Raw genomic sequence first — 144,179 nt, 5'->3', positions numbered from 1 at the left:
CCTGGGATCACTGCCAGACAACAGGGCAGTGATGTCAGTGATGATGAGCCCAATCTGAGTACCCTGCCAAGGCTGTGATACCTTCCAACCTGGCAAGTTTTGGTTTATTGGCAGTGGTACTGAGGCAGGCTTGTCTTTCTGGCAGCCTGTGCAATAAACTTTATTACTAAGGATCTCCTAAAATTATACCCAAATTTAGGAATCAAGTCATAGATATCTAGTTTCAGAAATGAGGAATCCAATATAGTATTTTCTTTATTTAATTAAAAATGCTAATTGATGTAAGCATAGTAGGTACTATGTAATGTTCTAGAGAAAATATGACATTTTTTTAAAAAGCAGGGAAAAATCTTCCCTGGTAACATGATAAATGATGCTATCAGCTTAAGATTAGTTATTAACTTTAAACGGGAGAAAATAAATGAACAAAGATAACTTTGCGTAAGAAACAAAAACACATTTTCTGAGGTAACCATAAAATTTTGTACAGGCCCAGGGTCAAAAAATAAAACACCCCAAACTGGCTCTAAAAAGTACTAGAACTCAACAATCTCTGTGTTCCTTGTCTCTTCTTCATGTTCCCTGTGTTTTAATTAATTAATTTTTATTTATTTTTTTGAGACAAAGTCTTGTTCTGTCGCTCAGGCTGGAGTGCAGTGGCGCGATCTTGGCTCACTGCAACCTTTGCCTCCCAGGTTCAAGCGATTCTCCTGCCTCAGCCTCCCAAGTAGCTGGGACTACAGATGCCCGCCACCATGCCCAGCTAATTTTTGTATTTTTAGTAGAGACAGGGTTTTGCCAAGTTGGCCAGACTTATCTCGAACTCCTGACCTCAGGTGATCCGCCTGCCTCGGCCTCCCAAAGTGCTGGGATTACAGCCTATGTTTTATTTTTCATAAAGATAATGTTCTCTACTTTTTACTATAAAGTCAATAAAATATTTCATTGAATAAATAATAAAGCAAATAAATAACAAGTAAATAACATTAAATAAATATTTATTGTCTTTTTAAAATAAACAACTACAACTCAGAAAATTTATGTTTATGAAATCTCACCTTGAGACTACAGTGAAAAGTTTCCTTATGGATCTCTGCAGTATGCTTCCACCACAGATTCTTCTAAAGATTAGAGCGATCTTAATTTAAACCAGATTTAACGCATATAATAAAAGTTTAATTATTGTAATATATACTCATTGAAGAAAATCTGAAAAGTTCACAATGCAAAATGGAGAAGAAAACAGACACAATTCTACAACTCAGAATGTTCTGGTGTATTTATCTCCTAATCATCCTTTCTGTTTACACACACAAACACATAGCATAATATATTTTAATAAAGCTAGAATTACACTGTAGATACAATCATCATTAAAACATCTCTATGTACTATATGCAGAACTCAACATTCCTAATAACTCTTCAGGGGTGCATAGTTTTCCATTGAGTGGGTGTACCATGCTTTCTCAACTGGTCCCTGGATGTTCCACTGTTGTAGAGGACAAGATCTTTAGGTGTTGAGAAAATTCTTATAAGAACAGCAGAGAACCATATGGGCTTAAGAGAAATAAGGAGTTGATAGCCTTAACAAGACCTCCAGAAGTTTATTTTTGTTAGCACCTTAGTTCCTGGGTGTTTTCTAGGGATCAGCAGCACCCTCATCACTGGAGACCCAGCCCAGGCCCACTGCCTCAAGGATCTGCATGTTAACAAGATCCCCCTGGTAATTCCAGTGCATGTGACAGTGTGAGAAGCTCTGGCTTCATGCAACAGAGGAAAGGGTGTAACTAGAAAACTCTCAGCAATATTTCAAAATAGTACAAAAAGCAGCCTATGGGTATGATTCTTGAAATCATTTCAAGTCATAATATTGTTCACAAATACATCAGGCTAAATTTAAGAAATGGGATTTGAGGTTTGGAACAACTCAGAGTAAAGTTAGGTTGAAATAGAAGCGATAACCATCTCGGAAGTAGATTTTTTATCAGTCAAACCTTCAAATCTGTGTTTTGTGATTTCTTTCTTTCCATTTAGAAAGACTTCTCCTAGCCAGGGGTGAGATATCCTGTATATCTCTTGTATTTAAGTTCCCACCTTTTTGTCTAGATATCTTTTGTGTTTAATATGATGAGGCACTAATTGATTTTTTTCTAGTAGCGTACTGATTTTAAAGAATCATGAATTGCATAGTTATGCTTTTTCCTGTTTGTTTTTTATCTACTTGTTCTTTTGAATCAGCTCTCAAAGTGTGGTTCACAGATCTCTGTGTTCCTTAAGCCCCTTTCAGGGGATATGCAACGTTAAAACCCAGATATTACTTGCTTTCCCCTGTGTTCATATGCACAGTGATGGCGAAAAAGCAGTGGTGGGTAACACTGCTGGTGCCTGAATCACCACCGTGACTCCACACTATGCTGGTAGCCATTGTATTTCTCATTGCAACACATTCCCAGTTTTTTAAAAATTCCGGTTTTACTTAAGAATATCCTTGATGAAGCAGTAGAAGTTGTTAGTTTTTTTTTAATAATCTCAATCCATGAGTAAACATCTGGTATTTTGTGAGACGAAATGGGAAGTAGACATAAAGCAAATCTATAGCATATCACAGTACCTGTTTTCTCGAGGCAAAGCACTTGAACAATTATTTGAATTACAAGCTAATCTAGCCACTTCTTTGATGAAACACCATTTTTACTGAAAAGAATGACAGGTACACTATGTTTATTCACACTTGTGTTTTTGGCAAAGATTTTCTTGTAAGTGAATGGCATGAGCCTGTCACTTCAAGCAGAACAACTGAATATTTCTTCAAAATATAAAATTTAAGTTTCCAAAGAAGAATTGGAATTTTAGGAAGCTTTTCATTGTGAGCAGCTTCCCAATACTTCAGGACATTTCTGATGAGATTAGCGGTGAACAGATTTTGATGTGGCCTCTACAATCCCTGCTTCCTGGGGTTCACACCTTTTGACAGTCCCTCTCTTGAATGGGGTGGATACTTGTGACTTTCGTCTAGACTACAGCATGCAGCAAAAGTCATCGGCTGTCAGTCCCATGATTGTGTTGTCTAAGACTTGATCTTGCTAGAACATTCACTCTCACTCTCCCGCTGGCCTTGAAGAAGCAAGCTGCTGTGTTGTGAATTGCCTGCTGTGAGAGCCACAAGGTGGGACAGCCTCTAGGAGCTGAGGGCCACATCCGGGCAGCAGGGAGCAAAACCCGGAAATTTTCAGTCATATAATCACAAACAAATGAATTCTGCCAGCCACCCGAGTAAGCTTGGAAATGGAGCCTTTCCCAGTTGATCTTCCAGAAGAGAATGCAGCCTGAACGGCACCTTGAATGCACCCTGGTAAGACTCTGAAACAGAATCCAGCCAGGCTATGTCTAGACTCCAAACACATAGACACTGTGTGATTTTAAGCTGCTAAGTCGGTGGTAATTTGTTATGTAACACTAGATAACTAATACAGATTTTGGTATCTAGAAGTGGTTGGGGGCTGTCACAAATCCCTACAAATGGGGCAGTGGCTTTGGAAGCAGGCCATGGTGGGGGGCTGGAAGAATTTTGAGGAGTGTAATAGACAATGCCTAAAGAATCTTGGACAGACTGTTATTAGCTATGGAGACTTTGGCACTGTCATTGGGATCTCTAAAGAAAAGGGGGAGCACGTTATTAGATACTGGAAGAAGCAGAATCTTATTATATAGTGGCAAAAAGCTCAATGAAACTGTCTCCTGAAATTCTATGAAAAGCTGAACTTGTAAATGATTAACTTAGCTATATAGTGAAAGGGATTTTCAAGCAAAGTGTTGAAGGTGCTGCCTGGTTTCTTTTTGCTGCTTATAGTAAAATGTAAGGGCATAGGTATATTGACAGAATAACTGTGCATAAAACAGAACCATGACTTGAGGACTTTGAAAATTCTTTAGCATCACCAAATGGCAATGATGCCAACATGAAGAGATTTTATTGTCAGGAAAATGTACTCTGGGAGAAAAGCAGAGGGTGTAACTATACAACCATTTGCCAAAATCTTAGAAGGAATATAAGCTCAGAATATTCACTCACACAAAATACCTTTCAGTGCTTCACAGACCCTCTCAATAAATTAGCGGGCCTCTGGGAAGCTTAAGGGCACTATCTGTCTTTCATGCCCAGGGGGCCAAGGTGGAGGAGGTATTATTACAAAAAGGTCTGTGGATGTGACTTGTGTCCAATGGGGTGAACCCATTAAAATCCACAGAAAGCCCATAGAATATTTGAGAAAACTGTTTCAGCAGAAACATCACAAGCTTAGACTAATGGGGACAGACAGAGTAAAACAAAAGGCCACTTCAGACTCCCAAATTCTACTGGCAGGACAAAGGCTGATAAAACTTCTCACCTGCAAATGCCTTTTAGGAAAATGGAAGGATGACCCAGAGGGCAGCGTTAAAACTCAGAAGGCAAAGCCGAGAGCCACAGGTCATTTATTCTAAGGGCTTAAAGCTTAATCAAGAAACCCAACATTCTCCTGCCTGGATTTCAGAACTGTAATGGATTGGTGACTCTTTTGTACGTCCCGGGTATGAGAATGTGTATAGCTGTTATCCTCTGCCTGTCCACCTGTGTGTACAGGGTGAGATGGGGGCAGATCATTCTTTTCTTTTGTTCCCCAGGTCCACAGATCAAGGGAGGGTGGGCCCCAGGAACTATACTTATCTGGACCTGGACTTGATGATAAGATTGTGGACTTTGTGCCGACACCTGAATGGGCAGAGACACTGGGGAACCTTGGGAAGCATGAATGTCTTTTACATGTGTCATGGATGTGAATCACTGGGGGCCAGAGGGTGGACTCTGGCAGACTCTAAGGTGGTCCCTGCAAACCTTGCCTTCTGTTCATGTTTCTGTGTAATCTCCTCACCTTGAGGGTGTTTGGAACTTGGGACTTTCTGCTAATGAACAGAATTTAGAAGTGATAGGGTCTCACTTCTGTGACTAATTTACCAAAAGACTGTAGCTTCTGGCTTGTTCATCCTCTCTTGCTCTTTCACTCACTCTGATTCGCACCTGCTGCCATAATGGGAGCTGCCCTGTGGAGAGGCCCATGTGGCAAGGAACAGAGGGAGGCCTCGGGCCCAACAATCATAAAATGAACTTAGAAGTGAACCCTCAGCTAGTTGAGTCTTCAGATAAGACCTCAGCCCAAGCTGAGGCCTTGTGAGACACCTTGAGCCAGAAAACAAAGCTAAATGCACCTAGATTCCTGACCCACAGAAATGGTTAGATAATAAATATCTCATGTTTTAAACTGCTAAGTTTTTGAATAAATTTTATGTAGCAGTAAATAGTAAGGCCAGTAAAATATTTCTAGCACACTTGAGTTTGTGGCCCAAAATTCAAACATACTGCCCTATTTGTGAGTTCACTGCTAACCATATGTATTTACCCCTAAAAATCTCATAGTGAAAGAAAGACATGGTTTACCTCCATAGATTCCTGAGTGTCCTTCCAATAGCTATTGTTTGTGTGAAAACTTAGAGATCCTACTGCTTATTGGAAACTTGCTAGTTCATGCACCTTTTTTTGTCTGATTAAAATATCTCCTGCCTTCTTCATTTTAAAATATTTTTTTATTTTGAAAATTTCAGACACAGAAGTTGCAAATATAAGACGGAGTTCTTTAGTACCCTTCAGCCACTTGCCCCCAGTGATAACATTGTACACAAGCATAATACATTATCAACATCATCTGATTCCTTTTTTGAATAGAAAAACAATTCTATTTGGTAGATCTACTAGTAGGCTTTCACCCTACATGGAAAGTCTTTCTTATATTGGAACTTTTCAAGAAATGTGGCTGCAGATCTATCTAGTACTATCTAGAGGGCAGGGCCCTCAGATCCCGACCCGCAAAATGAGCCTCAGTGGGAATCTATACTTGCCAACCAACATGAACATGGCAATAAAATGATCCATTCGTCAGGGCCTTGACGAGGCCTGCGCCCCAGAGGGCGCTCAGCTCCCAAGCTGCTGAGAGCTTTGGGGGGTAGCAGGTGTGGGGAGCAGGTGGCTCTACCAAAATAACAGCAGCAGCAGCAACAGCAACAATGACAATAGACAAAGTAGAGTCCCAGGAAGAAGGGAGGCACTGTTATTTGAATTACATTACTAAAGTGATAATAAATGTCACTTCAATAATGTGTCCAGTGATAATAAATGCCACTTCAATAATGTGTCCGTGGACATTCTAAGCATCAGACTTCATGTGAGCATGACTGTAGTTCTTTCAGCTAAATTACGGATTCTCTTTGCTTCACATCTCTCACGATAGGCAAACAAGCTTAACCATAATTTCCAAGTTTAAAATCCTATAGAGATGTTTCACTTAAGATTAAGCATGTTTTCAATCTCACCAGCACAAACTCTGGCAAAAACACAATGAACAGTAACTGTGGCAAAGCAAAATAATTAGATACCATTAAGGAAATAATCTACTTAGAAGATGGGTGATAACAATTTTTTCAGATCCAGCTGTGGCTGTGCTGCCTAACGTAGCAGCTGCTATCCACGTATGGCTATTTAACATAAATCTATTAAAATTAAATAAAATTAAAAATCTGTCCCTCAGTTGCACTGGCCACATTCAGGAGCACACGTAGCTAGTGACTTTCATACTGGGCAGTACAGATATAGAACATTTCTTTTACCACAAATAATTTTCCTGGACAGCATCAACTTGCAGGATGCAAGAATCTGAAAGGGGCTAAGAGAAAAGAAAAAATAACAAGGCACATGAAGTGAGATATGAAATGCAGCAGAGCTCTCTCAATATCATTAAATGTCAGAATATTTAGATGTATATTATCAGATAACTCACCAATTATCTCAGCAAAAATTTTTGAATAATCTTCGTTTCCCCACTGATATTTCTAATGCCTCCTTTATTAGTCTTAGGGGACTCTGGGCAATCCCACCCTTTGGCAACTGGAATCGTGGCCACTCGCTATGTGAACATTTTTCTTATTTGAAGGAAAGATGGACTCGGAATGCTGCCACTAGGAAAACATGGCACAATGAGCCCTGGGTGGTTCTCGTCACAAGAAGCCCTTTTGTATAGCGAAAATAATATGATCTGATATGATACCTGATATGACATGCCACAGGGAAGACTGTTTGAATGACAGGTTCAGCACAGGGACTCTGTACTGCCAGCATTTGCCCACAAAAAGGACAGACTCTCCCCTTCGAGCTTCTGGGCAAGGCAAGAGGGTGGCACTGCTTCCAATTCTCCCTCAAGTGTGTGGGCTCAGGACCCTCTCATGAGATGCCAAAGCACAGTCAACACCAAGCTGTGGAGTTTAACAGACTTTGTAGAAATTCTATGGTTCATAGAGATAAGTTATTATGCATTCAATGGAAACCATAAAATGATATAGGACATAATACTGTTCCTCAAGTTAACTGACCACAGACTGGAAGGGAGTCTCCCAGAGGCCTCTGGGGACATCTCAGCCAGATGACACCCAGCCTCAGTGTTACAGAAGGCTGCTCATCTTACAACACAGGACCTTCAGCCTCGTCCTCCTGCCTAGAGCCCAGACCCAACTGCTTCAAGCCCCCAAAGAATCCTTCACCCCACAGTAAAAGTTCTTCCCTCCCCGCTTGGGGTGACTGCAGTCCAAACAGTTTCTCCTTTCAGGAGAATCTTCCACTCCAGGAGCCAGGCAAAACCATGGGGAAGGCTGCAGAATGACTGGCCTTGAAGTTATGCACTATTTACTTTGGGGGTGGGCTGAAGATGATGGATACAGCTACCCTATCTGCACCTGCTGTCCCCACTGCTCCCAAAGCAAAAGAAGAAGTTGACTTTAGAAATTTCAGCATCCACACAAAATACAGAAACCGCTGGCACTCTCCCACATCATCAGTCTCCACTGGTGGAAACCCTACTAGTCATCTATTACATTAATCATAATAGCTAATACTTATCGGGTGCTTACTGTGTTGCAGGCACGTGTTAAGCCCTTGATATGCATTAAAAGATTTTATCAGCACAACACTCCTATGAAGCAGGTACTATTATGGCAAAGTCTAATTTTCAGAGTTGAAACTTGACTCTGACAAACACTGGACTAGTGTCCTAGGGCTGTGGTGACAAATGACCAGCACAATAGAAATCTCTTCCCCCACAGCTCTGGAGGCCAGAAGTCCAACCTTAGGCTGTCGACAGGCCACACTCCTGTTGGTGGTTCCCAGTGCTCCTCTGCCTGCCACAGCGCCATTCCAGTCTTGGCCTCTGTCTTCACATGACCTTCTTCCCCTGAGACTCCGTATCTGTCTGTGTCACTCCCTTTTCCTATAAGGACACCAGTCTTTGGATCGAGGGCCCACCCTAAATCCAGAATGATTTCCTCCTGATATCCTTAATAACCTCTGCGAAGACCCTACTTCCAAATAAGGTCATGTTCTGAGGATCCTGGTGGATGTGAATTTTCAGGGACACTGTGCAATCCACAACACATAAAAATAGTGAGGATTCATCAGAAATTATTTAATGAGTTCATGAGGGGATCAGCAGGATGTCAAGTTGAGGAAAAGAGCACTTGAGAGGCTGAGTGTGTACATGTAGCTGGGAGGGGAATGCCAGAGCAGGTTTGCTAAGTTAGCAACAAAGCCTGTGAATGTCTTCAGGTCAATAAAGTGTCACTTTTGGGGTTATCTTCACTACTGGGCAGAAATCATTTGTATCTTTACAGGACAAATGTACATGCGTATAACCAACTTCACAGAATCTAGGGCCAAGTCAACGGCAATGCAGGTTAAACACAAATAGATTGTCCTAGAGAATTAAAGGGTCCTTGGGTGGGTCTGTTAGCCTGTGTCCCAGTATGACATTAAAAGGACACACCCAATCATTCTCTTTTCTGTTTTGGATCATTTTTCTTAACAATTTTTATCCCCATCTTACAGATGAGAGATTTGGTTGCCTAATAATTATATCAGTGATTCAGCCAATGGATTCAAGCTCAAAACCCAAGCCTGAATTTAGAGCTAAAACCTTTGCCAAATATATTTCCTCAGCTCTTTGGTTTTGAGACTTCTTGCATTAGGTGTTCATTATTTATTTTTGTCTATAATATTCACAGAGTGAAGCAGAAGCAAAGTTCTTTGTATCATGAAATAAGAACTACTATCTCATTTTGACTTGAGAATTAACATGAAATACACACAATATGACTCAGTTCCTGGCTTTAAAGTGAATGTATACAGGAAATCTTGCATTTTTGATTAAACATTTGAGATTTTGGCCATTTGTGAGGACCCAAATTTCAGGACAGGAAGTGCTGTTAGCTGTGCTGAGGCCTAGATCTTATGGGCATGTTGTGTGTGCTGGCCAGTCTTTCAGCCTAAAAGGGGAGCCTAGTATAAAAGATGCCGTCAGCTTCTCTAATCTCTGCTCCTCATTACTCAGGATCTCAGCAGGGTGTATTTGTGGTGGTATTTGTGAAGCTGGGGATCTGTAAATCTCCCCTGGCCCAAATTGCTTGTGAATGCCAAGTGCCTATTCTATTCTGCAACATGCTTGTCCATGAATTACCAAAGATCATCAGCATGCTTTGATGTTCACATGTTTCCAAAAAGAAAACTCATGCTAGAATAGAAGAGAGCTGGAATCTTCTAATCGCAGGATTCTTACCAATTCCAGTGATTATGAGGAGGCTTGAATATCTCCAATGACAGAGGATTCGGTACCTTCCCAGGCATCTTTTAGCCATTTCTCACTGTGGAAAGGTTTTCTCTAGTTTTCATCCATTGTTCCAGTTCTTCCTTCTGTGTTCACATGGAATCAGTCTCATCTCTTGGTCACAATCATTGATTAAGTAAATATTTTTTTCACAACTACCAGCTTCAGTGGAGGTACAAAAATGAGTGAGACTTGGAGCCTGCAAGGAAGCCATAGTCCAGGGAGGGTGGCAGACTGCCTGTGGAAGTGATGTGGCTCCCAGAGCCTGCTCTCCCTTCACCGAGCACCACAGTCTCTGCAGTGCTTGGTCGTGTGGGAGGATGACTGTTCCATAGGCTGGCTTCCTGGTTTATCTCTGGATCTAGGCGGATCACCTGAGAGCCAAATGTCTGGGCCAGGATTGACCTCTGTGTTACTTTTTGACATCAGGTCTTCAGGCTACCTTGAGTTGTCTAACAAGTAAAAGCCTGGAGAACCCCGTTAGGCAGTGCTTGGGGAGGGGGACGGCTGAGGACATCAACCACCTATGTCAGTGGTTCCCAGCCCTGGCTGCACCTGGGCAACTTGGAAGCAACAGACCCTTAAGCTCCCCCAGACACCTGATGTCATTGGTTTGGCCTGGGTCCTGAGCTTTTGTACTGCAAATGCTTACCACTCAATCCTATCATGCAGGCAAGGTTGGGAATTAAAGCATTACAAATATGCAAGTTCTCTTATTTGAAGTCCCATGAAGGAAGACATTTCTCTCAGAGTAAAGTGCAGTGTACATTGTATTCTCCTAAAAGGAAAGCCATGGAAGTAGTAACGTAGCTTAGAACCCTAAATCAGGAGATGAGTTATAGATATAGATACATACCCACATATAACGTGTGTATGTGTGTGTGTTTGCCTCATTTTAACCATTTGTTCTACTTTATATTAGCTCTGGTAATGATTTTTTTAAATTATATTTTCTTACATATGGGGAAAGATAGTTTTTGAGGTGTTCACTTATTTTTCCCATTTTCTTTTCTTCTTTCCCTTCCCATAACAGATAGCTAAGTCTGTAGTTTCTTTTCTGGGAGGATATTTAAGACAGGCTTCTTAAATCTAATAAAGACAATAAGATGTGAGAAAAAGGGGTGCCTGAAGAAAATATGGAGAGGACAAGGGATTCCCTTCAGACAAAAGCAATGCTTCCTTGGATTGGAGGAAGGAGAGAGAGAGAAAGAAAGGGGGTGGGGGAAAGACGGAGAGGAGAGAGATGGAGGGAGAGAGGAGGAAGAGAGAAGGGAAGAGAGAAGGGCAAGGGGCAGGGGAGAGCGGGACTGATCCACTGTCGTAGCTTTTTGGCAGTGCCCTAAGGCAATGAATGACAGGGCTTCAGAGCTGGGGCCACAATACAACAGAAAGAACCGATTTTACCTCACCAAGGGTTCCTCGGCTTAGCATGGCCCCGAGCAAAAGAGCCAGCAAGGCCAGAAGGACCAAGGAGAGGTCATCATCAGTGGACAGATGGCAGCTGGTGCAGGGGACTCTTGGATCCCAGCCCTGTGTGAGGCCCTGAGAGCTTGGCAGCCTTAGTTGGGGGGCCTGGGATTGCTGAGGTTGATTTTCTGCTATGTTAATATGACAAGGCCTGGAGGTAAAATTAACATAATTCATTAAAATAAAAAAAGAAGAAAGCCAAAATGTAACTTCTTACACACCTGCTATTGGGGACTGTTACGTATTCAAAAATAATCTCAAAGAATTTCTAAACTGAAGTGAGCCATAATTCAAACATTAACTAAATACAATTGAGTAAAAGGCTACCCCAGATGTGGTCTGACTGGCACAACATCTGTGAGTCCAGATTGGCTGCCTACCCTGGCTTCATGGCTGTGTACCCCAGCTTCTGAGGGTTCTCCTGAGATGTTCAGGCCTTGCAGAGTCAGCTCTGAAGGCCTCCTGGGGATCTGGCAACATTCTCCGAAAAGCTCTCAAGTCAAGTGCAGTTTCAAAATGATTTCATCCCAGTCAGATACCTAAATTTTTAAAGCAGCTTTGTTGAGGTATAATTGAGACACAATAAACTCTACCTGTTTAAATTTGATAAATTTTAACAAATATATACACAGATAAAACCATCACCACAATGAAAATAAAATCCACCTGCATAACCCCCAAATTCCTTTGTGTCCTTTGGAAATTCTCTTCTCCCACCTATGGCTCTTTCCCCAACCCAGGCAACTACTGAACTTCTTTCTTGACCTAGACAATAGTTTTCATCTATTAGTATTTTATATAAAGAATCTTTTTTGTCTGGCTTCTTTAATGGAACATAATTATTTTGAAGTTCATTCATGTCATTTTATGCATCAGTATTCATTCCTTTTCACTGACGAGTAGTGTCCCATTGCATTGATGTGTCATGGTTTTTATCCATCCATGTTGATCGATATTTGGGTTGTCTCTGGTTTTTGGCTATCACGAATAAAACTGGTATCAACAGTGCTCAATGATTTGCTTGAATTTAGTTGCCTATTCAAAGATACAAGTGATTCATCACAAGAGAAGTAAAGGCTTCTGGTGGAAGATGCCTTGTTTCACGGAGAGAGAACAGGAAAAGAAAAGCGTGTGGAAGAGGGGTGCAGTCTAGAGACCGTGAGGAATGCCTGTCTTCCCCTCAGTTGTGTCCTCGCCACAGTGCTGCTCCTGGACCTCCCTGTCTGAAAGCTGAGCCCAACTCACTTCTGAGTCAATTTTGATAAGTAGATGACAAGATCTAAGTAGCACTGAGGGTGTGGGAGTGAATGGGAGGCTGAGGGGCCCAGGGAAGGGAGCTGCCTTTTTCCAAGACTTCCATGTGCTGGGCCTTATGTCATTCCTATGCCATCTCATTGCATATTCGCAGCCTCCATTTAAGGCCGAGATTATTATCGTCTAACTTCACAGGCAAACATGAGGGCTTGCAGACAGTAAATAACATGCCCAAGCCCACCTGACTCACAATTTGCAGGTCTGGAATTTGAGCCCAGGTCTCTTGGCTTCCAGGGCTGTTTTCTTTCATCCACCCTCTCCAGGACGGCCTCTCAAGCTGTGGCACGTGCAGGTGGCAGACAGCAGCGACAGCCACGGTTAAGAGGCCAGCAGGGGAGAAAAAGTGCATTCTGAGCTGGGTTCTTAGCACATGCAGGGTTCTTACACCCCTTGTTCAGGCCTGGGCGAAGCTCAACTGAGACAGGGAGGGTCCACATGCCAGAGTAGGACAGGAGCATCCATCCAGGCCAGAAGGGTTCTGGGCCACAGGGTGATGGTCTCTGCACAGCCCCTCTGGTATGGGAGATATCCCTGCTCTGCATGTTAGCAGGGTTTATGCAAGAATTGATGTGAGTAGGTGCAATAGCTGATTTTAAGGATAATTTTGAAGTCAAGCCCTAAGCAAAGAATCAACCTGGGTGGCAGCCCCTGTGTCTACCCTTAACTTGGTAAGTGACCTGGGTAAGTTCCCTGCTGGCCCTGGGCTCAGCTTCTCCCTCTCCCCACAAGGAGCTGGGCTAGGCCTGCAGGGGCCAGTGGTGCAGCGCCTCCTCCCTGGAAATGGCATTGGTTAACTACATCCATTCTGGCCAGCCTTGCGTTCCTTCACCACTAGGTGGAGGGCATCTCTTAGGTTTCCCCATGGCTCCCTGAAGGCCTTGGAGGCGGTCTTAGCCATCCCTCCATGAAAACCACTTTAAATTTTGACAGCTTTTTAAGGAATTCCAACTTAGATGTTAGGAAATATTCGGTCAATTCATTTGCCCAAAAGCTCAAATTTTGAGTTTCTTCACTTTCTATTTTCCTATTTCAATATATTGTACTTTTTTTTTAAAGTTTTATACTAAATAAATTGAACTTTAAAAATGTTCTGGCCTGTATTTATTACTTGGGAGATTTCCAGCAGAATTGCTTTACTGATGCTTGCCTCTATGTGAAAAGTGCTTTTGATCTCTTTTAAGTGAACTGTTCTCTCTTGCATCAACCAGACACAATGAAATAGTGGAGATGTGGGAGAGAGGTAAGGACTCATTCTTTCAGCTGACATGTTTTTGAGAATTCTGTTACCCCCAAGGGTATTCATAACGCCTCAACACAGAGCAAACTATTCTCACAATCATGCCTGATAATGAATTGATCACCTTGGGCATTTACCAAGTGCTCTCTTCACATCTCTTATCTCATTGAATCCTTCCTACTCCTCTTACAATGAGCATTTTTTAGTCTATGCTTTTATAGAAGAAGCAGGCGAGGCTATTATTGGCCACATAGATTCCCCACCTGCACCACAACATACACAAACTATCCAAGCATAGTTTGGAATTAGGAAAGGGACTTGACCTTATTTAAGTGTCCGTGAGTATAGGAGTGGTCAGACTTTCTCAAATCCTGCATCTAGCAGTAGGGACCCAGAGAAGCCTGCCTCATTCAGGTGGCTGTGTTGGCTGGCATGGTTATGGGGGCCATGCAGGGACATCCCCAGCCTTCAGATAGAACCTTCCAGAGCTGTGTCTTGCCTGTCCCTAGAGTCCAGTGGAGGCCAGCACCCCTCCACTGAAAAAAGAATCTGAAGACTTCAGCCAGGCTGACTTGCCCTGGGGTTGCTTTTCAAGTGGAGGTACAAGGACAGAATCAGCTACAGAGAGAGGGAACCTGGAAAAGCAAATGACTTCCAGAAGCCCCGGAATCTGCACAGTGTGTGAATGTGTGGAAATAGCAGCTTTCACAAGGAACATTTCTCTAACTGCAAAGGAAATTAGGCAAGCAGTTTATTTAGGAGAAGCAGAAGCAAGAGGAAAGTGATTTGCCTTTTTTTCCTCTTTTTCTCCTGAGAGGAGGATGATCCTGCAACAATCTACCAGCAGGGCGTAGTGAGTCCTTCCCTATTTGCTGGAAATCCCACCCTCCCGCTATTGCACGTCTCGGTTTCTGTTTTGTAGGTTGCTACTGGCAGGAGGGGACTGGAAGTCACAGAAACCCACAGGGCTCAGACTCATGAGAGACAGAGTGTGGAGCTAGGAGATCCCAAGCATGTCTCGGCATACAGGGAAGAGAACCAGCATGTCAGCCCACACCTTGAAAGGGACCAGTGTGCCTGCTTGAGAAAAAGCACATGTCCTCAGGCAAGTGATATTTCCCTCTCAGGCAGAGTGAAGGGCCAGGTCGAAAAAGAAGAAGTGAAAGTTGCTGCATGCTTCGAATACTGAAGGCAGCCTTCAGGATTTAGTACCCCAGGGCAGACTTCTTTGGGGAAGCTGGGAATGAATGGTTTACTTGGAGAGGGAATTGAATCTTTTCTGGGCACCCCCTCACCTTGTGCCAGGCACTGTGCTAGACCTTGGGGAGCTCCAGGGAGCAAGGCAGGTACTGGCATGTCATCAGCACTTCCCAACAGAGCCTTCTACAACAATGGAAACGTCTGCTTCCACATTTGTGCTGTCCAATATGGTGGGTACAGTCACATCTGCTGATAGAACACCTGGAATATGGCTAGTACAACTGAAGGGCTGAAGTTTCAATTCTATTTCATTATAATGTAAATTGAAATAGCCATGTGTGGCTAGTAGCTACTCTGTGTAAAAGCACTATTCCACGTAGACACTTGATGTGGGGAAAGAAAGAAACACACTGCTGCAGGTTCTGGCATCATGATGTTCCAGGTGTGAAATGGTTGCTCGGTTTCTCTGAGAAGACAATCAGGAAGTAGGATCGCTGGGTGCATCTGGGAGGTGTGCCTTTCCAATGACTACATTTACTCTCTCATACACTTAGTAGAGCCTGCAGGGGTTGTGTGTACCTCGTGTGTATCAGTGACCAAGTACTCCTTAGGATGACAGAGTGTTTTCTTTTTTGGTTGCTCAGCATCATCTTGCTCTTTATGAGTTACAGCTCACATTATCGGGAGCCTGAGCTGCTCCCAGGGCGCTAGGGGCTGGTGAGAGGTGTGGTATCCAGCAGCTGGGGGACCTCAGTGAGGGGTTGGCCTGGCCCCATTCTTCTCTCTAAGGTGTGGGGATAACGACTCCTCTATTCCTTTTCTCTACGTGTCGGGCCCATAAAAATCCTCATTCCATGACTGTGCTGGTGTCCACTGTGGGGAATGCTCTGTTCATCTGTGCAGTGGGAAAGCTAGTTAGCTCCTGGGTCCGGAGCTCTTCTGAAGGAAGGCCTGGCAGTGAGAAAGGCTTTCCTTTTTGGTTGACATTGGAAATGCTGGAGATGGCTGGCTGCTTCAGTGCAGCAGCTTTCTGCCCTCTCAGATCCTAGGGAAGAAAAGAAGTTGCACATTCCTCATACCCTGGTCTGCAGCCGTTCTTCATATTAAAGAATATTTAAATGAACAGAAAAGCTGCCATCAGGGATATGAAGTGAGGGATTATGACTATTTCACAAACATTTACTCCACACCTACTGTGTGCTGTTAGGTTAAGCATTAAGCCTTCTGGGGTCTGCTAATGCTGCAAGGCTTTGTTGTTACTGGCAGATTTATAAATGTGCTTTTAAAGCATGGAGATTGTCAAGAACAGGAAAGATTTAATTTTATCCCAAGGTTGGGCTAAGGATTTTGTGCAGTATAGAACAGGGTCTGTGGAGGAGATTCTTTTGAGATCATTGAGACTTGCTTTACCCAGGAAGGTGACATCTTGTGCTGTGTATCTGTTTGATACCTGGCTAAGACTTTGAAAATAATCACTACATATTAACAAGTAGGGTACAACGGAATCTTTTTATGTGCTATTTTTCTACCCAAAATACTACTTCTCCTACTTTTTTTTTTTTTTTTTTTTGAGACTGAATCTCACTCTGTCACCCAGGCTAGAGTGCAGGGGCACGATCTTGTCTCACTGCAACTTCCACCTCCTGGGTTCAAGCGATTCTCGTGCCTCAGCCTCCCGAGTAGCTGGGATTACAGGCACCCGCCACCACACCCGGCTAATTTTTGTATTTTTAGTAGAGACAGGGTTTCATCATGTTGGCCAGGCTGGTCTCTAACTCCTGACCTTACGATCTGCCTGCCTAGGCCTCCCAAAGTGCTGGGATTACAGGTGTGAGCCATCACGCCCGGCCTACTTCTCCTACTGATTTTCCTTCTGAACTATCAGTCCTGTTCAGCACTTTTCCTTGTTCCATTGTTGAAAGTCAGGCACATGCCTTTGAAGTGCATTGTCAAATCTCTATATCATGTTTCTCTTTCCCAAAACTATTCTATCCTCCCCACTGCAACCTCTCACATGCAGTATTGTAAGGGAGTTTACTACCCAAGAGAAACCATTTTGAGGATTCTTCTTCATGATTTCAAATGATTGGCTCTACATAGAAAGGTCTGTACACTGTCAAACATACAAATGAATATGACCTAAAGGCATCCAGTTGTAGGGAAATATTTGGAAAACAAAGATAATTTATTAACTTAACTGATACCTTTTCTTCTTCTCTATTTTAAAAACACAGATATGTTATTAAGATCTCATATTACTTCAATATTGGCGTATTGCACTGATTTTGTTATAGTGAATTGTGTTATCCTGGCTTCAAGGATCTGTGAACATTGTATGGTTTTGTGGACGTTACTTTTCCTGTCTGAGCCTTAGGATCCCATATTTGTAAGTGGGCACAATAACACCTTGTGAGAATGACAAAAGCACTTATATGATACCAACGCAGCAGATGCTAATGTTCCTCCTTCCTTTTTATTCAAGTCTCTAAGCATTTTACAGTGAATCTAATGCTACTTTTCATCCAGGCCTGAATGAGAAAGCACATAGAAATGGTAAGCTGGTACTTTTCATATGGTTCACACAGATGCTTAGGACCCAAATCTGTTCTGAATTATCCAGGCCCAATGTCAGGTCCTGAATTTCAATGCTGAGTAGAGATGCAAGCTGAGGAGGCAGATAGTCCTGCCTCTCTGCTTCCTGCTCTAGGGAGAAAGGCCTTAGGCACCCCCTCCCTCCCTTGCAGCCTCAGCACTGAAATCCCCCAGCAGCAGATAGAGGCTCCCACCAAGCCAGTTCCACTCTCAGGGCAAGGGTAATTTCCAGAAGTCAGGAGACAGCTTGCGTGATGACCTTGGAGCAGGTTCTGGCCCACCCTGGGATGGCGTAACTGTGGCCAAGTCACCGTGTGAACCGAGCCTGTGCCTTCATCCATGATCCAGGGCCTGGTACCGCAGGGAACGAAGGGAGCGGCAGTGCTGGGTACATTAGCAACCCGAGAGCATCAGGTCAGGAACACGGCCAGGCCAGGGAAGAGCCAGGGACAGGCTGGCTGTGGTCCCTCCCTGGCTCTCGGTGTTCCCCCAGGACCCCATTTCCTACAGTGTTTCCCTTCCTACAGTGACATGCGTATTAATGGTAATGTTGAAGAGGGGAGGTGGGACATTTTTAGTTTAACTATATTTGTGGAAAGCTGGATTAAATAAACCATCTTCTATTCTGCCCAGGGCATTTCAAATGCTAAGGCACATTGTGGATCTCCAAAAGAGGGAAGAGTGTGTGGCTTTTCCCAAATCGTTTGCCCCATTCTCCTTTTTTGCATTATGCATAATGGGCTTTAGGAAATGTGGCTTGAGGGTGACTCCCTATGACCTTGAAAACGGCTCTCTGCTTCCTTGGCCTTAGTTTCACTACCTGAAATTGGTGCTCACACCCCTCTCCGCCCTTCCTCAGGGGGCCCATGCATTCATGACAGCCCTGCAGCTTCAAGGTCAGGACAGGGGCTCAGCTCCTGCTGCCTTCCCCAACCCTCAGAGGGCACCTCTTTGGCTGAGTGGTGGACCCCTTCTCTCCAGGCGTCTGGCACTCCCCAGCCCCCAGGACACTCCTCCAGCCCAGCCACACGGCCTGGCCTTCCTTCAGCACTATTCCTTGTCCAGGCCTCTGTACCGCATTCACGCTGCCCCCTCTGCCTGAAACTGTCTGCTGCCTTTCTTTGCCCAAATAACTCCTGTCTTTCAGTTCAACTACATCCTTACTGATTTTCTGCCTGCTGGATCTGTCCATTTCTGATGGGGAATGTTGGAGTCTCCAGCTCTAGGAGTGGGTTCATTGATTTCTGTGCGGTTCTCTCCACTTTTGCCTCATGTATGCTGGTGCTCTGTTGTTAGGCATGCACATGCTAAGGATTGTTACATCTTGTTGGAAAATTGACCCCCGTGTCATTATGGAATGCCCCCATTTACCCTGATGCCTTTGCTTGCTGTGACTCTGCTGTGTCTGATATCAATCAGTATAGCTACTCCAGGTTTCTTTTGATAGTGTAACTATGGTATTTTTTCCTTAATTTCTTTACTTTTAATCCTTATGTGTCTTTATACTTAAAATGGATTTATTTTTTCCTTTTTTTATTTTTTTGAGACGGAGTCCCACTCTGTCATCTAGGCTGGAGTGCAGTGGCGCGATCTCAGCTCACTGCAACCTCCACCTCCCGGGTTCAAGCGATTCTCCTGCCTCAGCCTCCTGAGTAGCTGGGATTACAGGCGCTTGCCACCATGTCTGGCTAAGTTTTGTATTTTTAGTAGAGACGGGGTTTCACCATGTTGGTCAGGCTGGTCTTGAACTCCTGACCTCGTGATCCACCCGCCTCAGCCTCCCAAAGTGCTGGGATTACAGGCATGAAAAATGGATTTCTTATAGACAACATCTAGTTGGGTCACATCTTTGGATCCACTGAAACTCTATCTTTCAACTGCTGTCCTCAGACTATTGATGTTTAAAGAGATTATGGGTACATTTGGATTCATGTTGATTACATTTGTAACTGTTCTCTATTCTATGTGTGGGCCTTTTTGTTTGGTTTTGTGTTTGTCTTCCACTCTTCTTGCCTTCTTTGCTTTGAGTATTTTGTATAATTCAATTTGTCCCCTCTCTGCCTTCTCTTTTTCAAGATTCAGCTGAGGTGCACTTGGTCCCATGGGTCCTGTGTACCTTTGGGTCCCGGGTGTCTGTGTCGGCAGCACAGAGCTTGTCTGTGGACAGTCTTGCCTGACGGTTGCCCATTTCACCCGCAGCTCCTCCAGGGTGGTGGCCTTACATTCTCAAGTCTCTGACCCTGGCTCCTGGTCCTGGGATGACAAGGGCAGGCCTAGTCAACGCTGGTGGGACAGGACAGAACTATGTATATAGGGCGGCACTTGAATGAGCATTAACACAAACACACATTCATAGTACTAAAAGCATGTTTACATTGGAAAATAAAAAGCCCCAGAAGCTTTCTTGAGGGAAATCCCCTCTCCCCCACGCCGACTGCTGCACAGCTGAACTCCTCCATGACCAAAGGGGGCTCTTCCGGCCTTCCCTGCCCCACGGCCCTTCTCTAGATTCAGCCAGTTCACCTCAGGGCCAGAGGCTCTGCCTGTCCCCCGGAGGAGTTCTTTGTCCAAAAGAAGGGCCTCAATGCTAAGATGAGGAGAGTACCCTCCTGGAGCACCCAGGAAGCCCAGGGGTCAGCACCCTATTGCGTCTGGCCCTTTCTCTGGGAGTAGGGGAGGGGGGCAGTTGATGTTGGCTGTGGAGCAAGTAGAAAGATGGCCAGAGCTTCAAAGGGAAAGCCATGGGCCTCAGGCCCACGTCATTGACTGGGGCAAGATAAGACCTCAGGGAGTCCAGGGCTCTGGGAAGGAATCTCCAGCAGAAGCTTCTTTCTGTTGTTATTGGAGGCTCAGGATGTGTGAGACCAGCCTCTGCCCTCCACAGGCTCACAGTCCAATGGAGGAGGTGGACATCCCATACACTGTGGGGTGAGAGCCCTAAGACGGCTGACATGAGGGCTTGAGGAATTCAGAGACCAGATCTTGAGAAAGCTCCAAAAATTAGGTGCAATAAGTTCTGCCTTGTCCCAGAAGAACTCAGCAGGCAGCCAAGCACGGGAAGACTTCCCAGGACCAGCAGGGCCCTGTGATGCGAGGAAACCTGGGAATCGGGTGTGATTTGGAGGTTGGGAGGAGGCTGGGGGATTATCTGGGGTCACATCTCACTGAGGATGGATGCCTTCCTGAAGATGAGATCTGACCTGGGAGACCAGCTGACCAGCTTCCCTCAGCTCTTGGGGTCCCTGCCTCCATGCTTGTCAGCTTTAATTCCCCATCAGTGCACGAAAACACAAAACCGTTCTCCCATGGGGTGGTATGAGAGACCAACTTAAAAAAGGAATCGTGGTGCTCACAGAGGTGGGAAGTGGGTGTGGGCAGAGGGGATTTACAGAGGATTTTGCAAGGGGCAGTGCCCACTGAGGGTGGGGATCAGGGCAGTGCCCAGAGGGAGGAGGTCCCTGAAAGGGGAATCAAATTGAGGGACCCTGAAACTGCACACCCTCCTTACTGTGGGGCCCAGCCCACCCTCTACCCACAGGAAGCTGGAGGGAGAATGACAATGAGGAAGCTCGCGCAGGTGCCTGGGGAGGAACAGCACCGTGAGACGGTGGCGGAGAGGAGGCCGCAGCCACTGAGGCCTTCTGGGAACCTGGGATCACATGTGGTCGCAACCACAGAGAGAGGTCTTAGGGTGGCCTTGTTCAGGAGAGGCCCATATGCATGTGCATGGCACCTCCTCGGGCCCAGGGGGGTAGCAAAGCAGAGAGAGAGGCCAGGGCTGACTCATGGGCAGAGAAACAGAAACATTGGGACAATTCACACACTCAACGTCACAACTAGTTGGTTTGACAAAACATGGGAAAGAAGAAGTGAAATTTGTTAACTGTATCGAGATCCATGCAGTTCACTTCAGGGGACAGTTTTGGTACCAAATTATCCTTATTATGCAAATTCCCTCCCCCAGCAGGTTCCAGTTGTGCCCGGGGACCCATGGCGGGTGCATCTGCTTCCCATAGTTCCGATTCACCGAGTTGCCAGGGCCCATCTGCTCAGCCCAGGCCCAGGGCCTGCGGCCAGGGAGGAGGGGGCGTGGGCAGGGGCCAGGCTGTTGCTCCAGGACCTGCAGGGCCACTCCTGGAGCTGGAAGTTGATGCAGCCTGCCTTGAGCAGCCCAGATCCCAGACGTGGACAGGAGACAGAGTTCTAGGGATGTCTGCCTTGTTCCTGTCTTGGCCATGTCAAAAAGCAGAAAAAGCAAGGGAGTATCCCCATGAGGCTCTTACCTTTCTCCTTAGAAAAGTGCAGCCAAGAACTTGGCCTTTCCAAAGCATCGGCCTCCATGAGGCCTGGGCTGCATTGCAGGGTCCTGTCTTCTTTGCCGGCTGCTCTCCAGAGCCCATCTCTGCCCACCCTTGCAGTCCACTGTCACCCACCACTTGAAGGTCATTGCCAGCATCCTAAACACTTGGCTCAGTGGCCTCATCTCTGCCCCCTTCCTTATTGCATCTGCTTTGTTGAACCTATTTGTGGGCCTCTTTTTTTGAATTAAAAAAACAATTCTGAGATGCTGTCCCCAATGAGTTTTCCTATCTGGAAAAGCCCCTCTTATTTCCTTTGCCTAATTCCTCCTGCTTCTCCTCTCCCCACGCTCCCCAGAACCATCCCCTACCCTCCACCTCTTTCCTGAGGCGACATGTACCTGTCACAGCTCCCATTATAGTAGCCTATGCCTCATGACTCCCAAATGCATCGGCCATCCATGGGGACCCAGCTGTCCCACCCATGCTTACACAAAGCCAAGTTCCCCTCCTCCAATCCTCTGCCCATTTTCCCTTTTCTCAGTAATGGCTCATATAGGCTCTGAGACTGGGTTTCACTGCCTTACCTCTCGTCAAAGCACAATAGATTTAATTATCTTAAATAGATGTTATGCAACAAATATTTATTGAGCATCTAAAATGTTCCAGGTACTCTTTTTGACACTGAGGATATGGCATTAAATAAATACAAAAAATCCCTGCTCATGGAGCCTGCGTCCTAGTGGCAGAGTCCAGTCCTCTCTTCTCTGCTTCTCTCCTCTCCTGACTTCTGCTGGTTAGTGTCAGCATCCTTGCTGTGGGTAAAGCCTCTCTTCTGCCTGGATGGCATGGCCCGCTTCACTGTCTCCAGAGTTCTCATTGCATCACCGCCTCCCCCTCACCTCCTAAGACTCCTGGATGCCTCCCTATCCACCTGTTCAAACTCCTCCTGTCTATCCTCAATCTACATTTCTGAATTTATCTCCTATTTTTTTCTCCTTGAGTACTCTTTCCCAGACAAACAGGGCTATTGCTGTTGGACTTCTGGTTCTGACATACAACAGATTTCATTCACATTTGTTCTGTCTTGAATGCCCTTCTTACACCCCCAATCCTCTGCTTCCAATATCAAAATCCCAATCATTCCGAAAAGCTGGGATCAGACAAGATCTCTTCCAGGAAGCCTTCTGTAATCCTCAAGTGAGAAGTGATGTTTCCTTCCACTGGGCTTTTACAGCACTTTATCACTTTAGAGCGCTTTTCATTGCACCTTGTTTTGTAATCACCTTTGTGCTGGGTCATTTCTCCCTGTGCTTTCTAGAGTGCAGGCACAGGAGTCAGGTGCTCAGGGGCAAGTGCTGGTCCTAGTATTTCCAGCTGTGTGACCCCAGGCAGGTTACTCAGCTTTTCCAAGCTTCAAAGTCTTCATCTGCAGAACTGGAGGTGACAATGGTACTTGTAGAGACAGACAGGGAGTACACATGGCACAAGCAGGTGGTTACAGCCCCCAACCCCTGTGATGCTGTGAGCCTTGATCCCAGCACATAGCCAGGCACTGAAGGCTCAGGAGCGATGTGATGTGAGTGGGTCAAGTCATTATGTGATGTCAGGAGTGTCTCTTTTAACAAGAAGATATTGATTTACTTTATTTCCAACTTCCCAGTCTCTGCTTTGCAGCTCAAGTTATTCAACAAACCAATGAAGGATCTTAAGATTAAGAAGAGCCAGAGACAAGATGCAGTGCAGAGAGAACAGAATGGAGTCAAAAGTCAAATGTGTCAATGTGTGTTGGGGGCAGGGACACAGAGGGGGCACTGTCTAATTGGGGGAAATGTCCCTGCTCTTGTCCTTGGTCTTGAGTTTATTGGTTGTAATTGTACTCATCTTTGACTAGATACCTCTAGGCTCCCTGATATTTTGCAGAGCTCTCCCAGTCCACTGATGCTTAGCTTAGCTTGTGTTTCCAGCACTCTGAAACATCCTTTCATTGCTCAGACTCTGTTTGGCTCTCATTTCTTTTCCTGGTCCTTCCGCCCTTCTGTTTCTAGCTCAGATTCATGCATTCTCCTTTCAGGGACCAGCTCTCTAGCAGCATCAGCCACATTGCATGCTCTGTGGGGCTGGAGGGGACCAGAGCTGTCCAAAAACCCCCAACCCCACCTCCTCACTCTGTGCCTGCCCTGGCATATGCCCTCGAGATGCCTCTGAATTCTCTGAAGTGAAAGAGCCTGCTCCCCTAGGTGGAGGTTGGGAAACTTGACATGCAATTTGTGGGTGAGTTCGGTTGAGGAGGCAGCCAAGGGAAAACCCTCTGAAAGCAGGTTTTCACCCGCATCTTTCTCCTCCCCTCCCTGGAATTCAGAAGCTATGGGATTGCCAAACCCTGTCATTCCCGCGTATCAAATCCCACATCCTCCCTGGAGGAAGCACTGCCGAGATGGAACAGGAGCCAAGAGAAGAATGGGCCTGAGGGGCCTGGGCCCATCCTGCCTCTGCAGCACTGGACTCTGGGTGCTCTGTGGAGCCCTGAGATGCAGTTCTTTCACTTTACGATGGGGCACATATCATCTTCCCCAGGCTCACGCAGAACATGCCCAGCATGGTGATGGCTGAGAAGGAGGTTTGCTGCTTCGCAGACACAATTGTTTGATCTCTAAGGGGGATGTGGATGGGTCCCTGTCTCACTTGGCTGTCATGCAGCTGGAATGAGATAAGGGGGCTAGAAGGTGCTATACAAACTCCAGGTGAGGCAGGAAAGGCTGAGCAGCCACTCCCACAGCACTGAGTCCAGTGGTCCACAGACACTGAGGATTTAATCCTTCCTGTAACCCTCCAGGCTTTCAGTGAGGAGAAAACTGGGGCTCAAAGAGGTTAGACCAAGTGTCCAATGTCACACAGCGTTAATGTACAGAGCAGATATTCACACCCAGGCTTCGCAGCTCCAGAGTCCCATTCCTAATCACCATGCCTTATGCACATCTTAACATGCCCAGAGGGACACCTCTAAGGCAGGGCCACCTTGTGCTCCTGGCTGAGGAAATGGCACTTGGCTTTGGAGTAGCAGGAAACCAGGGGAGATCTGTGTGCAGGGCAGTGTCAATGATTGATCAGGTTCCTGGTTTAACACAATCACTATTGAGAAGTCAAAAGTCTAGGTAGGAGTAAGGAGACTCGGGAGGTAAGGAGGCCTTTAGGAGGCTCCCATTGAAGGAGGGCCAGGGAGAGAGACTGTGTGACACTGAGGGTCACTGTGGAGACCAGTGGCAGCTGGGGCATGGCCTTCCATCTTAGTGGACCATGGAGGGCCAGGTGAACAGGCTTGGCTTCTCCATTAGGGTAAACAGGCTGAGATCCAGGGGTGATGCAGGGATGGCTGTGGACTCTATTTTCTCACTCCTGTCTCCATGTGGATGGACTTTGGTAAAACCCCTTGCTGGACCCCAGGAGGAAAGGAGTGGCCTAGACTTGAGTCTGGACGTAGGAACCAAGTGCGCTTCCTATTGCTGCACGGGGGTCTGCTGCCTACAGGGTGTAGGTTCTGGTCCCCTCTCCCTGTCCTGCAGGGCAGGGGCTCAGCCTTTGCTGGGGCCTCCTAAGTTTAATTGCTACCTGTGGCCAGGTGGGCAAGTCTGTCTAATGCAGAACGAGTGTAATGCCCGCTGGGGTCACACCGTGAAGCTGTGTCCTCTCATCTCGGTTTTATGAGTAAGAAAGCTAGTTTTTTGGTTTCCCACTTGTTGATTCTTTTATCTATATTATCTGGGTTGTTTCAAACTCAGGGGGAAAAAAAAGAGACTATTATTGGTTCCTCCCCTCCCTTCCAAAAATAGGTTTGGGCCCAGGAAGAGAGGCAAGGCTGTAACTGTCTCTAGGAGGAATGGACTGGGAGTCTGCTTAGCACGACTTGGTGGCTGGTCCCACACCTCGAGGGTGGGCTGTGTCCAGACCTCCAGCTCCAGAATGTTCAGGAGGAGGCTTCTGAAAGCTGCATTTTTAACAGCCACTCAGATGATTACAAGCTGCATTTGGGAAACAAAGTCCTGGGAGATCATTGGAGGCACTGGAGCCTGGGCAAGGCTGGAGTCGGTGAGGGAGTCTCATGGCAGCTCAAAACTAGGGAATGGTTTTGCTCAGGCCTGTTTAATGGCAGGAGAAGCCAGTGGGAGCCTAGGATGCTGAGGGCAGGGTTGCTATTCTAAGAGCCACGGGGAATCCCTTTCTGCCTCCTTAGAGGAAGTTAGGGGCGGATGATTTGCAAAAAGGCAGAGAAGACAGATCTGTGCAGGCAACAGCAACATTTTGCCTTCAGCTCCGCACAGCAACACTGTGCCAGCCCGTTCTGGGTTCTGGTGCAGAGAAAAGGCCAGAAGTTTTCAGAAGGATTTCCTGGGCTTTGGAGGAACGTGGAGTTTTGGTCTTGGTTGTCGAACTTCCTCCAGGTCTTTTACCAATTGCTCAATCCCTTGAGTGTGTCTTTTGTGCCTAGCCCTGTGTTGGAGTTGTAAGGCCATAAAAGAAAAGACATGAGTTTTGGGAACAGCCAAAGGGATTTCGTTCCTTGAGAACCCATATGCTTCCAATGAGAATGTGAGAAGGTTTCACTAAGGAGTCATAACCTCCAAGACATTTTATTTTGACAGAAAAGGTGTGACACATCCATCAGAAATGGGATCAGGAATTTTTGGTCTCCCAGTCCCCAGTCCTGATTTTTAATTCCCAATTTCAAAATTCTATACTAACATCCAAACTATAACTTGACGTTTAAATTTACTCCACTCCTCGGGAAGAGAAGTGCAATGCAGGCAGGCAGCTGTTTCCAGGAGATCAGAAAAGGGTAAATGAATACTCAAGATTTACAGCGTCAAAAGGCTATGTTGAGGATAATTCTTATGACTATGTAAAAGACAAGGTAGTGAAATTGTGAGGGCCCTGGGCCCGGCCACTCACAGAATGACTGAAGCATGCTGCAGTGGAGAACTGGAAATGTATCGCTTGTTGCCCTCTATCTCCACCCACCCTCAAGACTGGGACTTAGAATTCCCACGTCCAGCACTGTTGTAGATGGGAGGTATGTTGCGCTGAACTGCTGCGCTGGCCACATTAAGACACCACTTGTGTTCCCAAGTGGTATTGCAGCTGTCCTGAGGCCCATCTCTTCTCCCTCTCATATTGGGATCTCATTGGGAGAAAGTCTAGGCAGATTCCTGCTCTGCTGGGCCTTCTCTTACGCCAGTGTGGACTTCACGGGATAGGGCAGACAGAGTATTCGTTGCATTTATTTGTTCTATCACTACAGAAGAAGCATTTCAAAATGTGTACAAAAGGATACTCTATTCCTCCAGTGGTACATCCCTTGTTCACAGCTAAACAGCAATAATTTAACATCATCATAGAGGCAGACTGGAAATATGACTGCATTTCTCATTTACAATCCTGTGCATGTACTCGCCAGAAGGGCAGCTGAAGACCTAAAGCTGTACTGGATACAACAGATTCGACCTGAACAATCACCACACACAACATTATAAAAAACTGTATTAGAAAGTATTGGAAACAATATTGCATATTAATATGTGGTTACACATGTTCACAGTGAGTGCCATCGCACCAAAAGCATTATGTGCTTCTTTTTTCTGATGCCTGTACATCTTAAATAAGTCTAATAATTTTGGTTCATCTTAAAGTAAAAATACATTGAAATGAATGAGAGAGATCTAGATTTTAAAAAAGTTGACCATTCATTATTGCTGGAACTGAAGAAAGGAAGGATACACTGGCATCATGATTTGTCTACATAAGTCCAGTTCATCTCGTGTTTGTTTTGGCAAGAAGAGGACACTACAAAACTCACAGTGCAGTCAAAACAAAACAAAACAAGAAAAAAGCACAAAAATGGTCGGTGGGGAACCATATAACAAAACTACATCTCAGGCAGCTCTTTCTCAAGGAAGATTCTAAGATTTTATTATGTGGCTAATTCTAAATTGGAAATGGAACATGCTGGTATGTGAAGCAATTGGTGCTGGGACTTTACCCTTTGCTGATATGCAATGATAATGTGATGAGTTTTAGTGACTCTTGAATTAGGATAATCACACTCTTTAGGTACAAATTACAGAAGGGATATGGGGCAAGGAGCTGAGATCCAGGCTTTCCACATCCTGGGAAGCTGGGGTGTCAGGGAGGGGGCAGAACAAGACACAGCGATTACTAGCTGTAATCAACAGGCCAACCTGTTACCCTCCGGTCTCCAATATTTACTTCAAACACAACGAGAGTGCATGGAATCTAGGCACACAGTAGTACACAGCGGTACCCAAGACACACACTCACGCCATCATACAACAGAAGAAACTACGCAACAAAAAGTGTGAAGTCATGCAAACTCCTACTTTACCAGCTAGAAGAGAAACTTCAGCAACTTTTGGTACATGATATGGCCACCTTTTAAACATAAGTTAATTACTTGCTGACATAATATGAAACCTTACTTTAAATACAATAGTTTCAAAGAAAAATGGTGTTACAATATAAAACCACAACAAAAGGTGTGCAAAGAGACATTTATATTGGCTATAAAAGGCAGTGAGAGGAAAGGGCAAAGCAGTTTAGAAAAGAATTCCTGCAATCACTATTTACAGTTCTGGTTTGAGCTTTGTTTGAATTCCACTTGAAAAAATAACTCCCTTCAACCAACTGACTCAGGGGGATGGATGGAAAAGAACAGAGTAGGTGAAATTTGCAACAAACTGACTCTAAGAAGGCTCTCACCTTAGAGATATTAACTTGGATAAGGCGCATCTTTCTCTGTGATTGCATATTGAAGGAGTGCTGTCTAAAGCCCTTGATCCTCTGTCTCTCTTCCTTCACTCAGTGCATTGGTGCGGCAATTTTGTTTATTCCAGTTTCCAAATGCCACACCCTTCTGTGAGCAGAGAAATCCATGACTCAAGAATGGTATCTTTGTAAACTCCATCTTTTCAACAAAACTCAAATGTTTATGAGGAAATATATTTTTGAAGACCGAAGGGGAATAATTGATTTATAGAATTTATAATGACTCCACATGAACACAAGTCAGCCTTGATACTGCTGACCGGGAATATTGGGAATATTCTTCAAGTGCTTTTCTATTTTTTTTCTTGGAGGGCTTCCCAGACATTTGATTGGTTTAGAATTCATTTGGGTCAGTGGTTCTCCCCCAGGAGTGATTTCTCCTCGCAGGGGACAGTTGGTGATGTCTGGAGAGTTTGGGTTGTCAATTTGGGGTGCTACTGGCGTCTATTGGGTAGCCACCAGGGATACTGCTAATTATCCTACAATGCACAGGAGAGCTCCCGCCTAACAAATAAGTAGTCAGCCCAAAATGTCATAGTGCTGAGACTAAGAACCCCTGTTTGGATTAAATGCTGAGGTGCTTATGTACAATTTCCTCTCTGTTGCTTCATTTCACCTTGGGACAGTGTTGGTGAAGACAAGTACTGTAAATATTTGAAATGGTATATTCTTCATTGCCTAGGTGGTTGAGAGTAATGACCTTAATGATTGATAGCATTAATCTTGAAGGAGACCCTTGCTTGTTGGGATTAGAATCTCCACACACCTTCCTCGGGCTTCAGTGCCTCCATGTCATAGCACGGATGGGCGGGGTTCTCACCTGCAGTGCCATTTGCCTCCTCTTTCCTAGGGGATCTGGTGGCATTACTCTCCGAAGGTCTGGCTCAGTCCCTCAATTGCCCTGTGCATTCCAATATCCTACATGTGCAGAGCCAGCCATCCTATGTATGTGTGGACACACATGCTGGCTTGCCTTTACAGTAAAGAGCTTCAACATGTTTGAAAGCTTAGTTTCAAACAGGTGAGCTCTGTGTGTTAGCAACAGAGATGCTGGGCTCACATATTTCATTGAGTTGAAAATTAATGACCATTCTAAATCACTCCTTTATGGGTTTTAAAACGAGAATAATATATAGTGAGGGTAGGTAAAGAAACTTACCAACACTGAGAAATTCAGGCTTGTGGCTACAAACAGATGTACATAATTAAAATGAGGGCTAGGATTGGATTTCTTCAGGAAAAGAGGCTTCTGGTACTAGATGGAACCAGCCAGGGAAGGAAGAGATTTGAAATAAAGCTTTGGTTTCTGAGGAATGTTGCCGTTTGAGAGATTCAAAAAGAATGAAGATCCAAATTTCGGGACTGGTGTTTAAATTGTAGTGACAGATTTTGGGGCCCATTAAAGGTATGGGAGTGAAAAAGCGGGGAACAGGGCTCCCCAGATATGCCCACGGGAAGACAGTCTCCTCCTACGGGGCAGCAAGCCTCGGGAGGCTCAGGCCACCTGAGCAGCCTCCGCAAAGCCAGCGAATCCAGGACGATCCCAAAGGCTCTAGCCCGGCGTCTCCCTCCACCCAGGGCAGTCTGACAGACACGACTTTCCCCAAACAATTCATTTTCCTACGCAGAATATGACTTGAAATAGTATTTTCTCTCACAGGTGCAGCCTCTCCGCCCTAGATGCATGTAGCCCGAAGCTGGCCTGGGCACAGGTTGTTGGCCCTGCTGTGTCTTGGCACTTGGGTGGCGGCACACCTGTCCTGTCTGCTCACCTGCAGAGCCACACAGCAGGGGCTGTGCTCTCTGCTTCTGGGGACTGGAAAAAGACACCTGGTGCGCGAACCCCGTGCTTAGCACAGGGTAGAGCACTCTCCTTCCCAGGCTGTGGCGTGTTTTATCTATTTCTCTCTGAAAATTTAGACTAATCGTTTGGAGAAGGGGATTCTAGGAAGCAACAGGTGAGGGAATCTCAGCCAGCGGTCTGGGGAAACATCTAGGAAGGTAGCAGTTCTGGATGCTCCCAATGCAGCCCTGCCTCTAAAAATAAAAATCTTTTCAAAAGCAAATCAAACCCCAATCAACCAACTCAAACAAAAAACAAAAAACAGTTACAAATCCAAACACAACATTGTCTGGTCCAGTCCAGTCTATGCTGCTGGCGGGAGCGAGAAGGCGGCAGTCCTTGTGCTTTTCCTGGGGTGGCTCGGGGTCTGGGGTGGGGGCGCGGGAGGGCTTTAGCTCATGTGGAAGCGGTGCTCCCCTCGCGTTATGTGCGACGAGAACTCGTACCGGTCCTGGCTGTGGTAGCCGCACATGTTGCACTCAAAAGGATCACGGAAGCCGTGGCAGCCCATGTGGATGGTGTACATGACGTGATCCAGGAAGAGCACCCGGCAGTGTTCGCACTTGTACACCTTCATCTGCTCTCCGCTGGTGCTGACCACGCGGAGCGCGTCCTGCGAGTTCTCGGAGGCGGCGCGCAGCAGGTCGTAGGCGCGGTGCTCCTCCTTGAGCGACAGCCCGTTGCGCGCGTGCGGGGCGATGTGGTTGGTCAGGTAGATGAGACCGCTGCGCTGCTCCTCGTTGTTGCTCTCGGTGTCCGTGGAGTCTTGGCAGCTGTTGCTCGGGGACGCCTCGCGCTCCGAGGGCACCAACTTGGCCTTGGAGAGCAGCAGCAGGTTCTCCACGGCGCTGTCCTGGGCCGAGTGGTTGGAGCGCGGGGTGCCCTCCGCGAGCGGCTTGTGCAGCTGGTACATCGGGCTGATGACCGGGACCACCTCGGAACCGCCTGGGGGCGTCTGCACCAGCGGGCGCAGGGACTCGGCCCCCAGGTAGTTGATGGCGTTGTTGATGGCTTGGTCCATCACGTGGGACTTCATCATTTCGTTCTCCTTCTCGTAGCTGGCGCTGCTGTCGTAGGGCGTGTCGGACAGGCCCTTGTCCCCTGTGGAAAGCAGGCGACAGTGAGTGGGGCGCCGCCACCTCCGGAACCGGTCAGGTCTGGCAGCAACAGCTGAAATCTACAACCGGGGAGGGGAAGGGGAACACGGCCTGGGGGCCCAGCACGCCTGCGGACCCCACACCTGCACACATACACACACACCTGCGGACACATCACACCTGCACCATACTGACGGGCTGGGGGAAGGCCCATGCCTCTGTCTAGGGGACACCGAGCCAGGACCTACCCATTATAAGCACTTAAGGAGATTTTGTTGGATAAATGAATACATAAATAGGGGAACCAAAGATTAGTTTAATTATGTTATTGTATTTCATTTAATATTTTAAATAGTGTATTTGAAATGATGCTTTTTCAGTAGAGTGTTCTCAGTAATTTACAACTGGCTAACTTACTATACATTTATTGAATTAAAATACACAATAATTATATTATATTCATTATATACAATATATTTAAAATATGTGATATGTTAAATTATTAATTTTAATAATTGTATTTAATAATTTTAATAATCTAGTGTAAAATTTAATCAAAATACATGATGATTGTATATTTTTTGTAATAAAATGACACATTTTTGACAAATAACCCAAAGGTAGATGAACTCTGTCTTGAGATGAGAGTGGAAAGGATACTCAAAAGTAATTCTCTGTAGTTGGCAGGCCCGAAGCAGGGCTCCCCAGAAACATGTGGTGGAGGGTAGGAGGCACAGCAAGGGAGCTACAGGGAAAATAGTTGCTATTCATCTGTTATTTTTTAAAAGTAATGAGAATTATTGATGTACAAGGAACTACTGCTGACGCCTCAGCAGTGATTGGGCCCTGGCCTTGAGAAACTTCTGATCTAACATCATCAGTTCATAGGAGTCCATGAGCTCATTTCCCCGGCAATGGTGAAATCAGAGCCTAGATTTGGCTTCTTCAATTAGCTTTGGAGTAAATATCTTCATACAAAAAATAAATTTTCTTGAAGACACACCTTCTCAATATGTTGGTCATAAGTTCAGTATGAAATCATGGCTTAATTAGCAAATTCATTAATTACAGTAACTGCACTCTTACTGGCAAGACTGCGGCTGTGTTCTGTTTTCAGCGGTGGTACATTAATGAGTCAAAGCACATGAGCCCATCCTTGGAATGTCTGAACAGTTTATATTTTACCACTACTCTGTATATTTCCATCCTTCAACACATCTGGACTGGGCAGAGGGACAGAACAGTGAGCAAGTGAGAATGGTCCCCATCCTTAGCAGCAGACAGCTACTAGGGGAGGGTAGGTAGAAGTTTATGCGTGATTGCATGGATAATTCCTTCCCATCTGAGAAATCCACGAAGACAAGGGGAGCGTGCTATGAGAGCATTATACAGGTTTCTGATCTTGTAAGAGTCAGCCAGATAAGGAGGGTTGATAAGGAGGGTTTTGTGTCCCAGTGTTGGGGACAACAAGAAGGAAAGTTCTGAAGGGAGAAGGGGCTGGGAGGTGTGGCAGGACCGAGTGAAGGTTGGGGAACCAGAGCCCTAGGTGGGGGCAGTGCTCGAGAGGTAGGCAGGAGGGGCAGGCAGAGGCCAGCTAGGCAGAGACTTTGTCTAAAGGAAAATGGAAACCACTGAAAGGTTTGAAGGAAGAAGTGGCCTTCTCATTCACTGTGGAAAGAACAGCTTGAAGAGGGGCAAAAGTGAGGGATAAGTCAAAACTTCCCCAATGTGCAGGTTATGGCTGATGATGGCTGGTGAGGGTGGTGGCAAGGGAAGGTCCCAACACCTCCCACGATGCACCTGACACTGAGGTCATCAGCTGGTTCTTACTAACAGAAGGATAAATTACTCTGTAATTCATACATTTACTAATAGTCCTTTTATAAAATCTGTGACCATTAAGAATTGTCCAGGAATATATGCCCCATTATACCATAAAGTACCTTTGAGTTTCATGTCTTATTTTGTAATGGATATGTATCGTATAATAGCCTGGTTTCTATTTGTTTTCATCTACTGGTGGTCAGAAGTGGCACATACTCTGATTAGAGAAAAAAAACTTGTGCATGGCCAGTTACGCCCTCCCAGAAACAGAACAGGATGAAAACCCTATGAAGCTGATGGTAGGGACCAAAGAAGTGGTGTTTCTCTCCATTAAAGGTCAGAAAAAGTAATTGTATAGCACTGCTGAAACCACACAATTTTTTTGTTTCTGTTTTTGTGTTGAGCAGCTAAATGTCTTGTTACACTAACTCCAGAGCAGAATGAATCCATTCTAGTTTGTATCCAAGTCTATCCCTCTACCAAATCAAGGCAAGAAAAGGAGGGGAATGGACTTTGTAGCCAATTTTGCTAAATATAAAAGTCTTTACAGCCCCACCAAAAGGGTGCTTTCCCACCTAATCATCCTGTCTCTCCCCAAGTCATGGTTCTGTGGTTTCCCAAGCAACCACTGAAATCTGTTGTTTTCAAACTTGGTATCACAACAAATGGGTGTAGGAAAAAAATCAACATATATGCCAGATTACTGTGCCACATGAAAATTACCATAGAATTTCTCTTCCTTAATACCCAACAAAACAAGAAAAATAAAAACCTATAAATTTCTCTTAACAGCAATCAGCTAAAGGAACATGTCATGTATAGTCATAGAATATTATATATACACATAATTATATATAATATGCATTTCATTATGGCATGTGTGAGAACACACATACACTCAAAGACTAGAAAGAAACAGAAAATTCTGACATGAGATGTAGGGCAAAGCTTTGCTGCTAATCTCATTTCCAAATCTTTAGGTATGAGTCAAGAATAACCTCAGAATTTTCCCTCATAGCCTCATATCTATAAAGACATGATTCAGATAGGTATCTTTTCCCTGTTCTGATCAGAAAAGCATTTGAAACCTTGGCTGACAAGAATCAGATGAACATGGAGAAGTGAGCCCCTGCGGGCTCCCTGGGACAGAAGCAAAGTCCTCTGTGGTCTACACTGAAGGGGAAGGTGGCCCAAAGCCCCAGAGAATCTCCTGTGGGGATGAAAGCATTCCCCAACTAGGTACAGTGCTGATGGCTTAGGGTATTTAACTAAATTTCAGATGAGGGAGAGAGAGCAAAGGAAAAGTATTTTAACAAAGGCTGCACTTTGCCTCACCAAACTCCTCCAACCCCATCTTTGGCATTCTTTCAGGATTTAGAAAACTCAATAGCTCTCACAGCAAAAAAAAATATAGTGGGAAGAAGGCTGAAATGTCAATCAAGCTATATCAGACCAACTAGAATAAGCAAGATGAAAAGAAATGTCAGGGTTACTAGGAAAATATTTTCTAGAAATACAGGGGAAGAAAGGAAGTAAAACACAGACCATAGAGTCCCTCCTAGGGGAAAAAATCATTAATTCCAACAAGAGAGGAAATGCCTCATAATTGCTTCATAACATGGAATCAATTTTAAAAGTATTCAAAATAAAATGCAAAAGCAACGGAATAAGAGGAAAAAAGAGATTTCGGATCTCAGGAGACAAAATAAGGAGCAAAATAATATTATTATAAAATTAATGCATGGATTAAAAATAGCAAGTAATAGAACAGGAACTACTAAAAATTAAATTACTGACAGAGGAAAACCACAAGAGAACAGTGAGTAAATGTAAAAATAGACAAAGAAATAAACAAAAAACTTTAAGAACTGTTAACAGATATGGAAGACAAATTATCTAACATATGGACAACTGGTATCCCTCAACAGAGATCACAACAGATGGAACAAAACATACTTATATAAAAGAGAATTTCCCAGAAATAAAGAGAAAAAAAAGGGACTCTCTAGACAAAATGGCAGGAATTTTTTATTCCGAATGAATAGACCAAGATACATCCTAATTAGGGTATTTAACTTCAAGGTTAAATAAAGAACCCTCAGGCATTCAGGAATAAAATGCAAATCACCTTGAAGAAGAAACAGTTACACTAGACTTGATGTTTCCACAGCAACATTCAACAAGCAATGCCATCAGCAAAATCTAAAAAGTTCTCAAGGGAGAAAAAGAAAGAGTGGCCCAAGACCATAGACTCTGTCAAAATGCTCATCAAATACAAAGGCAACAGGCCAACATCCTCAAAAACAATACAGTGATAGAAATAGAACATCTATAGAAACTTTTTTTTAAAAAAGTTGCTTGAATGTAAAGTCCAATCAATTAAGAGATTAATCAAAATAAACATAAATAAGAAGAAAAGGGCAGGGTCTGATCCTTGAATCTATTTAAATAGAGTTAGTAATAAATAACTAAACTACTATGAATTATGATTACAGAATAGAATGTGAATATTACAAAGCTGGACAATGTAAAAATAATAAGATAATGTGAACACTGGAACACTGAATGTGAACTGGAATACTGTCCTTATTTTTCAAAGCAGTGAGCCAGTAGATGCTGCTTAAATTGAAACAAATGGATTAAAAAAAATTCAAATTTCTTAATGTTTTTCATAATACATATTTTTAATCTTAGAGGATCCTTTAAATATAATATTCCTTTATGTCAGAGGATATTTAAAATAAGCCACTTCTCTAGTTTTGTTTGGGTCTTTTTTCACCTCTTGAATTTAAGGCATGTATGATATGTTGGAATATTTATGAAAGTATTTATTTCATATTTACCTATCCATCAATCCACCTAATTCATCAGCCTATCCACTCACATACATATGCAACAGAAAATATTTAGAATGATACTTTTCTACTTTTAATATTGGTAATTTCTGGATGTTGGGTTTTGTGGTGATTTGAAAACATTAATCTTTGCATTAAAATTCTTTATATTAACTTTGTGTTATTTTAACAATATAACAGGGTTTCTTTTTCTTACAAAAGAAGAAAATATACCTAGATAATTATAATGGGTAGCAGGAATATTGGTAATTGTTGTTTTCCTCTTTGTGCTTTTCTCTATTTTAAAAACGTTCCCAAGTCAAGCACCAGACAGACTAAAAACAACAATTATCATTGCTATTTAATACAAGCCCTTTTCTAATTAGATTAATCAGTCCTGTTGACCTGTATTTGATGATCTCAGAGGGGGAGATCTTTAATGGCCCCAGTGGTGAGGAATGTTGCTGGCAAAACAAATACTTATTCACACTCATGTCAAAGTTTAAGGTAAAAATTTTAATCATAGGTTATAGAACAATAAAGCAAAACTATATGCCACTCTGAGCAACAGTCATCATGAAAATCTTACATTCTTAAGATGCTTTCTAGTGTTGGGAGCACCATCACATCCATCACCCCTTCTGAGCCTCAGAATAGCTCTGGGAGGAGGCAGGGCAACAGACCCACACCCATTCCACAGATGGCAACACTAAGCCCAGCACCATGCTCAAGGCCACCAGTCACTCCTAGCTGGAGCTGACTCTGAAGGATGGGGCTCTCTCAACTGAACCACTATTGGGCCAGCTTGTGTGAGAACAGCTGTATTCCTACTCTTTCCACATTCACATGAAGGCTAAACTCAGCATCCGAGAAGTGGAGAGGGGCCTCAGAGACTCACTCACCTTTTAATTTTAGGGCTGCAGAAGCTGTGACACATTGGGAGTGACTGATGGAAATCTCATCAAGTTGAAGCGGGGGTAAGGTAGGTATTTTAGGGCAGGAAGAGGCATCATTTTTACAAATGAACTGCCAATCACCAACAGATTATGCAGCTGCTTGTGAGTCTTTTGCTCCAAACTCCTCTTCTGCTACCCTCGTCCACTGTTCCTACTATGTCCCCTGGGAACTCCTTTTTCATCTTCGCTTTGCCTCATCAGAGCACTGTGTTGTTTATTTCTTCTACTAACACAGAAGCATCTCAAGCCAACGCCCACATTGTGGTCTCACAAGGGTGGGGGTTGGGGAGTGGCTCCAGTAGAGTTTCACAGATGAATTTCTCCTTTGGTTTCAAGTCTCCAAAAGCTAAAAGGGGCTGCAAACGTTCATTCACCAAAGCATTCTCCAGGCTCCTCACCTGACAGAGGACGCCATCCCTGCTTCTTAAGGTCAGTAACCCTTCACTCCCCTTGCACACACTTGCTGCCTTATCTCTGCCCATACCCCAGTCACCACCCATCTCTCTGTCACTGTGTCCACCCCAGGCAGATGCTGGCTGCTCAGGAGGCAGCCCGTGGGCTCTGTGCCCAGTGCTGTGGGAATCCCACTGCTTACGCTCAGCACAGGACCTCACTCCTACTCCGTTCAGGAAGGCAAGGCCTCCCTCGTTCTCATGGTCCAAAGGCTCATGTGTGTGTGGACAACTCCCCACTGGCTCAGCCAGTGGCTTTCATTCTTTTTGTACACTGAATCCTTCTCTCCCTTGCTCCTCTCAACCCCCAACCTATGACAAACCTCTAATTAATCAAAAGGTCAAAATGGAGCCCTATTTGAAGCTGCAAGAGGGAGGCTGGTGCCCAGGACTTGGCCTTGCCTCTGTCCTTCCCCCTTCGTGTCATCCTGCAGGTCAACAGGTGCCCTCTGGGACCCTTGGCCTCACCAGCCCCTGTTCTGGCCCCACCTCTCTCCCACCACAATTTCCCCATGTGTCACAAACACCAGAAGTCCTTGAAAATCAACACGTCAAAAACAGAACCCCATCTTTTCCTAGAACCTGGTGTTATCCTTTTCATTAAGGGCACACTACTCTAGAATCAGTGTGACTCATGGTTTCCCTCACCTAATCCCTGCCCTCAGCCCTATGTTCCTCTGACACCAACCCTTCCCCTTCACAAGCCCTTCTTTCCATGCCTGCTGCCACTGCCTCCACAGTCTCCCTTTTCCAGTCATTTTTTGGTACTTGCTGTCTTTACTATCCTAGCCTTTGTTCTCATAAAAAATATGCCAGTGCTTCTTTCCTGCTGACTGAATGAAGGGTCCCTCGCTCACCTGGCATCTGAAGCCATTCATCCTGTGGCAGAGCTGCCTAGGACACCTTCACTTTTCCTGCTTCCCCATGGGTACCTGAGTTAAGCTGGGAACACACCCTGCTCCTCCGTCATGTCCTTAGGCCCCCACTCCAGCCCTCGTGGTCAGCATTCTGGTTTCTCATTGATTTTAAACATCTGCCTAGATTCCCCCATTCCTCCAACACCTAGAATGTACTGAAACTCTATTCCTCTTCCAAAGTGCATCTCAGCCTCATGAAGCTTTTACTGGTCCTCTTTCCGGACAGAGTTAACCTTCACACCGAGGGATTCTAAACGTTTTCTCAATCTTGGAGTCATGGGATATTCACAATCACGCTGTGAGATACTAAAGGATGGAACCAGGGCTCTAGGGGCAGAGCCATTTTACTAAGCTGACAGAGTTAGTGAGTGGCGGTGGCTCTGTATTGACTCTGAGCTGGTTCCCAAGCCTAGCGCCTTTCCACTCGGACCCTGGCTCACTGTCCCTGCAGCGTCTGGCTGGATGGTGGTGTTGGTGTGTCTAATACCTACTCTGGGCAATGCTCCTAGAGAGAAGAATGGTCTTGTTCTTCTTCTTTTTTTTTTTTTTAATCCCGCAAAGCATTAGGCAAAACAGCAATCCTAGCTAAGCCCTGTCTTCACTGGACACTTCTCAGGGGTCAGTCACTGTATGATTCCTCCCATTAACCCTTCAGAGTCCCCCATAAGGGGAGCATTAGGAGCTTCATATGAAAAATGAGGATCTGAAGCTCTGAGAAGCCAGCCAGGCCTGGAGTGTCCTGCAGTGTGGTGTCCCCCGGACGAGCCAGGCCCAAACTCTCCACCCTGTGCACGCTGGTGCAGCCGCCCCTAAGAGCGATGTCCACAGGCAGATCACAGGGCAGGCCCCAGATGCTGCAAAATCAAATCTAGGAAAAACTGATGGGAGGTTTGTTATTTTTAAGATACTTATTGGAAAAAATTCTAAGATATTTAAGGAATGTTAAGCTTACCAATTTTTCCTTTTGAAAAAATAAGATTTTTTCCCTTTCTTCCACCCTCAACTCATTTCTACTTGCATCTAAAACACCCACATAGTTTTTTTTTAAGAGACAGCAAACATTTAACTCTTACCAAGAAATTTCTGAGGCATAGAGCTCTTACGTTTGGCGACGTTACTTGCTAGTCTGTCCAGCACGAGAGATCTCTCTGATCCTATCTTGCACAGGTCTTCTGCCATTTCACTGTGATTAGTTTCTTCTTTAATGACTAAAGTCAAAGACAGAGAGGCCAGTTTAGAAAGGCTTATGTTTAAAGGGTTCAGTCGCGTCCAATGTTAAATCTGACATTTGTTAAGTGCCTACAAGAGCCAGGCCCTTCCTAGAGATTAATTCTAATCTTCCCAGCAACACTGCCAGACAGGCAGAGGCAGCCGGAGCAATGCCAATGACCAGCCACCTGCAAATGCTTCTTCCTCCAACAGCTGCTCACCACACATCATCCTCTTTAAGTCCAAATGCACAGGCACCACCACCATCACCAGAGGCTGGACTGGGATTAAGTATTGATGTCCCTTTGACAAGTCCTTTTAACTTTTCATAATACTCCCAAATCTGCTACCTCAGTCAGTCCCTAACAGCAGCCCTCTGAGACGCAAAGAACTGTGTGATCTAACATCTGACTTCATGGACCAGCACAGTGAATGGAGATACAAAAATGTGGCCCCCAAGAGCCTACAGCAGATCTGGGCAATGTGGAGGAAAAACCCAGAGCCCCTTATCCCCGAGCATACAACAAACTCCTGAAAATCAAAGCACCCCTGACTGCTGTAGAAAATTTAGAAATTATGGAGGTAAATGCTGATGTGTGGGCCATTTCTAGTCATTCTCAATTGTTCTATGTCATCTCTTTCCATAATTGAAGATACAACTTTGTATCCTGCATAGCTGGATCTATATTTACATCAGTTATTGTGGTTGGAGTTATAAAAATATAACTCTTTCATTTCCCGGCAATTTATCCTAGTGTATAAGGAGATGATAATGTAAACTGATTATCTTAAATGCCTGATCAATTCTTCCAATACCGTTCCTGCCTTATGCTTCCTCCTGCCTCGGATATTTCATGCTGATTTATCATGGGGTCTTCGGTAGGGTATCCGTCTCTATTATTGATTTGTTTGTCTATTCTTCAAAGAGTTCCATCCATTTCAGCTACATTTTCATACATCACTTGACATTATTCTTCTTTTAAAAAGTTGCCAATTATCTCATGTATATATCCAGATACTTTATGATACATGGTTACCAGATTCCAGTAAAATTTACAAGCCCGTTTTATGTTGAAATGATACAGTAATTTGGGCAGAGGCCCATGGACGGCATCCAGACCTCTCTACCTCTCCAGTCTCCCATGTTTTCTTTCTTGCCTCAGTATGGCTTGCTGGTTTTCTTCATTTCTAAGTATTTATGTCTTCATTGCTATTATGAATGTTACTTTGAAAACGTATATTTCAAATTGGCTATTGTTGCTGGTATATTTTATATTTTAACATTTGGAATATGTGTTTTTTATTAAATGGGCAAACATATAGGCCACACCCTGATTTATATGCAAGATAAATATAAATCCATAAAACCCAATTACACTGGTCACACACTTCATCTATTAAGCTAATATGCTTCCTGACATGTCCATCCTTCTCTGCAAAGCCACACCCACAGCCTGCCCAGGGCTCCCAGAGGTCAGGGGTCTTCCTCTGCACCATGGCGCAGGGCCTCCCAAAAGCCTCCACCCCCCAGAGTCAATCACAGCAAGGAACAAGTGAGCCTGATGCTCGCGAGTCACAGGCTGCTCTGTCATTAGATGCATGCACCTCCAAGGGCTGGTGACTCTGTTTGTGCACCAAAGGCTCAAGAGAAACTTATTTTTTCCATAAAGACATTAAGAAATTATAAGAGGTGACCAAAAGCCTTTTACTAAAGAAAATTATATTCACAAAAATTCATCTTTTCCTATATTGCCTAACTGAGGCTTTGATTTTACTGAATCCACCCAATCTAAGGAGGTTTTGGGGGTGGGAGAAGAGACTACTTGCTCATCCATCTGAGCACAGACAAGGGGTTCTTAGAGGGGAACAGAGGAGGAGAGATGCATCAGAAGGCACAGGTTCCACCCATCCGGGTACAGCACAGCTGAAATGACCAAGCCCCTGCCTGCCTTCCTGGCCCTAAGCACAGTTCAGGAAGACTTCTGTCAAAGTCCTTTTATGGATCCCCTTAATACTCCAAGTTCCTTAAACCAGCAGCACCTACAAGGGCCAGGTGCTGGCAAGGGCAAAAACCAAAGGTGACTGTCGAAAGATATTTATGATCATTTTGCACCTTTTGAGGCCATACCAGACAGAAATAATTCAATGTAATTAAGTGCGAGCCTGGCTTTGTCTGCTGCCACACTGAGACCAGACCACTGCTCCTTCCTAGAGACGCTTTCATACCTCCTGAGTGTGGGGACATAGAGGCATCACTGTGGTAGTCCAAGTAACTTAACCACCAAAGGGAATAAATGAACATTTTAGGGTGAAATTGATACTCACCACAGGGTAATATTTAATACACATTACTGGCACATAGCCTTACTGACATAGAGACCAATAGAGAAGAATTAGCTTGATGGTGTCAGTATGTCAGTGACCTAAACATCCATGTTTAGGTAAGTACCTGACACATGTCTAGGCTCCTGCTCACACGTGGATCCACTCCTTTATGTTTCTTTCAGAGCGCTGCTATGAGGGTGGCCAGGCACGAATTATCAGTCGCATTTAAGCGATGAGCTCTGGGTCACATTCAAAAACAGAGAACTCAAACCCAGGTCTCAGTGAAATGAGTGCTGCTTCTCCTGCTCCCTCGGAAGCAGCTCTCAGCCGGCTGTGTACTGCAGCTTGTTTCTTTAGTAATGAAAACAGTGGAGGAAACAGAAATGATATACTGTCTGTTTCTTTTGTTCATTTTGTCTTTTCAATTCTATGCGTATATTAGATTACTGTATTCAATAGGGCTTGGTATTATTGATTATAAGTCCTCAGTAAATATTTGTTGAGTAAATAAAATGGTTTATTAAGCATTAATATGTAAACTACATCATTAGGAGCACTTCCTTCCAAGACCCATTCACTTATTTTTTACAGAAAAAAACAATATTTGAATGTTGACATTTTATTTCAAAGGAACATAATCATCCTCTCGTCCATTAGTCTTCTGCCCTGGGGTCTGGCCATGTGAATTAATAACTGTTATATTATTATTATTTTAACATCCAGTTTCTTCTCTTCCACTCACCTTCAATGCCTTTCCATTCTAGACCTGAGATTTTGAAAGAAGCCAAATGACAATTTAATGGTATCTTCCCATTTCACAGGTGAGAAGATTGAGGCCTGGAGGAATCGCCTGTAAGCCCCAGATCCCTGGCTGACTGGCAGAGGAGACAGAACTCTGGCTGCAGAGCTCTGGCCAGGTGAGATGTTGCCTCTCCATGCCAAGACTAATTGGAATCAATTTTTAGCCATTCTCAACATTCTTTTTTCCTGCTCTCATCTGCCATTAATAATCTGAGGGTACTCTGGTGAATTTTCCCTTTTGAACCATTTGTTAAAGTCCGAAAGGTAAATGAGGCTTAATAAATTTTCCTCCATTTGTTAAATTTCGACTCACAGTCTAGTGATGATTTTTCCAGGGGTAGTGCTAAATGAATACTGTTTTGAAAGAGATTAGTTTTATTTGATCTCTTTATAAATTGCTTATCTCTTAAAAAATTAGGGAAGAACCGTTTATAACATTGCCATTCCCCCATATAAATCCAGCCTTTTCCAATACTCTCTCCACATCATTTATTCTACAGGCTCTGGGGTCTGAATCAAGTGCTATCTCGTTATGCAATACAGTGGAGCATCACAGCTCCTAAGAAAGAAGCGACCTTTCCTCTCATCCTTCGACAACCTCAATATTATCAACTAACAGGGGCTTCCAACAAACTTCAACCTCACACTCCATGCAGGAGTGGATACCCTGCCCTCAGTCTGAACTGATGCTTAAAATCACAGCCTGAAAGTTCTTATTTGATCAACTTTGTTAAAAAATTGTTTCAAAACAATATTTTACATTTTATTTTGTTTACAAAGAAATATCACTACTTGAGGTGTTTTTTTTGTTGTTGTTTTAAAACCACCAACATCCAAAAAACAACCCCAAAACTTTCAAGGTCACTGCTATCCTAGGAGTTTCTCCCGATTGGAAGTGGGAAGGGTTTTAAAATCAAGCTCTCTCTGGTCAGATGAGGACCTAGAAAGCTGGGAAGCACAACGTGCTTCTGGTGAAACTGATGCTATTGGCCAAAAACTTCCCTCCCTCCTAGCCCCGGCAGGAAGCAGGCCCAAGGCTCTGCTCCTAAGGCTGCATGCAGAGCGCCCTCCTTCCCCACCGTGCTGGGGGGAGAGCCCACCAGGCTGGCCTCCGAGCAGCAGCGCTTACCTGGGTACAGTGTGCCCGGAAGGCCCATGCTTTCCAAGTAGTTGTGGCAGCGCTCTTTATGTTCCTCTAAAGAGCTTCGCTGTTTATAGCTTCGGCCACAATATCCACATTTGTGAGGTTTACCAACTGCAGAAAACACAATTGAGTTCAAGACCCCAATTAAATGCCAGCCTTCTGTGTAAGGGGAATGCATGCAATACAATTATTACCAAAAAAGTTAAAAAAAAAAATTCTACCCTTGAGAGCTAAAACTGTTACGGACTTGGTGAAATTCCTGAATTTAAAAACGTTGGTGGCCAAGGGTTTCTTTAATTGTACCAAGAACTCATGCGACTCTTGTTTTGTCTTAGTTTGTCTACTTTACTGACTACCAAATTCTCTCCTGCTTCAATCACAGAAGCATAGCCTTTAACTGGAGAAAACGAGCCACTGCCGTGTTATAACGTGGATGCCAGCGACTGGACAGAGATGTGAGGAAGGCCCATGTGTTGGCCACATTGTCTGCAGATTTGCCTCCAGAGTAGGCCTCAGTCTATGCTGTGGGCTGGATCTGTCATGACGCTGGTGCTACATCTAACACAGCCAGAGTGAATTCAGTTCCAGGTGCTAAACTGGGTAACTTCAGTCTCTAAGAAACCATGCTGGACAAATATGCTTGAATGAAATAAGCGTTTTATTGCACAAATGTATTTTCTTACATAATATAAATATATCTTACATTTGTATTATATAATACAAAATATTTTGTATTTCCATGCATATGTATACGTAATACAAAATATTTTGTATTTTCTATGTATATGTATTTCTATTTTATGTATATGTATATTTATATGTATATGTATTTTCATATATTTCTATGTATACGTATTCTCATATACATATACATAGAAAATACAAAATATATTGTTCATAAACAGAGCTCATGGAAAAGCTCTGCTTTCTTGCCAAAGAGCTTTAGGATGGTGTAGCTTCCAGATCAGCCTTGTTCAACAGAACTTCCTATGATGATAGAAATGCTCTCTATTAGTGCTGTCCAATATGGCAGCCACCAGCCATATGTAGCTGTTGGACACAAAAAGTGTGGCTAGTGCCACTGAGGACTGAAGTTTTAATTTTGTTTAATTTTAACTTATTATAATTAAAAATACTGCATGTGGCTAGTGGCTGCTGTATTGGGCAGTGCAGTTCTATATAATGAGTTTTAGTCCTTCTTGGATTTTATTGAGTGATATTTTAGGAAAAAGAAAGACTAGCCAGGAATTAATATCATGCCTAAGTTTAAGGACTTCAGTAGATACCATTTTAAGGGATAAACTGAATAAAGTATCTTTAATCACTTATGTAAGGAATATCAATTTCCAACCTAATAGCAGAATCTTCTACTTCTTTCTCATGTTGTTTTATTGAACACATTTCAAAGTATTGTATAAAAGTTAAGAGCATCCAAATAGAAATGTTTGGTACAATGGTTTAGCCAAAGCTTATGTTGGTTAAATCTCTTTCTTAGGTGAACAGAAGCTACAGTAAGAAGACCAACATGAAAGCCAAAATTTGACTTCTCAACCATTTAATAGAGAATGAAAAGGATCTTTATCTATATAAAGTGATGTACCCCCAACATAAGGAAATAATGTTGAAACACAGAATATTGCCTAAAATTGCACATTTTATTGAGCATTGCTTTTAGAAATTAATAGGATATAGATAACCACTCGATACCCTTTCCTGAAAAAGCTATCACTTCAGTAAATTCCATGATCAAATGGCTTCCTGTAAATATGACATGATGTCTGAATATCTATTTTTCTGAAAATATGATTGAGTTTAACTCTGGAACATAAGAAGTATGTTCACTGTAAGCAACTGAACTCAAGTGTCTCTTGAAGCATAGTCCAATATTCTTTGGGAAAGAAATTCTAAGCTTGCAACTTCCAAAGGAAGCCATGAGGCAGGAAGGGAGATCACTTCTCCACCCCTCCAGCTCCCCCAGCACCCTCTTGCTGTCAGCATCGGACAAATTCCCTAACTCTATCCCTGCTAACATGCTAGTTCATAAGACCTCAGGCCACCACCAGTTGCTAGAGAAAGCTGTGATGTTGATCCTGGTTTTTCATGAGACAGGGGAGTCACCATTCCACAATGGAGTAGAGTGCGGCCACATTTGAATTTGCCAGAGCAAGGCCAAAGTCCTTATTTCACTTCGGTGAAATCATTTTGAAGAAATCATCACTGTTTTTTTCCCCAAGAGCAGTGTGTGTCTCTATAGCATTTTCGGACAGACAGATCCCCAGCAGCCCTGCATCCATGATGGGTTTTCTCCACTTGCTCATCCGTGGATCCAGAATAGAAATACACAGTCCAAAGTCTACCACCATTTTATAACTACTCAATACTTAATGGTACTTAGAATAGGAAACCATCATGCCTCAAATGAAATACATAGGCCTGGAGCCAGAATAACATAAAATACTCCACTACATGTTCCTAACTCCACAACAAGAAAGGAAAGAGAGCAGCTCTGCTTTTAAGGACTGATGTGCATGAGAGATTCCATTGCAATCAGAGTAATCTAGGAGTGATGATGACCTATGGTTGGTGTCAACCTAAGAATGAGTGTCTGTGTTTTCCACTGACATGGGAAGTGGTGCTTCCCACTAACCCAAGGCAATATTGCTGCCAACTGTGTCTATGTCTACATGGCTCCTTAGAAACAACAGATGTGAAGCTTCTTCCTAGACCACTGGTTAGCATGGCAGACAGACTGCACAGTCCTCTTAGCTGAGACCTCCATGGGCCTTGCTTATCAGGCCCAGGTACCACCTTTGTCTCCAGGTGGGACCACCATACATGCTCATCCCCCATGTGAACATTTAAAGATGCTCACCGTCATGCTACTGTCTTCCTATCTCAGGGGAACCACCTGTTCTCCCTGTCCCTCTGTAACAAGGCAAGTGTCCCACTCCATGGCCCCCCTGCTGACCTGCCCGCCCTCTCGGGCAAGCAACTCCTCAGCTTGGTATAGCTCCTTTCTTGGAAGTTTTTAGGAAGTCAAATCACCCAAATCATGACAATTTTCTGATGGCGAGCATGTGGGGATCCTTCTCCATGTGCACCGCCAGGAAGGAGGTCAGGATGGAGAGGAGGTGATGCACCAGCCCCTGTGACTCCTCTCCTTTTTGTCTCCAGCCAACTGGGTGAACTACTGCAGGGACCACCTGCCAGGAGTGAGACCGAGTTCTTGCCAACATGGGTGCCGCACCCCTCTCTGGGATTACTGCCGACTCACACACTCGTTTAGAATGTCTCTAAAGCAAACCTCAGACACTCGCCTTCCAGCATGTACTTCAGAAGCCCCTCCCTTCTATGGGAAGTCTCTCCTGACTTTCCACCCCAGGACCCACTGTCCCCTTCCTTATGCTCCCACTGTCCCCTCAGACACTCTGTCATGCCTCCTGTAACACATTGGTGCTTTCCTTGTGTGCACCTGAGGTCTTCTGTGCAGAATGGGCACCCAGGGGTGCTCAGTAAATGTGTGATAAAGAGATGGACACAATGAGCAGCCTCTAAAACCCTCAACCATCAAATACACGCATCACATTTGGGAAGAGATGGCCTGGGCCGCTGCAGATCTTTCACAAAGAACACACGTCTGCCTCCCTGAGGGAGGCTTCTCCTTATCCTGCTACCCGGGGTGGGTGAGGAGCAGCTGGTCTGAGGCATTGCCATCCCCCAGGGCACCGGCTTAGAGAGGCTGCTGCTTGGAGAAGGGCCCTGGCTGGTGGCTGGCTGGGGCAGGAAGCTCCTTGAGGGGAAGGACAAAAGCCATCAACCTTTCACCTCCGAAGCCTCATGCAGTATGCTACAGCAAATATCCCCAACTGGACGGTATGAAGGAGACCTGTGCCATGTCATGTTGTATAGACCACACTGTAGGCAAACATGATCCATGACAGGCCGGCCAAGAGCCCTCTCTTCCTCTGCCCTGTAGAATTATGGGACTGCTGGATAATGAAACACCCAGGACTATTTCTCAGGAGGCAGAGGATCTAACCAAACTTTAGTGGATTTGAACTTTGCAGGCTGGGACTGTTTTGAGAATGATAGAGCGTTTATGCCTATGATGATCTTGTCAAGACTCCAGATTATGTGGGTTGTACTTTAACTGTCTAATTCAAAGAGAAGGGCTGCTGTCTAAAATCTGGTAACAGCCCCAGACTGGCCTCTGTAACAGTGGCCTTGGCTGGTTTTTGGTGTGAGAGCCACACTGGGCTCAGTCTGGGTGGGTGTGCCCTAAATCACCCTTCTCTACCAGCTCTGCAAAAAAGCTATCCATTACACCTGTGTAAAACACTCCAAAGCGGGACTTAACAACAGAAAGAATTGTACTTGAAAACGTTTTGGGTCTTAGCAGTACACTTGGTGAAAACATTTCCCGCAAAATCCTTTAGGGAAACCATACCAGCCTGACAAACGGGATGAGGAGGCCTGTTCTGAAACATGCTACCTAAGGTGAGACTTCTGTGTGTGTATGTGCATGGGGGTCCTGCGCCCAATCTCCCTGGTGCAGTGGGAAAAGTAGAATATGGGGAGGGGGGATGGGGCAATGTCAAAGCAGCAACAGCTCACACCTGATGCAGGACTGCGAGCTGGGAGGGACTTAGGGTTAGCCAGCAAGGACACAATCCGGGACCCAGGCGGGCAGAGTGGAGGAATCCCGGGACACCCAGACAGCCCCAGACTGCATCCAGGGGACCTACCGGAGTGCGTCCTCAGGTGGCCAGTGAGGGCGTCCCTCCGGCGGCAGGCGTAGTTGCAGAGGTGGCATTTGAAGGGCTTCTCCCCGGAATGCAGCTTGATGTGCCGGAGCAGGTTGCCCTTCTGGGTGAATGAGGCCCCGCACTGATTGCACTGGAAGGGCCGTTCTCCTGGGACGGAGAGAGGAGAGCTGGTGAGAACTAAACTCAGCGTGGGGACATGAGGACGATGCTACGAGAAAGTTGTTTCCCACGGGGGCCTGGTGACTTCCACCGGCTGCAGGTTTGATAGAACATGAGGCTTTCAGACTAAACCTGCCAGCTCCTTAACGCTTCACTGGCTGGGTCAATTTGATCTGAAAATCTAATTTTTTTTCCCTAAATCAGAATGGCACATCACAATGCAAATTCAAACTCATTTAAATAAAGTGACTGCAACATTTTGTGATGAAGAGCCACTCTTCCTGATCAGCAGTTTTGGAATAAACCAATATCCAATTTTGCGTGTTGTGGCATTTGGTGGGGTTTTTTAATGTGGCTTTTTTCAAAGGGTCTTTAAAATATGCCACTGAAGCAGCAAAATAAAAAGGAAACTCATTAAAAATGCATTTCAGGATCACAAGTTCATTTCAGCGTTACATTCTTATATTTAAATGAAAGGCACTTCATTATAACAGTTATAATAACTTCTTTTCATTTACATTTTCCCTGTATTTTCCCTTTCAATTTCTTCTCCATTACCTGTCTGTCCCTAAGCAGGCAAATCAGGAGAGAGACAGACAGAGAGCGTGAGGATGAGAGAAAGAAAGAGAGAGATGGAGAAAGATTGAATAAAATGAGAAGTTAAGAAACTGTGAAGGAAGCCTCCCATCTTCCAAAGAAAAGTCCCAAACCTTCCTATGGCAGGACATACAAGTCAGAGTTGCATTGAGATTTCTAGCTTTTTCTTTCTTTACAAATCCTAAAACATTTAAGCTATTATTTGTCTATATCCATAGAAGACAAATTATATTTTAAGTACAGGTATTCTAAGAGGTGCAATTTAGTTGTTATGAAGGAATTCTTTCAGGGGTGAGACTGCTGCATTTGTGACTAAGAAAACACCTGGCCCTCTGCTCTGTGTGGCAGAACCTGTGTCTCCATTCTGGCGCTGACAAAGGGATAAACAGGTATCTGAGTAAAAGAAATATGCTATTGTCCTACTGAGTAGTCACAGGTCTTGGAATCTAAATCAGGGAACATTTCATTTAACTCTCACTTCGAAGAGTGATACATTTGTCACGTTTAAGTAAACATGAAACTCTTTTGTAAAACAAATGCTTTATTTAGAAGAAGAATGCTATGTGACCACAATTCCTGGTGTTGAGATATTGTAACAACATATTTCCTGGAGTCACTTTTTTTCTCAGGAAAAAACAATGTATTAAAATGTCTATTTAACCATTTCCCGATTGATTAATGTGATTATGGTAAAGAAGACAGCACTTCTCAAAAATGATTACACAGAAGCATATCTGGCACTATTAACATCCACACCAGATTTAAAAGTCTATATTGACACTTGAATTTCATGATTATCATCACTTTTTTTTAAGCTGGCGGGTTAGATGCATTACTATAAAAGCTGAAACTAATTTACAGTGATGTTCAATTATAGGCCAATGGAGAGGTCCTGATACTAACCAGGAGGTATCTGGTATTTCTCCAAATCCTTACAGAAATCTGTATTAGCTAAGCAGACAGAAGGAGTTTAAACGTAAGCAGGTTGGAAGGTGATGGTGAAACAAACTAACTAACTATACTGTCTGAGTTACAAACCGATGCATGTAAATCAATACTGGATGAAGAGGCTAAAACAGCTAGCAGCCAGGTAGCCCAGGAGAGTTTCCACTGGAGAGAGATCATTTAATTATCTATTAGGAACAGTTCTGGGCCTTCTGTGCACTTGTGCATAAATGTGTGCATTTAACTCCAAGTGGATAAAAAGGAAAAGTAGAGTGAGCTGGTGCAGGGAGACCCAGGCAGCATGAGACAGACGTGCCTCCAACTACAGCTCTCATTTGGACAGGGTGGCCTCTCAGGAGAAAGCTCATGTCACAAAAATGCTCACAATAAGCATGTGACAACATCCTGGTGACACAACAGTGTTTGTGGTATGACCCTAAATTAGTGAATCCAGCCCTACACTTATACCTGGGAAAGACCCCCTTCCGTGCTGGGCAGGTGCTGGAGTCCCATGTCTCTCCCCAGGTCTGGAGGGCTACAGGGAAAACAGGAGGCAGAGCCAGGGTCTCTGTCCATCGCAGACAGAAAGGGCAGATTGCTACAGACACATGCCCTTCTGCAGAGCAGAGCAGGGCAGGGCAGGCAGGCAGGCAGGGGTTCACTTGGATCCTGCAGTGCCTGGTGTCTTAATACCTGCCTGCAAACAAATTTCACTGGAAACCTTTTTTGCTTCTGAGTGCCTATGCTGGTATGAACACATAGCACAAGGCATGGGGGTGTTAACAGAGCATTCCCAGGAGTGACAATACAGAGCACTCCACTCAAGTAGTTTCCTTTGGAGGGGTCCGCAGCTAAGAAGACACGTCCATGGAGCTGGGGCACAAGAACGCAGCCCACGCCATGTGTGTTCTTGCGTGGCCGGGGTCCATCATTTGCCTTCTGCAGGTCAACAGCTATTGCAGCTGAGTAGGTCAAATTTCTTCAAGGTTGTCTTTACTTTTATTTAACTGGGATGAGGACATTGATGTCATGAATTTGAAATTTAATTTTTAATCCCAATGACTCCACAGATCTCCCATTTTAGGAACCCTCTGTAAGAAGGTTTGAACCCCCTCTAGTAACTTCATTGGGTAAAAAGGGAAGTCTTCATGGATACTATGTCATAGAATTTGAGGTCATTTCAGAAGAAAGTGAAAAAATGTGTTTGAACTGCAAGAACTGATGTAGGTCTACTGCAATCATACCTGGGAGGAGCAGTGCCATTAGGGTGCTGTTTTTAGGAGGCTCGGGGACTGCACCTTTTTATCTTACAGATGGGAACTAGGTAGGCACAGACAATCTTCTTGGTCTTTGTTATTAAAAATCCCATCATTTAGAATAATAATGTGGTGTATTTGCACCCTGCATTTCCTGCTTCCTTCCTACCTCTCTCCTCTCTGGTTCTCACACTAACCCTGAGACATTGGTGGGGAAGATGTTACTATTACACCCGAGTCAGAAATATAAAACTGAGCTGCACAACAGGGGAAGTGACGTGCTGGTGCCGATGAGCTGATTAGAAAATGGCGCCAGTGGTACTTCACCAACGTGGGGATATGGGCAGAGGCGAGACCGCCCCTGAATCCTCTCAGTGTATCCTGGAAGGGACTGAGAAGCTGACTCAGCCATGGGCAGGAGGAGGAACAATGGCCACAGTGCAAGTCCTAGCCTGTCCAGTGGGGATTCCCGTCGTACCTAAGCCCCAGGTGGAGAGCCCTCCGAATGGCCCTGTTCACTGTCACTGCTCAGCTGCACTGCCCTGCTGCCTGAGGCGGCTCTGTGCTCCACAAGCTGGGAGCTTGTTAGGAATGCTTGCTCTCCTGCCTCCCCCCAGGTCTGAAGCAGAGTTGTATGTTCACGAGATCTCAGGTGATTTACATGCTCTTTCAAGTTTGAGAAGCACTGCTCTAGAAATGTTTTAAGCATAGAGAATTCAGAAAGCATGCCTTTTCTAACATATTCCACTCAGATCCCAGGAAAATGAAAACCTTTTCTAGCATGTCTAGTTATTCAAACCAAGTTTGGCCAAACCAGGTATTTCTGTATCTACCTGGGACCCTTTATATTTAGGCAAGTGGAAATGCATGATGAAAACAATTCATGAGTTCATTGCTTCAAGTGTGTGTATTTTTTTAACAAAGGGCAAGGCAGAAACTATAAAATTGACTTCTGAAAGTTATTTGTTCCGTAAGTGAAAAACTCAGCTTATTGGTGTGCAGGTGGCACCTAGCTGCTATTTGTTGGGAGAAGTGAGCAGCAAACAGCAGGTGCCACCTGGCATATCTGTACTTGGCAGGTTTATTCATTAAATGTAATTATTCTTTTTATCAAGGCAGGCAGTCATTATATTTTGGCAATTTAGTATGCCAGAATTTGATTCACTTATCAAATATTTATTTAAGAGAATTTTCACTGTACAGTCAGGCTTTAAATGAATTAACAGGCAAGTAGTTCATTTGTGAGGTCTATTCCTTATCAGGGATGTATTACCATGGGTCCCCGAGTATCCTGTTAAGTGTCTATCACAGGGTAGCCTACCTTCATGTTAATTTCCACCTCATTACAAAGGCGAGGCTGGGACTACTCTCATGCACGCTTGCTTCACTTAGGGCTGAGTGTGATCCGTCTATTTCAGTGGGTAATTTGAGGATAAAGGGGCCATTAGAAAAAGCAAAGTTTGCTTAATTTTAGAAGTTGAATTTTTATGGAAGATGGATATCTATTGATATCAACTTATTTTTATAGGTTTTCAGATACACTACAAATGGAATAGATCATTTTGAAAACTGCCCGATTCAAATATAAAAAATTACAACCCCACAAATATCTGCATTTCCTGATAACACAGCTTTTTTGGCTCACAAAATTTTCTGAATTTCTGCTTAATTTTTGATGAACATATTTTTGTTCGCCCCCACGGAAGTAGCATACGAGGGTCTGATTTCAAGTCATCGTCATCATTTTCCCAAGGTATCTTATAGAATCTGCTAGGCCTTTAAAATAGGATTTTCAACTATTTTTTCCTCTTGGGTTTTGCAGTGGGAGACGCTAGCTTTATGATGACCTAACAATGCCAGCTCAGAGGCAGTGATAGCTTAGGGTCTCTATGTTTCACGTTTCAGCTATCAGTGGCTGCTAGAGGTGGTGGATCTATTGTGTTTTACCCAACTTTAGAACAGCTTCCCACGCAAAGAAAAGTCTCTCTTCAATTCATAAGAAACCTCCTGCCTACAGTTAAATAAGTGTGTGTTATTCATATTTTACTTCTAAGACACTCCAGCACCATGAGTGGTGGTTTTCTGACTGGACAGTTCTGTTGGACAACTCTGTGACACTTCCATCAACGTGACCGGCTATTAGAAACACTGGCTGAGCGCGGCCAGCTGGGGCTCGCCGTGTTCCCACGCCTCTGGTGAGGGGGCATCCTGTGAGCCTGAGCACAACTCGCTGACACTAGGGTGCCCGTGTTCCTTCCTTTCTGGACACAGAACATGACATTCTCTTATACTTCCAGTAAACCTTTCAGCAAGACAGGGGATTTGGGATGAAATTCTTTAGGAATTTGAGCTGATAACCAGTGGAAGCATCTGATTCAAAGTCTTTCCTGTTAGAGGGCAAGCCATTTGAAAGCTCATCTGAGGTCTTTCTGAAAACTCGATTTTGCTGCTATTCCATCATTGATTATTGTTTCTAAACATCAAACCCTGTTAGTTTGGATACAATTTAAACACACATTTTACTCATGGTTTCTCAGTGGAAACTTTGAGGAGTAAGTTTTGGTGTATCAGGATTTTTTGTTTTGTGGAGGGTGACCACTCAGCACACGTACCCTGAGGGCTCAGCTGAGACTACTTAGTATGTGTTACTATAATAGCAGCCCTCGCCAAGCCTCTCATGTGATGCTGTTCACTTTTCCCTTGTTTCATTTATAGGGTGGAATTGGTACGTGTTGAGAAGTCCTTTACAAGGCTGTACCAGAACAAGGACTCTATGACTCGGTACCACTTGGAACCAATCGCTTGCAACAACTGAGCTACCAGTCAATTAGAAACATGCTCAGAACACAAGGAAGACAGGATGCTTTCCTCCTTCAAACCCCATGCACCTTCTCCAGGCCACTAAAGGAAAAACTGAGCCAGGCCTTACCAGTGTGGCTTCTTTTGTGAACCATGAGCACATTGGGCCCGATGCAAATGATCCCACAGATATCACACTTTAGTTTTCCGTTAGGAAGTCGAATGCCTCCAACTCCTGACAAAGCCGAGCTGCCTTGGTCCCTGTGGGAGCCATTCATTTTCTCTCCCGAGGCATCAAGCATTCGTAAATCCTCCGCACATTCTTCCCCATTCATTTCACAGGCACGCCCATTCTCTTCATCACTCTGAGTCTCTACTTTAACATTACTGGCTGAAAGAAACAATACAGGAGGCCACTCAGTGTCATTGCAAAAAAAAACTCAACAAAACAACACAGCAGCAAAAAGACAATCAAATAGGTGTGGAGAGCTACTAAACAGAAGTTCTTAGCAAATACCAAGGGGAGAGCAGCCTGAGCTCGCCGTGCATTCAGCCTTGAGTGGGCTTCGGTGGCAGGCCTCGGGATGCACCTGGGGTTACAGGGAGATCTGCCAGCCCTCTCCATCCATAGGCCCAGTGGCGATTATCTGAAAATGCACTAGAAAGGTATTTACATAGTTCCCACTTTAGAACTGGGCCCTCACTTTAAGCAGGTTCACGTCAGGAGTGGTCTGAGGCCTTCTCCTACACCCTACCCATCAGATGGGCACCTTGCCCTAGAGGGTGGGTTCTGGGTCACACAATCCAGCTCTCTAGGATGTGTGAACTTGTTTGGCAAAATACCTAATAAGTGGTTATCAAGCCTGAAAAACGTCTCTTATTGTGATGCTACCTTTCCTTGTGGCATGTAAACATTAATAAACTTTGGGACAAAACTCAATAAACATAAAAATGCTCAGAGTTCTGACCACAGTTCCCTTTCAGATTTCCGGAAGTTCTTTGTGTTTCTTTGGTACATGACCATTTGAATTCCTGTTTATCTTAAATAACATAAAAACAAACCCTGTGTTCTAAAGAAGAGGTATCCTTTCTTACACTTCTTCCACTTGCTGAAGGGTTAATTGGGATAGTTTATGAATGTAGGTATCTGGAAGAGCTTTTTTTTTCCAAAGGGAAAGAAGCTTGTGTGTGTGTTGGGTGGTGGGTGGAGGGGGGGGGTGGGAGGTGAACTTTTAGTGTCTTGAATACAATGACCACTATTGACTCTGCATTACTGTTAGCTTTAAGTCACACATCACAAGGTAATTATGTCATTTGAATATTTTTCTTCCTAAAGAAAGTAGGAGTTATTTCATTTACACACTTCAGAAACACTGACTGATGATACATTGGTGAATCCAACACTATAATGACTAAGAGAATTTGTAGTTACACTGAAAGCCACCATTTTAATAACCATTTTTACAGACTAATAAGAGTAGGTAGGTAAATTTTGCCAAGTAAAATGATCAATGAGATAGATGACAATCAAGACTAAATGTTTCTTTTTTGAGACAGGGTCTTGCTCTGTCTCCCGGGCTCAAGTGATCCTCCCACCTCAGCCTCCCTAGTAGTTGTGACTAAAGGTGTGCACCACCACATCCAGCCATTTTTTTTTTTGGTGTTTTTTGTAGAGATGGGTCTTGTCATGTTGACCAGGCTGCTCTCGAACTCCTGAGCTCAGTGATCCACCTGACTTGGCCTCCCAAAGTGTTGAGATTACAGTTGTGAGCCACTGTGCTCAGCCTAGACCACATAATTTTTGATCAACATTTTCAATCAATGGTTCTCAAAATTTGGGAGAAGCAGCATAAGCATCACCTGAGAACTTACTAGAAGCACAGACTCTCAGGCTCACCCCAGAGTTGCAGGCTCAGGAACTCTCGGGTGGGCCCAGCAGTCTGTTTTAACATACCCTCCAGAAGATTCTAATGTACACTGAGGACTGAGAACAACTGTCTTAAATAACCAACTTAGTTAACAGCACTCCAAGCTTATTTTATTCAGGGAGTTCCTCTCTATTTAGAGATCTACAATCCAGACACTGAAATAAAAATACCTGGTCTGGAATCTTAGCTGCACTATTTAAAAACACTGAGATCTTAGGCAAGTCATGTAACTTCTCTGTGCCTTGATTTCCTCATCCATGAAAATGGAAATTATTATAGCGCCAGCCTAACACTGACAGACAAGAAGTTAGCTGAGGATAGTGGCTGGGGCATGGCACATGGAGGCTCACCCCCAGTGATCCCAGTACAGTCTTTCACCTAACCCCAATACCACATGCTGGGCACACAGCACATTAATTGCACTCTGCTATTTAACCTTCACAACGACTCCATAAGGGAAGTGCTATCATTATCCTATTTTACAGTTGAAGAAGCCAAGGCACAGAGAGGTTGAACAACTTGCTAAGGTCACATAGCTGGCAAGTGGCAGAGCTGGAAGGTAACTGCAGGCAGCCTGGCCCCAGCATCCAAATTCCTAACCACTTACAGTCATCTCTTGGTATCTGCAGTGCATCAGTTCTGAGACTCCTGAAGGTCTGTAGATGTGCAAGTCCCTAAAATGGCCCTATAGAACCTATGGATACGAAAAATCTGCCTTCTATATCCACAGGTTCCATGTCTCTTGAATACTGTATTTTCAAGCCACATGGGTTGAATTTCCAGAGGCTGAACCCATGGATATGGAGGGCTGACTGTACTGCCAGTGTTTTCTTATTAGCTCTTTAGGGAAATGACTTACAGATGAATAATGAAATGAATTAACTGGGACATGGTGGACTTGGAGACCACAGAAGTGAGGATGCACCAGAGGATTAACAGAGCTGCCTGTCTCCTCCATCAGATCCTGGCATTATGCAGGATTGTCCTGAGAAATCCAGCAATGGGGATTCTTCAAATGCTCTCCCCTTCAGATCCTGAAGATCAGAGACCGAGAGCATCTGAGCAGCCTCCTGCTAACCTCTCCCCACTGCCAGGGACAAGATACTTGGAAAATAAAGGAGATAGGCAGGCAAGTGAGGCTGGTTGGCTGTCGAGGCAATGGTGCTTAATGACCATTGAGTTCTCTGGAATTGGTACTCTCAGGTAGAGGCTGTGCATCTTTCCGGGAGGAAGCTAATTCTCTAGGCCCTCCTTGTTCACCAGTGTCTACACTAGCCTGCTCTGGAAACACAATGAGGCTGCAAAGATCTGTGTACTCCTTAATCTAAGATTATTTTTAATCATTTACCTTGTGGTTTTTAAAATGAGATTAGAACACAATGGAGCAAATTAAGATTGGTGTGGCAAGTTTTTCAAATACAGGCGCTAAGACGAGGGCTATAGCGAAGGTGTAGGCCTAGTGCTTCCGAGGCTAGAAAAAGGACACCACGCAGAACAGGCACTGGGATAATCCTCTTGGCATGTTCCCCTACGCGGCTTGACTTCATAAATTCAGAGGCAACCAACTAGAGAGAATTGACTCTTGCTTTCCCATGGGCACATATGGCCTATTAGAACTTGCCAGAAGCTATCACTTGTTCTTCTGGATCATTAAGAATGAGTATTTCTGGGATTCTTTGGCATGCTCTATGGCGTGTGCTGTTGATCAGTGTGTGGGCGCTTGCAGGTGGGGAGCAGAACAGCAGGGAAGCATTGGACACGACCTTTGGGTTTCTGGCTTCAGGAACACCGGTTCTGCTACGGCAGGCTGCTTGCAGGAGGAGGCAAAGCTATGTGACAGGAAGGAAACAGAAGCATGGGGGAAAGCCCACAATGGATGCTGCCTTAGATATCACAGATGTTCTCAAAGCCAGAGGCCTGGAGATCAGCCACTCATTGGACAAATGGTGGCTGAAAGCAGTACTCTGTCCTTGTTAGCCTCAATGACACTGTCACTGAGAGCTGTAACAGAACCAAAAGAGAACTAGGGACACAAACACTCTGGCTCAGGCCCACCCTGGGCTCTTTCACTGACTGAGACATAATGGACAAGAGCCCAATTTTATTATTCAACAAATGTGACAATAAATATGAAGAGTGGATGTTTTCAAACTCCTAGTCGAAAAGGCACAAGAGCCTATCACATACTGTCCTGAGGTCAATGTGGATACCAAGTACAATTTTAGGGAGATAGGTACCTAGATCTCCACCTAGATGGCTAGATGTAGGGACATATATAGAAGATTAGTCACATAGGTCTGTAGGAACAGCAGTAGGGATGATCAGCTCAGGAATATATAGAGTTTGAAGAGGAAAATTAAGGACACTGCGATGCTCTAGGTTTCTAAAAAAGAGTATGCAGACAATATCCACAGATCACTACGGGCAAGGCCAAGGAACTGAAAATAATGGGAAAAGGACAGAGGAACCTGTATCAGCAAATGCTCAAAACGTTTTAATGGAAGTTAGATGGCAGATGCTGAGCATTCCAGGGCTGAAAGCTTCTAGCACTATTCGGACAACTTCTAAGCCATGTTATGACGGGAAAGGTTGGTGAAGTCTAAGACAAGGACTGGATGACTGCCAGGTGCTGGCAGGATTTGGTGGGAACAGAGTGGGCAACACCGTCACCACGGGGCGCGTAAGATTCAAGCAGTGCGTGGATTTCCCGTAAATGGGGTTAAGCTCCTCTTTTCTTTGCGGAAAAATGCAAAGTGGGTGCTGGTTACATAGAGAAGATCAGGAGACTTCTGTCCACCCAAGGAGGCTGTCCATGAAAACGGGGGTCTCTTATCCAGCTAGGAGGAGAATACAAGCAACTTGCTTACTGTTTTCATAGATGACAGAAATCAGGGCTTGAAACTATCGTCATAAGTTGCAACTACAGATTGTATCTCAAAATCTGAAATCTATTAGTCATAAATGTAAGGACCTGTGAAATTAAAATATAGATTTTAAAAACACAAGCCCAGGATGAGAGTGTCTTGGCTTCCCATGTAAGTGTGAAAAAGGTTTCTGGGGTTTTCCCTGAATCTGTCCCTCAATCAGAGATGTGGACAGAAAAAAGACAAACAGAAGGGGTGACAGAGTCCTGTAGTCACTGAAATCTGGAATCTTCTGTACCAGCCAGGCTGTACGCACGCCTCCTTTCAAAAGGGCAGCATAGGCTGGTGCAGGTTTGGAAGAGTCAGTCACTGGGGACTGAAACTAATTCCTGCGAGCAAGGTTGGTGGCACAGGATGCACACTTCCTCAGCTTGGCCCCTGAGGGTGGAGAAGGTGCCGAGGAGAGGCAAGTGGGAGATGAGGGCAAGAAGTGGTTCTTCTGAGAGAGGGGTTTCCAGTGGTGGAAGGTGTCCACACACAGGGCAGAGAAGCAAGCCCTGGAGGCTGGTGGGAACCCTGATGGCAGGTTCCTGCCACCTGTAGTTGTGTGACAGCCTCCACCAATATGCCTCCCATTCAAGGAGTGAGGAGTTCAGGGCCTTTGTCCCACAGACCTTTTCCTTTACCTAGAAGAAAAGAACAAGTGGGTGTTGGCCTGTTGATGGCAGTGAACACATGCAGTTGTGACGGAGGCTCTGTGAGAATGTGAGTTTTGTTGGCCCTTCATTTTGAAATCCATCCTCCTGAAGAAGGCAATGACACCAGCTGATACTTCCACTAATGAAGGAGGAGGTTGGGAAGGAATGACTGGCACTTACTGAAGCTGAGCACCTCCTGGCAGCTCCATAATACCCCGGAACCCATCCCAAGGGATATGCAAGGCTCCTGCTGAATTCTTTTGAAAATGCCATATGAGAAATCCCTTCAGTTTCTTAACAACTGCCACTCCTTAAATGGTGCTGATCATACCTGCCCCAGAATCAATTCCATGAACCCGCCTGCCCGATTTGCAGGCATTGTGCTTGGTTCAACCCCATGGATGCTGTCTCTATGGAACATTTGCCAGGGCCCGAGTTGCCTGGCCGTGCCCTTCTGTGAGTTCCTAAATCACTCACTCCTTCCTCTGTTACTCGGAGCTGGAACTGCTTAGCTGTGGTATTGCTTCAGTGAAATGGTACGTCTCCCTGAAGATAGGAAAGATACTTATAAATATTTTGTAACCCCCCACCCCATTACTTAGAAAAATGTCAAACTCAGTAAGGTGCTGAATTGAACTGATTAAATATAGAACATGAAATGGAGACTGGTCCTCTCTTTCTCCGGAACACTCTGGCTCATGCCCACCGTGGGCCCTTTCATTGACTGAGAGATAATGGACAAGAGCCCAATTTTATTATTCAATAAATGCGACAATAAATATGAAGAGTGGATGTTTTCAAACTCCTAGTCAAAAGCTGCTTTCCTTCCCAGATGCTATTTAAAGTTGGGAAAAATTAAAATCTCATTGACCTATCTTAGAGGGCTTCTATGTTATTGGCACCCAACAGTACTAAGAGAGACCCCACACCCCTGTATGGAAGGTGGACTTTGGTAGATAGACAAGTTTGGATTGAAGAATCTGGAGAATCCAAGGAACTCAGATGCCAAGAGGAGCCAAGAGGCCTGAATCTGTGCCAGGCACTGTATGTGCTCATGGATAATTAAACATTTTTTAATGCATAGGTATAATGTACACTGTCAGTCCCCACCTGACCAATGAATTAAGCTTCCTCTTCATTTCCCTTTCCTTTTTAGAATGTGTCTTCATATTTACTGAAAAAGTAAATGTTTGGTACTCAGAACGCATTTTTCCATTGAAAAGATAGTCCGAAGTAGTCACTCTAGTGTGAGTTTAGGCCATGTAAGCTTGAAATGCTCAATATTTTACTTGAAAAATGGTACAGAAATATTCTTGCAACACTGGTGACTAGCAAGTAAAAATCAAATGAAATGGAAATATTTAAGATATATCTTGAATCACGGTAATTAAATGAAAATTTGAGGTGAAGAGGAGATATATATATAGATATTTTTGTGTTGCCTCTAAAAGAGATTTATAAAACTTTTAAGCATTTTAAAGTTCATGGAACCATTTATTATAACTTAATATCATTTAAAATGTAGAAGGTTGTTTTCGTCCCACTAGGGTATATTATTAGAAAATACTTTTTTCGTTATTTGCAATTTAAGGCCTTTAAATGGAATGAAGTCAGGGAGAGAAAAGAAAGGCAGAAGAGTAAACAGATAAAGAGAATTAAAAAAAGAGCAATAGGCATTTTCTTTCCTCCAGCAACTACGGACACAAACTGGAATAAGGACAGTAGAGGGGGTGAAAGGGGTTGTTTTTAATTTTCAAGAAGAAAAGAGGTGTTGAGGGCAAAGAGGGCAATTCTTCATCATGACCACAAGGTGGTGATATTGGCCCAGAACAGTTTGGTTGCTGTTTTGCGGGGGAAGGCATCAAGACCAAGTAGCTGCTTGTGTGAGAAGGATAGTCACAATTCCAACACTGGGGAGAGGGGGAGAGAAAGAGAGACACCAATACCTTATGGACACATTTGCATAAATATAGACAGAAAGCATATCCAAGTGTATATCATCTCTTTTATAAAAACTGTAACTATCATAACATTAACACATCTTCACATGCAGCGATTCTTACAGACTGAAGGCTTCACTGAAGGGTCTGCTTCAACGTATGCTCTGGCTGACACCTTCCTCAGACTTCACAGAAACATGTTTTAGGATGCATTAGCTTACTCTCAAGTGCATTTGACTTCTCAAAATACTTCAACAATATGATTCTTCAAATCAATATCATTTCTCTGTCCAATACCATAATATTTTATATGTTCATATAAGCTCACGTGTAAACAAATACACATATATAAGCATTTACATGTAAATACATATACATCTCAAAAAGTAGGTATCAAGCTATTGCTTTAAAGTGGAATCAAAGGAATATCAGTAAAAGAAAGATTTCTGTAACTTCTATAGGCTGGAAAAGTAGCCAATCTAGTTTGTGAGCAAAAAGATGTACTTTGATACTGTTAAATTCCTTAGACACCAGATAGTTTTTGATAACCAGGATGTCAGACACCTGTCTTTAACTGTTACTGGCACTGTTCAAATTAGAGCCTATAATTATAATTGTCACAGTGTTAACACATGCGACCTGTTTTCTGATGTTGCTTTATAGTATTAGAGAATTTACTAATACAGGTCCTAAGGGGATTATCAACTTGTATGACTTTAAATATTCAGCTCTCTATACATTTTTAAAAGCACTCTCTGTTCTTTAAAGTACTCATTTGAGGATGTTACCCAAATATATTTATCATTTATCAGCTCAATATCTAAAAAAGAAAAATGAAATTCACATCTGTTTTTGGTTTAACAGCTCAGATCAGAGAAAGTCCTGCGGGCACCAAGCAGGAACAGTACGTTGGCTCCAGCAGCGATGCACCACAGAATAACGGCCTGGAGGCCTGCAATTTTCTCTTCTCAGTTCTGAAATTAATACTCCAGAACCACAGATGAAGAGCATATCTCCTTCTCCTGTCCCACAAAATTGTAAAAATTATCTTGAAACCATGTTCAGTTCTTTGTTGGTGACAGAAAATATGGCCATTTTATCCTCACACTCAATAAAAAGGATTACAGGAGTAATCTCAAAGCTGTCCAGCAGCATCCGCGAAGTAACAATCCCATCAGTGCTACTGTGACTCCAACCCTTACTGTTACTCCACTGCCATGCTCCCAGGACACCGCACAACTGCCTAGACCTTCGTTTTGCACTTTATGGTATAAATACCCAAAAATGATATGGTAGGTGTCTAACGAATAGAACAGTGAATATTTAATGTATCTCACGCGTTGATGAAGGAACATGCACGTACGATATTTACATGATAGGAGATGAAGGCATGCTTTTGTTTTCCAGAAGCAAGGCATATACTTACGAGAGAAAGATTTGGGAATTATTGCATGGAAATCCCTAAAGTCATCAGCCCCATATGTAACTGCAATAAAGAAGGCAAAAAGAAAGCTGGGTTGTGATACCAGGAGAGAGTATAGTCAGAGTTTAACAGAAAGCATTACTTTTTTAAAAAAAGAACGTTTTATTACTCAAAACCACTGTTCAGCTACTCATCTGCTATTGCTGGCCCTTCTATAGGCAACAGAAAAGTAATTACTCATGAACAGGACCACAATCCCCTCAGGTGTCAACTCACAGCATTATATCCCATAAAGTGGTTTGCAGCAATTACTGATGGGTTCAACATCTTAGAGGGTGCAGCCCCAAACATTCTAGAACTGTGAGAAACCATTCAGCAGCTCCAGTCCAAACACTCAGGCTCCTCGCAGAGCATCTCCTGGGACAGCACGTATCTTCACAGAAGTGCGTGTTTCTTAATGAGCTGATTGCATCGCAAATGTTCTTCATTCAGCTTTTTCTTAGAAAGTGTTCATAGAAAATTAGAAAACGCAGCACATTGGGTGGGGGAAAAATTCCTGTTTTCCCCAACCAACAAAAGAGCTACCCCTTTCGGTGATTAGTCCTTATCAGCTGCTTTCATAAATGCTATCACTGCCTCAAATCTTCAGGTTTCTATTCTCTTTCACAGGACAGTTTCCCAGCATGTTCCTTTCTCTTAAGATTTGGTAGATTCTGCACATGTGCACACATGTGTACACACACACACGCACACACACACACAATCTTTCCCCCAAGAGTCACAGCTCAGTGACTGTTAAAGTGACGTACACAGTGTAGCTGTTAAATTAAACTTGTTGGATGAGTTCCTAGGTTAGCAGAGTAAAGACTCTGAGGTGACCTGCAGGGAAGCAGACCTACTGGACTTTGCTTAAACCAGTGTTTTCCAGATTTATCTGACCACAGAACTTCCTTCTTTTCCCATGAAATTATTGGGAAATAAATTATTGGGATAATGGGCAAACATAGTTTGAGAGACACTTTGAAAGCTGTTTCTTGAACAGCTTTCAAAGTGACTGGCTGAATTATTTCCTAGCAAATCCTTACTCTCCATCTGCTTATTTTATTCCCCGGTAGTCCAAATCTAATGGATAAAGTCAATATTATGAATCCCATCAAACAGACAGAGGTAGCATAAACTGATTGCCTCCATATGGATGTGCTTGTTGGCCTGCAAACAGCCAGTTTTACAATAACCTTTGCTGTTCTTGTTGTCTTCATTGAGCTCCAACCCTTTATATAATCTGTTTGCCCTTAGTTATTCTGCTTTATGAAGCTGCTAGCATCTCGATAATGGGAGAAAAAGCAAAGATGTTTTAAAGGGTATGTATTACCTTTTGCAAATAGGAACATTACAATGGGTGATAGAGTACAAAACTCTGACTAAACAACAAAGCACTGAGATACTACTTATACTGCTGATCATGCTGATATGGTGCTTGAAGATGACTTGCCTTGAGAATTAACTTCCTAATATAACCCTGCAGTCTACATCCAGAGCTCAGCCACCTGCTGTACATATCATGATGACTACAGCACTGGGGAGTTCTTCATGTTTACCAGTACCCTGAAGATTAGAGCTAAGAGATTAGATCTGAATGCAATGCGTCTGGAATTTGTCTCACCAGTAGAAAATGTAGCCTTGTGCAGCCTTGGGCATCAAAGTGTAAGCCTTGAAATACCGAATTCTGTCAAGACACTTCCCACTTCACACATTGCCATTGAATATGAAGAATACTGTAATATATTATTAGACATTATTTTTTTTTTAATTTAACTTTTAAGTTCAGGAGTACATGTGCAGGTTTGTTATATAGGTAAACTCATGTCATGGGGGTTTGTTATACAGATTGTTTTGTCATCCGGTATTAAATCTACTACCTGTTATTTTTTCTGATCCTCTTCCTTCTCCCACCCTCCACCCTCTGATAGGCCCCTCTATGTGCCCATGTATTCTCCTCATTCAGCTCACACTTAAAAGTGAGAACATCTGCATTTGGTTTTCTGTTCCTGGGTTAGTTTGCTAAGGATAATGGCCTCCAGCTCCATCCATGTTCCTGCAAAGGGCATGATCTCATTCTTTTTCTTATGGCTGCATAGTATTCCATGGGGTATATGTACCACATTTTCTTTATCCAGTCTATCATTGATGGGCATGTAGGTTGATTCCATGTTTTTGCTATCGTGAATAGTGCTGCAACAAACATATGCATGCATGTGTCTTATGGTAGAATGATTCATATTCCTTTGGGTATATATGCAGTAATGGGATTGCTGGGTCAAATGGTATATAGGTCTTTGAGGAATTGCCACACTGTCTTCCACATGGTTGAACTAATTTACAATCCCCTCAACAGTGTATAAGCGTTCCTTTTTCTCTACAACCTCACCAGCAACTGTCATTCTTTGACTTTTTATTAATAACCATTCTGACTGGTGTGAGATGGTATCTCATTGTGGTTTTGATTTGCATTTCTCTAATGATCAATGATGATGAACTTTATTTCATATGATTGTGGGCCACATGTATGTCTTCTTTTGGAAAGTTAGACGTTGAATGTCAATCACGTTTCAAAAGAATCAGTCCTTTGCCTAGTGTAATTCAAATTTACTTGTTGATTTTTGTCCCAAATATGTGGTTCACAAAATTGTTTAAAAAACAAAATATAGCTGTACCTATTAGTTTGTTTCATGTCTCCAGAGTAATGCTGAATTGATAAGCGCTCACCCTTGTTCCTGTACCATCCGTGTTCAGGCACATAAACTTCTGGGCTCAGTAAAAGAAGTGTGTACTATTCTAGCTGGACAGGTAATTATGTACAACAGCAAATGTGGAAACTCACTCTGTTCCATGCCAAAGTTCAGTATCTTTTGGGAGCCAATCACTGGGAGCTCTGTGGATGCCAGGTGGGTAGTAGAGGTTTTGTGGAAGCTGTTTTTATGATGCTTGAGAGGCACTGGAAGATGTGTAAGGTACTGCAGCTGCACATACAGGGACACACATAAGTGTGTTTGTGTGTTAATGCAAATATACACACACTCACCTGCACGTGAGGCATGGGGAGTAATGGTGTCCCCCCAATGAACAAATTCCCAACCAGTGAATCAATGATTGGTCAAGTGCGACTGCTACACCTCTTAGCCCTGCCCCCTCAGGGACCTCACTGGTCCAGCAGCTAAGCCTGGCACCCTTCACCACACATCCAGGGTAGGGACCGAACAAAGTCACAGAGCAGGTGAGTATGCACAGCAGTCACTGAGAGCTCCTCGCACTCTAGGAGCCAGCTGGCCCCAGGTCTGTGCAGTCTGACAATATTCCCACATTGCTTCTGGCAAGCTGCAAAATGAGCCATACAACCTGCTTTTTCTCACTCTCTTGGAGAGTTTTGTAGGTGCTGACTTGCTTTTGCCCCTGAAGGCAGTCCTGCCTCTAAGTTGACCCTCTTGCTTGTCATAAGAAGCAGTCACTGTGGGATTAGCGAAGCTATTATTCAGTGATTACCTCTCAACCCTGTTCTCTGTCCTTTAGTAAATTCAGGCCACTGTTTAATAAAAGGGTGCAGATAAAACAGGTGTCAAACTTTTTTTCTCAGTTTTCTACATTTTACAAAATATATTCTTATCAAAAGCAAATTTAACTTATTTGGTAAGAATTTCTATTCCCCAAACTCTCAGGCACATTTTCATATAAAATGCTGCGAACACCTTGGATTCTGAATCCTATTTGAATTGCCAAATTGATGAACATTATGGGAAAAATGAAATACCCACAAACCACACTTTTCAGTTTGCATTTAGCTGTGCATAAAATTATAAACTTCTTGTGCCGTTGTCACTCTGGGGAGAGGCTAAACCTACTTGAGATTTTCAAAACTAGAGGGAGGAGATCTGATCTACCTTCAAATGCGAGAACACTGACAATTTTCTGGGAAAATCTGTCTAAAGGTAAACACATTCAGATTTGTATTTAGGAGAAATTTATAAAATTTATAAAATTTAGAAAAAATGCTGTCATTCTTTAAATCACATGAACCTGTTAGCCACAGTGAGATCATTAGTCTATTATGACCTTGTTTGAGTATGGTTTGTGGTACCTTGGCAATGCCTCCAAATCTAGCATTTCATGGCAGGGCTTCCTGACCCGGTGACTGAGCTAGTGAGAGTCACAGGACAGGACAGCAAGGTGGAGGTGGATGGGAGGACCAAATACTCCAGACAGAACACCACAGGCCACACTTCTGGAAAGCACGAGTTAGATCCTGAAGTGCTACCAAGTCAAGATTCTATGAAAACCTTTCAGACCTTCTGTGGATGGATCCATTTGTTTTTAGACCACCCTCTAGTGAGGAGGCTCAGAGTCTTCTCATGGGAAGAGAACACTGGCTGCCATCTATGGACTGCAAATGCACACTCAAGGAAGGTATTGTTGCTCCAGTCTTAGAAAAGAGGCAACTAAAATACAATCAAGTTCAGTGGGACCCAGGGACACAGAGCTGGGGAGTGCTGGCTGGTGTAAGTCTCACATCTAAGCTCCCCAGGGCACTGGGTAACTCCTCAGTGGCTCGTTTCACCGCCTGTCCTGCAGTCAGTCCTGATGATGTCAACTCTGCAGCCACTTGTCTCCTTCCCACTCCACCAGCTCATTCTTTTCAGATGTCAAGGGTCACACTATGCAGGCCATGATGTCTTACACTGCTCCGGATCCTGGATGGCCCCAGCATAGTACCTTCCACCCAACAGGCACACAAAAGTTTGCAGAAGAAGGCAAGTGGAAATATGCCCAGGGCCCTGGTCTGGGGGCTCCACCAGGGCTTGATCCTCGTCATTCTGCCCATTCTTCCCTCCATGCCTGGAACATGCACACCCAAACCCAAATCCCATCTTTTCCCCCAGACCCAGCTCTCCTATGTAGCCCATGCATGTTGATGGTGCTTCATCTGGATTCCATACATTCCAACCCACAGGGGGCTCGCCTCTACCCTTGCCTCTCATGGCCAAATTCTGTCTGAGGTCTTTGGAGAGGTCTCCATTCTTATTGTTTTCCAACCACGTCACATCCCAGCATGGCCATGAAGCCCCTGCCTTTGCCCAGCCAAGGCAGCCCAGCCTGCACCACATCCTGCCTGTGTTTCCTGTCCGCCGTCTGGCATGTGAGTTTGTTTGCTTGCATCATGGGGACCTTGCTTTCAGGCACCCCTCTCAATCAACCTGCTCATTGCCCTAAGATTATCATCCTCAACCTGCTCTTATCCGGTCACAACTGCTTCCAAGCTTTCCATGGGTCTGCACTGTTACGATGAGAAAAAAATCCTCCAGTCCTGTGTCAAAATCTCCCTACAACTGGTGAGCAATGAATAAACTTCTCAGCAGGTAATATTATTCAGATAAGCAATAGTAAGGGTGAACCTTATGGAAAAATGCTTTAAAACAAAAAAGAGAGCCCTGTAGCTCATGTTTTAGTAGAAAGCCACACGCAGATAAAGATAACATCTACCTTCTTGTCAACAAAGACCTCAAGACCCATAGGATTAGCTACAACCAACCAACATTCACCATGTTTCCCAGATGGGAAAAACAATAGGGCTAGTGCTTTGCAAGTCCACTGAAGGTGAAAAAGAAGGCAGGAAAACGCCTTCAGTGCCTGCAAACCGTGAGTCTGTACAGTCTCCCCTTCAGCTCCAAATGCCCCTGGCAGACACTTACTCTATCTGGCAATGGGGTTGAGTGGACCTTCCGAAGCGCCTCACTTACCCTCATGGTGTTTCAGGGATGAGTGTCAGGTCGAGGGACAGTTTTGGTTGCTTCAAATGGGACATGTCAGTGATGGCCAAAGTCACTATGCTTTACTTCAAATCCCAGCTGTTGGAGCTACCTTCCAGAGCAGATGATTTGGAGAACTTGACAGAAGATTAGGAAAAACCAATGTCTGGCCCTTTCTCTCTTCATGTAGCACAACTAGGCACCAGTCCTATTTTTGTTTTTGTTTTAATAACACAATTTTAATTGTTCGCAGTGAACTAATTAAGATAGAAAAAGCTCCAATTAATACACCTATGGCTTAGAAAGGGAGAAATGGGTACTTCTAAAGAGTACAAGAAAGGAAACAGCAGGTTCAAAATGATGGTTCTTTTATGGGATTAGCTTTTTTTTTCTTTTTTGAGATGGAGTCTTGCTCTGTCACCAGGCTGGAGTTCAGTGGCATGATCTTGGCTCACTGCAACCTCCTCCTCCCGGGTTCAAGTGATTCTCCTGCCTCAGCCTCCCGGGTAGCTGGGACTACAGGCGCGCGCCACCATGCCCAGCTAATATTTGTACTTTTGGTAGAGATGGGGTTTCACCATGTTGGTCAGGATGGTCTCGATCTCTTGACCTTGTGATCAGCCCACCTCGGCCTCCCAAAGTGCTGGGATTACAGGCGTGAGCCACTGTGCCTGGCCGGGATTAGCTTTTAAATGATTGTTTTGGTGCCATGTGCAGTCTTCCTGGATCCTGAGGTTGGAGCATTTCCTCAGCTGCCCTGCTAGGCCTGTTTCATGTCAGCCAACTTCCGGGTCCAGGATCTCCATATAACAATTTAGGGGAAAACATTCAACAGGTTGAAGAACAGGCTTAGGGATATTTTCCCAGTGTTGTAACCTTCTTGCTTACTCTTTTTTGGAAGAAATACTACTTTTTTGTAAAAATAATATTTGCTGATTCTAAAGACACTGAGTAGACAGAAGCACTATGATGGCACCTCTAGAAATTACCCCCAAGTTTTATAATTTAAGGAGAATCATATGCAAAGAAGAAAATGCAAAAATTATAATGAGAACGGGGTAAGAAAGCTTGGTTCATGCTTTAAAAGGAGAAGGGAAAGGGACATTCAGGCAATCAAGAAAGGCTGAAGAAAACTAAGAGGGCTGGAGGAACAATGATTAGATAGGAAGGCTCTTGTCAGGGATCGTGGCAGGGGTGAAGAGTGTGAGGTCCTCAATATAAGTGAAAAATGAAATTTAATTTTGTCATTCCAAATTTTATTCTAATAAGGGAGATTTGTGCTGGATCACTGGGCCAAAATGATAAGGAAGGGAAATGCTACAAAATAACTGGGCTGCCCATAAGAGTGTGGGCCACACGGCGGGCAGGAGGGGCTTGGGGTGTGTGCATGGAGAGCCACCTTTCCATATCTAGGCCCTGTCAGGACATGCTGGGGCAGCGCCGGGCAGAGCCACATGGTGATGACTGGCTGTGTTCCCTGCCACATGGAGAGGAGAGGCACAGCAGGCAGTGCGGAAGGGACCTGGGGCTGCGGAGCTCGGCAGTCGTCAGAGTGTCTGCAGCGTGGGCCACAAGGCGAGAGCCTTTGATCAACTGTTTAGCATGTGCTCTAGCTGATGTAACTGCACACGTGTTTTAGATGTGGTTTTCCCAGTAGCACACTCTTACAGAAGCAACAGGTTAAACTGTTGCTGCTGGTGTAAAAGGGAGTTCGGCAAAGTGAAGGACTAAAGACTGAAGGAGATGTTTTGACTGTTAAGCTGGACTTGGCTTCCTGAAATGGGGTTATTGTATGTGCATTTCACACGTTCTTGAGGTGTAGGACATATCACTTCTGACTTCAAATGAGAACAAACATGCAAAGAAAGGGCTGAGGAGTTTAAATCCATTTCTGTGGCCTTTGTCCACCTAAGCGATCAACTGAAGAGAACTCCGGAGGCTGCACTCAGCTCCTCCTCAGGCTCTGCAGACAGACACGGCCATTCCCTCTCATCCCCAGGGCTGGCAGGGTGTCAGCCTCAAAGATTCCAGAAGCCCAGGCCCTGCTTCAGGGAGGCCAGAGATAAGTAATCTCCCCCAGGACACACAGAGGGTGGATCCTCTGCTGTCCCTCCCTTCCAGAAGCCCAACGGGTCCCTGTCAGAATTCCAAGCAGAAGGTGACTCAGCACAGAGGAGGAGGGATGGGAAGAACAACTCAGTTGCCCTCTTGATCCCGCCGCTCTCGGCCATGGGTACAGTCCTGCACACTTTGTGTCTTTAAGTGGTTGCTAATCTTTAAGGAAGGGGTATTTGTGTAATACTCTGCTGAGAAATCCTGGGGAGTCAGCCAGCCTCTGGTGACCTGACCCCACTACAGGTGGAGGTCAAGTCTTCAGTCCTGCCTTGGCAGTTTCTTCTGCCTTCCTCCCAGAAAGTGGATTTCTCAGGCATGAGCTCAAGCTGAGAGCCTGGTGATGGTAAAGATCAGAGTGCAGGCAATCTGGCATAACTGTAGCTGAACTGGCTGTCTGCAGAGGAAAGCAAGGGGCTGAGGAGCGTGGAATTGGGTGGGTGCATCTGGTCTGGTGCACTGGTGCACACACATGTGTACATGAGTGATCACGTGTGCACGTGTGTGTACATGTGCAAATGTGTACATGTGCAAATGACACACAGAGATCGCCCTTTCTACACATATATTTAAAAAGGCAGCTCAGTAAAATCGACTCACAGGTAGAGAGTCCATTATTTACTGTGACTTTTCCATGCAGGACAGTGGTGCGGCCAAATAGGCAGCAGTCTCCACTGTTCGGAATGTCAGATCAGCTCCTCCTCACTCTGCGCACATTCCCCCGCCTGCCAGCTCTGTGGGCAGAAGGCTGCAGGAGTCAGATCTGGTCTCTACAAGACTCAGAAGTCAGGATGAAATTCATGTTTCCTCCATTTCTTAACAAAGAAGCACACCTGTAGAGATTTCTGAGCAAGGAATTGTGACTTGTTGCAGAATTTATTTTATTTTATTTTATTTTTTGAGACAGGATCTTGCTCTGTGGCCCAGGCTGTAGTGCAGTGGCTCAATCACAGCTCACTGCAGTCTTGACCTCTTGGGCTCAAGCAATCCTCCTGTCTCAGCCTCCCGAGTGCCTGGAACTATTGGAATATGCCACCATGCCCAGCTAATTTTTGTATTTTTTTGTAGAGACAGGGTTTTACCATATTGCCTAGGTTGGTCTGAAACTCCTGAGCACACGTGATCCTTCCACCTCAGTCTCTCAAAGTGCTGGGATTACACGTGTGAGCTACCGCACTTGGCCAGAATTCTGTATCTTGATAAGAAACTCACAAGTGGCTGTGAGAAGACATAAGGAAGGAGATGTGGCTACTTTAAGCCGTTTAACGTTTCATGTAAACTTATGTCTAACCAGGGAAAAAAAAACTCCAAGGACTTTGTAATATATAGTTCTCTTAAGAAACTCTTTAAGGCTTTTTCTTTCTTTTTCTTCTATCCCTTCTCTCTTCCTCCACCTCTCCATGGTCGTCTCACTATTTCCTAAAAAGCCCCGTGCTGTATAAATGCTAGGCATATGTTATTTTATTTAGCCCTTACAATAAAGCCTTGGCTTGTGAGTGATCAGCATTGGCTGCAGCACCCTGCCTCCAACCACCTGAAGGTGTTTACAGACGGCCTCTGCCTCTGAGTAGCTCTGGAGTCCGAGCCATGCACAGGACATCACCAAGCCTCAGCTTCCTCACGTATGAAACCAAAGAAAACGCCAGCCTCATGTCACCATACAGCTGGAGAGTCACAGAGCAAAGGTGCCAGGTCCCCGCCATTAGCTGGCGCTCAGGAAATGCTGGCTGCCCCTCTCCTGCCCCGTCCCACAGCCTTCACGCGAGATTGGCCCACTACTCACACACCTCTGGCTTCCTGGCACTTCTGTCAAAACCTCACATCTCTTAGGAAGAAACTTCAAATGTCATGTTTTTTCCTAGTAGATATCAGCTGTTTCTTAGGATGAGAGTGTCTCAAAAAGTCCTGTCCTTCACATCAACAACACTTCTTCGAAGTAAGGGGGGTTCCTCCCTTTCTTTCCCATCTTTCTAGTTTTATGATTCAACAACCATTTACCAGGAAATATCTGGAAACGACTAATTTGGGTCACACACTCTTCCCATTTACAAATCGAACAACTAAGAGCGTGTAACATGTAAGTCAAGTCATTTACCTGGTTCCACAGCTGTTGCCATGTGACTCCAGGGGCTTGCAACCAGGTGAAGGTGCTATGCTATGTCCTTCCTAGACATTAACTTTGTTAACCCTTGAAGCAGCCCTGTGAGAAAAATATCACCCCCACTTTACAAATGAGAGAAACTCCGACTCCGGATGGTCACCCGACCTGCCCAAGACCAGGTAAGACAGTAGAAAAGAAAAGTGGAGGCCAAATTCGAGGCACTCCAAAGCCCATTTCTTAACTCATTGCCTCCCTCCCACTCCGTGTGTCCTGAGCTAACTTCTCCAAGTCTTCGCGTCCTAGCTGTTAATGAGTTTATGAAATGAGGCCCTCTGAATAGCCCACACTACACATCAGGGAGGACCATCTCCAACTTGGGCATTCCACAGATGTGTGTGCAAACCCCGAGGGAGTCTCCAGAGAAATTATAGAGGGAAAATCCAAGATCTGTCCAGGGATGTTGCAATCTATAAACAGCAGGAGGAAGATGCACTGAAACTCACGTGCCACGGTGCACAGCAGCCCTGGGTACTGGGAAGCAGCACAAGTTTTTAGGAAGACTAAGACATGCCAACTGGAGGGAGGGGTGGCAGGGGGGTTGTGAGAAGTCACAGAAGGGTGACATTCAAAATGAGAAGCAGGAAGAGGGAATCTCAACAAGTGGAGGTGGGGGACCACAGCAGGGTCAGCAGTGGACTTGGCGGGGGGGGGGGGGTGGGGTGGTGGCTGGCTCAGAGAGTCATGGGGACAGTCATGCCCAGGATGCAGGGCCTGGTTCCAGAGGCCTTGGAAGCTGAGATGAAGTCCCCAGGCAACAGGAACTGTGAGAGGTCCCTGCTTGTGGGGGTCCTGTGGTGGGAGGTGGTTTAAGGGAACTGGTCTGGGGTTGGGATGGAGATGCCTAGAAGAAGGAGTTGGTTATAACACTCCACAGGCAGAGAGAGAGAAGTGGGAGACCAGCAGGGTGGGCTGGGGAAGTAGGAGGATCACAAGTGGAATCACACACCCATGGCCCTCCGAAGCCCGGTGAGTCGGCAGTCAGGGGTGCAGTCATCCTGCTCTCGGTTACTCTAGGCTTTAGAGCACCACCAGCCCAGCGACCACGAGACCCCAGCTTCCAGAAGACCCGACAGTCGGGCCTTCTGCCACCCCGTGATCTTCCGCCCTTCCCTCCAAATCCAGAGACACCGTCCCACCCTGGTCTCCAGGAGGTAGGGCCCAAGCACAGCGATTGTGACACTGTGCTTGTGTGTCATCTTGTAACTGGGTTTCCACATCCTCCTGGCTGTATTGTAAAAGCCCTAGAAGAGGAACAAGAGCAAATAATGAAATATAGGAATGCAGGAAAAGAGGAAGCCGCCGCGAGATACCAGCCCAACCGAAATACAAAGAATTATGGAGAAGTGACAGAAAGGGAAGTAAGAGTAAGGAATTGCATTGAGTAGCTTAGCAGAGTGCGTGTGCACACACACAGATAAAGCCATGCACACGCACAGACACACAGCCGTGCACACACAGACACACCCCACAGACACACATGTACACACAGACACACACAGAAACACAGGCACAGAGACACACTCACACACTCTCACAAATTCACACACACACAGCCTTTCTTGGGTCTAAATTAAACTTCTAGAAGAGTATGAGCTCATAGTTGTCAGCCTTGGAGGGACAGTAACAAGTTCACTCTACGGTCCAGCTGGCTGAGAGAGATCATCCAAGTGCGCTGGCTCCAGACCATCTGTCCCCACAGGGTACTAGATCTAGAAGTTCCTGATAGTTCTAGAAGGCCATTCTGCTATTTTTCTTTTGTATTTAAAAAGCCAGAGTTAAAATATGGTAAAACTTCGTTACATTGTAATCAAAAACTTAATTTTAGGGCTGAGACGCAAAGTGGACTAATGGAAAAGAAAACATAAATCTATCGGGGTAGATGCGTTTAGGGATCCCCACATCATTTTTTTAAGCGAGGAAAACAGGCAAGGAGAGAAAAGCCTGAAACTGAGGGAAAATGAGAACAACACAGTGAATTAACCCATCTGTGGCATTTTCTGTTCGTGGAGATAACCAGTGGCAGAGCTCTGAGTCAAAGACATCCCCACTGAAGGAGCATGGAAGTTGTTGAGAAAAAGTCCTTATCTAGCATTTTCACAGGCATGTGGCAGGAGGGGCAGGACAGCCGGGAGGCCTCCAGCCTGCTCTGCTCACTGTGGCCTCGGAGTTCACAGGGAACGCTGCCTCCCTAGGGCAGGTTTTTAAATGAATGCACCGCTTTCCCTCTTCCTTATTTTCCAAGAGAAACACTGGCTAGCCCCAGAACTCTCATTGTTCTTAGAGGAAACTGCTGATCATCTGTTGGAATTAAAATTTGACTGGGACTTTCTGAGGACTGTTTCTTTCCATTTATTTATTTATTTATTCATTTATTTATTTATTCGCAAGCTAACACATTAAACTTTGGAGTGAATTAAAACAAGAGAGACTGCAGATTCAGTAAATTTTGGACAAGAGCATTGGTCACAGCCTCTTAGCACGCAGCCCAGTGGGCACAGGGTTTCCAGCAGATGGTGTGGCCCTACAGAGCGGGGCAGACCTAGCCAGGACTCTCTTGTGCTCTCGCCTCCCATCCGGCGGCCAGGCCTCAAGACGGGTGTTGGCCGGTACCCCAACCCATCCTTATACATGACACTGACTGCTCTCAACCCCTCAATAGCTCACTGATAATGATGACCACTCTGCAATCCAGCTGGCTAGGCAGGATCATCCGAGTGCACCCAGGACCATCTGCTCTCACAGGGTACTAAATCCAGAACTTCCTGATAGTTCTAGAAGGCCATTCACAGGTGCCCTTCCCCATGTGAATTTCCGCCTGTTGGGAAGCAGAGCTCACACATCTCAGTCATTTGCCTGCAGAATGGAGGAGGCTTCTCAAGATTTGCCTGATGGAGACTGAGGCCACTGGGGAGAGAGGCATGAGGCTGGTCATCTCCACCTTCCCCCAAGACCCAGGCCTGTCCCCCTCCTCACCCGAGGACTCTGCCTCAGAAGCTTTCTATGGGAATCTCCTGAACAGGTGTCACAAAAGGCATTGCCATGCATTATGTATTGTTCCTACCCAAAGTGAAGTTTTTGACGCTGAAGCATAGTACTGATGCTGTCCAAATGCATCACTGAAATCCTACGCTTGAGTATCTTCCCTTCTAGATAAACTTCAGGGCATTCAACAAGCTGGAGGGGAGGTCTAAGTTTCTGCACTAACCACTCTCCATCCCCATCATGGGGAGACAGCCCGGTGACCACAGGGCCTGTAACCAATGGTATGGGTTGGTTACTTTAAAAATTCTTCACCAATACTAGGGAAAAGACAAGCAGAAATGCTAGAGAGGGTAATGGAAGACCCGTGACTCCAGGATTTTGGTGTTCTCTTTTTGGCAAGAGTATTTCTCATCTCTCAACCTTGACTTTTTGTTCTCTCTTAAAAAACAAAAATGTACAGTACAAAGACTGCTGCCCTGTCTTTCTGCCTTGTAGTATCTCCTGCCAGCCACCTCTTAGGCTCCCTTCAGGCCTGTGTTCAATAAGGGGGGAACCCAGAGCCCTTGCCCCAGCTCTGCCCCTTGCTTGATGTCTGCCCTGTGCCTGGGAGGCTTTGGAACGGGCTCTGTCCACACAGGTGCAGCCAGAAAGCAGAATGATGCTCACCTCCGCCAGGCTGCCCTGGCTAGTGGGGGCTCTGGTGGGATGGAAGCCCGGGCACCCACAGCAGTGACCAACTGGATGACACACCTTTGCACTGGTTTTCCATTTTCATCCTCCTCTTCTCCCCAGGATCACCGTTCATGAACCAGCTGCTCACAGCACCTGTGTTGGGCTTGCTGTGGAGGGTGCCTAGGCTGCAAGAACCACTGATCCTTCCACACCAGGGAGAACTGCTAAAGACGCACCTTGCAGGCACAGAAGGGACACCACACCTGGGGCTTTTAAATCCTGAGTTACAGATGAACCTGGCAGAGCACACAAATCAGCGCCCTCCAGGATGATGCTATGAGGGGAATTCTGCCTCCTCTATGTTCTGACATCATTCCAACCTTTACTAAGATCCCAGCATCCTGGCTTGGGGCCTGCCTGGGTCCCAGTGTGGCATGAAGGGTCTGCTTCTTATAACAGAGGTGCTGGGGACAGGGGGACCCGGGACAACAGCAACTTCCTGCAGAAAACAGGCACAGGGCCCTCAGAAATGTGATGCTCCTGGAGAGAAATATGTAAGAGGATTGTGGGATCATGGATACATTTAAATAAATACGAGTGTTTGTGACTAGTACATCTAGAGATTCGCTGAAAAGAGAGCCCCTTGAATAAAAAGGACACAGTTGAAGATTCTTCCTGGAGCAAAAGTGGCATCTACTGGCCCCTGGGCTCTTCACAGCCTCGGGGGCTGACCCACCTGAGCTCACCTGGAAGCTCTGACTCTTCCAGCCAGGATGTCCTCTCCTGCATCACTGGAGGATTAGCCTGGATGGTTAGCCCTTCTCTCTTATAAGGGTGACAGCATGGCAGGAGGTGAGGATAGAGGGAGGAGGGCAACTTCTTTTTCTCTTCTCCCTCACAGGGCCACAACATCCATTGCAGAAACAAGAAAGGAGGGGCCAGCAGGCGCAGGTGGCTTCCAGACCTCAGGCCTTGCAGGAGGTGTTAGGGCAGGGGAAGGAGCTTTTGGCTGAAACTGCTCATCATGGCAAGAGTGTGGCTGGCAGAACTGAGGAAGAGGAAAGGCAGCTTGCTTGCTCTCTCTCTCTAAATGCAAGTGCCCTGGAAGCTTTGGAAACATGGAGCTGCAAATTCTGCTGAATGTTGGTGGAAGGGAAGGGCCCCATTGCTCTCCCTGCCTCCTGTGCCTGGGCTGTGGCACAGCATCCTAGCAGACCACTGGGCAGCCCCTCAGGCTTCTCCAGCTCTTTCTTTCATGTCTTTCTGTGTCTTCTATGAAAAGATTCTACCATAAGATCTAAGCAAGGGTAAGCAGGGGAAAAGAGGCGTGGACAGCCATCACCTTGCTTATGAGCAATATTTCATTTGCAGAAAACAAAATATAAAAAAATTCTTAAAATATGTAAGAGAGGAAAATACAAATATGTGTAATTCATAGAAAGTCTTACCTTATGCAAGGATAAGATATACAAATTTAGGATAGTGATTATGCCATGATATGTCATGGCTGAGGGCCAAGTAAAATAAATTTCCTAATAAATAATAAAAACACATTTATACATTAGATAAAAATGTCATCAGTATTTGATTTCAACTTGGAGGCTTCCTTTAAGTGATAGAAGCACAACAAAAACTTAAAATGAAAAAACTGAAGAGAGACCGAAGAGGTTGAAAATGTCACCGCTTTGGTCTCATTCTGAAACACTAAACTTAAAATACATAAACTTTAAGATCAACAGAATCACCAGCCAATCCCATCCCGTCCCATTGACATTATTCTTACTCAGAAGTTGTACACATCATCCATATCAGCTAGTGATGATAGGTCAAGAATGAGAAAGAAAGTAAAACTGATCTCTGAGGTAATCAACCAAAAGAGAAGCAAAAAACCCTTGACCTAAAATTCATGCATTTACTCATGGGCAAGTCCCTCATACACTCTCTCGGCACTTACACACACTCTCTTTAGGCACAGTTGTAAAAATGATTAAATGGTTCTTTCTTATTGTAATTCCCAGCAGATTAGAAGTAGCAAATTAGAATGCAGAGGAAGAGACAGATAATACTATCCAAGCAGATAAGAGAATTCAAAGCCAGGATCATTTAGGGTACAGCTATTAGCTCTCTATGCACAATGACTTTTCAGAAGTGAGGTTCAGGACCTATGGCCAGGGAAACACAAGTGTACTTTCTGGCTGAAAGAGCACTACACAGTTGAAATCTGGACTGTTGTGGAAACTGTAGAAGTCAATTTCTCTGCTGCATTGGAGGCAACAGAAATGTGTGCTGAAGGAATGAATAAGAAAACTAATAAACTGATAATACAATCGTCTCTGCTTAAGGGGTTTATAATTTACTGTGTGTGCCCACAAATTAACTCCCTGTAATGCCAGAGCTAGTATTTAGGATAGTACTTTTGAGCTAAGAAGAAAAGACTGAAGCGTTTTCAAGAAAGTCTTTAAAGAATCTTGGCATGGGGGCGGGGGGAATTGTTAGTAGGTTCTAGGAAGAGTCCTCATCCAAAAGTGTTAAAATACACAAGAAATAAAATGAGGTAGGCTTGAGCAGTTTAGAAAATTTAGTCTTGAAATGCTCCCTCCCCTAAATGCTGGATTAAGGTAATACTGGCCAAGGTAGCCTCCAAACGTGTGAGCAGGAGTGTGAGGCCTGGCATAGCCCCAGATAGTGCAGGGGCTCTAGAAAAATCTTTGTTGCAATGAAGGGCTCACTGGCCAGCTAGCTGAATGATTTCATACATGAACAGGGCAGCACATTTTACTTCACATATCCATTTCTGAGCAAAGATATTGTTGATTTGATGCAACTATGTTCAAAGCGCACAAATCTCAGGTGGGGTAAATGAGGTTGGTGTGACTGCTTCCAGGGTCCTGCTGCCGGGAAAGTAGATATGGAGGAAACACAGAACATTCTGAGATGAAAAACAGGAAATGGGTGAATTCAGTGCCCCTTCTGGGAAATGATGAAATGAAATATGTTTTAACCTTAAGGTGTAATCATGCAAAACTTAGTTTATCAAGGTTACTAAGACACGATTTTACATCAAGATAAGTGACTTTTTAAAATTAAAAAATCCAATTTACATAATGGTTAAATCTACTCCCAATATCATAAAAATATAATGGTTAAATCCACACCCCCACTCCCCATATTATAAAAACTACATTAAAAAAGAGAGAGCATGTAATGAACAATTGAGATGTGGTAAATGTTTTGGTGATCTTAAATCCAAACTAATGAAGTCTATAGTTAATTGGCTTCCACTATTTTATTCCGAGAGGTAACACACGAACTGAATTAAACAATTAAAGAGTTACTGTGTTAAAATATAAACCTCTTTTGCTAGAATGCATAGCTAGTATTTAAACGCAGGTCTTAAATTGCTAAATACGGAAAACAGAAGCACACTTGGCTCCCTGGGTCCTTGGCCCCAGCGCAGCTGAATGTGAGACTGCCTCTGAGTCAACCCGGGCAAGCCAGCACGCAGGGATAAAGCGCTACCAGAGCCCAGCTTGCTCCGCGATTTCTTTCACAGATTGACACCCGGCAGTTGTACAAATCATACCAAAGATCTACATTTATGAGTAACCAATGCAAATGAGAGGGAATGAAAGAACAGAAATGATGGGAAATCTAACAGCATAATATGTTCACACTTCAGTGACACATTTCTAACGGTTAAGCACAAGGCAGAATTATCTGTGCACGAGGTGAGGTCGTCGTTAGAGTCCACTGGTGTAACGTGCCGTCAGAACCCAATTTATCCTCGCTCATCTGCCTGCCTCGGAATCCTGCCCCAAGATTCTCTACCCAGCTGCAAAGTCACCTGCAGCAAACTGTCTTTCAAAATCAGTGGGGAGGGCATGGGTTACGGGTGGGTTCAGAAATGCTACCTGTTCAGTTCACTAAATTCCCAGATGGGCTCTGAAAATCAAACTTAGCATCTGCACCGTGAAAGCCAAAGGTGACTGGAAACAGTGGTGAGGGGAACATCTGTACAGGCTTCTTGAGAAACAGAGTCAGGGACCAGCCTCTGGAGCTGGGCTCCACCTCAAAGAGGGAATGTGCAGACCCTGTGGGTGCTGGATTCAGGTCTGCATCACAGGATGTCAGACCACGGTCCCTTCAAGGATACAGCATCAACGTGTGCTGGTCAGAGAGTGGGCAGCCGGCTCCAGGCCTCACAGCGGACGGTGGTGGCCGTGGGATTCAAGCCCAGCCTGCAAGGCCCACCCCGGGGCTGCCCCACCTCCCTACACCCTGCTGCCCCTCTTCCCATGTCTGCTGAGACATCTCTACTGATGTGGGGGTGATTTCATGTGTTTCTCAGAGCTTCTTACATCTAAGTTTGGAATTTTCAAACCTACGGCTTTCTGAATGAATTTATAAAGTGAGTAAGACACTGTCTTGTTTCCAAAGTCTTGACTGAAACTTTGCATGGAGGGTGCTCATAGGTTTCAGCCTTATTTTTCATAGACCCAATAACATGTTTTAAAACATAAGCACGAATGCCCTCAATGTGACAGGGTTTTCACTAGGATGGCACTTCCTATAAGATTTATTGATAAAAGGCAATAGAATAAATGGTTCCAGCTAGCTATCATTTTGGGGTAATTTACCCCAATAACTCCCCACCCATTCCCCATCACCCCCATGCCCACTCAGCTTATAGACTGGGTGGCTGTTACTGCCTGCAGGATAGACTTCTGGAAGACCTCCCTGCTGCCAGCCCTCCCCACAGGGTCTGTCCCCTTGGCCCACGATAAACCAAAGCCGGCGGTGAGGCTTCCATGGCTACACCTGCTCTTCCTTGGTCCACGTTTTGTTCCCACTCCCTGTTCCTTTTCCCCATCCATCTCTTCTAAAATCCTACCCATTCTTATAGGTACATAATACATGTCCTATCTTCTAAAAATTCCATGTGCTTCTCATCAAAACTGTTTTCTCTCCTTGCTTATTTTGTAAAGACTCAGGCCATTTCTTATTCACCTTCCTTACTCCTCATTACACCCTCAACAAACACTTCGCAAGAAAAACTAGACTGGATAGTAGCTATATAGTCAGATTTCCCTAACAGTTTACTAGTGCTATTTAGAACACAACACCAACATGTCTCAGTATGTTATTCAGCTAATAGTTGATCTTTTGGTGGCAACAAAGGCCATGAACACACAGGCCTACACTAGACAGTGGTAATGACTAAGATTTAAAGAGCAAAAGATTTATAATCAGAAGATGTGGGTTCATACCAGTTGTGCGATGGGAAGATCAGTTCATTAACCTCCGTTCGTGTTATAAACTGGCTGACCCCATGACCAAGCAGGAGGCTGGCGATGCTAAGTAGCACCTGCCACCTCTAGGCCATGCTGGAGACTGGACCTGTGCCAGGGACCTTCCTCATCTGTGAAGCACAGAAAGGGCCATGCCTGCCCATGACAAGGACCAAATAACACAAACTGCCCCACGGCCAGTGGGGCCTATCTCCTTTGTTGAAGGACAACTCTCCTTAGCATCTGTAGTGCATGGTTCTGGTGCATTTTATTCAATGAGTGGGTACATCACTGTGCAAAATAACAAATCGCTTGTTGAGATTGCTCTGCCATGACCATCTCAAGTGCTGCCTTGTTTGTTTATTTTTTACTATGTCCATCTTCAGAAGAGTTGCTGACTTAACAACATCTGGCATGGTGGTTCACTTTGTTCATTCTTGAAACAAAATGGTGGCCTGTCTCATTGTTCAAGTGGGCAGGGCCTCTGCAGCGGCTGTGGATGATGTCCAGGGTCTGAAAACCACTATGTTCTTGCTCTAATCTTGGTCCCATAGCAATAAGGAAGCAGCATCTTAAGGAGGTGTTTTACCTCAAAGAATGTCCCAAAAATAACTGTTTCTCATTGAACATAGCTCACACTCATTTTCCTTTTGGAAGTGAGAATTCTGCTAATAGCCAATGTGTGGGGCATCTTACAAAATCAATAATCAACAAACGCCCCTCTCCTTCTCCTTCTTCCTCAGCTAGGACTAACATGGATTCTGGAAGAGCCAGATATGTCATGTCCGGAGGCAACAATTTAAGACTTCAAAGAATTTATTTTTCTGACAAACTTAAAAAATGAATTTCTTTCACTATCTAACAATTATGCAGTATGGCTGACTGATGGGATATCAAAGGAGATTTCTCTCAAAAAAGGAATTCTCTTGGAAATGTCCCTGGCATATCAGCGGGAAAACCTGTGATTTTCTTTATTCTTTTGAAATAAAGGGCATACTTCACACTTTGGTTACACTAAAATGTCCCTTGGTCCCCTGCATGGCCCCCTGCTCTGTGGTCCCCTCTGTGTACCTTGAAAAGTGGGCCTCCCTGGTATGAGTCGGGGAAATGGGATGGGTGTCCATCTGCAGCACAGCTTGGTTCAATGCAAACACGAGGGTTGCACAGAGCGTCACAAAGAGCCGTCCGCATACCTATTCTCACGAAGCACACTTTCTCCCTGGTTTCCCTTTCACTTAAGCTTTCTAAGAAATCTTTCCGTATCGATGGTAATCCTCCTGCCCTTGAGTGACTTGTGGAATCATGTGACACGGGTCAAACATGTAAACTGAGCTCCAGGAATTCTGGATTTCAGGAGAGGACTGATTTCTTTCAAAGTGATATTTCCACTCACGAAAATAAAAACGAAATTCAATTAAAAATTGGACAGACAAAGCTACTTATAAGACTAGTGTCAATGGATAAAGTAAAGTAGAAGTCAAGGAGGGCTCCTAGGGAGACAATGGCATGTTTTCCTGCTTGTGCTCAGGTGCATTGTGGGATTTTTGCCCACTTTAGGCAACTCGCAAAAACTTGGTTTCCAATGGTTTAAAGAGTATGACTTTGACTTTAAGCTTGGTTCAAAGTCATGATGAACCACCGTAAACTGTTTCTCCTTCTGCGAGTGCTTGTGCAGACAGGGAGGACAGGGATCTCAGAGGCTCTAGGATCTGATCCTTATCAGAGATCGGACCAGGAGGCAGCCCTTGCAGCTCAGGTATGCTAACTTTATCTTTTTCCATTATTATTTTAACAGATTAGTAAGCTGTTTCCAAAAAAGGCTCTGTTTTTAACTAGGCATCTCATGGAACTGTGGAAATAGCATCTCAAGGACAGGAATGCTGTCTTATTTATCACTGTCCCTGTAACTAGCACATACAGTATTTCCAAAAGATCTTAACAGGCTGAAATGAAATACACTGAACCAAATGAGATAACGATAATTGCCAGATCCTACCCTTCCCTCCAAATATCAAAGGCACAAATACAAGATGCAGGAGATAATGTCTTCAGGGCTGTTCCTGAGAAACTGACTCATGAGTTCTCAGTTGACAGTTAACATGGGTCGTGGCTGCAAAGATCGAACACAATTTTATATGTGCACATGTGCCCTATTAGGAGGAGCAAGGAAGGTGTTATTCCTGCTCAGCTCTCTGCCCCTCAGAAATGGAATAGTAAACAAAGTTGGGAAGCATGGAAAATGAGTTTAATATGCCATGCTTTCTCAGACTAATGGCAGTGAGTCATGTGGAATTACACAGTTAGCTTTGGCAAACTGTTTGCCATTATGCCCTGAGGGGGAAGGTACACTTACACACAGAAGAGCTCCTTTCGAGTCAGGGGATGGGATTTCTTTTTCATTCTGCATTCCCTGGAAAGACCAGGAAGGCCCTTTGGGTGCAATGTTCTAGGAAGGACTTGGGCACATTGAAGAATGCCAGGGAAGAGTGAGACCAGCAAGAAAAAGCAAGGCAAAGGCATCATGGTGTTTATTTCATCATATGCTGAGGAAACCAACACACTTTAGCCAGGAGAACGGGCTATTTAGAGGGCTTTGTAGAGCTGTTGTCAATGATTTGAAGGGCTGAACTGCTTGAGAGAAGAGAAAGTAGTTACACTGCAGACATCTGCAGGGCTGGCTTTAGAGAAAAGCAGATTTAGTTCAGGGCTTTTGTAACAATCAGTGCTTCCGTAAGTGGGCTGCCTCCTGAGGGGTCTCAATAGGCAAGGTGATCACCTGTTAAGGATGCTTAGGAAGAACTTATGCACTGGGGCCTGATGATCTCTCGACAGCCTTCCATCTAGTATGTTTTATGAGACTGGGGATCTCTGTGCACAGCAGCAACATAACATTGTTCAAACACACTGTGCACATGGCTAGCTCTGTGGGCAGCGGGGGTGGGATGAAGTTGTCTGCACTAGAGTCTCTTCTAAATTTCCATCTGTTTCATGCACATGCAGACAGAAGCTATTGCTCCCCTTTCCACTAGGAGAACAGTCAGACTGCAGTCAGTGCATCCCACAAAAGCAGTGATGGATTTCAGTGCATCAAGCTAAATATTTTCATGAAGTATTTTAACTGAACCAGATGTTCAAACCAGGCAGAATTGCCACTGCGCCCGGCCCTAAATTTTTTTGCATTTTTAGTAGAGATGAGGTTTCACCTTGTGGTCCAGGCTAGTCTTGAACTCCTGACCTCAAGTGATCCTCCTGCCTCGGCCTCCCAAAGTGCTGGGATTACAGGTGTGAGCCACAAACCAGGCAGAATTGCTTGTGGGATGAGGAGATAGATTATTCTGTATTTCATTTCTATCTTTTACCTTTTTTTTCTTTCTGCCAAGCTGCCTCCATCTTTTCTTACACCAGAAGGCAAATTCTTTGGCCCCATGAATCTCATTTTTCTGGTTCACCCCTCTGCCTAGCAGAGTGCCTGGGCCACAACAGACATTTAACATGCATCTGTCTCATTAGTTGATTCTCCAAAGACGGCTCAATTTCCACCTCCCGGGGATCCCATGTGTTCTGGAGTGCTGACACCACTCAAAACCTGAGCTCCAAACCTAGAGTGTGGTGCGAGGCTTCCCTTTAGGTCTCTGCAGTTTGTTTAGCTCCACAACGGAACTAGGTCTTATGTACCTCTGATTTGCCATGATCTCTAGTCCAATATCTTGTAACTGATTCAGTTTGTGCTTTGGAGACAATATGATTCTGAGTAATATGTTAATAAGCCTGCAGATTTCTTTATGGTTTTTAAGACTAAATAGGATAAAACAAATTCATAGTATATACCCATGAATATTTTAGTAAGGTGGTAATTCACTGTGGGATGTACTAATAATTTCTGAGATCCCCGGATGCCGTCAATTCAGATTATTTATACCCTATGGGCTGGGAGAAGACCAGAGGGTGTGACCTTCACAGACTCCAGACTTCTAAGAATATTCTAATTATACAGCAAAGCTTAAAATATTCATTCCTCTTATTTTTCCCATCTATTAGGTTGGTGCAAAAGTAACCGTGGTTTTTGCTATTACTTTTAATGGCAAAAATCGCAGTTACTTTTGCACCAACCTAATATATTTGATTTAAATTTTTAGATGATACATTTTATTTTTTCCCCTCATCTGTGTAAGCACTGCTCCTTTCCCTTTTAAGTATTTTCATCTCTTACTTAAAATGTTGCTTCTTGACTTTCAATTCCAACTAAGATGATTTTCTATTTCTATAGCCTATCTCTTAAAAAGGTATCATCACAATACACTGAATTTAGTGTTTCTGTAAGTCAAGATGTCAATTACTTTTCTACTTTTAACACTGCATTGTGTTATGTGATCGTGAAGCAACTCAAGTAGATGTAGTACCTGCCTGCAAGGAACTTGCAATCTACCTGCACATGAGGTACAAAATAACGGGAGTATAACAGCTTATACACGTTTGTACTTTTAGCACTGATGCAGAGGAGTGGAATAATTCTAGATGTGCTCAGATGAACTTAGGCAAATAGTTTGGAAGTTGTAAAATGTGTTTCCCAAAGCACAAAAAATAGAGACGCAAAATGTGGATGACTTGCCCTGTGGGTTGGGGATGTGTGAAGAGAAGGAACCTGGCTTAAAAACACTGCTGATTGACTTCATAAAGGAGTCATTGGAAGGGACAAAGAAGTGAAGGAAGAGAACATCAACGGATGTGGCCTGGGTCATCTACATGTGAGGACAGTCACACACTAGACACGAGGCAAAAGGTGTGTCTTTTCTGACCTGGTCATGCAGATTAATGAGTTTTTGAAATACCACTTTACATGTCATATACTTAGGAAAAAATATGATTTCATTCAATGTATTTTGCAGATGAAGAAAGAGGAGGTAGGCCTGCCCCACACATCCCGATTCTGGTAAGGCAGAGAACTGAAGCTTAAACCCAGGACTTCTGCTTCAAAATCTTTTACAACAAGCTGGGCTCACCTTCTGGAGGATTTTTTGGGGGTTTGGGGAAAAAGAGGTGGGTAAATTTATAAGTCAGCTCAGAAAGCAATTCTCACGACTTCACAATTAAGCCTTATTTGTGAACAAAAAAACAGCATTCCTCAGGTTAAGTTAGCACTTTATTCAAAGGTCTAGGCTCTAAAAGGATTTTGGACTATTTCTAAAAGGAAAATAAAACCCAGACTCAAATATACAAAAGCAAGTGCTTGGGTCTCTGAAGGTAATCAAAACAGGGAGATGCAAAATAAATGTGAGTGATGAAAAAAATGCGGATTCTCAATGTTAGGTCTTCCAGGCATGTGTGCTGGTGCATTAGGCCTTCAGCCCATCACTGCTGCACTGTATTACACTCTAGGTACACTCAGTTAAAGACATGAGATGACCATAGCTAGAGACAGTAACATTGTAACCACAGCGTGTCTTCTCCTGGCACAAGCCTCTTGTACAAAGAAGTAGTTCTCCTTGTCCACAAATCTCAAACCAGGAAATCCCTAATTCATTTAATGATCAGGAAAATGCAAGAGATTTGTGTAGTTGTGACTCTTCCAGTTACTCCCCGCTGTACCATTATTTTAGGTTACCTATCACACAGGATGGTGTGCCTGATGGCACGGGCAGTCATTTCTCTATGTCTTGTAGAAAAGTTTACTCCTGGGAAAAACAATTTGGTCACTAGTCCTTGGACCTAAGTAACAGAATCTTGATGAAATGGTACCCATGATCAAATGTTAAAAGGTAGAAAGGGATGGAGAAAAGAAGAGAGGAAGGAAGGAAGGAGGAAAGGGAAAGAAAAAGGAGGAAGGAAGGGAGGGAGGGGAGGGGAAGGGAGGGGAGGGGAAGGGAGACGAGGGGAAGGGAGGGAGGGTGGGGAGGGAAGGAGGGAAGAAAGAAAGGAAGGAAGGAAGAAAGAAAGGGAGGGAGGGAGGGAGGAAAGAAAAAAAGAGGAAAGAAGGAAGGAAAGAAAGGAGAAAGAGAAAGGAGGAAAATTAAAAAGAAAAAGGAAGAAAGGAAGGAAGGAAGAAGAAAGACAGGAAGGAAGGAAAAAGGAGGAAAGAAACAAAAGGGCAAGCAAACAAGAAAGGTCAAAAGACAATAACGGCCCAATCAAAGCTTCCATGACGAATCTGTGCCTTTTTGGATCATGGTGTACTCAGGAAATGCAGCCGCCACAGGAGCACACGCCGTCTCCTGAACTGCAGGAAGAGCAGCGGTTAGCAGCAGGAGGTGTCCCTTACACAGGAAGGCTGGGGTTTGGGCTGCACACTGCGGAGCAGATTCACATGCCAGGGTGGCCCCGCTTGGGCTATGAGGACATGGGTGCCAAGGTGGAACTGCTTTCTCAGGCTGCAGGCAGGCAGCTTGCTGCTTCTCTTTCTCTCTTTGAAAAAAAAAAAAAAAAAAAAAGCCTTTCCTTCACCACCTCTCCTCGGTTGCTTCATCAGGTTGCAAAAGCATCTTTTAGGAAGTATCAAGGGGCATCACTCTCCACAATTTTTGCAAAACAATTCCATAGTTGTGATGGTGTCTGTCTTTGCAGCTTAGTTTACTTACAGCCTGTCCTCAAGGGCGCTCTCTGGGAACCTGCCTCATGTCTATAAAGCAGCTACCTCATTTCAAAAATTTAAAGAGGACTTCCCAACTTAAAAAAGTTACCATAGAGTACATGGGAATACAATGAAGGGATGAAGACAAAAATTAAATGTCATGTTTTTCTACATCTAATTCAGCTACTTAGCTTTGAAAAACTGATTTGCTTGACATGTTTACATGTTGTTGTATTCTCGTTACTTTGTACTTAACCAAAATGCCTACAAGTACAAGACCTGTACTTAAAACACAGCTACATAAAATAAACCCAATTGATGTTAAAATTGGACTGGACCTAGATTTTCTTTACATCAAATGTGGGCAAAAAATGAAAGACTTAAAAAGCAGATGTTCACATACATTTGTGACAACACTGAGAAAATGTTTTGAAAAGCAAATTGATTTAAAAACTACTTTTAGAGAGTTGATAAATGACTAGTCTTTGGCTAACATTCAACAAGGGTTAATCTAAAAAGTTTTTTTTTTTCCACAATATAATGACACATAGTTCTTTGGAGCTCTCAAGATCTGCCTGCCTGTCCAATAGGTAACCCCTAGCTGCATGTGACTCCTGAGCACTTGAAATGTGACCAACCCAAATTGAAATGTGTGGTGAGGATAAAAAAAAAAATACATCCGGGGTTTCAAACACATAGTTCAAAAAGAGCAAAATATTTCATTAACAATTGCTTATATTGAGTACATACTTAAATAATATTTAAGCATACTGAATTAAGAAAATATATTCAAATTAATTTCACCTGTGTCATTTTTCTTTTTTAATGTGACTACTAAAAATGGACCAGTAAATACGCAGGTCAAATTATGTTCCCCTTGGACAGTGCTACGCTGGAATTTCTGATTTCTATATTTCACAAATAATGTTCCACAGATGCTAGTTATCATCCATCTGTAAAACCTCTGTCCCTCAAACAATGACTGTTCAACGTTGTTGCGTCTCATAAGGCATAAAGCTGGGCTAGGACTGTCTGCCTATGTCCTGATTAGAAAGACTCCATACAGCCTGGATACGGTGCCTCACATCTGTAATCCCAGCACTTTGGGAGGCTGAGGCAGGTGGATTACCTGAAGTCAGGAGTTCGAGACCAGCCTGGTCAACGTGGTGAAACCCCATCTCTATTAAAAATGCAAAAAATCAGCTGGGCATGGTGGCGGGCGTGTAATCCCAGCTGCTTGGGAGGCTGGGACAGGAGAATCACTTGAACCCAAGAGGTGGAGGCTGCAGTGAGCCAAGATCACACCACTGCACTCCAGCCTGGGCTGCAGAGTGAAACTCTGTCTAAAAAAAAAAAAAAAAAAAGACTCCATACCCAACATTTAAAATACGTGTGCAGGCACAGGGCAAGCAGATTTTAAGGGTATATTTTTAGGAGACTCCATCAATAATAAAACATGGTTATTGAAATGGGAAAAATTAACTAACACATATAAAACCTTAACAGAAATTTTTACACTTAAAGCTACAAAGTCAAATAAAAAAATCAGTGTTGAGACCATATATGAGTAGCAATAATGCTTTACAACTGCAAGTAAATGCAGCCTTTACAGTGACAAAAACAACTCCATTGTCATCTCAGGATGAAAGTCACTTCACTTAGATCACAGCATTCTCTACAGAACAATAATTTCACTAAGGATTACTTGCACCATAACACTAAGATTAAGTAAGGGTGGCTACACCTGGTAATAGTTAATTGTCACTAAACATTATGGACAGAGTAGAAATGCTTGGGGGGCACTGGCAGATTCTTAATTTTATTGCCACCAAGTTCAACTGGAGAGCACAGAGATATTGCAAAAGCAGTCAAAATTCTGCCAGGTTCCAAGAATCATAATAAAAATGATCATATAGCTGCCTGTAGAAATATAATAACAGCCCTTTTCTCATTTCAGCAGGATTTCACTTCTAGGGTAACAGTCCTTCACTCTGAAAAAGAGAACAGCCACATCTGCCACTGGGCTCTGCCATGCAGCAGGGGGCCATGCTGAAGGCCTTCCATCGATCACACCCAGCCTGGTGAGGAGTGACACCGGATGTTCAGGGCTTCACCAGAATCATCTCCTGGTGATTTCAGTGGAAATCGACAGCCTGCAGCCACATCCCCTGTGGGGGAAGTACTCTCCTGGCAGCAGGCCTTGCGGAGACACACCCTAGACCTGTCTCTCTGAGATCCCTGCAGCTGAACTCACTCCTGAAACTAGGGCACCAAACGGCTCTTCAGTTAATGGAGTTACAGCAAGTGTCAGGTGCTTCAAAGCACAAAAATACAATCCCCAGCCCTTCCACAGTGGAGGTAGTTTTCTGATAGACTCCTTAGACATGCGCATATTGCTAAGCCCTTACTGCGAAAGTATCCTCAAGAAGCCACCCCTGCAGGCACAGGGAGAACTGCACAGGCCACTTCCTGGACCTGCACACCCATCTCAGGGCTGCATTTAATCTAAGGAAGTCAACAGAAATTTCTTTGCAGAAGACCAACTTAATCACAGGAATTAAAGAATATTGCATGGGCTAATATTTTTCTGGAAAAATCATAGTAATTTAGTAACATATTAATGTAATTTAGACATCTTGCTTTACATTTAAAAATAATTCAGCCCCAAATAAAAATCATTCAGCCCCAAATAACAGCAATAGCATAATATCTCATAAATAAGACACAGAATCCTTTTCTTTCTTTCTTTTTTTTTTTTTTTTTGAGAAGGAGTTATCACCCAGGCTGGAGTACAGTGCCACAATCTTGGCTCACTGCAACCCCCGCCTCCCGAATTCAAGCGATTCTTCTGCCTCAGCCTTCCCAGTAGCTGGGACTACAGGCACACGCCACCACACCCGGCTAATTTTTTTTTTCGTATTTTAGTAGAGATGGGGTTTCACCATATTGGCCAGGCTGGTCTCAAACTCCTGACCTCATGATCTGCCCGCCTCGGCCTCCCAAAGTGCTGGGATTACGGCGTAAGCCACCATGCCTGGCCAAATCCTTTTCTAATCATACTCCCCCAGCAACCAAACTAAATGCTAAAGATGTGTTTTGTTTAGAATATGGAGAGTCTAGTTGTTCCAACATTTCCAGTTTGTGACATCAACAGCAAAGAGTCATTTGGAACCAACTCTTTTGTTGGACAAATTACATGTACCCCACAGTCCTCCCCAATAGATTCACCCTTTCCCAGCTCCTCCTCCACAACACACACACACACACACACACACACACACACATACACACAACCCTACCCAAAAGAATTCCTCCTTTCAAATTTCACTGTCAAATTTCAGCTGTCAGGACATTAAAAGTGTATTTAAGCTAGTGGTGCACAGATAAACCAGCTCTCAAAAAGAAAAAGCCTTGATTTGCAGCGTTCACCGATTTCTGTGGTGTAAATACTCCCAACCACGGTAGACTTCAAGCTACCAAAAGTTTACCAACAGCCTGGCAGATTTTCCGCATATTACCAGTTGGCTGATTCTAGGTGGCTCACTGCTCACCGGAGCATGCTTTCTGAGTTCCCTATAAGTTTCTGTTATCTCACTGATCCTAACAGGCAAAGAGTTTAAAATTGTGAGCATGTCTGCGGTAATTTGTGAAATGTAGGTTCCTGTTAGGGCCTTGAAGAAAGCTGGGCTTATCTGGTGGGAGACAGTAGCCCAGGCCCAGCCCTGCCTTGCCAGCAAGAGAGGGCTTGGTAGGGCAGCTTCCTGGCATGGCCCACTCCCCCAGAGCAAGAGCTTTCATTTAGTCTAACGGGTTCTGTGGAAACTTTCCGGGGCAATGTTAAGGCTGTACTCTGTTTAAGCCTTTCTACTTTTGCATAAAAGGAGGGGAAGCTGTTTTTTCTGGGTTATATTTACACTTCCCAAATCAGAAAATGCCCTAACCAGATAGGGGTACAGGTGGCAACTGGCAACCACAGCTCAACCCCCCAGCCTTTTTTTTCCCATTTCTTTCTGAAACCCCATGTAGAAGGAAAGTTAACGAAATGTCAGTTGGTTGTTTTATACACAGAGCTAACTATTCTTTCAACACAGATGGAACAAGGCAGAAAATAAAACTGGGACCAAAAACCCGGCAACAGAAAATGTTATCTATCTACTCTGACAGCACTTTTAATCTAAGGATCTCTTTATTTTCTAGAAGTTGGTTCTATTTATTGAACGAATTAGGTTCAATGTGATCTTGAGTTTAAGGCATCAAAATAAAATGAAGATTAACACTGGTTTTTGTTTATAAAAATAAGCAACTTTCCATAGTTAATCTGCACCTTTGAAGACACATAGTCATCACTGCAAGCATGGTTGAAAATGCAAGGTTTGGCATTTTTCAACCTTTCTGGTCCAATTTCTCTATAGTTTTTTTTTAAAATTCACATGTCAGATTCTGGAACATTACTGGCTATATTAAAAAACCTTAACAAATCTGCCAAAGATTGCCCTTCTGAATTTTCAAAGCTCTTACGAGTGGGAAGTACTGAAGGAAGTGAGGACGAATGTGTCCGGGCTAACTGGTGGCTTTTCCAGCGGGGTCCTCACCTGAGAAATGTGGAGACATTTTGGGTGTCACAATCACCATGGTACCACTTGTGATGTGGGTGGCTAAATATCCTGCAATAGGAGGGACAGTCTCACCCAAAGAAGTGCCCCCTACCTCAAATATCATTGTGCCCACTGAGAAACAGTGACCTAAAATAAGATGATGAACATCAGATGCAGCCTCAAATTCTCTCCTCTCACTTTGAAAGTTCTCTCTACTGTCCTACATGCTCCATTTGCCCTCATCTTTGAGAAAGCAGTGCCATATTCCCATTCATTCATTCAATACCAATGTACCAGACAGCAACCTACTCTAGGCCGGGGGATGCCCAGGTACTGGGGATCACGCAGGGAGCAAATCAGAGCTGAGTCCTTCATCTACGAGTGGTGACGTTGCTGCTATAAGGCAGGGCAAGGAGCAACAGTGCTGAGAACGCTATCTTAGGGCATGTGTCCAGGAAGACCTCTCTGTGTGGAGACCACTGCACAGAGCCCTGAGGGAAGGGAGAAGAGCGCCAAGAGGAAACCTAGGGGATAGTCCAGGCCCAGGCCCAGCTCATAGGTGACTCACGCCGGCCTACCCTGGGGCTGCTAGTTAGATTTTAATCCTTTCTATTCTGCTAGCTCCCACTTACTGGCCTTCAATCACATTTAAACATTCTCCTAAAAAGACTACCTTGTAAATACCATCCCCTAGTCCTGCGACCCCCGACACCAACCAGCTCCTTGTCTTCTTTCTTCCCTTGGTTCCTGACGCCTGACAGCCCACAGCTGCTGCCTCCTCTCCTGTGCCGCTCCCAGTCCCTCTCACATGGTTGGTTTCTGCCCCAATCCTACCGAGCCGCTTGTGGGAAACCCACTGCCAATCCCCAGACACCTCTTTCTAGGGCATTATCCTGTCCCCAGCAACTCCTCTCGCCATGTTTCTTTCTAGAAATTTTACCCGAATCACACAACTCACTCTGTCTCCTTCTTTGCTCCTCTCTTAGACAATTGAAGGCATTTACTCCCCAGGGCCCCTGTGGTCCTGCTGTTTCGTTGGCTGTCCCTCCTGAGCTGATAGTGTCCCACAGATGGAACTTGCCCTATGACTTACATCCCTACCTTCCAGACTGTTCCGTGGCTAGACACCATCCCTTGGTCTCATGTGAACCCCTACTCTGGGTACAGTTCCCATTGCATTCAGCAGAATCACTGTGGCCCCAGTCACCGAGGTGGACAGTGCAGCCAACGGATGGAACCGCCTCAAAGGGGCAAACACCACGGGGCTGCTGAGATGCCCCTCTCTGCCCTCTGAGACGCCCCTCCCTGCCCTTCTTCCCCTCCTGCACCAAAGGCCTCCTGGCCTCTCGCCACCACCTGTCCCAAGGGCGAGCTATCTGACAGGCCCCCTGAAGGGCTATTCCCAGGTCAGCAGGTTTGAGGGTTCCCTTTCCAGCACCGCACCATTTATTCCTCAGCCTCAGAGCGAGTGCGGGCCTCCTGTGCCTCTGAGCCTGCACCCGCCCCACTCCTGCCACCTCCACCCCTTCCTAAAGAAGGGGACAGCCGAGATGTGACCCATGGTCCCCACGCACGCCCCTTCACCAGCACATGCGTGCCTGTGGCAAAATGACTCATCCCCTCCCTCTGCACCCTCCCCCTGCCCCCGCCGGGGCCAGGCAGGGCTCCTCCTCCCCCAGTGCTTCCAGCTGTGGCAACCACATGGCGTTTGCCAACTGAGTCTTCTCCGGGGACCCAGCCTGGCCACGGGCTGTACCCTGTGTTTTATCACTGAGGAACTGTAAGCTTTTTGTAGGGGTCATTGTGTCAATGCTTCTCCCTAAAGCCACCTGCTTAACAGGAATGTCAGACATGGAGCAGGCCAAAATGCAGGTGATGATGATATCAGTGCAGCTGCTCTGGACAGCCCTCTATGCTGTGCCCTGTTGGGTCAGGCTTCACAGACATGACAGCCAGGATCGGGTGAGGGGGCGCCCTCACCTCACAATGCAGGAACAGCAGAGCCACCTGCCAGGGCCAACAGCTAGGAATCAATAGAGCCAGGCCTACCTATCCACATGGCCTGCTCCCAGGCACAGCAAACACTCCAGTGGCTCAGCTGCCACATGCATGTGCACACATACACCACAGACACACCACACATCCCATACACACATACACACCACACATCCCATAAACATATACACAGCACACATCCCATAAACATATACACACCACATACCACGCTTCCCATACACACATACACACCACACATCCCATACACACCACACATCCCATACACATATAACACACATACACACTACACATCCCATACACATACAACACACATACACACCACACACCACACATCCCATACACACATACACACTATGCACCACACACCACACATCCTATACACACCACACATACACACCACACATCCCATACATATCCCATGTACATATACACACCACACACCACACATCCCATACACACATACACAACACACCTCCCATACACACATACACACCACACACCACACATCCCATACACACATACACAACACACCTCCCATACACACATACACACCACATACCACACATCCCATACACATACACAACACATATACACACCACACATCTCACACACAACACATATACACACCACACATCTCACACACATACACACCACACATCCCATATACATATCCACACCACACACCACACATCCCATACACATCGTATATCCCATACACATACACACCACACATACATACCACACATCCCATAAACATATACATACCACACACCATATATCCCATACACACCACACATCCCATGCACACATGCACACCACACACACTACACATACACACCACACATCCAATACACACATATACACCACACTCCACACATCCTGCACACATATACACATTACTTGCACACACACCACACATACACACCATATATCCTATACACATATATACACCATACACCACACATCCCATACACACACACACCACACATTACACATCCCATACACACACATACCCCACAAATACACACCACATATCCCAAACACACATATCCACCACACATCATGCATCCCACACACATATACACATCACATGAACACACCATACATACACACCGCATATCCCATGTACATATACACACTGCACACCACACATCCCATACACATATACAGACCACACACACACTACACATCTCACACACATATACATACTACATATGCACACCACACATCCCATACACATATACACAGCACACACATACACTACACATCCCATTCATATACACACACCACACACACACACACACCCCATATACATATACACAGCATACACATATACACTACACGTACATATACACACACCACACACACACATGCACACACAAACATATGACACACACAACATACAACTACATGTATAAACATACCACATGTACATAGATACAAACACACACATGCCACACACATACATATACATACATCACACACCACATATACCCCCCACATATATACAGACACCTGCACACACACAACACATGTACCACATGCACATATACACAAACACACACACATCAATTTCAGTTTTCCAAGGAAAGTTATTAAACTTCTGCTGCCTGATCTCACCGGTCTATTCCAAAACCTAGTACAAGATGTTATCTGATATAGCACAAAAGTCACTTACTTTAATCTAAAATCAAAACTGTCATGAAGTTCTGTGGAAGACATCATGATCCCTAAACATTTTGAACTATTTGACAAATTAGCAGACATAAAAATCCTACCCAAAACGAATCTGGAAGACTGTAAATTAAAATTTACTTTGAAATGCGAAGCAATGAACCTGTTACATGATGGCCTCTCTTATCAAACATGGAAAAGCTTAGAGGTGGGCAGATCATTTTGTAATACTATATTTCATGTTTGGGAAATTTGAAAAAGGGGAGGCTTTCCAACCGGGATCATCTGGGTTTGGATATGTTCATGCTGACAATACCTGCTGTCTTCACGAGGCATTCCAAGATAGTGGTAGTAAATTGCAAGATGAATAACATAGAATTTTCAAAATTTGCTCCATGGACCACTGAACAATAATTCAACTATGAAGGGGGAAAGGAACTAAAAAAGCAAGGTGAACAAGAATCCAAATAATATGCTTTCAGTTATTCCTCAAAGAAGAAAAAAAAGAAAACTTGAAAACCAGTACTCCAGCCACTTGAAGTTCGGCAAACAGTTCTCGGCTTGAGACTTCTCTCACATTTGAACATGCTTGAGTTCAGCTGCAGCTAATGCTCAGATGCTGCTAGATAATATTTCTCCCCAGCTAAAATGGGGTTTATCGGTTCAGAAGAGATGCATTTCGCAGATAAAAACAACTTCCTCTAGCTGCTGATTAGATAAGCAGGCTCCGCATCCGTGCTCAAAAGCCTGCTGCCCAATCTCCAATTAGACCAGAGCGGCTGCTTTCTTTCCATGGTGAAAGCTGTCCCCAGCACCGCTCCTTCCCTCCCAGAGTGTAGAGGACTGTTACCACCATTTGTCTACCCACCCCCCTCCCCCGACTACCGTGCTGGTCTTCTGCCTGAAACCGTAAAATGAAGGGGAGATTTGGCACCAGAATAGCCAATTTAAAATATGGTAATCCTCTTACAATTCCCACTGCAGTCTTAGAACTCATGGCTGAGTAAAGAAATTTTTACTTCAATTGAATGAATAAAAAAGATTTATGCTTTTACACACTCAATCATTTGTTCTGGAGTCCAGAGGGAAAATACCTAGATTTCTTTTCTACTTTTTTTTTTTTGTTTTCAATTAGGCTAGGGTAAATCAAATTCTGTTCAAACTATTCAACATGAAGGACCTAAGTTGTGCTGATTCAGTTTCTATCTCTCAGTGCTGCCAGGGAGCCTAGAGCCTATGCCTCTGAACACCACACTGTGAGATGCAAGCTGAAATAAACCACTCATGAAACCATGGCGATCCCCTCACAACTCCAGGAGTTGGCTGCTCCAGTGCACAGAGCCAGAGAAGCACATTCTGGAATGTACCAGGGCATATAGAAATATACCTTATCTCCCTATATTCAAACTCATGTGTCCTCCCGCCTGAATAACTACTGCCTGAGGTTGTCCCGATTATCAATCCAGGTAGCAAGTCATTTAGTAAGCCCTGTCCCAGGCCCATACGGGCCTCAATCCTTTGGCCTTCCATGGATTCAACCAACCCATCTCCACTTACATCAATCATGGTCCCAATTCAGTCCTACAGCATTCCTGTGCCTCTGCCCTGGGTTTTTTCTTCAATTCTACTCTAAGCCCTAAATTTGCTTGTCCTCTTTCTCAGGGGTGGCCATCCTGTTTTCTAGCCTGGAATCTTTCTTCTCTGTCCTCTGGTCTTTTGCTCCTCTGTTCCGCCCACCCAAACGCCTCCCCTGCTGCCTGATTTCATGGGGGAGGAATGCCCTTACTCACACCTCCAGACCTGTGGGCTTGTCAATAGAATCCTAGTGGCTGAGGACCCTTGGTTAATTTAGGACACGGAAATGTGTACAAGAGAGAAGTCAGTAACTGGCAAAAAATGTATGTATAAAGGAGGAGGAAAAAAATGCAAGGATTACTGAATACGGGAAGAAAATAACTAAGCTTTTACTTTTCTCACACAAAACACTTATCTGCTCTCCAGACCCCAACCCTGACATAATTCCTAAACGAAAAGCTTTTAAGAGCCCCTGCTCAAGAGTTTTCAGAACAAGTCTCAATTCATTTTTTTACTTCTCTAGCATGTGTGCCATGGCTGACTGAGTAAATCTGGGGTTGCCTGAAGAGGTCACTGAGTGCATCCTCGGCTTTAAACAGTTTCATACACAACCACTTCAGAGAGGTGAGAGTTCTCTAGTTTTTAAAAAGACCACTTCAGAAGAACAAGCTACAGTCTCATTAAATAGACCATTCTGATGACTAAACTCTCCTTGCCAAAAGGAGAGTAAAGACCACATCTCTCCTTTAAGTCTAACTTAAATTCTTCAAGCAACACTTTAAATCCTTTGTTTCATTTTCTTCAGACCGGGAAGAAAATGGAGGCCAACTGAGGGCTGCAGGGCTGCTCTGCCCTCTGGCTCTGTCTCCTTCTCCCCAAACTTACACACAAACCTAGAATGTTCCTTCCACACTGAATGAAGCAATGAGGTGTGAAACCATTATTTGTTTATTCTGGGAGTGACTCACCAATCAGTATAACTTTGCACCCTCCTCATAGGGAACTGATTTCCACCATTCCCATCAATTTGTTTATTAATATGGTCTGTTATCCTTGTTGAGATTAGATTTGTCTAAAACTGAAGGATGCCAGTGGTCATAACAGCTCATAGCTTTCCAAAAGTGTTCCTTGTCACTTTCTAAAGCAGACACTCTTGTAATCTATTATTAGCAAATAATTTCCCACTTTTTTTTTTTTTTGCATCTTTTAGCCTCTCACCATTTCTCCTTGAAATTTCAACAGTGGCAGCTCGACTTGAACTTGAGTCAGGTGGCGGCCAGCACCCTTACTCTGTCCTTTAGTCTTGCCCTATTCTAACAAATTCTTCCTTTCTCTTTTGGCTGTTTTCAGTTTGTTTATTATTTGGACCATTTTTTTTAAAGTAAGAAATCCCTCTTCTATCCTTGGTGCTGGTCATCTGTTCTCTCCCTTTTCCCAAGTGAAGCTACGATAGCTTCATTTACCCTTCTTGTAAATCTTTGAAATTTCTATTTTGCACAAGTTGCATTTCTTTTTTCTGTCCTTTTTACTTTGTGTCTTTGCTACTCTGTCTTCAACAAATTATGTCTATATATGTTCCATCTAACCCTCAAGGCCATTCTGTGATGCAGGTTCAGTTACTATTGCCACCTTCAAAAGAGGAAAGTGAGGCTCAGAGAAGAAAAGCCTTGCCAGAAGCTCCAGGCCAGGGAGGAGAGGGCCTGGACCTGTCCCTTCTGAGGTGTGCCTTACCCACAGGGCACTCTCCGCCCCTGCTGCTCACCCTGCATTTCAGCAACTCCATTTCCTCCTCCCGGCCCCACTGCTTCTGTCTTTTCATTTCCTGCTGTGCACTCTTTACAGTCCTTTGCACTGATGACTTATTCCCATGGAATAATGTGATGAAATATGGTACCCAGGTTATTCCCTTTATCCACGAATTCCCCTACCTTTTTATATTGTTTCCTAATGTTCTCTACATACTTCATTTATTTAATGCTATACACTACAAATTAATGAACAGCCTGTCACCACATATGAAAGCCGGCTGGTTTCCTTCCAGAACCATGGAGGGTGGTCTCTAAACTCAGCTCTGTGAAGAGCCCTCTCTTCCCTCCATGTCTCCTTGGGCACTTCGGTCTTGTGGAATCCTCTCCCTCCTTCACTTCCTCTTCTCAAGCTTCTCCTTTGTGTCGTGCCTGGTTTGTCATGTGGGCTTTTGCATCTTTTTTGCTTTCTTTACAGTAACCTATCACTCCTGTGGCCTCTAGCCCCACTGAGGAGCATTCATTCTCCCAAATCATCTCAGTGCCCACGTCACACGGCTGTTCCCGCCTGTCCACAGGGCTGCATCAACTGCTATTTACAAGCCAAGCAAAGAGGTTTTCTAGGGTTTCTAAATTTCACAATTCTGAAATCATATTTTCTAAATTACATCCTGAAGGAAAAGTAGACCGAAAATCATGTCAAACATGATAAAGGGCAGGGCCAGGACCCATGGGCTATGACAAACCCGCCCCTGACTCCAAGGTGACACCTGTGCTGGGGGCAGCTGGGACCAAGGGCAGGACTTTGAACCAAGAGACAGCTCTGGGAACCCATCAGTAATGCCAACCAGATACTGGGTGATCTCCCACCCAGGAAAACCCACCAACAATATGACATCCATAAGGGACAGGATACTGACACTGTTTTGAAGGCACGTGTGCTATTCTTCACTCTCCAGGAATCGGCCTGACTTTCAGTTCTCTAAAGATGCCCCAGCCACGATGGCTCACAGCCTCTAAGGGCAGCTGCAGGGATTCCAGGGAGAGCCCATCTCTTTCTCCACAGCAACCTGAGCTGGCGTCCTCACTCTGACATCCAGGCTCTCTGTTCATTTACATGGTTAATGGATCATTTCTTCTGGTTCAGTCCCTGAGCCTCTGTGTTCTTGGGCAGGGTGTGAGCATCTGTTTGCTCCTGTGTTAAGCAGGAAGAACAGTACCCTTGGTGCTGGGTGCTTCAGGGACTAAAAAAATCAGGGAACATCACCACCCAATGACTATTCCTGTGCCACTTTTGCAAACTTTTATCATATCTATGTACTACTATTGACTTGATGTTTTTATTTAAACTGATTTTTTAATTTATATGAATGTGTTTTGAAAGGAACCCTCGTAGTGGTACAGTGCATGGTAAAACCAGTATCACTTCAATACATAGAAGACAATCTCAAAAATAAATACATAAATTAAAATGAAACATGATCATTTGCATCCCAACTTTGGAAAACCCTGAAATGATATATGTATCTTTCTTTGGTAGAATAGAGTAGATAATCCACAAGTTCATTTCTCTTCCCCTCTACTTTCCACATATAGTAGCCATTTTCCAATAGGGTAAAATAATTCATAAATGTACTTGTTTTCTGGATTCATCTACACCAAATGGCTTTAGCCACCATCTTTATCTGTTTGTGACATTAACTGTGCTGCTGAGTTAAAAAAAAAAAGAACCATTATACCTAGTCCACTTGGTTTCTAAGACACATAAAAAACATACAAAATATGTTTTCTTTTCTTTTCTTTTTTTTTTTTTTTTTGAGATGGAGTCTGGCTCTGTCATCCAGGCTGGAGTGCAGTGGCGCAATCTCGGCTCACTGCAAGCTCCGCCTGCCGGGTTCACGCCATTCTCCTGCCTCAGCCTCCCGAGTAGCTGGGACTACAGGCGCCCACCACTACGCCGGGCTAATTTTTTGTGTTTTTAGTAGAGACGGGGTTTCACCGTGTTAGCCAGGATGGTCTCGATTTCCTGACCTCGTGATCCGCCAGCCTCGGCCTCCCAAAGTGCTGGGATTACAAGCTTGAGCCACCGTGCCCAGCCCAAAATATGTTTTCTATACATGTAGATAAAATTCAGTTATCACATTTTCCCATTATTGCATTAGGATGTCCTATAGACAGACAGTTGTGATTCTCATAAGCCTGAGAATTTTACATACATGTTCCCTCCTTGGCTATGGGGGCTTATGTAGCTGACCCACATTGATCCAGTCTACCTCATTTTACCTGTATGTCCTTCATATTCTTTTATGCCAATAGGTAGCTCTCAGTATCACAGCTCTTTCTCTTTTTAAAGAAGAAAACAGGTATTCCAGGGAACTGTTGACTCATTAGCTCATTAGAACATGGTATAATGGAGCGAGAACTAGTTTTTCAGTCAGAAATTCAGTTCAATTCTGACTCTGTCATTTCACCTTGGTTAATTCACTGAACTTCTCTCAGTCTTTGGTTTCTTGAAATAAAGAGGGTGGGTGAAGTTTTCCAAACACAAACTGTCGCGTGTGTAAGTTAACCAGTGGAGTTGCAGATGGTTCCACACACACTTTTTTATGGAAAAGGTATGTAAATGTGTGCTTTGATTTTTTTCTAACATTTAAAAATTACCATTTATGAAACTTTCTATTTCCAGTTAAATCTGAAATTTAAGAACTAGAGATTAGAGGGATAACATAAAATGGCCAGATGTGGCTTGTTCTAACCCCAAACACTGAAAAGCACTGTTGCCAAAACACGTAAGTGTGTAATTTTCACGATCTACAATCCATAACATTTGATATTCCTGCAAGTGCAGTGAGGACAGAGGACAGTGACAGAGATGCGTCCCTGGGCAGGATTGCTCCTCAACTTGGACATTTTCTGGGGTGTGCGGCTCTCACGGCCATGCTGGCCTGTGAGTGTCCATCCTCCCACACACCAGAGGACCCCCATCCTGCTGATCTTTGTGCCATATTTCTTTAATATGCCAGTTGAGGGAACACAATGGATAAAATGACTTGCATCCCTTCATCATTGTCTTGGAAAAATACAAAGAGATAAAGGTTTCACAGGCACAGAGGCCGCTGGTGACCCACTTACCCATGACTCTGTCACTCTTGGAGCTTTGCTGTCCTCCCGAGGTGGTGGAGAGGTCCTCGGGGATCGGCATGGGCTCATCGCCCTCATCTGGAGTATCGCTTACAGGGGGGCTTTCCTTCCCTGATGAGAAAGAAGAAGTGTGAGTCTCGGGCGGTCATGGTCAAGGTGCCTGGGCTTCCCCCGGCTTTTGGCTTGAGAGGGTGGCATGAGGAGGCAGGTACTGGGTGGAGCCAGTGCTTCTCTGCTGGGATGCATATACCTTTTTCTTTTTATAAAAAAAGTCACTTCTCCCCACACAATACAAATGAGAGAACATAGATGTGCAAAAGGGAAGAAATACAATCACCTATAATCCCAGACACTGCCACTCTTAAAATCATCTTTATATACTATAAATAATATGAGGTGACATTATTTTGTTTTTCAAAATGAACTAGCTTTTAGACATTCTCATGTACATATTTCCATGCTCAGGGTCATATTTCCACAATTTCATGTATAACGGGTACACTAGGATTTATTTACATTCTTTTCCTATTTTTGAGTCCACATTGCTTTCTGTCCTTTTATAATTATTAAACAACACTGTAATGAACATCCTAATAGCCAATCTTTGCACATATTCCTAATAATCACCACAGTATAAATATCTAGACATTTTATCACTGCATAAAAGGCATCTATATTTTTAAGTTTCTTCCTATCTTTTGTCAACTTTTCCCCCTGTAAGCTTATTCCAATTTACCCCCACAATGAGCTTGCCACACCACACCCTCCTGTCAATTTGTGTTTGAGGATACCACACCAGGTATTCTGCTCAGAGCTGTACATTCTGCCATCTGCTCACTTTCTTTGCAAGAACCAGGGAATATCTTACCAGCTGCTTAGTTTGACTTAACTTAGTGGGGAAAAGAAGACTGGACAAGGAATGGAAGGGAACCCCATGCCTACTGGGAAAATGATCCCCTCTCCGCATGCAAAGGGAGTCTGCTAATACAAATTCTTCTCTTTGAAATAGGAAAATAAAATATAATCCACACAAATACAAAAATTGCTTATACTATACAAAGTAGGATTTACAAAATGAAATTGGGTTTTACAGAATACCTGTATTTATTTTGACTGGATTAGAGTTATATTTGACCAAAGGTTCTAGCATTGGGGAATCACTCCTACTCTGAGGAATCTAACCTTCCTTGGGAAGCCATAACTAGTAGGAAATGCTCTTTTCTCCACTGAAGCTGCAACTCCTATAGTTTCCGCCCTTCCAAATCTAACTTAAACTTGAGTTGAGACACAACCCACATGCAAGAAACAGATGATGTGAACTTAGCTAAGTGTGGAAGACCATTTTAGATGAAGGTCCTGAAGAAGTCTAACAAAACAGCAACAGCCTGGGAGAGTGTGCCTGCTGACTGAGCTGGCAACAGGCAAAATGATATGAACACATAGACAAACCTAGATTTTTGAGAGTGTATGCAAATGATAAACCAAACATTAAAATGTCTGAAAAACATGACTTGGTATTGTGTGAAATGTCCTTGTTTGTTTGAATAAACCTTCCACAAGAGTAATACCAGCATTTCAGAAGACTGGCAAGACCAGTAAAATCATCCTCAGTATATAAAACAACCCTTCCTGGAATATTTAAAATAGAACCTGCACAGGCACCAAGCCTATGCTCTGGGGAATACTACTTCATTCTCTGGAAAACGGACATCACAATTTAATATTCCAGCTTAGCTGTAATTACCACAATTGGCATATTTTCAGAAAGAGCATTATTGGGTATATTTGGATAGCCAATACAAAATGAATAGTTAAAGACGGAGCAGGATTATAAGAATTTCCCAAGGAAAAACAAAAGGCCAGAGAGACATTGAGTGAAAGTGCTCATGTTATGCTAAAGCCTTGGCAATGTGCATTAAGTCACTACTATTTTCACTGCTGTAAATAGAATTTTTTTTTTTTTTCGAGACAGAGTCTTGCTGTCACCCAGGCTGGAGTGCAGTGGCGCGATCTTGGCTCACTGCAAGCTCGGCCTCCCAGGTTCAAGCCATTCTCCTGTCTCAGCCTCCCGAGTAGCTGGGACCACAGGTATCCCCCACCATGCCCAACTAAATTTTTGTATTTTTTTAGTAGAGACAGGGTTTCACCATGTTAGCCAAGATGGTCTCGATCTCCTGACCTCGTGATCTGCCTGCCTTGGCCTCTCAAGCGCTGGGATTACAGGCATGAGCCACTGCGCCCGGCCTATAAATAGAAAATGTTTAAAGTAATAATTGCTAAATATCTTAGCGTTTTCACCTCTTTCATAAATGGGGAAAAACTCCAAATAGGAGAATGCAGGAGGTATATGAACCACCTCACAACTCTTATTTTTGTATAAGATGACTTCCTAGAGCAATGGTGTTCAAACTCCCAGGACTTTATGAAGGTTGTCAGAGGAATATATATATATGTTTTTTTTTGGTGGCAGCGGGGGGTTGGGGGGTGGGTGTGGGGGTAAGAATAACAAAATAATCTTACACAGAACTGTAATATACACATAGGTCTCCTACATAAAGCGGGGAGCTTGCAATTTGGGGAGGCAGGGACCCAGGCCACTTGCCTTCTTGAAGACCTGCTAAAGTACCTTCATAGAAATGACCATGGAGCCTTCTGGCCTGACATGCTATCCCAATGAGTAAACATGTACAGGGCGTGTGGGGTGTGCACGTGTCTCATGATTAACCAGCTGTCATTATTATGGGGTGGAGGTGGGAGGTTGAGAAACTAAACTTTATTGACTCTTTTCCTCCTATAGCTTTTCCCTGCGATCACGCTGGAGCACTGCAGGATGCTCTGAGACACCCTTAGATGCATGGGGCCCTGGAACCAAGTGAGGATCATAAAGAATCAGGACTTACCCAATGAAGAAATGTCATACTTTCCGCTCAGTGCATGCTAAAATACATCCAAATAACTCTTAGTTACTTTTATTAAAAAATTTAACTGCTGTATCTATGAGAAAACAAGATCCACTACAATTTGTTGAGGATGGTTCATAATAACAGGTACGCTTCTTAAGAATTACATCTGCCTTCAGTTCCTGCACTGAACTAAATGTCAGTGCTCCAGTGTCCCTGATCTTGCATCTCAGGACATTTATTTTTTTCAACATGGGGGAGAAAAAGGAATAATGAAACAGTAGGGATCGCAATTCTAAAATACCATGGGTCAGACTGATCAATAGGAACTCTCTATGCAGAAGAAACCACATGGGGAGAAGGGAGAATAAAAAATCAGTCTTGGTATGTACAGGGACATCTAGTAAAGAGTCAGAACTGGATGGTAGTGAAGTGAGATATATTCACATGCCCACCAAGGGCCCTGTGTTAATTCAAGCTCGCCTTGCCTGAACTCAGTGATAGTTCTTAAGAGGTTGTCTGATTTGCCTAAAAGCCCCAAAGTGTGAGTCCGGGCTGCTGAGACTTTCACCCCTCACGTGAGCCTCTGTACCCAGGGCCCCTCATCTTCTGTGACAGCTGAGGATCTCCACGATGAAAAGTTATCACTTCATGAAACCCATCATGATAGGCACAGTATCTTTATGCACTGATTTTAAACCAATTTGCCTGGTTAACCATTTAAAATGTAAAAGTATGCAAGGATTATAAAACACTAAAAAATAAATGACTAAATCAAGCCAACAGGCATCTCAAATACTAACACACAGTGACTAGGAGTTAGTGACCCAGGACATAGTTCTGGCTTTCTGGCTTGACCAATTAGTTGTAAGACGAATGGGAACATGAGACTGGTCCCCTTTTTAAGACTCCTTTCCTCAAGTGGAAAAAGGAGGCTGAAAAGCATGATTTTGGTCTATCCCACAGGGTTGCGGTGAAGATAAAATAAAAATAATGTGCATGGATTCTAATATGCTAAGTAAACTTATGGTATTATTTGGTAAACTATATGTACATAGAAACATAAGGCATATATTGCATCAAACTCCCACACTTTTCCTAAGAACATGTACAATGACATGCAAACACACAGAGATGGAGACAGCAAGACATCAAGTGTTTAAATAGAATAATTTAGAAGATGCAATACAATTTCACTTATTTAGAAAAATGAAATAAACTTCTGGTTAAATTATAAAAATACACATTTACACTTAACTTACCTATGGCCTATGTTTCAAATAAAGCATTACCTATGAGAAGTGTTCTGGGAAAACTGGATGAGATATGGTATAATTAGCTTATAAACTGTAAGCAAATAATTTCTCAAGTAGATTATAATTCACTCAACAAAGTTCTGTCATCCCGCCTCTCCTAAATGCATGAGGTTTTATTATATAAAATTGCCCAAGAGGATATAATTCTCTGGGTAAATACAAGCTCAAAATATAGAATCTCAACTCTATAAAGTAGTGGAGAAGCTTCCACTCTAGGGTCCAAGTGGGGATCACACCCCAGAGCAATCTCTGACTCCCTGTTGGACTTCCGGTCAGTTGCTTAAATTCTCTGTGTCTCAGCTCCCTGCAGGTTGGAAATGATAACTGTATTTTCTTCTGTGGGTCCTTGTGAGGTTGAAATGAGAAAACACTTTGGGTAATGTTTGGTAAATACAAAGCATTTAATCAATGTGATTTACTATGCTTAACTTGATAAAATATTCCCATTGACACTGCAATATATACAAACCTTATTTACGTAAGCAGATTATATATATCTAAAGGTTTCCATATCCTTTAGATATATACAGTTTATGTTTATGTTTATGGAAACAAACTTCTGGTTTCCATATCCCCAAAAAACCACACTACAAATAGCATTAAACCAATATCCAATATCTATTTAGGGTCACAGGTGCCAGAGGAACCTTAGAGATCAACTGGCTCAAGTCCCTCCTGTTACAGATGATACTATAGTGGTCCAAGAGGCAAAAATAACTGTCTCAGGTCCCATCGTGGGAGGTAGAGGTGGGATGCTGATGCAGGTCTCTCAGTTCCCACATCCTTCACTTTCCCACCGGCTGACTCTTTCTTTAGAAACCAAACCAAAAAATAATGCATAGGTATAACACGTATTTTTGGAAAGACTGCCAAAAACACAAAAGAAAGAAAAATATGCTTTACCCAAAGAATTAGTGAGACGTGCCCTAAAGGAAAGGGTAGCTTGCTTTAGATATGCTCTCCTCCAAGTCTATCAGTAGCATTTTCTCAGTACCCTGTGGATTCAAGTCAGTAAACACTTATGGAGTGTCTACTACTACACATCTGTGAGACACTGTAAACCAGGGTATAGCCCACATTTAGGATAAATCTCAAGGAACAAATAACCCAGTGCTTTGAAAAAAAGCCAGATATTAAGTATTTATCTGTTTATCTAGCATTTCGCATACATTAGGTTGAATCCTGTGAAATTGCTGATACTTTAATATTTTATGGGAAAAGAGGATGATTTAGGAACATATTCTTGATAAGATTTCTTATAATCTATAACATAATCTTGATAAGATTTCTTACCAAGAATGTCAACTCCTATTTGGTTAAATGTACATCCTTATGCCATAACTAACTGTCATTTCTTCCAACTTTAGAAATGAAAAAAACAAATACTGGTTTTAACTGGAGAAGCAGAGATCAAACTCGAAGAAGTAGAAAAAGTATCCTTTGATTCTTTACTAAAAGTGACATGACTCTTTAAGTGCTCTCATCATTACGTAGAGTGCTCAAAGGTTAACAGGAATCAAAAGCAGTATGAGTGTTTTAGAAATAGGAATCCCTTTGGTAAGTGTACACAAACTAAATTTCAGACCAAATCATTTCAAACAAAAACAGAGTTTCCTTTTTCAGGAAGTCTTATGTAATAAGGTCTCCATTCTTGTCCCCGCCCCCAGCTACCCTATCCTTTGAACAGTCAGGGTGCAGAACAAATTACTTATTTTGTATTATGGTAAAGACAAGAAAACTACCAGAGGAGAATCAGGCTTTTGTTAGTTGCGTTACTAAGATACGAGATCAGAATACTGAGGGGCTATTCCTTATATAAACATTCTAGAGATGAATTCCTAGGTGTCAGCATTCAGCTTTGACTCTAGAATATCAGAGTGTAGACCCCTGCATTGGCCAAAGGGGTCTCATTTTCTTTAAATGCACCATGCAAAATACCAATTTAGAAGCTACCCAAAGTGAAAGCGACAAGGAAAAGAAGAGCAGAACAATGAAAGCATCTTTTTGGCCTCTGGAAATTTTTAACATGCTTGGGTTTTCTGACACTCTAATCACTTCTAGTCACAGTCAGCAAACCCAGTGAATAAGATCCTCTTCCATGAGTGAGGATTACAGTCCTCATCTACCAGTGCTTCCCAGACCAGCTCTCCGAGGCTGCAGTGAGAGGCTGGCGAAGCCAAATGAGAGGCTATAAAGAGCTAAACTGCTTTTTTTCGCATTTAACTCGTTTTTTGTTTTTGTGCTTTTTTGTTTACGAAACAAAGTAAACGCTTAAGGAAAATAAATTCAAATAATGCTAAAAGGTAGAAGATGAAAAGCAAAGGTTTCCTTCTCCTCCTCCTCTTCCCTAACTCGTCCCCTTCCTTCTACCATCAGTCTTCCAAGAGGAAGTCCAGGTTAATAAATATCACCCAAGAAGTTTCCTAAACGTTATGGGCAAGCATATAGAAAATATGTATGTGTATGTAATTTATTTTCTTTTAAAAGAACGAGATCATACTTTGCATACCATCCAGAACCATGCTATTCTCACTTTCACATGTATTTGGACTTCTTTTCATACTAGTTCATTCATATCCTCCTTATTTTTAAGAGCTGTATGTGGAAGTACATGGATGTACCATAGTTTTAAAATACTGATAACAATGCTGCAGTGAACAAATGCTTAAATGCTCTGTGCACTTGTGAGAATATACCTCTAAGGTAAGTTCTTCAATGCAAAATTGATATTTGGATTTATACCATTTTTGTTTATATAGATAATCACAAACTTTTGGACACATTTTCACTTTTACCAACTGTACCATGAAGTGCCTGAATACCACATTCTAAAAGTTAAAAAGCCACATGTTCTCACTCACATGTGGAAACTAACAAATGCTGCTGTCATCATTATAAGTAGAAAGTAGGACAGAGGCTAATAGAGGCTGGAAAGGTCGGGGGAGTGGAAGATAGGGAGAGATTTGTTAAAGGAGACAAAATTACAGCTACGTAGGAAGAATAAGTTCTAGTGTTCTACACCATTGCAGGATGACTGTAGTCAACAATAATATATAGTTTCAAATAGCTAGAAGGAAGATGTCGAATGTTCCTAATACAAAGAAACGATAAATGTTTGAGATGATGAATATGCTGATTTACCTGATCCGATTACTATACATTGTATATATCACAACATCACTATGTACCAAATTATTTTGTGTCTATGTACACAATTATTTTGTGTCGATTAAAAAAATTAAAAATTAAGTGAAAATATTCAATGATATACAAAAAGAATTATATAATTCTCATTCGTGAGAATCATTCGTGAGAATTATATTTAAGATATAAATGTGAGAATTACACAAAGAATGTGGCAATTATATTGTAATAAATATGAAGCCTCACTCTAAAAGAAAAATAAGCTAGCCTTTTGTTTGTTCTTTGCACCTGGGAGAGTTTAAGTCCAAAACCTGAAACATGAATAGAGCGGCTGAGGAGTGGTGGAGAAGGAAGCCTGCAATTGGCAGATCTATCTCCAGCTCCATGGAACTCAGAAGATCCTCTCCTGCACCTTCCCCAGGGAAACCACCAAGCAGGGGAGCAGCCACACATAGGTCCTGGTCTTCATCAGGAGCACCGACTTGTAGAATCCCATAGAAACTTCAAAACACGAGGGCGCTCAGCCAAGGCAAGGTGCCACTGAGAACTTTCTCAAATATAAGTCAGCCTCTGGGGCTGGCTGTGAGTCTGTGAGGCTCAAAAATATGAAATACCAAAAACCCCAAAGTCCATGAAAGCTGCTACTGGGGCTGACGCCTCTGCATACAGGGCCAGATAGAAAGCTGTCTTCCTATGTCCATGCATTGGGGAACTGTGCGGTTTTGTTGGTTTTGTTGGACTGGCTCACCGTCCACCCTCAGTGCTGCCAAATGGTCACAGTCTGTGACCTACCCTTAGGCTTTTCCTACTACAGACTTCTCCACTTCCTGGGTCTCCTGGATGAGAAGAGCTATATCCAATATGGCTTGAAAAGATATATGGCAAAGGGGAGCAATGTTGTGTCCATGCTTAATGAACAAACAGTCATGACTGTGCCCAACAATTATGTTTTTCAAGCTTCTCTCTCTCTCTCTCTTTAAGTACCATCATTGGCATGTGTTTGGGTTTTAAACCAATCAGCCATTTTTCCTTCCAACAGTACAAAAATGTATTTAACTCTTCCCATTTTTTTTCCTGAAGTTTAACAGTAAAACTAATTTCATCTTGGAGGCTTTCTGTTCAGCTCAAAGTGAGATAATTTGTAACAGGTGAAGGAAACACTCAGGCAAATTCCATCATGGTCTTTTCTTTTGCAGAATAGCCCCTATTCCTCCCCCATGAGCATACCAAGCACTCTGACTTCCAGCCCCAGGGAAGCTTTTCTCATGAACTTCCCACACAGCTATCTCATAAGGTCTCACCTGAAACTTGGGACATGTCTTGACCCTCATCAGCATCCATTGTCCTCAGGTTATCTGAGAAAGAGAGGAAGGGATTTTAGTTTAAAGCAAAAATACTAATAAGATATGAGAAAGAGAGAGAGATAAAGAACCCCTATGCTATTTAACAACAAGGTTATCTAGCAAGAATAATGCATTTTCCTCCTCACATACTTGCTGGAGTATCAGACTGGCACAGACCTTGATCCTTTTAAAAACAGCATTACAAAGATTTATAAAAATATCATTACAAGCACAGGAGGACCAAATTTGTTATTTATTGTTAATTTCCTACTGCATAATAACCCAAAATGCAAACTGACTGCAACAAAATTAAGCAGAAAATTAAATGGCCCTGGGTCATTGTAGGCACAGAATTCATTCTCTTGGCTGATCCATAGTTATGTTCTTTCTAATTTACTGAGCATGCATCGATGAACCTTGAGTCAGCTTGGTGACACGCGTACAATCAGCAATCAAAAAACGAAGCAATTTGCTGAAGAATGTCTCATTTACCCAGGCAGGGCTGCATATCTGAGCAGCAACTGCACTACCTCCATCAATAATGAATACACCTCCAGCCTGGCAGATGGGCAATGCGGGCGCTCCTGTCTTTGTCCCTCAATCTTTCTGGGCCCTTGCCTCAGCCTTCACCAGCACTCTTACACGGGGAGAAGTGACGCTCACTACGGCAGCAAAATGAGCCCAGGAGAGAGCCCGAGTCTTCCTGTTTTGCTGACAGATGGCTGGCTTCTCAGATCGGTTTAAATAAAAAAAATTAAAAAAAAGAAAGAAACAACTGGGAAGATGCTGCCCTTCGATGACCATAGTGAATGTTCCACAGAGTGTACTACGAGCCACAAACACCAGGGAGAGAACCCCAGCATCAGTGGAGTAGAAACAAAAAGGTGTTCTGTGTTTCGCACTTGGGTCCTGGCCTGCCGCTCGGCAGTCTCAGGTGCCCCAAAGTGGATGACAGCTGGCAGCTCCACAGATAAGAAAGCTATGGCCAGCAGAAGGTGACCTCAAGGAAATCAGCTCATTTACGCTCTGGTATATGACTTTCAAGAGAGCTCCTTCACTAACCAGAAAATGCAGTCTATTTGTTGACTCTAAACCAGGTTGTCCCCCTGTCCCCCTTTTTATTTTTGGCCACCTCTGTCTCTGGTTCAGATGTGTGGATCTGAGCTGTGGCCTGCTTTCAGCAGAGACCTGAAAAACTGATGGATGATTCAGGGATCTTACCCTCTCAATTAGGCTGAAAACTGTGAGGGTAGAAGTGTTATATATAATATATCTATCACTCCATATATCTTTAATACCTTTTATGGTACATATGGAATATGCATTTTCAATTTCAGGAATATCAGTATTAGTCATGATGAGGATATACATGATAGTCACTTTTTCTGGATGGGAGGGGTTTTTATCTATTTCTAAAAGTGACATGAATTTTCAAGGTGGGTGTGTGGCTTAGGAGTACAGCTAGTGGCCACTGTACAGAAAAAGTATTTCAGAAAACAGAGTAAGCATCCACCAGCACACGGAAGCCAGACACACTAGCCCAGATGCAAGCATGTGACCAGCACAAGCATTTCCAAAAAGCAATACGTCAAGAGTCTCAGGTACCTTTACTGTAAAAAAGGGGAAAAGCCACGATTCTTCTGAAACTGTCAAAACAATGATAAAGAAGCAAGATAGACTCAAATGAGAAAAATCTTTGTAACAGCCGTGCCACACTAATATAGGAAGTTAGAAGTTAGTTCTCTAGTTTTCTGAAGATGTGTATAGTATTTTAGCGTGGCCTATCACACACCAGGTCTTAAATACCTCTGTATTGATTGGTGAAGCATACAGAAGTTAAATCTTGTCACAGCAACTATAACTACACGAAATTTTTAGAATGGTGACTTCAAACTTTTTGCTACATAAATGATACAATCTTTTACAACTTTTTTTAAAGGCAAGAAAATGCTCATAATTTCTACCACTTAGGACTACTCTTTTTTCTGTATATTTATTTCTGTGCTTTTTACAAAAAGAGGACACTAAACAGATTACAAATATGTTGTTTTAAAATATTTTTTAATTTAATACCACACATATCTTTTTATTTAACAAATACACACCACCATCATCATTTTACTGGCTACACACTAGTCAACTGATTTATATAACAAATGCCCTATTGTTGCATACTCAAGTTGTTTTCAATTCTTAAAAAAAGATGTTTCCTAAGGCAAAGTCAAGGCTCTTCCACCCAACACCACTGGCAAACGCCCTTCCAGTGGAATGCGGGCTGAGCCTCTGAGTTTGCTGCATGGAGACAGAGGTGATCAATGCTAAGTCCTCTGGACACACTCGTCCTTTCAGGCGGTGAGATGTGAGAACAGTTTCAAGCCGGAATCCTGACAAACTGCCCTCGGCTGGTCCCCAAATCAAGCTCTGCTCTGTGGGAACCTTCTTACTTTTGCAGTCATTTGCAAACAGTCCCCGCACCAGTCTCCTGGAGGGAGCTAGGGGTGGGCAGCAGATCACACCACAGCGAGCACCTTCCTGGAGCGAGTCTATTGTCAGCAGCCAAGTCTGCAAGAGCCAGAGAGCCCTGCATTTTCGCACGTGGGCCTGCTGGACATTTCCACTCCATGCCCTATCACCACTCCTGCCCCAGCATGGAGACCTGTGTTTTGCAATCCATCTCACTCCCAAGTTCATACACAATTTCAACCACATTGTTTCTGACAGCAGGGGGCTTCATGGGCTTATGAGTGCAGTTGCTTGGGGGCTGGTGCTTAGGGGATCTCTTTGCTTGGGGTGATGTTCACCAAAATTTTTAATAATTTCTGAACAAGAGGCCTCAAGTTTTCGGTCTGCACTGAGCCCTGTGAATTCTGTGGCCTGACTTGTCTGACATGATAAAGGATGACTTGACGGGCACCTGAAAACTTCCCCAAACTCCAAACTTGCATCTCTTGAGATGAAAAAGCAGTGACTTTCTCGTAAAAGTGGCTTTGCTTCCAGAGAAAGGCTAAAAGAATAATCAAACAATGAGAAACTGTTTGAGGGAAAGGAAACGTGGCCTCTTCCAAGACAGCTTACAAAGGGGAGCCTGAAGTGTCTAGAAGGGCACTTAAGTCCTGTCACACTGCTTTGTTAGCACGTGCATCACTTCGGCTGTGTATTTTACAAAGCACTTACTGAGCCCCTCCTCTCTCACATGGAAGAAATGCAGAGTGCCGGGTAAAATATGGAATTTAAGCTTGATATGGCCTCAATTTAAAAGGAGCTCACATTCAGTAAAAGGAGTTAATCACAAAGCAAGCTAATGGCATGTTTTCACAAACTTTCACCTAAATGAAAAATCAAGATCAGTAGGTCTGTAAAGGGAGATGCCAGAAGGAATAATTATTTCACAGAAACGTACCGCAGTTTTCTACTTTGCCTGGGAAACCCAAACAATTTCAGGCAAGAGCTAAAAGAAGCGATAGTAAAAAATACAACAATATCAGCAAACTACCTTTCACCTGTGCAATTCTTATGAACATGAATGCTTTTATTGTTTTTTTGGAGCATGCAGTTCTGAATCTTGCACAAGGGGAAATAGATGCAGAGATAAGTGCAGGGCCAACGTGACAGAAGCTGTCCATGGCTGTGCCTCTAGGAGCGGGGAGTGGAGTCTGCAGTCACAAGCCACCAGGCACCCTCCACTCCAACTCTGGACTGCTCACTGACTTGGGAGGTCTAAATCTCTGTCTGTCTTTCCTCTGCCTTCTGCATCTCTCCCTCCTCCCACACCTACCTCCCATCTCTTTCTCTGTCTCTCCCTCCCTCCCTCCGTCTCCCTTTGTCTGAGACTGTCTCTCTCTCAGTCTCTCTCTGTCCTTCTCCTTTCTCTCCCTCTTTCTGACCAAACAGTGTCAAGCAGGACTTACTTTCCTAGTGTCAGTTGGAAACTATTAGCATATCCATAACTTTACAAAGGAGGAGCAGAAGCCGGACAAGGAGCCGGGCAAGCCGACAGCACAGGGGCCTCTTCCAGGCCGTGTGGGCCCTGCTGATTTACAGCCTCCGCTGACCCTGAAAGGCATCCCTGGGGGACCTTGGGCCTGTCCTGAAACAGCTTCCTGGACCCTGCCTTTCCTCCTTCCACACCGAGGCGGGACTGGGACCTGGCTGTCCCCTGGGGAGAAACATCCAACAGCCCTGGGCAGTTGCTGCTTCCAGGTGAGGAGCCTTGGCAAGACTGGCTGGGAAGTGAACTCATTCTGACTTCAGCATCCCAAAGGAGAGTGTGGCCAGAGCTCTGCCGAACCTGCTGGGGCTCCTGTGGAGGCGGGTCTCAGGCCTCTGAGCTGCCTCCAGCTCCCCTCTCTTCTCTGACAGTGAATACCTCTCTTCACAGTGCTTGCCCTGACACAAGGAGTCTCTTCCATAATTCTGACAAGCTGAGTCTAGACAAATGAAGTAAAAATGAAAATGCAGATAGATGCCTGTCAAGAATCACAACTTTACTACTTTTCTAGCAGCCCAAATTTATAGCTGTTAAAAAGCCACTAAGTACACAGCGTGCCAAATTAACTGTACAAAGTACTGAGGGTCACTCATAATTAGCCTGTCTGTTGGTAGCACACAGTAATTCTACAAGCTTTAAAAACAATTGTAGTTGGCCAGGCGTGGTGGCTCATGCCAGTAATCCCAGCACTTTGGGAGGCCGAGGCAGGCGGATCATGAGGTCAGGAGATCAAGACCATCCTGGCTAACACGGCGAAACCCCGTCTCCACTAAAAATACAAAAAATTAGCCAGGCGTGGAGGCGGGTGCCTGTAGTCCCTGCTACTTGGGAGGCTGAGGCAGAAGAATGGCATGAACCCGGAAGGTGGAGCTTGCAGTGAGCTGAGATTGTGCCACTGCACTCCAGCCTGGGCGACAGAGCGAGATGAAAAAAAAAGAAAAAAATTATAGTTCTCTGAGACTTAAACAACTGCCTTACAGTGTCTTTCTGTTGGTTTGCTTTTAAGCAAATGCCTTCCTTCTCCACTGGTACTCTAAGGGGGATTCTTTGTCCAGTGATATTTCATAATATGTACTGAATACTTTGAGTGTGCCAGGAAAAGGCTGCAAAGAAAAGGATACTGGTACTCACTGGCGTTATCTAATCAACCTACTAAGTTTCTGGCATTGAAGAGGCAAATGGTTAAGCCTCATAAGACCATGGGTGTTGTCTGTCTTGTCCACTTGTTTATTTGAGCACCTGGCATAGTGTCCAATGTAGAGCTAGGATTCAACACCTACTTGCTAAATATGTAAATGTGTCTTTAACTCTCCCAATTAAACCCAAGGCATCTGCATCATTATCTCCATTTTATAGATGAGAGAACCAAGGCTAAGAGAAATAGCTTTCCCCAGGTCACACAGCTAATCAACGACAGAGCTGAGACTTGAACCCATGCAGTCTGATGGTGATGCCTCTTTCTCTCTAGCACTCTTGCCCATCAGAATGTTGCAGCCCAGTGCAGGGGTCGCACACTCCAAATGCATGACAGATAAGGATGGATGCTACTTATATACTGCTAGAAACTAAACATGATCTTTGTAATACTCTGCAATAAAGGCAAATTTCATCATAAAACTTCTACAGTAAAGTTCTGGTTATTTGGCCAAATGTATGCTATTTACTTTTTCCTCCCTGACAAGTGAAGCTACACTAGAGTTACATTTGGGGTTATTTCCTTAAATACTCAATGATGCTTATACTGAAGGGAGTAGATACATGGGGGAGACAGGGACCAAGCCTGTAATTTATTTAAAATGCCTTAGGTCACAGACCTCTTTAATAAAACCCATTATTCCTGCTAAGAGACAAGTCCTTTCATCTTCAGACTGGTAGATTTTATTTTTGCAAATCTATCATATCACTGTGAATTACACTGTATTTTAAAAAAGGAAATGCTTCAAGAGAAAGCTAAGGCAATATGCAAAGTCTTTGTATCTAGTCAAAGAGACCTTATAGGTTTTTGTAACAATTTGACAAAACAGGTTGAGAGAACATAAAAACTTCCGAACACTCTTATTTCATTTCTGATTCTTTTCATTTTTCAAAAATTAGCTGCCAATCTACACATTTTCATGATTATTCCACAGAGTACTGCTGGTGCAAATAACAATGAAAAACAAGATTTAAACAGGAAAGCAGGAATCCAATTTGGCTTTCACACCACCCTCCCCCGACATTTAACTGAGCCACAGAAAACTCCTCCTGCGGTTTGTTCCACTGTGAAACTTTCTGAGGGCAAATCAGCTCAGATGTGCAATTCTGTCCTAGCATTTTTTATTTTTATGGCCAGGAACTGATATGCAAAAGAGGAAGGGTCAAAGGGAACTAAGGAAACCTTTCAAAATACAGTTAAAAACTATGCTGTTTGAATGTTTTCTTGGTAAAGAGGTATTTGATACAGAGGGAAAAGAAACAGAACATTTTAAATGCCACAGTGGGGCCACCTGTTTGAAAGTGAGGTATAAGAAAAGATGGCAGATACTGTATTCAAAAAGTTGTTTTAAAAATAGAGAAAGTGGAGTTGGAGACAGTCCTCTGTGTTCACGTTTGTTGCTGCAAGAAGCCCAGGGCCGGAGTTCAAGCTGGCCATGACTGTCTGTCCTGACGTTACAGGCATATTGTATCGTCTCTACCCTCTCATAGGGGTGCACGGTTCACACGGAGAGGAGAGGCTTCCCGTCTATACTACTGTACCATCCACTCTTAAACTAATACTGCTGTTTATTGAGCAGCCATGGGAGAAGCATACACAGTCAAAATTGATAGAGGCTTTTACAGGCCCTCTTCTGATTTGGGCCATCGACATGAGCCACTTCCTAGGTAGCTTCCTCAAATATAAATGGCGTTTCACACTTCATCACTTAAGTTAAAAAAATCTAAGTTTAGAATCATTTTCTTCTGCCCTCTTACCGATTTCAGAAGACATTCATGCATGGTCAGGAGCTGTGCAACAATATGAAGTGCAATGAAAATAGAACCTACAGCTTTACAAAACACAGAAACTGCCTCCAAAAGAAGGGTCCACACAGACATGCCCCAGGTCATTATTTTTTTGGTAATTTACTATAATAAGATAAAGAGACAGAGGAGCCCAGGAACTGCTGTGTTCCCATTATTTTAAACGTTTAAACGTTTTTTTCTTCATTTTTTTAAAAAAGGGAGATAAACACAAACTTATAACAGTAAGTTTTTCCCTCAGCAAGGCCATATGGTGTCACAAAGAATGCTTTATCTTGCCTTCTTACCAGTGAAATTATCTTAACGTACAAGTAAATCATTTCAGGCGGACATTTTGAAACTCAAACTTAACACTGTACATAATAGAGAAATCCACTTGTATACCTGTAACATTTCAAACAATGCACCTGTAAAACTGAAGTTTCTGCAAAGCCATTTGACTTCTATTAAAATAAGTGCTTGTGTGAGTTTATTTGGCAAAAGCTATATTTTATTTAGTCCCAAAGAAGTAAAATTATTTAGATCTTCACAAGAACATCCCATTGTTTATGAACCCATACGTGTATATTTATTAAAAATAACCTGAAGTCATGATTGATTGATTGGCCCACTGAGGACACATTCCTAGGTACTATAAATTTTCCTCAACTTATTTAGATATAGTATCTACCATTAGCAGGTGGTAAGACAAGATCTACAAAATCTACATATAAATACAGAAAGAACATGTGTTCTAGAGTAAACACATTAGGGGATTCATTGTTGCACATATATCTATTTACCTCTTATTCCTTGCAATATAAAAGGCTGCTTTGGCCTGACCTATATACAATAATGGGTATTTAGTCTTTCCTCCAGAGAGGATGAAAAGGTGCAGACATCCTGACGGGTGTCTTCAAACTAAGGTAGGCCACTTGGTTTCTTACTAATTGGAAATTTTCCCCAAGGGACTGAATTCTGACCTCTGTTTTGTTTACGACACCCACAAAATTATCAGCTATCATCAATTAAGATGAGATTTTTTCATAATAACTATAAGAAATTAATCTATGTTGAACTATACCCACAGTATATGGAATTTGATTCAAAAATCAGGTTCCTTAAATTGTAGTTTGGTCTCTTAGTAGCTTTACTTTGAAAATTCACCTTGCTCATCACCCCACCTTCGAGGGGTTCCACTGAAGTCAAAATGAGCTGTGTCTCAGAAGGGCAAAGGGAAGAATAAATGCATCAATGGCTTGGTAACAATTACTGCTACTGACAACAATCAAATAATGACAGAAAAGAACATCATTTAAGAATCTAATTTGGTGTTTTAGCTGGATCCTGTTAGCAAGAAAGTTCTAGATTCCTATTTTGTTCTGCAATAGGGAGCTCAGCGCTGGCTGTCCTGTAACCCGAATCTGGAAGCATTCTTAAGACACTCATGCCAAAACCATTCATCACATTGTAAGGTCCATGCGAAACGTGGATATCAGGCCCCACCAGGATAGTTTAGACCCCATTTTGTAGTCCTTTATTTGTGGCCTATGATCTCTTCATGCAAACCCAGGGGGAGGGGGCTCATCAGTAAAACCTCAGAGAGCTTACAACTTCCTCATTTGTGGGGGTACAAAAATGGGCATGTCTTTATTTATAACCTGACAGAAAATGCTCCTGTCCATAAGAGAGCAAAATGTGGGAAAATTCATTTTAAACACAGCAATCAGATTTTTCTGCAGCTCTTAAGTAAGTTGAAATTATTTATTTTTAATGTTTCACTTTACATGCTCCTTTTTAGCAAATTTCATTTCTTTAACAAAACATTGTCTGCTCTTAAAGTTAAAATTCTGTAAATTCAAGCAAACATACACAACCTCATACTAAAGCGGGAAAACACTCATACTGCAAAAGTACTCACAACTTCCTACCAACTTTTAAAATGATAATTAATTGCCTTATGTTTAACAACCTGAGATAATTAGCAGTATGGTTTTAATTTAATGAAATAGAATATACGATTTATCAATATGTTTTTGCAGTGAATCTCTTTGAATATCAGCTTAATTTTCTGCCCTACACAAAACTCAGCACAAAGGAGGAGGAAAAGGTCACTTTTTCCGGTTAAAAGTGGGGCTCACACTAGGGGGTTGCTGGCTCTCTCTAGTTTCCATTAAAAGCACTGGAACACACTTCAGAGTGCCTCAGAAGTAAGCTTACAAAAGGTCAATTCCTCATTCTCATTTCTCCTAAAGACTCTAAATTAAACATTTTTCCCATTAGGTCTAGGGAAGTATCTTATGTGGAATTTTATTTGTTCTAGGTTTGCCAGTGAAAATCTGGTATAACAACAAAAATTTGTCAAAAACTGATAAATCAATATTCATAGTGGAACTCCTAGCTTCAGAACAGGACTCTAATCTAAACCACATTGTTCATTTTCAAATAGTTTCAAACTAACAGAAAATGCTTTAAAGGTATAGATTTTAGTGTGTGATCTCAAAAATGGAGCATAAAAATCTACTTCAATATGTGTAAGGCCATTCAAAAACACTTTACACAGTTCTTAGTGTTTCGGCAGTCTGTGCAAACCCCCCACCAATTATAGAAAGAAAGAGGGGAGGGAAGGGAAGGGAAGGACAGGAAAGGCAAGGCAAATGGAGGGGAGGGAATGACAGAGAAGACAAGGGAGGAAAAAACGAAGAAAGGAAGACCAGACAGACAAGACCACATTGGATCCCCTCTTTTTACTGCATTGCTGTCTCAACAAACCTAACCTCCTACCCATTAGAGTTAACTTTTGGTGTGCAATGGCGGGAAGAGAGTCAGATTTACTTTAGCAGTGAGCTGATTGCAGAAGAAAAATGAATCACTGCACACTCGAGTGAGAAAATATGAAGAAAGCACTTTTCCACTAATTAGGACCCATTTTCAGCCATTCGTTAAGCCGTGGCCCCGCGCCACGAGCTATCAGGAGGTGGAGCATGGGGCCATCCGAAAGCAGAGCGTTCAGACGGAGCATAATGATGCTCTCCATCACCCGAGACAGGTGGCCTGCACAGGGATATGGGGAGCTGCTCTGGGCTCAGGCCACCCACTGTGGAAACACCAGCAGGGAAGAGGGAAGAACACACTGGCTATTCCAATCTATGCAAGCACACAAACCGTGTGGCACTCACCAACCAACCGAGGCCTCGCCAAGGCCAAGTGAGAGATGCCTTTTCCACACAAATCCAGACTTTGAGGACCTAGGGCTGCTCGGAGTTCCCCTCAGACTCAGCCACCTGGGAGGGATCTTGGTGCCTGGCTACAGGGCCTCTGTGTCCTCTTCCTCCTCCAAGGTTCCTCTGCTGCCTTCACACTCCACCAGGGTGCAGAGAAAGGTGGAACCACTTGCCAAATATGCAAAAAAGGAGGGAAGACCGTTTTCTCTTAGGAAAACACAGACAGGAAGGGAGCCTGTGCTTCCTGTCCTAACCAAAATGAGTTCAGAAATTATGTGGACGTCTGATTTGTCAGGCTTGTGGTGGAAAAGGGTGCTCTTTTAGTCAACAGGAATTGTGAGTTCCCCAAAGGCAGAAATGGCCATGGGAGAAAAGAATTAAGGCCAGGCCTGTTAACAGGCAAGACAAATGGCCCCCACACCTGTGACCTAGGGTTTGCACCATTTTTAACAGTTTATTACCAAGTGGTTGGCTGAAGACTCCTCTGGCAACTACCTATTTATTATAGTCAAACATGAGAGGGAAAAACGTCAACTGAAACAATTTGGCAGTTGCCTGTAGATTAGGCCTCAGTTGCTCTTCCTCCAGGCCCTTCTCAGGAGTAACCACCAAGGAGACACCAAAATGGGCAGGCCCGCACTTCGCCACTTAAAAACCTTCTGCAAACCTTCTTTTGCTTGCTGTTTTATCTCACTTGTAATATATGGCACTTCATAAGGTTTCATAATGTCTTAAAAAATATTTGTTGGAATATTACCAAACATTTAAAAACTCAAACTAAAGCTACTAAAGTGATGACACTGAAACTTTAAGGACATAAACATATATTCCAGGAGATGTGGAAAGGTAACCTGAGATATGAAGTCATTTATTAAACTGCAAAGAAATACAAGAAAGCCATGGTCCACATGAAGACACCAGCATGAGTGTTCAGTCAGCACTACAGTAAAAACAGCTTTGTTACTGTCAATATCCTTTGGTTTTAGGTGCTCTGCATCCCTAACAAAACCTCATTCCTATCTTGTTCCTCATCTGAATTTTAAGTGTGTGTGTGTGTGACAGTGTGTATAATGCTGATCCTCTGAAACTCTACGTTTCTAAGACATAGATCAAAAATGTACATGTGCCCTTTTTGAGCAAAATAAAACTGATCTGTTTTCAAGACGTGAAATAGATTAATGTTTCTCTTCTTGTAAGCTTCAAAGGATGGGTCACTTGTTGCTTTTACATCTTGTGTTTTCTCCCATAAAATGGAATGATTATTCAGCACAAATATGAAATGGAATAGAGCTGAAGTCTCTGTAGTTATGAACATAGAGACACCAGAGAGAGAACAATGTTCACAGCCAGGACAGGAGCTGCAGCAACTCTGCCGCTAGAAGCAGGCATCACAGTGCCCCCAGAGTGCTTGTCAGTCTTAGAAACAGAGGCATCGGAAGACAAGCGTTTTCAGAGAACGCAAAAAGGTCGTGGTTTACCTTCTGTAAGCTGGAGTGGAGCCACTTACATCAATCTCCCTTAGAATATGACAAGAACCAACATTTATTTCATAGTGAAATTATTTCACAAGTCCAAAGATTAGAGGAGGAAAAAAAAATGCCACAAAACTGCTATCCTTGATGAATTCTTAGTTAACTACAGTTACATTACATTAATACGTACAATTATGCAACACTCAAAAAACGTTATTTATGCCTAAAATTCACCATTATATAACATAGGGAAATCCATCTTGTTTTAGTAAAAGTTTAAAAATAAAGGGGGCCTTTAATACTCATTTCAGGTCTGTTTGATGTTAAAACTCTTCCACACTGCCCCATGCCTCTCACTCCACGCTGTGTGCATGCTGTGTGTGTGCACGCTCTGTGTGCATATGTGCATATGCACATGGAATTTATTTCATGTATCTGTTAATAAATGCATAATCTTGAAGTGTGTGTATACGTATATTAATATATAGAGAGTTCTTTCCTCTTTCAAAATTTTTGACATTTATATTGAAAATATGCTATATTAACCACGCATGAAACACACACATCCAAATCAAGAACAAAAAATGTATCCAAACCAAAGAACCACTGTTCTCAAACTCCAAGTCTCTAGTCAAACAAGGAAGACAGTGGCCTGCAGTACAACAGGGCTTTAGACCTCTTGGCTAATACATTCACTGCGATCTTAGTTTTTCGACAAAGGAAATGGCTACAAACGGCCACAGCTGATCTTCTCTTTAGGAGCCTGTGTAAAACTCTTCAAAAGGGTCAAACCTAACACATCCAGACTTTTATCTGCAGCCGTTGTGGTCTCCTGGAGACCCTGAGGGTGGGTGATTATTGCTATGATGTTTCTGCATTAGGGGTGTGTATAGTTTTCCAAGAGGTACCACTCTAATTAGAACACTGATGAATTAAACAAGTACTGGAGAGTTTCTAAACTCCTTCCTTCAACTCTCACTGTGAAACAAAAGGGGAAGAAAACATGACCATTTAGTTCAATAAAGTGTTCTGGTCACCAGCTCTGATTGACTGTGAGACTTAGAGTCACATTTTTTTTCATGTAAAAAATGTATGAAATACGTTCATGGTGAAATTGGAAATCAGATACATTCCATCAAGCAAGAATAGTGTAGTATTTTTAATGTGACATCATTATTTGTATGTGTACACATTATTTCTTTAACTTGTTCTGCGTTTTACAAGATGCCAGTGTAAGAAGGTGAATCTTCTTGTCATGAATATTTGCCTCATGTACATTTTAAGCCATAGCCCAAATGATCTGATTTGTCACGGAAATAATTCTGACACATTCTAATATAAATAATACTGAAATTGTTACTTTTAAAAATTCCATATAAAAGATGAGTACAATAAACCTCATTGAACAAACATCTTCAAACAAAGAAATAAACTCAAGAGGACCCAGGACATTTCTATGTGGGTCCCCCCACCCCTCAACTCATAACCAAAGTGAACCTGGCCTTAAAAGCATTTGAATGTCTATGAAAGTTTAAATATCATACGCAGTATTTTCAAATTCCATAAATTTTCCTCTTTTAACAGAAGTTGATGGGACTAGTAAGGAGACATTTCCTCAACACCATTTTGTCTGGAAGTTTAAAACAAGGTATCTCAAAGCTGAAATATACTGCCTGCGGCGCAGTGGGAAATTGTGAGTGGGTAACCTAAGCAAAGCGCACCGCATTGAAATTCAGTCTGGGTGGGCTGCAGTCCCTAGAGAGAGGGAAGCTGCATTTGAAAGCTGTGCCTGGTCAGACCCTATGGAATCGCTACGGTTTTCGGTCATTAGATGCCTCCAAATTAGAAGGAAAAACAAGCCCTCACGAGGTTCCTTAGGCATCAGCAGCGATGCTTGACAAATATTTAAAATACATTTCAAATATAACCGCAAGTAACCTGATGCCTTAATATTACTAAGGGTTTTCCTGAGAAGGTTTGGTGACTTGAGCGTCAAACCTGCGGTCAGCAAAAGGACTAACTTTTCAAAGCCGGGATAATTCCTCTCTTGCAGAAATCAAGTTCAGACTCGATCTCATCATATTTATAGTATAAAAAGAAAGCTCTCGGCTCAAATATAAGGAAAACTCTTTACACACGACTTTATAAAGGCTGACTTCCGTGGGTATATGTAGGTCTACATAAATTTAAATATGGTTGGGAGCTAGAACTCCTCTTCTGGTGACAGCGGGGCTGCTCAGAAGTGTCCCATGCCGGCCTGGTCCTGCACCTGCTGGCACAGTGCAGAGCACAGACGCTTGACAGAAGTGAACTCTCACTGTCCTCAGAAAGGAGAGGCGGACCTGAGCGACACCAGGGTCTACCAACCTTACCGCTTTTCTTTACTGTGTTTTTTTTTTTTTTAAATTCACCAGTTACCCCAAGTTTTCCTATTGAAATTCAATTTGAAAACACTCACGTGGATTTGTGCGTCGCGCTTTGGGGCCAAGACTGATCCTCGGGTGCGAAGAGCAACCTCGGAGCCGGGGCTCCCTCTGCCCTGCCGGGCTTGCCCGCCTCGCCGCGGCCGAGCGTCCCGCCCAGGCTGGGATGCGCCGCGCGGGGACCCAGGGGGGTCGCCGCAGTCACCGCCCCGGGCGCGGGCCGCGCAGTCACTTGTTAGAGTGTCCTGCTAACTTGGCCGCGGAGCTCTTCCCAGCTTTCTTTCACAATGACTTCCTGAAGTTGCTCACTCGCATTGTTCCCCATTTCTCCGCCACACTCCCCGCCCCCAGCCGGCTCAGACCCGGCTTTCGCGCTCCCGGCCGACCGGCTGCCCCGCGCGCACAGCGCCGCCCGCGGGCCGCGTACCTGGCCCCCTCCGCGCCGGCGGCCCCCGCCGCGCCCTTGCGTTGCCACCTGCTGCCGCCCAGAGCGGCGGGTGGCCAGAGCGCGCGCCCTGCCGCCCCGCAAACTTTGGGGTGACGCACGCTGGCGGTCCCTGCTCGACCTGCCCCGCAGCCGGCTCGGCCCCGCGCGCACCTCTCTGCCGCCTCCCGGATCGCTGCTCCGGTACACGGAGCGGGGCGCGCAGAAGGGCGCAGAGCGGGACACGGAGAGGGTGCGTCGTCCCGTCCCCGCCCCGTCGCCGAGTCCCCCGGCTCGCGCGGCGCCCGTCTCAGCCGCAACTCCGGGCCAGAGGGGCCGCGCACGAAAACTTTGTAATCGCGCCGGGCTCCGGCTCAGCCCCCAAAGGCCGCCGGGGCGGCGGCGGGAGCGGGCCGTACCTGCTGGCGCCGCCGCCGGCTGCAGCCCGCTCGCCCGCGCCGGGCCCGCTCGGCGCGCCGCCGCCACCCCCGCGCGCACCGCGCCCGGGCCCTCCCCTCGCCGCCGCGCTTCCTCATTCCAGCGCAGCATCGCGCCGCGGCCCCGCACGGGATGCGGCGGCCGGCGCTGTGTCCGCGGGCCGGGCAGCCCGGCTCGGCCGCGGCGCTGCGGGACCCGCGCGTAACCCGTGGGGGCGCGGCGCGGGCGACACGTGCGGGCCGCCAGGAGGGGGAGGGGGACGCGCGCCGCCGGGCCCGCCACCCTGCACCCGGGGCCGCTGGTCGGTCGGGGCACCCTCACGCTCGCCCCGCTGGCGAGACTCGAGGGACTCGGGACATCGTAAAGCACTTTCCCCAGTGTCTGGGAGCGCCCGCTGTACGCTCAGCTTCACGTCCCTGGAACTGGGGCCCCTTGGCTCCCGGGTTCAGGCTCCGGCCCCAGGATGCGAGTGCCCACCCGAGGGGGTGGGAAAAGTTGATCCTCCGCAAGGGAGGGGAAGGTGCAATTCATTTTCCCAGACAACCAATGGAATACCTCTCGTCTCTCTTCCCTCCCACCTGCTCACGGCAGAAGTTAGGATGGCGCCTTCCATGTTGGCCTGGGTGCACACACAAGTGCGTGCGGAAGGGTGGCTGCAGGCGGAGGTGACAGCGAAGCAATCCCGCAGCCCGCTCGACGGCTCTTTGCGTCTCAGACCTCTCCCTGGCGTGTAAGACACCGTGTGTCTCCGTAAAACGGGAATGCCACCTCTGACAGCGCACCCCTTCGCCCTACGGGGAGCCCCTCACTCTAATTAGCCGGGCTCCACCCGAGCAGGAGCCAGCAATGTGTTCAGCTTGAGCAGGAGAGAAAAAGGCATGAATTCCACAAATGCAGCCTGGGCTCCCGCCAGGCGCTAGGGGAGGGGACCCAGAGGAGTGAGATGCGCCTCCTGCCCTTCCAGACTTGTAGGAGCCACCAGGAAGGCACAGAATAAAAATCCCGGGCACCCCTGTGAGGAGGAGCGCCCTGTGAAGAGGGCCGAGAACGTGCTCCTGCTTGGGCGCGGTGGTTCGGGAAGGCGTGAAGACCCGTAGGGAGAGCGATGAAAGACCAAGGGAGCCTCCTCAGGGTAGGACATGCAGGCGAAGAAGGCACAGGCCTTCCGGGTGGAGGACACAGCCGGGCAAGGGAATAAGCAGGAAATGTCCCTTCAGGGCAGTTGAGTGTGGCTGGAGACCATCGCTGCCGGGGAAGGTCGTGGCCTGGCCCAGGAGGCCTCCAAGTCGGGGGCCAGGGCACACCAGAGACAGGATCTGCCTCTGCTGCCTCTGGGAGAAGGCCCTTTTACCCGTGAATCACAAACAGCGTCTATCCACATTCTTCCTGAGCGCATATGCAGCTCTTACTACAGTACTCAGTGTGTCCTGAAGGGCATTCCGCTGGGCAAGCCTGAGCCAGTTAACTCACTGCTACAGCCCAGAGAAGGGGAAGGTAGTGAAAGGTCCATTGATTTACCTTCTAGTCCTCTCCTCCACTGCGTGACCTTGGGCAGGTTATCCAAACTCCTGAGCATCATCTTCCTTGTCTGTAAGAAGAATACATGCCACCAATCCTAAAGACTCCTTACCTGGATTAAATGAGGCAATAAACATAAGGTACAAGGCCCAGAGGGAGGCCAACAATGTTGTAAAGGGGACACGGGACACCTCTAGTTCTTGGATGCAGAAGTACCTTTAGCCCCTGGTACGTCTCTCTAAACCTGTGCCTTGGTCTTCAGGAGTGGACCGGTGGAACGAAACATAGGCATCTCACCAAGGTGTAGCCCACTGAGGCGGGAGCATGTGGGGCTAAGAGCCCAGATAGTTTGGGCTTATGAATCTGACTGAGGTCCTTAATCTCTCAAAGCCGAATTTCCCCATCTGTAAATTGGTGGTGATAATATAACCCTCCTGGTGGGGTTGTTTGTGGGTTAAGGAGATCACATATGGAAGACCTTGCCACATGCCTGACAGAGAGGAGTACTTTCCAAGTAAGAACAGTTATTCCCTGCTAGCCCAACCAATGTCCCAATGAGATGAGGAGTGCACTGTGAAGAGTCAGGCTCCTTGGCTGGGTGCAGTGACTCACACTTGAGTTTGGAGCCCAAGGTGGGAAGATCACTTCAAGCCAAGAGTTCCAGACCAGCCTGGGCAACAAAGCAAGACCCTGTTTGTACAAAAAAATTTTAAACTTTAAAAATCAAACCCCATTTGTATTAAAAATTTAAAAATTAGGTGTTGTGGTATGCACCTGCAGTCCCAACAACCTACTTAGGAGGCTGAGGCGGGAGGATCCCTTGAGCCCAGAAGTTTGAGGCTGCAGTGAGCTATGATTGACACCACTGCACTCCAGCTTGGGCAACAGAGCAAGACCCTGTCACAAAACAAAACAAAACAGCAGTCAGGCTGCAGGTACCATGCCTTACCCTTGCCCCCAACCGGGTGGAGTTGAAGGAAGTCAAGCTTATATTATTACAACCTGGGGTCTGTGGATAGACTCAGAGGGACCAGAGAGGTGATATAAATCAAATGTTCAAACCCTTAGGGACAACAGTAAAATGCACAATGGATGGGAAAACATATAGGGAGAAATTGGAACATGTAAAACTGTTTTTTTTCATATTATGTCTAAAGTCATTTTATTTTATTTACATATTAATTCATATATTGCCCTCTTCATAATGTTAAAGTATTAAATAAAACACTTTAATTTATTCAGGCAATAATTGCTAAATCACCAATTTTTCTTCTTATGAGGCTGTATTATCGAAAGAATAGAGACCACCTATAGGATTAATCAAAGGCTACTTATTCAGAGCTCACTATGGAAAGAGAGGCAGCTAGGCACTTTTGTCCAGGTAGAGCCTGGATGGGATTTTCAAAAGAGAGTGAGTTTTTTACTTTCAAAGGAAAGTAAAAGGATGATTGAGGTGATACGATATGGTTAATAGTTTTGTTTCTTAGTAACTGTGTTTGGCAAGTTGTTTAAAGCCTGAGCTTCAGTTTCTCATCTGCAGAGCACGTCTACTTCACAATGGTCTTGATAGAATTACGTGAAATTCAATGAAATAATCTATGGAAGTCATCATAATTGTATTTTTCTTCAATAAAAAAAGATCTGTTAACAGCAATGAAAAGTGCATGTCTCCTCTGATGGTTGGAAAACAGCAAGAATATTTTTAAATAACAGCAAAAGTTTTTTTTTGCTAAAAAATAAAATTTTATTTTATTTATATACCCAGGACTTGGATGAAACTGTTGCAACAAAGACACTGTTTCTTTGGTTTCTTTTTCCCAGTTTTCATGACTTCCAGCTTCTGCCTCTGCTGTTTTTGAAAAGTAATGATCACTGGCCTGGTGAGAGGTCCTCGATCCTTTTTCTTGGGCTCCCTCGTTGGTTTGGCTATTTCTAAGCATAGTCCACTAGCTCCCGCCTGCTGCTGGGGGTGAAGGAGCAGGATGCAGAGGAGAGGCAGGGGGCTGGTGCAGAGCTAGGGCTGTCCTGCTGGCAGTGCCTGGGTAGGAAGCACCTGGTGAACCTGGCAAGATACTCCTCTGGGTGCTTGGTTTCCTGAAACATCTGTAAGGCCCTGTCTTGGCACCTCAGTGTCTCCTGGTTCTGCAGGAACCACAGAAATCCTTTAGCACTACTGACCATTCACATCTCTGCCTGTAGGTTTCGAATCAGGGATGGGCTGCAGCTGACATATGAATTCTTCCCACTTCCTGATAATACTTTCACTTTATTCCCTTTGAAATTTGTAAGAGAAATACACTTAGGTTCTCAAAAGCAACAAATTTCTATCAATATCATTTGGTTAGAAGAGACTAAAAATCACACTGAGTCAGATATAGTGATTTGGAGGAGATAGATAGGTTTACACAAAAAATCTTTCTGATGAAAAGTTTCTGAAGATGTTTTTGATGAGTAATAAAAAATAATAGATTAATCTGACCTGAACAGATCAGAACAAAGAAGAACAGAGCTGTGTGTCACTCCCAGTTGATTCTTTGAATAGGAACAGGATTGGAGCAGGATTTCCGGAAGCATAAACATTCTGGTGGCATGTATTCATTTATTTATTCAGAAAGCCTGTATTTATTGAGATGTACCATTGCAGGTGGCTCTTGAGATGCAGGTAGTCACAAGAAAGCAGAAAGGAAGATCTGTCCCTTAAGGAGCTCACAATCTAGTAAAGTCGGTAGACAATTAATAGTTTCATTCTGATGCAAAATGTGTCATAATAAATTCTGACATGAGCCTTATGGAACACAAAGGATAGCACTAAAGAGTTGCCAGAACTGGGGGAGGCTTCATGGACAAAAGGAGGGAGGTGGTGAGGAGAGATCACACAGGAGGTCTGAGCAAATGCTTTTCTGCTCCACACTTGGCTGGCAGGGGAGCTTAGAAACATCCGTCTCAAAAGAGAGAATTAACTCAAGATTAATAGTAATATTGTAATTATCACCCCACCCTGAGCCCAGCTCTGTGACAGGCATGCAGGCATTATCTCCCATCTAACGATGCAGCAAAGCCAGCACTGTGGTCCCCATTTCACATGAGTACACTGAAGCTCAGGGAAGGGCACTCGCTGGGGGTTGATGGAAAGCCCAGAACCTGGCTGTGAAATGACAGACTCTGGGGCCAAACTATTGGAGTTAGTTCTGCAAGTTACTAGACTTCTCCATGCCTCAGTTTCCTCTTCTGTAAAATGGGAACATTGCCATAGCACAAACATCCTCGGAAATGTTTGAGGTCTCAATGAGTTAGTGCACATTAAGGACATTTTGATGGCTCCTTGGCAGATATCAAGCACTGGGTAAGTGTTCGGCACTTTGAAGCATCCAGTTTTTATGTGACCAGGCTGGGATACAAATCTTGGCCAGTTATAATATTTCAGCCATGCGTCTGCCCTCTCTTTTCAAATTACCTTGCGAATCATGCTGGCTCCTCCTCTGGCTCCACACGTATCCTCTTTCTTCCTGCTTATGCCACATTTCCCAGCACAGAAATGAGATCTCTCCAAGAACTGATTCCTGTAAGACGGGAATTCCCAACCTCAGGGCCACTGACCAGTATAGGGAGGGTGAGCAAGCAAAGTGTCATCTGTATTTATAGCCACTCCCCATCACTCACATTACCTCCTGAGCTCCACCTCCCATCAGATCAATGGTGGCATTAGATTCTCTTAGGATTGCAAATCCTGCTGTGAACTGTACATGTGAGGGATCTAGGTTGCATGATCCTTATGAGAATCTAATGGCTGATGATCTGTCACTGTCTCCCATCACCCCCAGATGGGACCATCTAGTTGCAGGAAAACAAGCTCAGGGCTCCCACTGATTCTACATTATGGTGAGTTGTTATTTCATTATATGTTACAATGTAATAGTAATAATAGAACTCAAGTGCACAATAAATGTAATGCTCTTGACTCATCCCCAAACCATCCCCTCCTGACCTCTGTGGAAAAATTATCTTCAATGAAACCAGTTCCTGGCGCTAAAAAGGTTGGGGACTGCTGTTTTAAGACACCTTTCTCCAATTTGTGGGAAGCGTTTTCCTTCACTTCTCTTTAAATTTTTTATTTCCCCTAAGGCCGAATTGTCAGTCTTAGAAGCAACAGTCTTGGTAGAGAGGTCAGATGGAATGGACCTGTCCAGGAAAGAGTAAGATATGTGAACAGCCTTTCCAGCCTATCAAGTAGGACTGAAATTTAGTCTAGTTATTTTTGAATTATGATAGCAACTCTCTTTTCTTTTCTTTATTTTTATTTATTTATTTTTTTGAGACAGGGTCTCACTCTGTCACTCAGGCTGGAGTGCAGTGGCACGATCTTGGCTCATTGCAGCCTCCACCTCCTGGGCTCAAGGGATCCTTCCACCTTAGCTTCCCAAGTAACTGGGACCACAGGTGCATGGCGAGGGCACTGCGTGAACTCAGCTGAGTTACGTCACCTCTCTCAGGATCACACTGTCATTTCTGCAACAGGGAAAATGAATCCTGCTTCGTGGAGTTGTGGTTTGGATTAAACAAAAGCATGAACATAAGTCTTCAATTGTAATACCTAGTAATCAATGTGAGTTAGCCCTTCTCCCTTTCCCCTGTTTATGGGTGGCTGTAAGATTTCTCAGAAAGTGCTATCTAACAAGTCAAAAGTAGGCAGAGCTTCTGATTCCCAGGAATGTGTCTCCAGATTCTCAGTTGGGACTAACCTTGACTAAGTTAAAAGTGGATTTTTTTTTAATCTAAGAAGAGCTGGAAAGAATGATCTCAATGGATGGAGCAAAGTCCATCTGGTTCCAAAGGTAGTAAGTCAGCATTTATCTAGCACTTTAAATTTTACCAAAAATTGCACAAACATTTTATTGAACCCCGATATCAGTGAGGTAGATCTTCAGGACACCCCACTTGCCATGCTTTTCTCTTGTGCCATTCATTGGCTGTTTTCTCCCCTCTTTCCTAAAATGCTGCAGCTCTCCGGACATGTCTCCCTCCACAGTCAGTTCCTTGAAGGCCTTTCCAGAATCAGTTTGCAATGTCATCTCTGTACCCTTACTCCAAAAATTAATATCTGCTCTTCAGACCTCCTTTTGAACTCTCCCACCTCCTTAACACCTTTACTTGGAGGCTTAATAGGCAACTCATATTTACTGTCTCCCAGCTGAATCCCTGATCTTCCTCTCTTACTTGCTTCACTGAGACCCCTTCATCTCATTGAATACCAGCTGGCAGTTGCTGAGGCCAAAACCTTGGAGTCATTTTGATGCCTCTCTCTCTCACTTACCATCCAGTCCATTGGGGAATCCCACTAGCTCTGCAGGTATCAGGTGTCCATGGTCGGACCTCCTCTCCCTCCATTGCAGACAGGCTGGTCACCTCTCATCTGCAAATAGCAGCGTCCTCCTCAGGGGTCTCTCTACTTCCACCCCTGCCCCTCACAGAAGCCAGAGAGAGCTTGATGAAGAGCAGAGTCAGATCGGGGTGCTTCTGTGCTGAATGCAGGCCAGACTCCTCCCCCAGTCCAAGCCCAAGTCCTAGGAGGATGTGTGATTTCCCTCCCTTCTCACCCCTCTCTCCTGACAACATGGGCCTGGCTACTCTCCCACTTACTTGCCTGTCTCTGGCCACTTGGCCCTACCTTATAGTCCTCAAGTGCTCCAGACCAGCTCACTGCCTTGCACTTACTGCTGTCTCCTAGAAGGTTCTCCCCTGGATTTCTGCTTGCCCACCTCCCTTACTGGCTTCAGGTGTTTGGTCCATTATCATTGTGGTTGAGTTGTCATTGTCTGTTCTCCATGAAAGGGAACGACCTTGACCCACCCGAGCGTTAGCTTTTCTCCTGCCTTCTCTCTGGTTTTCATTGGTAACATTTGTTTGCTCTCATTGAAAGGAGAGATTTGGTTTTTTTTCTATTTTGTTTCCTCACAGTTCCTAGAACAGTGAGCAGATATTCAGCAGATAGTTCCATTTCATGGTGCTACTTTTGAAGGGTTTATCTTACTTACAGGAGAAATATTTTTGTTTAAGTAACATGTCAAGGAGTTGGCACATTTGTTTTCCAATATGCAGAGGGACTGTGTTTTCCTCTCCTGACAGCTGAAAGACCCCCATCCCTCCCGATGCTTCTGTCCTGTCTGGGGCTCTGCGATCATGCACTAGAAGTGTTGCTTCTTCACCTATTTAATGCTGTCTTGGCAGTAAAGGCTTCAACACAGAATATTCCAAATTTCCTTCCTTCGACTGAAAGTTGACAATTTATTTCACACTTTCCTTGTATGTGCATTATTCTGCTCATTTTTAAGCCATTTTTCAAAAAGGGAGCAGAGAATACTTTTAAAATACAACACTGCAATACCATAATGAATTTTCCCTAATCCTGTTCTGGTTGTATCAGGCAATTATCCTAAGTGAGTTGATACCTCTTTATTTCTGTAGGATAAGAAGACAGATTATAATTTAGTAATGCCAGGAGCAGGACTTTCTCTAAATTTGTGATTTAGAAATAATTTAAAGATATAATGCATTCTGTAGCTACACATAACCCAGTACAATGTATTCTTTTAATATTTACTCATAATATCTTATTACTTGCAGATATGTTTTTCTAATGAAGAAAAAGAACTCATTTTCTGTGATATGCAGTCTGAAACTGGCAACTTTATTTCCACTTCAGAGCTCAAATTCACAATTTTCTGTAGCTTAAAAAGTGTTCTGCAATTAAACTGAAAGATTGACTTCTCATCATAATATCCCTTTATTTTCTATGATTATAGCTCATAAACATTTTCAGCCAAGCAGGTTTGTTTCCAACAAGTTGTATTGAATAACCCTGCATTTTGGGAGAAGGAATAATGTTGTCTTGATTTATAGATGGTAAACAAAGGCTAATTTTGAAAAGAGAATATGCAGGATGAAGATCCAATTCTTTGTACAAATAGATATACAGGACGTATATATGTTTGTAAGACTGTTGACTATAGTTAGATACACATTCCATGGCCAATCAAAAGATGATTAAGCCGAGGGACTAAACTGAGGGTAGAACCATGGGATTTGGCTCCAATGGCTAAAGTGTAGAGCAGGAGATGCATTTGTTTATTGATCCTTTGAAGGTCAGAACCTGTATGCTACTTTAATTATCTTACTCTTAGGTTATTTATTATTTGTGAATCAAAAGTCAGTTCATCCTCCTCGTACTCCTCCAGCCTTTGAAGAGCCCTTTGCTCACTTCAGAGGGCGGCTTTTGGCCCTCTGGATTCAAAGGCCATTAAGCCCGTAAGACACAGAGTGTTGCACCAAATGATTGATGTCCTTTGAGCCGGACTATCTGATATAGCAGAGTTCTCAGAGCAAATCCAAATGCAGCGGTCGATAATCATACACTTAGCAGTTGCCCCTCCACTACAACACTGTGCTTCAATAAGCACCACCAAAATGCTCTGGACCCATCTCTCCCAGTACATATTTCTTTTGCATTCCTGGAGCTCCTGTTGATTTCAGTGAAAGCTCCCAGCACCTCAGGTAGCAGTGTGGCAATATGTGCAGTACTCAATAATTTATATTTGCGTAGCTTTTGAGCTCATCAGCAAAAAGTGCTTGCCAATCTTCTCCTCCCCAGGAAGTTGGACCACATTATTATTCTTATTTTATGGATGAGGAAACTGAGGTAAAGGAGTCCCCCAAAGTGAGGAGAGTTATTTTTAATTTTTTTAAGAAAGAAATACAGCTGCTTCTTGATGACCCAAAAAACTGTTTGACATGTGAGCTTCTAACAGGTGGCATTGAGCATTTTGACTACTCAGTAGAAAGGGCATTTTATAGAGACATTGTTGCTGGTAGAAAATACCACCACTCCACTGTGACAATTCTGTTTTATGAGGTAAATTTTTTTTTTAAGTTAAGGCTTGGAAAACTTATTGACGTAGCAAGGCAAATAGGACCAATTTCTTGCTCTGCTCCACCTTGATCAAGTTAGATAAAGTGCCCCATGGTCATGGCCCATGGAGTCGCCTTGACTCGGCCTCTGTAACTTGGGGTGGGAACCAATAATACCTGTAGAAGGATGTTCTGCATGCCTCACTTCTTGGCTTCTTTCAGGATGGGTTTGCGCTAGAATCATTTCCCAGGTATAATAAATTTAGGAGCCTCCCACAGTGGAACTGACAGCAAAGGCAAAAACTGTCAACCCCCCTCCCCCCGTGATGGAAAACTTCTCAAGGTTTTCCCAGCAGTGCATTAGGCAGCTCCGTAAGAACCCACTGTTGTGCGCGTTTTGAGACTTCACGTCTTCCATTAACCAATTCTAAGACAGAAGACCAGTGTCTTCATTTCCCATGTTGTTGAAGTACTTTACATAGACTTTAACCCAGTTGCTAAATTGCTTGAATTTGTTAAATGTACAAAAGGGCCTACTCCCCGTTGATGGAGTGAAAGTAGATGTTTGATTAAGTAGATAGCTAGATGTGCTTTTTTCCCCCCATCTGGATGTGTTAAGGGGGTATGTTTGAAACTTAGCACTCAGTTCATGCCTTTCAGAAGGGGAGGGAAGAGGGTATTTAACAAGGTTAATAATGACAGAAAGAGGAATTGACACCACAAAAGAAAAAGAATCATTCTAGCATTTCGTGACAGTTCAAAGACAGATGTCGTTGGCTAAGTGAGAATCTCGTAGACATGGGGGTAATATACACCTTATATGCATATGGATTAGTGAAAGCAGACTGTCAAGTCGGTGAGTGTAAGATTGTCAAATATGAGACATAGCTGCAGAAAACCTGGAGAACTACTTACTATTTATTTCTTCACTTAAAGGCCCAATCCTGTTGTCTTTTTACAGACAAAAGACCAACTACTTTAAGGTCTGAGGCCGGTCAAGGGTAAGATGGGACTGAAACTTTGTCCTGGGGCTTCCTATGAGCACCAGAGCTCATCATCTGTTCTCCTTTGAAGTCTCTTTTTCTTCTTAGTCCCAGGCTCACTATTCCCTTTTGTTTAGTAGACTTTAGTTTATCCCACAGGGCCATACTAAATTCCATTTCCCTGATGTCCATCATGAGGGATTCTAGAATTGCGACGAATGAGATCCCAGATTGAGAAAGTTATGTTCCATATCCTTTGGAGTCAATTTGATTATGACAGTTAGTCCCACCGAGGTTGTTTGAGGCTCTGCTGTAACACATGATGCTTTGGAGAGTCAACACTGGCCTTGTGTGCTTGAGTAGAAAGCACAGTAGCTAGAGAGTGTTACCAGAGATGGTTTGGTTTGGTTTGGTGGATGGAAGATTCAGGAGACCTGGTTTGGGTCATGATTCTCTCTCCAATCCTGGGCAGGTCATTCAGTTCACCTTCCTAAGCTTTGGTTTCTTTGTTCATTAGATGATAGAGGTTGACAAGATGATCTCTATGAAGCCCTCTAACTGATACTCCATGACTTCAGCTTGGCCTTGGTAACATATATCTGGGAGGCTGGTATGGAACTGAGAACAGCTTTAGGGAAAAGCTTCAAAAGTTCTTGCCCCATCATCTCTAAGTGGACCTGACCTCCCTGGCTTATATGCCATACCATTCCAGAAGGACTCAAGCACTGACAGCTAACTGTGCTAAAACCAGCTGGGGCTTATCACACCCTCAGATATGCACAAACACAATCACCAGCTCCATCACCTGCTAACCTATAGTGACTAACCCTCTCTGGTCAAACTTGGATGGTTTGACTTCAGGACTGTGTAGGTAGGAGTGAAGAAGTCACAAATTCTCCTAACCTGAAAAAGAAATAAAACAGAAGCATCCTAGGGATAAAGATCCCTCACTGACAAGTTTTATGTGGTTTTTTTTTTGTTTTTTTGTGTTTTTTTGTTTTGTTTTTTGTTTTTTGTTTTTTGTTTGCTAGTGGCATGGTTTTCCTGGGAAAGTCCTCCTGAGTAAAAGAGGAGAGACACCTGGTGAAGACTGGGACTCTGGGGGCAGGCTGCTTGCTGCATAGGCAAAGGGAGATTTAATGAAGATGAGTTAATATGGGACTAAAATAAGTGTATCGATCTGGGGGAAATCCTGAAGTCTGCTGTGAGGTGGACAGTTGTGGTAAGTGGGAAATGCTTTGGGGAAAACCCTTAACTTCCCCAAATGCCTATGTAAATGCCTACAACATGGAAAATTAACAGGAAGAGCTTGCCATCTCAGCAGACACTATCACTTAAATTGGAAATATTGAGCTGCAACTGAGGAGAGGCAGTGAAAATAAGAATTACAACTGCCTTTAGGTTCAAAAGCCTACAATTATCTGATACACAGAAAAGAGAAAGTGCATAATGTGTGGAGAACATCTGAATGAAAACAAAACCTTTGTGGAAAAAGTGAATCTGATAAACATTATGAAAATATGTTCAAGAACCTATGACAAGTAGATGGATGAAATAGTTTCTGATTAAATAGGCCAAACAACTTTAGGAGAAGGTCCAGGAAAAGGAGTATGGATAATGGTAAGAAGTTTCAAAATGGGTATATGCTATCCAAAACGGTTTTGTGTGAGTTGGTGAAATTTCCATCATATTACAGGTGGATAAGTTGGGAACATGGTATGTGATTATGGGTCCAAATGTCCATATTAATTAGAGATGCCTACAGATATGTTTATGGGTAACATGAGCTTGGCTTAAAACAACAAAGAAAAAGAGCGGTTGAAAGATAAAACCAGATTGGTAGTAGTTTCAATAATTATTGAAGCTGAGTGATAGCTATAAGGGGATTCCTTATGTAATTATCTCTATGTATCTATTTGAAAATTTCAGAGATAAAGTATTTTTAGGAAAGAAAGAAAAACGACAAGGAGACCCTTATTAGATACTAATGATATTTTGAGGTAATATTTGCAATGAATATGAAAGAAGAGTTACATTTCCTAATATATAGAGAGCTCTTGCAAATTAATAAAAAGAAATCCTCAATAAGCAATGGGTGAAGAACATAATTATACAATTTATAAAAAAATACAAAAGACCACTGAATGCAAAATAATGTTCAACTTTAGTAGAAGTTAAAAACTAAAAATTAAAATAAACTGTTAGATGAAGCCTCAATTAGACAAGAGAAATAAGGGTGTTTTCTGAGATCTATTGTACAGTGTGGTGAATATAATTAGTGATAGTGTATTGTACCTTTTCAGAGTCACTAAGAGTAAACATTGTCACCACAAAAAAATGAAAAGTATTTGAGGTAATAGTTATGTTAATTAGCTTGATTTAATTTTTCTAAATCATATTTATAAATCATTTTATATTTATAAATCATAAACTTTTAAATAAATTTATTAAATCATAATCTCACTTTGTACCCCATAAATATATACAACTGTAATTTGTAAATTTACAATGAAAAGATTGTCTTTAGGTCATGGAGATTGGGGTCTGGTGGTGGGATTCCTAGGACAGATCAGAGGGAAGTCAGCATTGCATATCAATATCAATAGAATTCAAACTATAGAAGGCGTGAGGCCTTTTACTTCATAACCTCAAGAAATACATGCACAGATAACTAATTGTATATGTAAATACACGTATTTAACATTTAACATATGTGTGTTTAACATTCACTAGAATGAGGTTCATAGAAGGAAGAATTGAAAACTGAATGCTTATCCCAAATGAAATAGTATTTGATATATTCCCACAAATGAATATTTTGGAGCTATCAGTAGATGACTTATGTCTATTTTCTAAGATGAAAAGATATCCACTATGCATAGTAGACTGAAAATGAAAATTGCAGGATTGTTTTAAGCATTTTACATATATCTCATACATATACCTGAAGGGTATTCACTAAACTATTAACGTTGCCAGCAGGTAAGAGGTTCTTGAGTGATTTATATTTTCTTCTTAATAATTTTCTATATTCCCTGACTGAGCTACATTATCATTTATTAGTAATTGTATTATAGGTGTATTAGTCAGTTCTCATGCTGCTAATAAAGATATAACCAAGACTGGGTAATTTATAAAGGAAAGAGGTTTAATTCACTCACAATTCAGCATGACTGGGGAGGCCTCAGGAAACTTACAATCATGGCAGAAGGGGAAGCAAACAAGTCCGATTTCACATAGCAGCCGGAGAAAGAAGAATGAGCAAACGGGGAAAAGCCAAACCATCAGATATTGTAAGAACTCACTCACTATCATGAGAACAACATGAGGGTAATCACCCCCATAATTAAATTATTTCCCGCCGGGTCCTTCTCACAACATGTGCGGATTATGGGAACTGCAATTCAAGATGAGATTTGGGCAGGGCGGGGCAAGGGGACAGGCACAGCCAAACTGTATCAACAGGTCTCCAGAGAACAGAACCAATAGAATACATATAGGTGTAGATACTGACATAGATCTATAGAGATTTATTATGAGGTAATTTGTTCACATGATTATGGAGACTGAGAAGTCCTATGATCTGCCATCTGCATGCTGGGGGCTGAGAAAACCTGGTGGTGTAGATTCTATTCCAAGCCTGAAGGCCTGAGAACCAGGAGCATGTCAATATCCGAGGGCAGGAGAGGATGGATGTCCAAGCTTAAGCACCAGTGGGCGGGGGATGGGGGGATTGTGGGGAGAGAGAGAGAGAGAGAGAGATGACATATAACATTAATCATTGCAGTAATACTTAATATTATCAATAAGCCTACGTACATTATGAAAATGTAGTTGAGATAACTCACTTGACTTGCTTCATAGAATTAAAAAAGTGTTAATAAGAACTTAAATTTGGTCAAAATTATGTTGGAAACTAATAATTGATTCATTTTTGAAGGGAAAGGAAAATACATAATAAGCAAAGACTGTTTAGAAAATTGAATTAAATCTAAGAGATAACTGAGTCCAAAAATGTTAGATGCAATTTTAATAGCCATTAACTTTACTGGGAAATTGAAAGACTGGGCTTACTGTAAAACAGTAACTACAAGTCAGACATATACAAAGTTTAGAAAAACTCATAAATATGATTCCAAAAGCATTTATGATGAAACTATCCTATATCTTGAACCCCAAGCTATAACACATAACTGTGGAGGTCAAATTAAGTTGAAAAAGAAAAATAATGTACATTTGCAGCCAATAAGCCAAATTAAATACTCTCCAAGAACACAGGGTGAAGGTGAGAAACATTACAACATTCTCTCTGCCCCGTATAGAACAAAAGCTTAAAACATGGATTAATTCTACCTTTAGACAATGTAAACACCGGTTTCTGAAATAAAATGAACTAGTAAAACTAATTTAAATCATGCCTTTGAAGCATTTATTGTCTCTTTTATTGTGGTAAAATACACATAACATAAAGCTTACCGTCATAACCTTTTTAAAGTATACAATTCAGTGGCATTAAGTACATTCACAATGTTGTGCAACCATCACCACTATTTCCAGAACTTGTTCATTCCAATGCCCATTAAGCAGTCACTCCCATTTTCTGCTGCCCTCAGCCCCTGGCAGCAACTAGTCTGTTTTCTGTCTCTATTAATTTGCCTGTTCTGGATATTTTATACAAATGGGGGCATATACTTTTTGGCCTTTTGTCTGTGGCTTCCTTTATTTAGTATAATGTTTTTGAAATTAACCTATATTGTAGCATGTATCAGTATTCCATTCTGTTTTATAGTGGAGCAATTTCCACTATATGAATATATCACATTTGGTTTACCCATTCGTCTGTTGATGAATATTTAGGTTGGTTCTACGTTTTGGCTACTGTGAACAGAGCTGTTATAAACATTCATGTACAAGTTTTTGCTCAAACACCTGTTTTGAATTCTTTTGGGTATATACCTAGGAGTGGAATTGCAGGACCACATTGTAATTCATTTTAATTCCTTCCAGCAATATATGAGTATTCTGATTTCTCCACATCCTTACCAACACCCATTATTTTCTTTTTTTTTTTGAATTATAACCATTCTAGTGACTGTAAAGTGGTTTTAATTTGCATTTTCCTAATAACTAATGTCATGGAGGATCTTTTAATGTGCTTATTGGCCACTTGTATATCTTGGGAGAAATGATAGGCAAGTCTTTTGCCCATTTTTAAATTGGATTGTCATTTTGTTGTTGAGTTGTAAGTGTTCTTTAATATATTCTGGATACTTTATATCTTCTGAATATGTACTTGGCTTTATACATTCTAGTACAGAGAATCATATCAGATATGTGGTTTGCAAAAGCTTTCTCCAATTCTGTGGGCTGTCTTTTCACTCTCTTGATAGTGGCATCAATGCACTACAGGTTTTAATTTTGATGAAGTTCAGTTTATCTTTTTTTTTTATTTTGTTGAGTGTGCTTTCCGTGTCATATTTTAATGTCATTTTAACTGCATTTTGAAGTAGTCAAATATTTTGATAAGAGTAACCTCAGTATGTTTTATAATCTACGATTGTTTCCTTAAATATTTTCCCCAAAATATTTCAAATTAAAATGTCTGTTTTCAGATTTGTTGTTGTTAAAAAAATGCATGTTCTTAATCTGTTTAGTGAAAATGGAGCTTTAGGGTAAAATTAGGAAGGTGCAGATATTTTATGGTTTTTGTTTTCTTTAAAAAATTGTGACCTAAAACCTAAAAGCCTTCATGTGGGGAAATGAAATGTATACTAGAATTGGAAAGAAAGTGACCAAAAATTATCTGTGAAGGATGAATTTGTTCATTGCAGTTGGGACCAATGGCTTACATTCTATTATACCCAAGGAATTGGAAGATGTTATTTGCTGAGCCATTACTTCTTCATTGAAGAGAGGAAATAAAAAAATAGTCACCAACTTTAAAAAGAGATTCTGGATGATTCTAAAAATGATAAGGTGGTTTCAATTCATAAGCTATAAGATAAGTAACCAACTGGATTGCTAGTGACAAACCAAATACTTAAATTAATTTTGGTTTTCATTTTGTAAAATAAGGACAAAATTTTAGTTTTGGAGAAAATTGATCTAAAATAAAAGCCAACAAGGAAGGGTTACAACGATTTCATGAGAAACAAGGTTATAGCATTTGCTGTAAGAAACCTCATTACCAGTAGAATAAACAGCATGGAAGTACAGATACCTCACCCAAGAAAATATGCAGGTGATAAATTAGCACATGAAAGGTACTGAATATCATATGCCATTAAGAAGTTGTAAATTAAAACAATGAAATAATACTACACACCTATTAGAATGATGAAAA

At 43.6% G+C, this 144,179-nt stretch overlaps 1 protein-coding gene and 1 long non-coding RNA gene across 38 annotated transcripts; one reads left to right on the top strand and one right to left on the bottom strand.

Annotated features, from left to right (window-relative positions):
- Positions 1–27,104: 27,104 nt before the first annotated feature.
- IKZF1 (IKAROS family zinc finger 1) lies at positions 27,105–127,482 on the bottom strand. 37 transcript variants are annotated; one of them, XM_016957454.4, is made up of 9 exons: positions 126,999–127,465; positions 112,444–112,497; positions 103,774–103,893; positions 63,462–63,521; positions 54,736–54,996; positions 48,829–48,996; positions 44,069–44,194; positions 39,678–39,812; positions 27,105–31,625 (listed from the first exon to the last, which is right to left on the bottom strand). In XM_016957454.4, exons 2-9 carry the CDS (start codon positions 112,481–112,483, stop codon positions 30,916–30,918), a joined length of 1,620 nt encoding a protein of 539 aa, XP_016812943.2. In that variant the 5' UTR covers positions 112,484–112,497; positions 126,999–127,465; the 3' UTR covers positions 27,105–30,915. The 37 variants fall into 37 exon arrangements, with proteins under 37 accessions (XP_016812943.2, XP_016812942.2, XP_016812941.2 ...); XM_016957453.4 differs by having other exon boundaries at positions 127,415–127,456; XM_016957452.4 differs by having other exon boundaries at positions 127,170–127,450.
- LOC107975799 (uncharacterized) lies at positions 37,572–44,671 on the top strand. The gene is made up of 3 exons (XR_001719269.4): positions 37,572–37,664; positions 42,960–43,055; positions 44,466–44,671. It is a non-coding gene; the product is annotated as an uncharacterized LOC107975799 (long non-coding RNA).
- Positions 127,483–144,179: the final 16,697 nt, after the last annotated feature.

This window comes from Pan troglodytes, chromosome 6 (genome assembly GCF_028858775.2).
Source record: "Pan troglodytes isolate AG18354 chromosome 6, NHGRI_mPanTro3-v2.0_pri, whole genome shotgun sequence".
NCBI classification, from domain to species: Eukaryota; Metazoa; Chordata; class Mammalia; order Primates; family Hominidae; genus Pan; species Pan troglodytes.
This window is presented reverse-complemented; position numbering and strand designations above follow the sequence as displayed.

What these genes read in the sequence shown, in the direction of transcription:
- IKZF1 (XM_016957454.4), bottom strand. Translation starts at nt 112,483, where the DNA reads ATGGATGCTGATGAGGGTCAAGACATGTCCCAAGTTTCAG. An exon ending in CAAGAGTGACAGAGTCATGG is followed by an intron (nt 63,522 to 103,773) that starts GTAAGTGGGTCA and finishes TCTTTATTGCAG; the next exon opens with TTACATATGGGGCTGATGAC. An exon ending in TCCGGGCACACTGTACCCAG is followed by an intron (nt 39,813 to 44,068) that starts GTAAGCGCTGCT and finishes CTTTGACTTTAG; the next exon opens with TCATTAAAGAAGAAACTAAT.